The 144,179-nt window shown below is 46.0% G+C and overlaps 2 protein-coding genes and 1 long non-coding RNA gene across 5 annotated transcripts; 2 read left to right on the top strand and 1 right to left on the bottom strand.

Annotated features, from left to right (window-relative positions):
* Positions 1-39,376: 39,376 nt before the first annotated feature.
* Positions 39,377-53,658, top strand: BNIP3 (BCL2 interacting protein 3). The gene is made up of 6 exons (XM_087432878.1): positions 39,377-39,534; positions 47,099-47,249; positions 47,881-47,965; positions 50,168-50,274; positions 50,352-50,501; positions 52,570-53,658. Exons 1-6 carry the CDS (start codon positions 39,489-39,491, stop codon positions 52,613-52,615), a joined length of 585 nt encoding a protein of 194 aa, XP_087289004.1. The 5' UTR covers positions 39,377-39,488; the 3' UTR covers positions 52,616-53,658.
* Positions 53,659-62,878: 9,220 nt separating this feature from the next.
* On the bottom strand, positions 62,879-119,680 carry PPP2R2D (protein phosphatase 2 regulatory subunit Bdelta). Of its 3 annotated transcripts, XM_087432875.1 has the most exons (10): positions 119,570-119,679; positions 118,304-118,396; positions 90,247-90,344; positions 85,509-85,674; positions 84,985-85,097; positions 81,460-81,637; positions 78,169-78,333; positions 76,120-76,289; positions 75,955-76,046; positions 62,879-63,433 (listed from the first exon to the last, which is right to left on the bottom strand). In XM_087432875.1, the coding sequence occupies exons 1-10, from the start codon at positions 119,574-119,576 to the stop codon at positions 63,154-63,156; spliced, it is 1,362 nt and encodes a 453-aa protein (XP_087289001.1). In that variant the 5' UTR covers positions 119,577-119,679; the 3' UTR covers positions 62,879-63,153. The 3 variants fall into 3 exon arrangements, with proteins under 3 accessions (XP_087289001.1, XP_087289002.1, XP_087289003.1); XM_087432876.1 differs by lacking the exon at positions 84,985-85,097 and having other exon boundaries at positions 81,460-81,510; positions 119,570-119,680; XM_087432877.1 differs by lacking the exons at positions 84,985-85,097; positions 90,247-90,344; positions 118,304-118,396; positions 119,570-119,679 and having other exon boundaries at positions 85,509-85,670.
* Positions 119,681-120,111: 431 nt separating this feature from the next.
* Positions 120,112-136,537, top strand: LOC147916931 (uncharacterized). The gene is made up of 2 exons (XR_015552539.1): positions 120,112-120,328; positions 136,319-136,537. It is a non-coding gene; the product is annotated as an uncharacterized LOC147916931 (long non-coding RNA).
* The last annotated feature ends 7,642 nt before the right edge of the window (positions 136,538-144,179 follow it).

Here is a 144,179-nt window from a genome sequence, read left to right as displayed (position 1 = left end):
GACTTCAATATAAAAAAGGCAATGAGAGACAAAGAGGGGCAGTATATAATAATAAAAGGGACACTCCACCAAGAAGACATAATACTTATAAATATATATGCACCTAGCACAGGAGCATCAAAGTACATAAAGCAACTATTAACAGACCTAAAAGGAGATATTAACAGCAAAACAATAATAGTAGGGGACCTTAACACTCCACTTACATCACTGGATAGATCATCCACACAGAAAGTCAACAAAGAAATAGTGGAATTAAATGAAAAACTAGACCAGATGGACTTAATAGATATATATAGAACATTCCATCCAAAGACAGCAGAATACACATTCTTCTCAAGTGCACATGGAACATTCTCAAGGATAGACCATATTTTGAGAAACAAGGCAAGCCTCGATAAATTTAAGAAGATTGAAATCATATCAAGCATCTTTTCCTACCATAATGCTATGAAACTGGACATCAACTACAAGAAAAAAGCTGGGAAAGTGACAAATGTGTGGATACTAAACAACATGCTACTGAACAACCAATGGATCATTGAAGAAATTAAAGGAGAAATCAAAAAATATCTGGAGACAAATGAAAATGAAAATACACCATATCAACTCATATTGGAGGTGGCAAAAGCGGTCCTAAGAGGGAAATTCATAGCAATACAGGCCCACTTTAACAAACAAGAAAAATCTCAAATAAACAATCTTAAACTATACCTAACAGAACTAGAGAAAGAAGAACAAAGCCCAAAGTCAGCAGAAGGAGGGAAATAATAAAAATTAGAGGAGAAATAAATGGAACTGAAACAATAACAACAACAAAAAACAGTAGAAAGGATCAACGAAACTAAGAGCTGGTTCTTTGAGAAGACAAACAAAATTGACAAATCCTTAGCCCAGCCTCACTAAGAAAAAAGAGAGAAGACTCAAATAAATAAAACTAGAAATGAAAGAGGAGAAATTACCATGGACACTACAGAAATACAAAGGATTATAAGAGAATACTGTGAAAAACTACATGCCAACAAACTGGACAATCTAGAAGAAATGGATAAATTCTTAGACTCATACAACCTCCCAAAACTGAATCAAGAAGAAATAGAGAATATGAATAGACCAATCACAAGTAAAGAGATTGAAATAGTAATCAACAACCTCCCCAAAAATAAAAGTCCAGGACCAGATGGCTTCTCTGGAGAATTCTACCAAACATTCAAAGAAGATTTAATACCTATCCTTCTCAAACTATTCCAAAAAATTGAAAAAGACAGAACGCTTCCTGACACATTTTTTGGGGCCAACATCGCTCTGATCCCAAAGTCAGACAAGATCCCAAAGTAGGAAAATTACAAGCCAGTGTCATGATGAAGATAGATGTAAAAATCCTCAACAAAATACCGGCAAACCAAATACAACAATACATTAAAAGGATCATACACCATGATCAAATGGGATTTATATCAGGGACACAGGGATGGTTCAACATCTGCAAATAAACCAATGTGATACGCCACATTAACAAAACGAGGGATAAAAACCACGTGATCATCTCAATACATGCAGAGAAAGCATTTGACAAGATCCAACATACATTTATGATAAAAACTCTCAACAAAATGGGTATGGAAGGAAAGTACCTCAACATAATAAAGACCATATATGACAAACCCACAGCCAACATCATACTCAACAGGGAAAAACTAATAGCCATTCCTTTGAGAACAGGAACAAGACAAGGGTGCCCAGTCTCACCACTCCTATTCAACATAGTACTGGAGGTTTTGGCCAGAGCAATCAGGCAAGGAAAAGAAATAAAAGGTGTCCAAGTTGGCAACAAAGAAGTGAAACTCTCACTGTTTGCAGAAGACATGATTTTATATACAGAAAACCCTAAAGAATTCACTAGAAAACTATTAGAAATAATCAACAGCTACAGCAAAGTTGCAGGGTACAAAATCAACTTAAAAAACTCAGTTGCATTTCTATCCTCTAATAAGGACCTAACAGAAAGAGAACTCAAGAATACAATCCCATTTACAGTTTCAACAAAAAGAATAAAGTATCTAGGAATAAACTTAACCAAGGAGGTTAAAGACCTATTCATTGAAAACTATAAGACATTATTGAAAGAAATCTATGATGACATAAAGAAATGGAAAAATATTCCATGCTCATGGCTTGGAAGAATAAACATAGTCAAAATGTCCATATTACCTAAGCTAACATATGGACAGAGAGAACAGTTTGGTGGTTACTGGGGGAAGGGAGTTGGGGGTTGGGCACAAGGGGTGAAGGGGCGCATTTTTATGGTGACTGACAAATAATAATGTACAACTGGAATCTCACAATGTTATAAACTACTACGACATCAATAAAAAATTTTTAAAAAATGTCCATATTACCTAAAGCAATCTACAGATTCAATGCAATCCCAATCAGAATCCCAATGACATTCCTCACGGAATAGAACAAAGAATCCTAAAATTTATATGGGGCAACATGATACTCCGAATAGCTAAAGCAATCCTGAGAAAAAAGAACAAAGCTGGAGGCATCACAATTCCTGACTTCAAAACATACTACAAAGCTATAATAATCAAAACAGCATGGTGCCAGCACAAAAACAGACACACAGATCAACGGAACAGAATTGAAAGCCCAGAAATAAAACCTCACATCTACCGACAGCTAATCTTTGACAAAGGAGCTAAGAACATACAATGGAGAAAGAAAAGTCTCTTCAATAAACGGTGTTGGAAAAACTGTACAGGCACATGCAAAAGATGAAAGTAGACCATTATCTTATGCCATACACAAAAATTAACTCAAAATGGATTAAAGACTTGAAGGTAAGGCGTTAAACCGTAAAACTCCTAGAAGGAAACATAGGCAGTACACTCTTCGACATCGGTCTTAGGAGGATCTTTTTGAATACCATGTCTACTTGAGCAAGGGAAGCAAAAGAAAAAATAAACAAATGGGACTTCATCAGACTAAAGAGCTTCTGCAAGGCAAAGGAAACCAGGAACAAAATGAAAAGACAACCCACCAACTGGGAGAAAATATTCACAAATCATATATTCAACAAGGGGTTAATCTCCAAAATATAGAAAGAACTTATACAACTCAACAACAAAAAAACAAACAACCCGATCAAAAAATGGGCAGAGGAGATGAATGGACACTTTTCCAAAGAAGATATCTAGATGGCCAATAGGCACATGAAAAGATGTTCAACATCACTAATCATCAGGGAAATGCAAATCAAATTGAGATATCACTGTACATCCATTAAAATGGCTATAATCACCAAGAAGAAAGATAACAAATACTGGAGAGGATGTGGAGAAAAGGGAATCCTCAGACACTGCTGGTGGGAAAGCAAACTGGTGCAGCCATTACGGAAAACAGTATGGAGATTTCTCAAAAAATTAAAAATAAAAATATCAAATGACCCAGCTATCCCACTACTGGGTATTTATCCAAAGAACTTGAAATCAACAATTCAAAGAGACTTATGCACCCCTACGTTCATTACAGCATTATTCACAATAGCCAAGATGTGGAAGCAACCCAAGTGCCCAACAACTGATGAATGGATAAAGAATATATGGTCTATATACACAATGGAATAGTACTCAGCCATAAAAAAGACAAAATCATCCCATTTGCAACAACATGGATGGATCTCGAGGGTATTATGTTAAGCGAAATAAGCCAGAGAGAGAAAGAGAAACACCGTATGACTTCACTCATATCTGGAAGATAAACAAACACAAGGATAATGACAACAGATCAGTGGTTATCAGACAGGGAGGGGGTGGGGGGGTCAGCATAAGGGGTAAAGGGGCACATATATATGGTGACGGACAGATAATAACGTACAACTGAAATTTCACAATTTTATAAACTATTATAACCTCAAGAAAAGAAAAGAAATAGGCAAGACAGACTGGGAGAAAATATTCGCAACACACACACCTAACCTGGAGCTTGTATGCAGATTACACAAAGAACTTGTATGACTCAATAGTAAAAGGACAAACAACCCAATAAAAACATGAAAAGATTTGAATAGACACTTCCCAAAAAGTGACATGAATGGCCAATAAGTACATGAAAAAGTGCTCAATACATAAGACATCAGAGAAATGCAATCAGGTGACAATATGTACCCACTAGACCAAAATGAGACATAGCGACACGACCACATTCTGGAGATGTGGAGCGACCGGAATACTCATGAATTGCTGGTGGGAGTGCAAAATACCACCACCACTTTGGAAAACAGGGAATTTCTTAAATAGTTAAATGTGCATCTACCCCATGACCCAGCATTCCAATTTTTGGGTATTTGCTCAAGAGAAATAAAATATATGTTCTCAAAACAGTGTTCATATCATCTTTATTCATAGCAGCCATCGACTGCACACAGCCCCAGTGCCCACATACAGGAGAAGGAATAGCCAAACTGCATGTTATATCCACACGATGGAATGAAAAGGAGTGGACTCCTGATAGAGGTGATGGCATGGATGACTCCCAGATACAGTGTGCTGAGGGAAACAGCCAGACTCTCGGGAGGACTGGAGTCATTCATACAAAGACTAGAACAAGCAAAGCTCTATGATGGGAACACATCAGAACCAGGAAGGAGTGAGAGGTAATTTCTGATGGAAACATCTGTACCTGACAGGAGTGTGGCTTACAGGCGTGTCAGCCTTTGTCAGAACTGATGGAACTAGGCACTTAAGATTTGTACATTTCCCAATTTGGGAATCATACCTCAGTAAAATTTTCAGAAAGCAAGACACAAACCAACATGTATCGTATTATTTCATTTATAATCATATAAATCCTTCACCTTTTACAACATGTCATACAAGATTCAAAAATAAGCCAAATTAAACATTGTTTAGGTAGATAGGGTGATAAAGCGTAAAGAAAGGCAAGGAAATGTTCACAATCAGAATCAGCATGCTGGTTGCCTTTGAGGGGGAGTGGGGATCAGGGAGGAGCACAGAGGACTTCTGGGTGCCCAGTTTTCTCTCTCCTGACCTGGGTGGTGGTCACATGGGCGTTTATTTTATAATTATTCTTTAAGCTGAACATATGTGTCTCACAGACTTTTCCATATTACATTAAATATCTCAATTTTTTAAAATGCCAGTGGAAAACCAGAAACCTTCCACATTAGCAAAGAATCACAAGAAAGGAGGGAACTTCAGAAATAGCCCCTCTCTCAGTTTCCAGATGTTGAAGCCGAGGCCCCAGGAGAGGGCGTGACTCGCCGTGAGCGTGGAGAACAGTGGTGGCGCCCTCCGCAGCAGAGCTTGCCAGAGTCCCGGACGAGAGCTGCTCTCCACACAGGAAGGACTGATTTGTTATTACGAAGAGTGTATTTGCTGAAATCCGTTAGAGATGAAACGCCACAGTCTTTAAAACCAAGAACCACACTACAGAGAGGGTTTGGGAAACAAGGCAGCATCCGGGACAAGAAACGCCTGCGTTACAGCGTGACTGTGATGTGGGCAGAACATCAGGTGGGCCGGCAGAAACCTGGAGATGACCCCGAGCTGTCCATTCCCAGCAGGGCCCTGGGCTCCTGGCCCTGGGAATACAGCAGCGGGGCCAAGCGGCTGCATTCCTTGGAAGCTTTCAGTTGTGTTCTGATTGAAAAGCACAGGTGCTGGCTGCGTGCTGAAAAGCAAGATGGACTGTGGCTGAATTCGCATTCTCAGGCGCTCTCGTGATGCCCTCCCTCCCTCGTCCCTCCCCTGCGGCCCTGGACACCCACCACTCAACGACCCCTGCACAAAGATGGCTCCTCTCCCCCGGGTCCTGGGCAACCCGTGTGGACCACACCTGAGCCACTGGGGCTGAGTGCAGAGAGCATTTCCACAGGAAAACCGGGAGGAGGCCACCCAAAGGAGGAGATGAACGCCGGGCGGGCCAAGAAGACAGGTGTCCACGAGGGGACTGCCGCGTGAGAAAAGCTGCGCACGTGGTCTCGTGTCTGGAGGATCCACTGTTTCAGTGTAATGCTCTGTAATTAACACACAGGAGAGTGAAACGCATCGGCCATTCCGGGGGTTCTGGTAGCCCCACCCAGCATCACACTCTAGACCCCCTTTACGGCTAAAACACCTGGATGTCTGGTCACTCAGGCATTTGACCAGCCTTGTGGAGGGTCGACCAGAGCAGATGCCGCTCTAGACTCTCCTCGTGGAGCTGACGTGCCAGTGCGGAAAGACAGACAGTGAGACATTTTTAAGATGTCAGCTGATGAGTGCTTTGGAGAAAAATAAATGCAGGGTAAAGCAGGTTAGAAAATTCCAGCAACTACAGCTGGGAGAGGGTCTTTCCTTTTCCTGTAAGGGGTCAGGTGACCTGATATGATCCCATGTGTGAGAGAAGGAAGGAGGAGAGGGAGCCATCCAGGTATCTGGAGGGAGAGCATTCCAACCAGGGAACAGCGAGGGCAGAGGCCCCACCTGAGAGCGTGCTGTGTGTTGTGACAAAGTTACAACCACCCAGGGAAGCACACGCGCAGTGGCACAACCCAGGCCCACGGTGGACGGCGTAGAGGCCGGGGTCCATGACTCCACGTCCACGGCTGGGGCCGGGCAAGGTACGTAATGCAATTACAGGTGTCAGCTGCGAGCCCCGGGACCTGGACTCCGGGCCCAGCTCTCCTGCTTTTCCATGTGTGGTCTCAGAGCGCTTATTGCCCTTCTAGGCTTCTGTTTCCTCTCCTGCAAGGTGCACTCGGTGCTTTACTGCCACCTCATCTTCCCAGCCCAGCCGTTAGAGCGGTCTGCACTCGCGGTCGGCACTGCCTCGCTTCCCGCCCTGCAATGCGCTGCAGTCTCCCGTCCCACCACTCCTCAGTCTCTACCCCACCCCATCTGTCACCAAATCCCCTCAACCCCTCCCATCCCATCACCTCTCTCCATCCCCTCCTGAACTCCCTGTAGCCTAAGCCACCCCGTCTCCCCCATTCACCGCCGGCTCCCCAGGGCTCCCTCTCCCACCCTGCTTCTTCTGAAGTCTTTCCCACCGCAGGACATTCTACCCGTTGTGTGGACCACAAGCTTGCAGTCCTCCTGAATTCCCTTCTTTCCTCCCTGCCTGTGTCTAATCCATCCACAAATCCCGTTGGCTCTATCTTAAAACGACTATACCTCCAGCTCTGACCAGTTTCCACCTTTTCCATGTGCCCCTCGGGACCAGGCCACCATCCCGGATTCTTGCTGTCCCCTAAGTGGTGACCCTGCCCCATCCCTTGTCCAACAGCAGCCAGATCCCCTAAAATGTGAGCAGTTCATTCCATGCCTCTGCCTGAGCACCACCCAATGGCGTCCTGCTGGCCTCCAAAGTCCCCCACGTCCTGGCCTCCTGCTCCGTCTCTGCCTGTCTCCGCCCCTGTCCTCTCTCTCTTCTGCCCCAGCCACACTGGATCCCTGCTGACTGCCCAGTGCACCAGGCTGGCTTCCTCTGAGCCTCTGCATTGGCTGTTCCCCTTCTGAGAACACTGTTCCCCAAGGTACCTGCATGACCTCCTCCCTCACTTCCTTCAAGACTCCACGAAGATGTCACCCCTTCAGACAGCCCTCCCTATGCAGCCCAGGTAAGATGGCAACCCTCCTCTGTTCCGCAGTCTGTGTCCTTACTCCACTGTATTTTTTTTCCTTATATGAACTAACCTCTCAAATGTAATGTGTTCTTTTGAGCACTAACTTTTTGTATGTCTCTCCCCACTACAATGTAAAATTCACAAGGGCACAGACTGTCTTTGTCGCTCCTGTTCATGCCCTCTTGCCGGAGCCTTGGACAATGCCTGTCACATGTCAGGACTCTATACAAACGCATGCAAGGACTACAGCAAGTACCTGCCACTTTGTTTCTCCGTATCCACTCTGGATGCCATCTTAGTCATTTAGCAATATCTTCTAACAATGCAAATCTGATCACACCCATCCCCTGCTGGTAAGGCTTCATTAATCATTGTAACCATCTCATGATCCTCAGGTTAAGTCCAAAATGCTTCACGTGGCCTACGAGGCCCTCTGCAATTTGACCTCTTCCTGTCTCTCCAGACTCCTCTTAGACCACCCTCTCTTCTTTGCTCATGCTGCTCCATGATGAACAGGCTTGTTTCCTTAAATCCTCCTGCTTTATGTAGCCTTAGCATCTTTGAACGTGTTCTTCATATGGAGAGGAACACTTTTTTCTCCTATGTTTCTGACTCAATTTAATGTCATTTCTTCAGGGAACTTTGGATGGGTGGATGAAGGGAGGGATGGATGGAGGGATGGGTGGAGGGATGGAGGGATCGATAAAGTGAGGAATGAATGGATGGAGGGAGGAAAGGAGGAATGAATGGGTGAACAGAGGAAGAGAGGGAGGAATGGAGGGATGACAGGATGGATAGATGGATGGAGGATGGAGGGATGGCTGAAGGGATGGATGGATGGAGGATGGAGAGATGGATGGAGGGATAGATGGATGGATGGATGGAAGGATGGAGGGAAGGATGGAAGGAGGGAGGGATGGAGGGAGGGAAGGAGGGGTGGATGGAAGGATGGATGGATGGAGGGATAGATGGATGGATGGATGGATGGATGGAAGGATGGAGGGATGGAAGGATTGATGGAGGGATAGATAGATGGATGGATGGATGGATAGAGGGATGGAGGGAGGAATGGAGGGATGGATGGATGGATGGATGGATGGAAGGATGGAGGGAGGGATGGAAGGATGGATGGATGGAAGGATGGAGGGATGGAGGGATTGATGGAGGGATAGATGGATGGATGGATAGATGGATGGATGGATGGATGTAGGGAAGGAGGGAGGGATGGATGGATGGTTGGCAAGTGAATAAATGAATAAAGCTGCACCTAATTGCATCAGTTTCTTAGAAATTCAGGCATTGTTTCTGGATTAGGTCTTAGAGAGGTAAACAATCTCTGGAAGTCAGGTAATGAGAAAGATTCACAGAGGTAATTGAGCCCCCAACCAACCTAAGCCTGGCTAAGTAGCACAGACATGCTATCATAAACTTGCCCCTCCCAACAACCTCTGATGGCACCTATTGAGGATCACCCCCACATTCCCGAGCTCCTAAACTCGGCAATCATTACCAGTATGGCTTAATGGTTAAGAGCATAGACTCAGGAGCCACATCACCTGAGTTCAAATTCCAGCTCTGCTGTTTACTCTTGGTGACCAAGATACTTACCCCACTGTGTTGGACCCCTTGTCTGTAAAACGAGGATCAAATGTCTTCCTGGAAAGCACCCACACAGTATCTGGTGCTCCTGTTGTCACATGGGCAACACCAAACCTCTTTGGCATAAAAATCAGGACTTGAATAAACTGGTCCCAACCTACCTTTCTAGCCTCTTGTTATGGACTGAATGTCTGTGTCCCCCCTTCTGGCCCAAATTCATATGTTGAAACCCTACTCCCCAATGTGATGTCATGAGGGGTCTTTGGGAGGTCATTGGGGTTAGATAAGGTCATGAGGGTGGGGCCCTCAGCATGGGATCAGTGCCCTTGTAAGAGTCATGAGAGAGCTTGCTTCCTGTCTCTCTCTCCCCTACGTGAGGACACAGCAAGATGTCAGCTGTCTGCATCCTGGAAGAAGTCTCCCACCAGAACCCAACTGGACTTCCAGCCTCCAGAACTGTTAGAAAAAATGTTCATTGCTTAAGCCGCCCAGTCTGTGATAATTTGTTACAGCAGCCCAGGCTGACTAAGACACCTCTCTTCCACTGTTCCACCCAGAGATGCGCCTTTTGCTCATTCATTCAAAACACTTATGGAGCACCTCCATGTGCCATGCCTACACCCGAGGTGATGGCACTTATATCTACTTAGGATGCACACCCCACCCCTCTGCCTCCCGACCCACTTCTACTGACTTCACAGACCCGGCTCAAAGCCAACAATTCAGCCGGGTCTGGGCGGACTCTCCCTGCTGGCTCCCAGGGCACTTTGCAGTCCCCCCCTCCGCATCCCCATATACAAAGTGTGTACGCTTTATACACTGTGTATGGACACTGTGTAACTCTCCTCTGATACTGCAATTTCACTCCTATGACCCACCCCCACTAGACCACGGTTCCTCCAGTGTCTAGGCTGTATTCACTTGGAATCCTCCGCCTTTGCAAAGCCAGACCTCAGCTGGGTGGGGAGACTACTAAATAGTGGATGCTCAAAAAGAAGTCCCGAATAAATGACTGAGACAGATGGAGGAATGAACAGACCAACGAATAAACACCTCGATGTCTCCAGGCAAAAGACGAGCCTTATCTGGGAGAGAGTTCTTGGAATCAGCCATGGCAGTGGAAAGCACCACCGGCGTGGCAGGCTCCTTCTCACGCCTCTAGGCAGCTCATACCCACGCTAGTTCTTGTCCCCGGAAGAGCTCGTATGCCAAAGAGAGTAACTTCCTTTCTTTCCTTTTAAAGCAAAGTTCGATACTTAAAAAAATTCTATATTTTCCCTAACTCTTTTTTTCCCAACATTTTATTATGAAAATTTCCAAACGTATAGGACAGTTGAAAGAATTGTATGGGAACATATATATATATATATGCGCCATCTAGATTCTCTGATAAATATATTGCAGTATTTGCTTTATCACTGTCTCTCCAGCCCTCTCTCCATCTATCAATCCACCTTACTTTCTGATGCATCTCACAGTAAGCTGCAGACCTCAGTGTGTGTCACCCTGAACCTTGCGACTGCCAATCCTTCCCTGAAGGTCAGTGTTTGTTCCAGCTTCTTTCTTGGGGAGGAGAGAGAAAGTTCAGATTCAGTGAAAGGCACAGATCTCGAGTGTACCCTTCAGTGAGTTTTGCTGATGAGGTACACCTGTGTAACCCCAGCCCCACTCAGGACACAGAACGTGGCCACCTCCCAGAGCATTCCCAGTGCCCCTTCCCGGTCAGTCCCACCCCACGCTCCCAGAGGCAACCGTTCCTTCTGATGTTCTTCACCATGGATTAGTCCAGCCTGGAAGTCCATGTCAGTGGAATCATAGAGTGTGCTATCTGTGGGGGCTTCCACACGCGGCATGTGTCCATAGTTGATTCCTACGTACTGCTGGATATTATTGTGTCGTATGAGTTTTCCATGGTTTGTTCCTCTGTTCTCCTGTTGAGGGCCACCTGGGCTCTTTCCAGTTTGGGTCTGTTATGAATAAAACTGCCGTCAGCATTCTTGTCGCGGGCTATTTCAGGTTTCTGCGTCTTGGACAGCAGGGGGCAGCCACGAGCTGGTGAATGGAAAGGCCAGATTTTCCCTGGAGGGAGGAAGCCTCCATTCCTTACTACCATCTCAACAGATCTTGGGAAGAAAGTTATCACATCACACATTAATGAATTTGTCAGAGGGACAAGCCTACTTATCAATGGGCTGGTTATCCAGCCGACCATCATCACTGCCCAAGCCTGGTGGGTTTCCTCATTGGCCAGGAAGGCCCCACAGGAGGACTGGACAAGGGGAAGAGGCGGAGAACAGATGGATGGAGGACCCCTGCCCCTCAGGCCTCACCCGCACTGCCAGCAGGCTCCAGCGGGCACCTTCCTCCTAGGATATTACGCAATGTCACTCCATGTGTAGAGTCACACCCAGGCCCTGTGACATGTGTCCATCTTGACATGAGTCCTTCCTGGCATGCTCTGTGATGGAAGTCCTCAGACAGTCATTATTTGTGCCACCAGTGCTGCCATCTTGTGTTCTTGTGACCTCTGTATTTCCCTCGCCGGATCTCATTTGGGGCATTATATCCTGGGTGTACCTGTGTCACTCCTGAGTGACATGTCACGGCTAGAAGCCCCTTGGAGACAGCCTCACCTGGAAAAGCAGAGTTAGGCCTGGGGGAGTGAGACACAGAAAGGTTGATTTTGATGCAAAATCATGGTGCAGATTCCAGAATCACTAGGAACTATGTTTAAAATTTTAAGTCCTTGTCCCTGTCCCCAAGAATCCATAGGTCTGAGGTGGGACAGTAACGCAGAAAAAAGGGGCTTGTTCTGCTTACCACAATCTGTTGCCAATCAATTGCAAATAAGCCAGCGGTTGAGAAAGGAAAGTTTATACAATTAGCCAGCATAATCGGAAGATGGTGGACTAGTGTCCTAAAGAACCATCTTAAAAATCATACAGAATCTTGAGGCAGTTATGTAGAAGAAATGGGCAGGGAAGGAAGAAAGGGGTTTAGGGATGTTGACCATCCGGTGTGATGAACTTCACAGAGCCACATTATCTTTTTCTTCTGTCGTTCATGATGGGTACCAAAGCAGAATTTTTCCTTTTGGAGGTCATCATGTTGCCGGGGAACTCAGAGAACAAAGTTATTGTCCTATGACAGCTGGGAGATACACGCAAGCAAGAGTCGTAGAACTGGCAGATCACGTATTTTGCAAAAGCGAGAGGTGCTTAATCATCTGGGCTACGTGCAGGCTAGAGTGCATTCCCAGAGACTAGTGAGTCAGGATCATAGTTATAATATTGACTCCTTTCCCTAAGATGGCTTCCCTCATGCTAACCTAAGATCTAGCTGTTACAGGACCTGATCACTTGAACAAGGTTCCAGGTGATGCTGCTATGCGGCCAGGTTTGGAAGCCACTGGTCTGGGTAGCTGGTGGGAGTCGGGGGCAGGGATGCAGTATAAGGTCCTGAACGACCTTATGACCTTATAAGGTCCTTATGATCTCCAAGGGCACAGGAGTGGGAGAGGAGTGCCCTGAGGGCACTGGGACCCCGTTTCCACAGAGGCCAGTCAGGACAGGCACTGGCTGGTGCTTCCCCCGTGCTGCTGGCTCTGCCCTGAGAAGATGACCAGGGGCCGCTGTGTGGCGAGAAGCCAGGCTACACGTCACAGCAGTTGGGGTACTGGCTGCCCTTGCTCCTGGCTCCCTCCTACCTCACATCCCTTCTACCTCCTGACTGATGAGAATGCGCTGTGCTCACGTGAGGGGCGAGGGGCGTGGCCTGTCTCTCCCCACCATCCCGTGGAACCCTGAACAGCGGGCTCCTCTGAGTTTTTCCTCTCTCCTTCCCTCCCCTAAATCCACACGAAACAGCAGCAATGGCGGCCACTGCCCGACAGCGATGCAGCGGCCTCCTCGGTGCCACTGCAGACAAAGGGCATCCAGTGGGATGGATTGGGTGGAAACCAACTTTGGCATTTTTGTATTATTTTCATTATCAGCTGCAGCAGCAGCCAGAAGTGCCGACTGGCACATAGTGCTGTGCAAACTTGATCATCAAAGGCTGTTCATCCATTATACGTTGCCCGGCACTGAGAAAGCTTTACAAGGGATGGAAAGAAGTCTGTCCTGTCTGGTCTGCAGTCCATTTGAAAAAACACACAGGGCCACACCTGAAATGTAAATGAGCACAGAGGACAGGTGCCAAATGAGCAACAAGACTAAGTGTCACGGGGTCCAGAGGAGAGAGCGAGCCTGGGGACAGTGCCCAGGGACAGTGCCTGGGATGAGGCTTAGCAGGACGTGGGGATTGTGGCTCAGAGATGGGAGAGCCAGGCAGGGTCAGTAGAGATCAAATATTGCCCTTGCTACTGGCAATGGCTAGTTGAGGGTGTAGCTCAAAAGTTAAGCAGGTCAGCTGACAAACCCCAGGAGGAGGCCACTGCCCAGCCTGCTGCAGGCCATACCAACGGAGGCTGCCCGGCTGCTGCCACCGCCCGCACACCTGGCACAGCTGTCCCAGGGCACAGAGCCATTATCCTGGGGATGGCAGGCAGAGCAGGGATGCCTGTGCAGGATCACGTCTTCTTCCGGAAGTTAGCAATCGGGTGAGTCCCTCCGCTTGCCAACTGCATCCCAGCCCCCAGCAAAAGGGAGGAAGGCCAGAAATTACGAGAGTGGACTCCCTCCTCAGGGAAGAAACGTCAGAAGTGGGAACGTGTTTCCTCCACCATCAGTTTCTGCGTCCCTCCTCTCACTGCTGGCAGTTCTTCATGGATGCTGCGCTTGGGACAGGACAGGGTCCACTATAGGGAGCCCGTGATCCTGATGCAGCAGAGTTGGGGCCACAGGGTCTCGGCGTGCTTCCCAGTACGCAGTGCACCATCAGGAGGCTGCCGGATGGGGACTGTGGTTTGCCAGGCAGGGAGCCTCGGCGGAGGGGAGAGGGCCTGGAACTCTCCATGTGTGGCTGGCATGAAGGCTATGGTCTGGAAGGGAGGGCCTGTCATCTGGGAAACATGCAGTGTGTGCAGCACATGGATCCTGGGACCAGGGAAGGCTGTCCACATGCAAGTGACACAGGCAATTGGTCCCCTGTCATTACATGCTTGGTGGAAGCACTCAGAGTGTGTCACAAACACCATGGCTTCCCTCCAGGGTCGCTGAGCTTGTAGGTTTGAAACACAAAGGAGGCTGCAAAGGTCAGACCTGCTGTTTACTAAAGGCCTTATCAGATGCCTTATCAGACATCGAAGGCCATAACTGATACCAGCTCAAGACAAGGTTGACATAAGGGAAGCCATATTGTAGAAAAGAAAAACTGTATTGTAACTTTGAATGACCTCTGACACACTAGCCCAGCTGGATCTGCACCCTCCAGGAGATCTACCTGCTCTGTAGATTTCACGACCCCTGCTTGTGCACGTACCTCCCAGCTGCGATGAGATGATAACTTTGCTTTTTTGAGTTCCTTAGGAATGTGATGACCCCCAAACAGGGAGTCTATGCTGACAGCCATCATCAGTGAAAACTGAAAGATCTGGTGTGGCACCCCCCGTCTGTGACACCAGAAGATCAACATTCCTGACCCCTCCCCTATAACCCAATGGCCTATATATCTGCTGTAAGATTTCGTGCCCCCTTAAGATGGCTCTTTTGGACATGAGTCAGCCATCTTCCCTCTTGCTAGCAAGCTATAATAAAAAGTCCTTTTCTCCTACCACCTTGCCTCTTGACTATTGGCATGTCTTGCGGCGAGCAGAAGGCCCCACGTTGGGAGGTAACATAACCATGAGGAAGAAGGCAGCCTGAGGAGCAGTCTGTGGGAGCTCAGAAGCCGGGCGCTTTGTACGCGAGGCCACACAGTGAAGGTGGGCTTATCGGCTCTTATCTTTTTAAAACAATCTGTGCCCAGAGGCCCTTGGAGCCAGGCTCTCATGACCGAGATAGGAGTCAGCATGGCATCATTGTCCTTGGTGTCCTCATTGTCAGCAGCATCGTTGCCGTTTACTGTTCCCAGCAGGTGACGTGTGCTGCTGCCTCGACTCCTCACCAGAACTCCGTGAAGTGGGTGTTGTTACCATCATCTCCATTTTGCACGTGGGAAACAGTGGCGGCCCTAGAGGTGCCCTTCTCCCTCCCTGTCTCTGGATTTCCTCTTCCCTTATCTCGTTCAGGCAGGTGTCCAGCCCTCTGAGCTGTGCCCCACGGGAGGGATATAGCTGGAGGGAGGGGCCCCCAAACAAGTGCACACCTCGGGAAAAGCAGTGAGTGGCCACCAGCAGAGTGTGCCCTTGGGGCAAAACTGTCAGCACAGCTTCTCCTGGAGGCAGCCCAGGGAGCGGCCAGCCCCCAGGGCAAATGGCTCCGTGGTGCCTCTGGGCAGAGTGGCCTGCAAAGGTTGACTACATTCCCTGTGGTGCACAACAGCAGAGTCTGGGGAACCCGAAGGGCCCCCTGGATGGGGACAAAGGATATCTGCCAGCCAGCTCCCTAGACCAATGGCCAGCTCCCTCCCCAAGGAAGAGCACAGACTGGCACAGCCAGGAGGATTCTCAGGGAGGACCAAGGTCACCCTTCCTCCCAGCAGCTGATGCAAAGGGGGCTCCGGCAGAGATCAAGTTTTTTTTGTTTGTTTTTTTTTTTTTTTTTGTGAGGAGATCAGCCCTGTGCTAACATCTGCCAATCCTCCTCTTTTTTTTTTTTTTTTGCTGAGGAAGACGGCCCTGGGCTAACATCTGTGTCCATCTTCCTCCACTTTATATGGGACGCCGCCACAGCATGGCTTGCCAAGCAGTGTGTCGGTGCACGCCCGGGATCCGAACGAGCGAACCCCGGGCCGCCGCAGGGGAGCGCGCGCACCTAACCGCTTGCGCCACCGGGCCAGCCCCAGAGATCAAGTTTTTATAGACCAAGAGTGATGTTTCTATGAGTGATGGGCTGAGCCTATGGCAGGGCAGGACCGTGGGGTGATTAGTGTAGTGGAGGAAGGCATATTCTCCACCCACTCTGGGTCCTTCTGGCTGGGCTATGAATTAAAATTACATGAGACAGAATAACAGAAGAAAATCAAGCAAAGCTTTAAAACATGTATACATGGGAGAGACCCAGGAAAAACTGGGCAACTTGCCACAATGGCAGAGGTTTGCATCTTAAATAGCATCTTCAGGCAGACAAAGGAGGATGTTGGGGGTGGGGGGAGTCAGTTATGGGAGATTACCAGAAAAGCACAGTAAACAAGAGTAAGGTTATTATGCAGATTTAAGTCCTCGCCTTCCACACTGATAAGAGTTTCTAGAGATGAGGTCATCGCCCCTTCTTCCTGGTACAGAGAGGGAGATACCTTTACAAATGGAGGTTTCTTTTACAAATGTAGATGTCTCTTACAAAGGGTAGCTTCTACTTTTACTTAGTTTTCAGAGCTTTGATAAGAATGGGCTTAGCAAGGACCCTCCCAGTCTATCCACACCCAGACTTATCTATGGTGAATTCTTTTAGGCAGTTAGTGGGGGTGGAGGTCAATGTTTCTTTCAGAGTCTTTTGTTCTTATAAATAATCAAGATAAAGACACATATTTTGAGGTGGCCAATTCTTTTTTTTTTTGAGGAAGAGTTGCCCTGTGCTAACATCTGTTGCCAATCTTCCTCTTTTTTCTCCCCAAAGCCCCAGTACATAGTTGTGTATCATAGTTGTATAGTTATAGCCTCAGCATGGCTTGATGGGCGGTGGGTAGGTCTGCGCCCAGTATCTGAACCTGTAAACCCAGGGCCACCAAAGCGGAATGTGCGAACTTAACCACTGGACCAGCCCGAGGTGGCCAATTCTGATCCCCCACATTAGGCAGGAATGCGAGGGCTTGGGAAGGGAGGGTGACAGCAGGGGTGGGCCATCAGGAGAGGTGTTCACTGTGAAGCAGGGACAGAAATTGCTGAGTAGCTCCTCTGTGCCGGGCAGGAACCTCCTGTGGCTGCCTTCCCTCTCTTTCTCTTGAGGTAGTCATGTGAATGAGTGAATATGGCGCTAGAGGTGGCAAGAAGGCACTCACAGAGCACCCTGGCTCCAGCTGGGCCGGGCGGGGCAGGGGTGGTGAACAGGGTGGGAACAGTGCAGGCTGAGATGCAGGGCAGCCGGGACAATAAGGCTTCAGTCCTGGGTGCTGGGAGCTGACAGGGCCTGGAGCTGCCTCCTAGAAGGATGCCTCTGGCAGTGGGTTTGAGATGGTCGGGGGCATAAAGGGAATATCAAAGAAGAAAAACTAAAAATCTTTTGTGTGTGTGTGTGTGTGAAGATTAGTCCTGAGCTAACATCTGTTGCCAATCCTCCTCTTTTTTGCTGAGGAAGATTGGCCCTGAGCTAAGATCTGTGCCCATCTTCCTCTACTTTATATGTGGGATGCCTGCCACAGCATGGCTTTGTGGGAGATCAAGATTTGGCCACCCTGAAAAATGTCTCTTTACCTTGATTGTTTTCTCTGAGGGACATTTGACCTCCCCCACTAACTGCCTAAAGAATTTGACATGGCGGCTCCCTCCTGGAACAGATCTTCTATCATGATGGCTGTAAAGATAATGTAGGATAGAGGTTACAATAGGAAAGTCACCAAGCCCCTTTTATCAAAAACTCTGTCTCTCCATGACCACATTATCTATAGATGACCCTGAAAAGAATTGTCTTCCTGGCCTCTGAAGTCCCAGACCACTACCCACCCCCAACGCGTTCCTCGCCTTTAGCTGCAATACTTAAGCAAGCAGCTTAGACAGACAGACGAGTTGCTCATTTCTGAGTTTCTCCCATGTATACATGTTATTAAACTTGGTATTATTTTCTCCTGCTAACCTGTCTTGTTAATTATTTGGCCAGCCATAAGAACCTTAAGGGAAAGGGCAGAGGGAGATTCTCCCACTTCCCCCAACAGTTTTGGTGTAGTCGCCAGGAGCCACACTAGCTGGCCAGTTGCCTTCTCTGGCTGGAAGACCTGCCTTCTCCTGGACTACTGCAGATGATGAGATACGGGAACACCTGACGAAAGCCGGCAAAAGGTAAGACTTCTTACCATGTCAGCCTCCTGGAATCTCTATCTGCGGGCTCCGGCGGAAGGAAGTGGTGAGAATTTTTTCTCTTTCTAAATTTAGATTGGCAGGAGAAAATATTTGGGAAACTAGTTTCTTGGGCTTTTAGTGACTCTTGGTTTAAATTTGGTAGAGTACTCTTGGTTTTGATCTTGATCCCTTGTCCTCCCAGAGTAGTCTCTGTCTTGTTCTGTGTCCTGAGAACTTGGCTTTGTGACCAGTGAGAATATTCTCCTTGGTCTCCACCATATGGAAGGTGCATTTACCGGAGTGCCCCTTGGTGGCCAGTCGAGTAGACTGGGGTTCCGAACTGTCTCTTTGTCCGGCTGTGCCAAGCTCTCAGGGGAGTTTGTCATAAAGGGCCCAGTGCATAAAGGCTTTTGTCGTCTTAACCTTTGTTGCTTGTTAGTGCTGGAAAAATCCCATTCCAGTATCGCCTGCCCGTCTGCCCGGTGTCACAGATTAGCGGGTCTGTGACTGGAGGCGTCCCACACTATTGTGGGAGACCGGAGACACCGTTTTCACTACACCATCCTTACCGCCTGTGCAACGAAGGTCTTTACTGTCTCTGAATATCTTTGGGAGTGAATTCTGTAGATCATGGGGGCTACATCATCTGCGCCCTCACCAGGGACGTCTCTTTCATCCATGGTAAAGATTTATTCTAAGCGTGGAAAGTTACCTCCGGGTCTTTCCTTAAAAATGCTTATTAGATTGAGTCACTATTGGAATAAATATACAAATGAAGATCCTACTCGTCAATGGCCAGACGACGGATCCTTTGAATTGGGAAAACTTCTAAATTGGGGGGAAAAAAATGTTTTGAGAGCTCTCACATTATTATTTATTTGGTACCTAAGAAGAGGCCAGAAAAAGGAAGGGAAAAATTTGAATAGCCTTAAGACCTTGACTCAGGTTACAATTGAATTGAGAACATGTAAAAGTGTAAGTGTTGATAAGATTATAAAGGTTAGAATGTTTGAGCTAATTTTATATAAAGAGTTTACATCAACTTTGCCTGAGTATGTTTTAAAATGTCTGACTGGGAATGCTTCCCTTGTCCAAAATTAGAAGACCAAGACCTATTGATAAAAATCTTAATGAAAACTATGTCTAAAGGTATAAGAGGTGATGAAATTTACAGGAAATTTTGTAGAAAAACTGATGTTATTTCTATTACAGAACTGGTTAACAAAAATAGTAATTTAAATGATGGCTAATTTTATCTGATGTCTTACGAAGTCTTATAGGCAATCTAAATAATTATTGGGAACAAGTAAATAGTTGTGAAAAAGATGAATGTTGGATGAACTTTAAACAATAATTATGTGTTATGGTGGTTACAGCTTCCAAACTCTTTTTGGTAACTTAAAACTCTAGAGTTTTGCTAAATTTTATGATAAAAATTCAATTGAGTATCTAGATAATTTCCAAATAACATAAGATATTAGACATTGATTGCTAAATGTACGTTTGTCTACTTCTGGCTTTTCATTACAGGAAAACTAAAAGGTGTTTTGGGTCTATTGGTAAACATGTGTTTTATTAAAGGATTGTACTATAAAGTAACATATTTCTAGAAGTTATGAAGTGTTTATAAATTTTCCAAGCCACAAGACACTAATGTAAAAGAAAGTTTATAATTGTTTACTTAGTTTTTACTTACAAATTGGGGTTTCTAAGAGTTAAAATTTCTAATTGGTATATGTGATTGAAGCTACTAAATATTAAGAAAAATATGTCTGTGTACAAGAAAAGTAAGACGTATAAAAAAGATACAAAGAATGAAAATATTTTGTTTGGTTGATTAAAAAAGATAAATTTGTCCTCAAGTACTAGGAGGGAAAAAAAAAAGACATGGGACAAATTCTGAATGTAAAAAGAAAGTTATAGGTTTGTGGAAGAGGAATTCTGGAAAAGGAGTTTTATGTATGGTCAAGTTGGCTAAGATTAAAATGAATTTAATTAAGTAAATGAGTTTTAATAGCAGAAGTAAGCTGGTGCAAAATTAAAATTTGGTCTTCTGTCTCTTAAAAGGACAATTTGCTTAAACTTGATAAAGAGGTTATAAAAGCTTTTTCTTTACCTTTGGGTAAGTCTACCTAAAAGACAGAAAAAAAACAAAAAACAAAACTGTTAAAATAATTTCCTGTGTTCAAAAGACTGAGGTCTCTCTATTAAGGCTTTTTGGACTGTTAATGCTCTGTTTGCTTTGACTTTTTATATTTTTGACAAGCTCCCCAAAATTCATATCTTAAATAAAGTGTTTTTTTTACTTTTTTTTCTTTGGGAATTTTTAAAGGGCCCTGGAACTTCTCAAAGAAATTTGCTGTCTTCCTATAAGGAGAAAGATACTTAACTTATTACGCTTATTCAGTATGTTAAATTACATGGAAAGCATTGTCAGACAAGTGATGATAAGCCTGCTTAGGTGGTATTATTATGTGGGCGAATGTTATTGACATAGGTGTTTTAAAATTGTATAACATTACTGAAATTCGGATCTGTCCTGGTTATCAGTCATAATTCTGGTTATTATTATTTTAAAGTGTTGTATGTCACAAAATTAACCAAATTTCTCTGTCAATTGCCATTTTGAGGTCCTGTTGTTTACAGACTTATTTCTTTGCTCTAATGCTTTTGCAAAATGTTTCAACTTCAAAAGAATTCATAGAAAGGACTCTGACATTTACACTGGAACACAGGTTTCTGACAAACTTTCTGATCATAAAACTGAACTTGGTAAAAAAATTACAGAAATCTGATGGAGAGACTGATAACTTCATGAAGCTGCTAACAGAAAGATTGGGATCAAGAATGGATTACACAGGACTGAATAAACTGTTAAGGATGATTATAATCTTTATGATTTTTCATTTGAAGTATTGCTAAATTTTTAATGTTTTGTTTTTTTCAGATTTAAGGAAAACTTTCTCTCTTTTCTCCTGAGCTAGCTATGATTTATATCAATTTGGTAAATGATACTTTTGTAAGCAAAATTGAAATATTTCTCTTTTTCTCTCTATCTGATCCCTCCAGAATTTAAAAACTCTTAGTGAGTGAGTATTGTTGTTTTCATGGCAATATAGTTATTTGCATAAGTTCAATAAGAATCTGTTCTCCTTATAACAGGACACAATTGGAAACACTGGTTATATTACCAAGGTTGTGACTGGAACATCATATTTGCGATATAACCATACAGCTTTTGAGGAATGAAGATTAGACTTTATGGAATAAAGCCACGTGGAAATATTGGCCTGGTACCTTATGTTCCAAGCAGCACTTACCCAGGATAAGTAAAGAATGTCACTTATCTGGCAGGTACAAGCAACCTCAAAATATTTTGGGGGAACCTCGAAAGAGAGGAATTCACCCAAATCTGTAGGTATTACAGGCGAAGTCTGATGACAAAATCCTTGGCTTGGCTTTCCTGGCCTTGAGAGGCCTTTGAAGTTCAATGTGAGATTCCTTATAAAAAGTTCCAGCAGGGCCGGCCCCATGGCTTAGCGGTTAAGTGCGTGCGCTCCGCTACTGGCGGCCCGGGTTCGGATCCCGGGTGCGCACTGAGGCACCGCTTCTCCGGCCATGCTGAGGCCGCGTCCCACATACAGCAACTAGAAGGATGTGCAGCTGTGACATACAACTATCCACTGGGGCTTTGGGGAAAATAAATAAATAAAATTATTAAAAAAAAAAAAAAAAGTTCCAGCAAAGCAGATTTAAAAGAGCCTATGTGATCAATTGCTATTCTTGCTGTACTTATGTAAATAATTGGGCCAACTCTATTGGAACTAGACTTATTTTGCAAACTAGTTAGTTTTAATTTGGCTATCTTAAAGAAAATGAGGGTGATTTTAGAGAGAAAAACTATATTTCAGTAAAAACTATAGTATACATTTGCGGATATTGGATCCTAGTTTTGTTAATTGTCTTTTGAGGTTTTTGTTTTATATCTGTTGACTGGACTGGATCCTGATTTCTTCTAGTCTCCCGAAATATCTGGCTACAGATATCCAAACTAACGTTTTGATTTTTTTTTCCATCATTTTCATTTGGAATCACTGAGAACTGAACCTGCCCTTTTTCCTGAAGCCTTACAAACTGAAGTTGATGGACTTGATATAAACTTAAGAGATTACCCAATGACATCATCAGAGACATTTTAAACTGCAGAAGATGCTTTGACGCTGACATCTAAAAATCTTCTTAACTGGCTGTCCTCTAAACTCAGAAACTGCTTTACAACTTGCTCCAACCATTAACCTTGTTTTTCTTTTGTTTACATAGAAATGCTTCTTATTAAATACTTGATTGCTTGCTTCCACAATATGAGCGTAACCTTGAAAGCCCACCTGCATCACCACCTTCCAAAAGGAACTTAATTGAACTGATCTATTATCAGGACTAAGAAATGTGTTCGGTGAGATGAAACAATCTACCAACTCAGCTTCTGGACTATGAAACTTCTTTAAGTTTCAAAAGGACTGTGAAACTTTTAGTTTCAAAGGCGGGACTGTGGGAGATCAAGATTTGGCCACCCTGAAATATATCTCTTTACCTTGATTGTTTTCTCTGAGGGACATTTGACATCCCCCACTAACTGCCTAAAGAATTTGACATGGTGGCTCCTTCCTGGAACAGATCTTCTATCATGATGGCTGTAAAGATAATGTAGGATAGAGGTTACAATAGGAAAGTCACCAAGCCCCTTTTATCAAAAACTCTGTCTCTCCATGACCACATTATCTATAGATGACCCTGAAAAGAATTGTCTTCCTGGCCTCTGAAGTCCCAGACCACTACCCACCCCCAACGCGTTCCTCACCTTTAGCTGCAATACTTAAGCAAGCAGCTTAGACAGACAGACGAGTTGCTCATTTCTGAGTTTCTCCCATGTATACATGTTATTAAACTTGGTATTATTTTCTCCTGCTAACCTGTCTTGTTAATTATTTGGCCAGCCATAAGAACCTTAAGGGAAAGGGCAGAGGGGGATTCTCCCTCTTCCCCTGACAGCTTGATGAGCAGTGCGCAGGTCCGTGCCTGGGATCTGAACCTGTGAACTCCAGGCCTCTGAAGCAGAGTGCACGAACTTACCCACTACACCACCGGGCTGGCCCCTAAAACTAAAAATCTTATTTGGGGAGGAGGACGTGGAAACGGGAGAGGAGGAGGAGGGAGAAAGAGCTGATACAGACACGCATGCATGGATCAATCAGCCAGTCACGGGTGCTGGGACGGGGCCTCTAGGGCCGGAGAGCCAGGAGGAGAGCAGGACAACAGAGGCTAAGCCAGGCGGGCATGCGGGCAAATGGCACGTTCAGGAATGAAACAGAAGAGCAAGTGGACGGCGGGGAGCTGAACAAGCTCTGCCACGTCTCCAAGCCAGCGCTCCTTTGTGGCTGGGATGAAGCTGTCCACAGTGCTTGTGGCCCGGCCAGCCCTTGGCTCCTGTGCCCTCCTCTGCCGGGGGCACCTGCTCCTGGGGGCATGTCGACAAAAAATAACCAACAACTGTACTATAGACGTTGACGCAAAATAACTGTGACCATCCTATAGATAAGAGAAATAAGGTTTCTTATTTCTTGAGTTTACTTGAGCCAGAGTGAGGATTATAACCCAGGAAGGCCTTACAAAGCGTCTGGAGAAGCATGATTTTCAGTACAATCTTACATCTTTTTAGAACAAAGAACATACATTAAACACACCCGGGATACACTTTCATCTAGGTTTCCAAGAGGTATTCAGTTGCAAATTAGCGAGTCAACAGGACCCTGCTGTTGAGAAAGGGACTAATCCAGGGCATTACCAATAGGATGTAGGAGGGGCAGTATGCATTCTTATCTTAAGAGTGCATTCTTTACTTTAATGGTTAAAGTAGATATACAATGTATGCCTGATAGGCCATAAATCAGGCTTTTTAGTTCAAGATGAATCAGTTTTGAACACAAATAGTTACCCCATGTACCTCAACATGTGAGACTCTCTTGTCAGGCATAAAGGGTCTTTTCTGACAGTCCACCTACTCCATTTCTAGGAAAGAATCTGGACGTAGATGCAAAACACTGGTGGCTAATTATTATCCTTTTAGGGGAACATGCACTTGAATGCGTGCCCTGCCTTGAGCAACAGAATGTGGCCCTTGCCGAATTCTGGGCCCAGCTGTGGGGATGGCCGGGGGACCCTGGCCCTGCCACTGCTGCCTGTGTATGCAGCCAAGCTCCGCCCTGGGCCCTGGGGCTCAGATCTTCAACACCCTAACCTGGCCAGTCTCTCATTCACACCACCACTGTTCCTTACATGCACTCTGGGCAAACCTGCAACAGTAGCCTTTCCCAGTGGTCATCCTGGACCAGCCTGCCGTATCCTAGTGGATCCCAAGTCTGTGTCCAGCCTGCACTTGTATGTGGACTCCACCGCCACCTTGAACACCAGGAGCCCCAAGCGATCCCTCCCTCCCCCCTCCTCTCCCCTCCCTCACTCCCTCAGTCAGCTTCTTTTCTACATCCCACACTTGGCAAATAGCATGTCCCCCGCCTCTGGTCACCTGAGCCAGCCCTGTTCGTGGCAATTTTGGCCGTTCGTTCCCTCTTCTGTTGAGTAACATCATCATGGCCTTCCCTGCAAAGGCCGACCTGGTCCCCTCCAGTGTATCCTAGAAAGAGCTCCACCGTTCTCCAGGGATGCAGGGACGCAGCTGGGCTAAGCCGAGCGAGGTCTGGGGGTGAGGTCTCCGTGGTTGAGTCAGAGCTCTGCCACGCTGGGTGCGGCCAGGGCTTCCAGGGAGGTGCGAAGCCGCTGTTCCACCGATGGCGTGTTGCTGAGCGGTGGGCTCATTCTGCTCACCGTGATCAGAGCCAATTAATCACAATGAGTTAGGGATCAAGAAACCAAGTTTTAATTCGATTAGCCGGCATAACTGGAAAGATGGCAGACTAATGTCTCAAAAAACCATCTTCAAAAATTACAGAATCTGGGGCCGGCCTGGTGGCACAAGCGGTTAAGTGCGCATGCTCTGCTTCGGCGGCCCGGGGTTCGCAGGTTCGGATCCCGGGCGGGCACCTATGCACTGCTTTTCACGCCATGCTGTGGCAGCGTCCCATATAAAGTAGAGGAAGATGGGCACAGATCTTAGCTCAGGGCCAATCTTCCTCAGCAAAAAAAGTGGAAGATTGGCATCGGATGTTAGCTCAGGGCTGATCTTCCTCACACACACACACAAAAATTACAGAATCTTGAGGCAGTTATACAGGGAAAATGGGCAGTGAGGAGAGAGGGTCCAGGGATGTTGGGCTCCAGGCACGACAGGCTCCAGGCATCACATTGTTCATTCTTCTGTCAGCTGTGATGGATACCTTGTAGGTGTGTTTCCTGCCTGTGGTCAGCCTGCTCCTGGAGAGAAACTCATAGAACAAAGTTTTAATTTATCAAGCTATTGGGGAGTACATATGTAAGCGGAAGCCATAAAGGAGAGCATGTGAGTTTTTTAGAGTATGGGCAGAGCAGCGAGTAGTCACGCAGAGGAGGGGCTGGGGCCATTTAGCAACAAGATGGCCTCACTTATGCTCACTTACAATTCCCTCCCCTTTGGTAGTAACCCATAATCTTACAGTCAAGGGGGAGACAGGGCGTCATAATTCCCCTAGCTACTTCCTGCTGAATCAGGGTGTCATGGGGGACCATAGCACGGAGCTGTGAGAAGAAGGGTTAGATAGAAGAAATCCAAGTTTTCTTTTAAAGACATATTTTAGCTCTCCAAGGGGTTCTCGCACCCACTTTCCCCTCGATACAGGTGGGATACTTTCCTGTAATTTGGGGTCTTGATCTGGGAGTGATGTATCCAGGATTTCATGCCTGCAAGTTTTTTACGGATGAGTGAGTGGTGAGAAGAAGCTTAAAGGGGCCCGTCCATTTGAGTGACAACTGGTTTTCGGGTCCCTGGTCTTTCCAAGTTTTCAGCAAAACATGATCCCCAGGTCAGAAGGCGTGTAGCGGGATGTCAGATGGATATGCAAACCGATGAGAAGCAAACTCATGGACAGAAGTTAATACAGAGCTTAGTGATTTAATATAATTAGCAATTATAACATTCCTTAAAACGTCCAGAGATTCAGTCCCGGGGAAGATGCCTGAAAGGGTCTCTCATATAGAATTTTGAAAGGCCTCAATTTAAGTCCACTTCGGGGAGCTACTCTAACCTGTAGCAGGGCAAGGGGCAGTGCCTTATCCCAAGTTAGTTGTGTTTCCTGACAGATTTTGGCAATGGTTTTTCTTTTAAGGTGTGGTTCATTTTTTCCCCATCTTTCCAGTTGATTGAGGTTTCCAAGCTGAATGTAGTATTTACCATATGTCTAAGCTTCTGGACGCTTATTGGGTTATTTGGGAGAAAAAAGTTGGTTTGTTATCATTCAGTAAGGTATTAAGCAGATCATACCTAGAGAGGATTTTTACTTCTGATGCCTTCTCAGTGCAAGTGGGAAAGGTTTCTACCCACCTGGTGAAGGTGTCCACAAACGCTAACAAAAACCTATAATTCCCAGTTGCCCGGAGCATCTGGGTAAAGTCTATTTGCCAGTCTTCAGTAGGCCAATTTTCTTTGCGTTGGGTGCCCAGATGTGGGAGAATGGAAGCGGTCTTGGGGTTGTTCTTTGCACAGGTTATGTAATTTTTAGTCACATATTGTATATCTTTTGTAGGTGAGGCCCTAGGATGTACTTCTGGACCCACTAGATTCTCCCTCTGGTGGCCAAGGCAATGCATGAAGGTTACCTGGGCAGGCTCATTAACAGCACCAAGCAGTTTTAAGATTTTAGGGCCATGTCCGATTTCGTTTTTTCTGCTGAGTCCCCTTGCCCTTTTTTTCCCTGATTGCTCCATGAGCATGAACTACAGGAAAGGCACGACGGGAATCTATGTATATGTTTACTCTTTTTCCTTGAGCTAGATGTAGAGCCTGAGTGAGGGCGATGATTTTTGCCTTTTGAGCTGATGTCCCTGGCGGTAGGGCTTTAGCCTCTAAAGTCTCTTGTAAAATTATGATGGCATACTCCATGTGTCTTTTACCTTGACCCATGAAGCTGTTGTTATCTGTGCAGAGTTCCAAGTCTGGTTCTTCCAGCAGACCGTCCAACAAATCAGGTCGGCTAGAATACACCATCTCAACGACTTGTAAGCAGTCATGTTCTAAGGCTTCTGATGTCTCATTAGGGAGCAAGGTGGCTGGGTTAAGGGGTGATACTTGCATCTGTACATTTGGATTGTCCAAAAGGATGGCCTGGTATTTGCCCACCCTTCCTGAAGTGAGCCAGTGTCCCCTTTCTGTTCTAATAACATGAGTAATTGATGTGACACATATACCATGGTGGGTTATCCCAGGGTGAATTTTTCAGTTTCCTGCAGGATGTCACAGGTAGCAGCTACTGCCCTGAGGCAGGGGGCCAGCCTTTGACAGCCTCATCCAATTGCTTGGAAAGATAAGCCACTGGCCAGGGGTCATGCCCAGTTTTGTGTTAAAACCCCCAAGCTTATTCCCTGCCTTTATAGGCTGAAGGGCTTGTCCAAGTTAGGAAATCCCAAGGCTGGGGCAGAAATTAACTTTGTCTTGATGGTATCAAAGGCCATTTGACATTCCTTTGTCCATTTTAGTGGCTCCCAGTCTAGCCCTTTCAGAGCCTCATAGAGGCGCTTTACTATGAGACCATAGTTAGGAATCCAGATCCGACAGAAACCAGCCAGGCCCAAGAATCCTCGTAGCTGTCAACGGGGGGTGGGAGGGCCTAGGCATGCTATAGCCCCTTTTTTTCAATCTGGCAGCAGTTCCCTCTGGCCTTTTGATAAGGTAGATCCTAAGTATATAACTTTTTGTTTGCAGATCTGTGCTCTCTTTTGTGAGATCTGTACCCATATTTAGCCAAATGATTTAAGGTCTTTATTGTGTTGGCCAGACACTGCTCATAAGAGAGGCTCACTATCAGTAAGTCATCCACGTACTGTACCGGCAGTCCTTGTAATTGTAAGTGGTTCAAGTCTTTAGATAGGGCCTCCCCGAATAGTGTAGGGGAGATTTTGAAGCCCTGGGGAGCACTGTCCAACAAGATTGTTGAGTGGCCTGAGTGTCTGGGTCACGCCGTTTAAAGGCAAAGAGTTGTGATTATTTGGTGAGTGGTGTACAGAAGAATGCATCCTTTAAGTCCAAAACTGAAAACCAGCCATATTCACCCAGAATGTTGGTTAGCAAGGCGTAAGGGCTGGGCCACAGGGTGCAGGTCCTGAACCACCTCATTCATGGCACAAAGATTCTGAACGAACTGATATTCCTCTGAATTGGGTGTTTTGTTTTGTTTCGTATTTTTTGAGCGGGAGAATAGGAGTATTATATGGCAACTGGCAAAGTCTGATTAATTCTGCCACCAGGAATTTCTGCAGAACTGGCTGAACACTCTTCTGAGCCTCCCGTTTTAGCAGATATTGTTTCAGGCTACGCTTTATCTTTTATGTTTTCAAGGGTATATGTATTGGCTGGACATTCCTTGCTTTCCCAGGCTTCCCATCTACCCACACGTCCGGTCTCACCTCCTTGAAGATCTCTGGAGGCAGCGGGTCCAGCGGTGGTATTTGAACGTCTAGCAGGGCCATCTGGAACCGTAAAAATTGTTCCAGCAGCACTTACACCTCTGGCTGGCCTGGAGCAAAAGTCACTTGAGCATTCAGTTTACACAGAAGGTTTGGTCCCAGGAGGAGAACAGGGCGTTCAGGCATATAAAATTTTTCCAATTAAAAAGATCCGAGGTAGAGAAAGGATAGTAGAACCAAATGAAGCCAGCCAGTTCCCCTTGTCTGTATATGCCTGTGGGATATTGTCACAGTGGAAATTGCCCCGCTCCGGGAATGGCCCCCTGACGGAATTGTGTCCCTTGCCAGGTTCGAAAAGGAAAGAGTCCCTCTCTTAGATGTGCCAGTCCCTCAGGCATTTTCCCTTGGGCAAGCGGTGGGCCTGGAAAAGGGGGAAGAGGAGGAGGAGGAGCTGGGGGTGGGGGGGGCTCCTCAGTCCAATGTTTTCCCTTCCCTCATCTAGATATAGCAGCATAAAGGCTTAAACATAGGGAATTTTATTTTCCTTTCTTTCTTTCTTGCAGAACAATTTTAGCTGCAAGATTATATCTTAATTGAGTGACCTGTTTAGGGGCCACTTTTCTTCTGAGCCCAGTGTATACTGGGGCTAGGCTACATTACAGTAAAAGATCATCCTTTTCTTTGTCGTGGGCTCCTAACTGAAATCAGCCCACTTGGCCAGCATGCACCCTAGTGGGCCCTTTTTTTGGAACGGACAGAGTGGTGTCCACGGCAATAAAGTTTGTGTCTGACAATTAATGGACCCAGAGAAGGGTGCAGGGCTTGACTCTGGGCATCCAGATAACTATGGGACTTATCCAAATCCCACTCCGCCCAAGTATACAGTTCTCATACCAGTGCTAAACAAGCCAAAGAGACGAGAGGTAAGATCTAACTTCCCATCACCGGTGTAGGAGGTCAGGTGCTCGGCAGAAAGTTTCTATTTTGCAGGAAGTCCAAGTCCAGCTTACTTTAAGCCCAAACCTAACTTCCACACAATGACAGCAAAGAAGGTGCCAGACAAGACAGACAAAGAGGTGGAAAGGATGGTCGGGCTGTGCTCTCATGGCTTCCACCCAAGGGTTAAAACACAAACAGCAGTGCCCGCGTTGAGGCATACGATCCAGCTTGACACTTGACAGAAAAAGTCACAAACTTCATATCCCCACAGATGATGTCACAAGCACTGGAAGGATGCTGTGGATTCTGACACAGAGAAAAACTGGCGCACGGACTAGTGGAACAACACACACACTCAGGAGAAGAGACCATACAGGCTTCGCACCACAGGAAAACCAGAGACTAGTCTTCCAGATAATAAACTGGGAGTCTGTACTTTCCTTTATCCCTAAACAGGGGCGCCTAAACCAGATGGACCTTGGCCTGCCCACGGCCCTCAGACAAGGGAAAAGGAACATAGTACCTGGGAGGTGCACTCAGGGCGACTCACCCAGCTGCAGACGCAAGCTCATCAGCTTATGACCCAGTCATTCGTTTCCCGATCACTGAAGCGTTACAGGCAGTCGGCAAGTGAGGAATCCACAAGGGGATTTCCCTCCGTGGGAAAAGCCACCTGGCAGCTGCAGGGAAAATCCCAAAACAGCTTCCTCCAAGTCGACCAGCCATGGGCAGAGGCTGGTCTCATCTGGGTCACCAGCATTTGTTACCGAGCAATGGGCTCACTCTGCTCGCCATGATCAGAGCCAATTAATCATGACGACTTAGAGAGCGAGAAACAAAGTTTTAATTCGATTAGCCAGCATAGCCGGGAAGATGGTAGACTCAAAGAACATCCTCAGAGATTTCAGAATCTTGAGGAAGTTACATGGGGAAAATGGGCATTGAGGAGGGGGTCCAGGAATGTTGGGCTCCAGGTGAGACGGGCTTCAGGCATCACATTGTTCCATTCTTCTGTCAGCTGTGATGGATACCTTGTAGGTGTGTTTCCCACCTGTGGTCAGCCTGCTCCTGGAGAGAAACTCATAGAACAAAGTTTTAATTTATCAAGCTATTGGGGAGTACATATGTAAGCAGAGGCCATAAATCAGGAGAGCATGTGAGTTTTTTAGAGTACGTGCAGAGCAGCGAGTAGTCACGCAGAGGAAGGGCTGGGGCCATTTAGTAACAAGATGGCCTCACTTATGCTCACTTACATGTGGAGCTATCACAGCTCCAGGACGAGTCCAGCTCTGGCCCTTTGGCCTCTGGTCTAACTGACGCAGCCTCCACTTTCCCAGCCAGCGGCCCTCAGGCTTTTCAGACTGGCCCTGTCAGGGTCACCTTAGCTGGACCACTGCCTCTAGCCCCCTGTGCCTGGGCCTCATCACTGACCCTGTCTTTCTAGTGATATGACATGAGGTGAGACCAGGCCTAGGGGCCGGGGAGGCCTGTTTTCAAATACCAGCTCGTCGCTGGACCTCTCTGGACCTCAGTCTCCTCCTTGCAAAATGAGGACACCTCATGGGGGAGCATTTGCCCTCCCACCACTGCCTAAGAGCATGGCCCACTGCAGCCTGCCCTTCAGTATAGGACCACACATGCATTGCCTGTTCACAGGAGGGCCTGCCCTGCCTGTGCTGCTCACGGCACAGCTGCAGAGCTCAGCCAAGGGAGGCCATGGTGGTGAGCCCGCGGGAGATGTTCAGGGCATTCGAGAGCCAGCTCAGCCCCTTACAGGGCCACCCCAGCCCCTGTAGCCTCTTTCCCAAGGGCCCGCGATGTGCCGCGGGCACGAGAACTGAGCTCCTGGACCTGACTTCACTGTCTGAGCCGCTGAGCAGCTCCTCTCCCTGCCAGCCTTCCCCGGCCCCACATGACGGGGCTGTGTGACAGTGTTTGCTCTGCGCGTGGGTCCCATGCCACTTGCTTGTTAGCACACACAGTGTGTTCTGCAGTCTCGCAGAGAGCAGCTGAGCCACGTATCCAATGGCGAATAAACAGCACCGCCCAGCACTCGGGTGCCAGCCCTGGGGACACCTGTCCAGACCTTGGCAGGAATGTGCCTCTACCCAAGGAGCTCCTTCCTGTTTTGAACATTTTCAGGCAAGCGCGGGCCAGGCTCTTATCAAAGAACACACTTCCCTTTGGAAAGGATCCTGTTCCTTAACCACCGGGGACGTGAACAAGTACCACTGGAGACACACAGTGAGGGCACGTTGTTTACAATTCTAAATATTTCACCACACCAACTCCTAAAAATAGCCCCTGGCATAGTACAGACGTCATCAGGAACTCGTGGAAAAGTTCATGTTTTCCTGGAAGAGGAGGGACACAGAACAGCGCGCTCGGTCCAGCGGCTCCTTTCGCAGGATGGCGTTTCCTCGAGGACTCACAAGTCCTGGAAAGGTGGAAGAGACTCTCCCCCTGCAGCCGCTGGGTTCTCTGCATCCCGGCCAGAGTGGTGCACCTGTTGGAGGAGAACTAGAGACACTTAGTTCCTCTGAATAACCTCTCCGCCCTCTCCTACAGCCTGGCAGGTCCAGGGAAACAAAGGACTTGTACGCATTATTCCTTTCCCCAGGGCAGCTCCTCCTCCCACCAACCCTGGGGGGAAAAACCACACCGAGACTTTTCTAGTCACTTCTAGATCACACAAACTTCCCTCCTTTTGCCTCCGGGTGTTGGTGCAGCAATTACTGTCCCCTGGCCGGGGTAACCACCAGCTCCTCCAGCTCGGGGGCGACCCCCAGGAAAGCTGCGTATGGACAGGAGAAGGCTGGCTGCCTCTCCCCACTGCACGCCTCCCGCTGACTCCCCACCGCCCCAGAGTTAGCACCCAGGGAAGCAGGAGCCTGCCAAGGTCTTAGCTCCTGTGCACCGCCTCGGTGGGGAGGTGGTCAAAACTGACCACCCCCTCGGGCTGCTTCTTCCCTGGGGTCTTGGCAGGCTGTGATAGATGCTGGGCCTCTCGCCCCTGCAGGCCCTGACCGTGGCTGCTTGCTGCTCACTCAGATCCTAGACAACCCAGACCACTCCCCACCCTCCAGAGCCCCTCCAGGCCATGGGCAACATGCACCTTTGGCCTGCTGGTGACGGGAGTACGCCTCCTCCTGGAGCTCAGCCCTCTTCATGGAGAGCAGGGTAGGTGGCATCGCCCCAATTCTTTCCTGTGTGCCAGGATGTGAAAGAGAGCTTGGGCACATAGGGCTAGGGAGCGGAAGAGTGCTCCCAGGCACCAGGTGCCCACTTGAAGCGAGTGGTCATGAGCTTAAAATAAGACCAGCCAGCACAGTTGCGTCTTCTCCCTTCCACTTCTGGCTGCTTGGATTCGGCTGTGGTGCCCAGCGGGGGTCGGACGGGTGGGTACCATGCAGGGAGAGGGGACGAGGGCACTGAGGACACATGCAGGGATGACCAGGTGACCAAAGCAAGGAGATGAAGGCAGTGAGGGGCAGTGAGGGTAGAGATGAGTGGTCTGAGAATAGGATGCTGAAACTGAGACTAGAGTGTCCGCCGGAGGTGAGCAATAGTCACAGCCATTGTTGGTGACAGATGATGGTGGGAAATGGTCTTCATTGTTTCATCTTGAATTGCCGTGATTGTAAGGCCGAGTATCTTTTCATATGTTCATCGGCCATTTGAGTTTTGTCTTTTGTGTGGTCAGTTCTTTGTCCACTGATCACGGGTTGTTTGTATGTTTATCAAGTTTTATTAGACCATTTACGTATTCTGTGTGCTGATCCTTTTCTCTCCTGTGGATTGCATACCTTCTTCCAGGCTGAGTCAGTTTATGTACACAAACGCGCTCCACTTCAGTAAAAGGTGTCCCCCCGCTGTACAAAGAGAACAGGAGAGCCGCATCTTTGCGAGGGTTACGTGGGGTCATAAAGGTCAGCGCTCGGGATTTTGTGGGGCCCACAGTGAGGTCGTGGAGGTCTTAGCTCTCCTGAGGCTGGTCATTATTATCAATATTTTCCTTTAAGGACGTGCTATGTCTTTCAATCATTAGTAACGTCTTTTCACGTCTTCCTGCAACATTTAAAATTTTCTTTTTGTCTTGAACGTTTCTTATTAAGTTTATTCTTAGACATTTTTGTTGTTGCTTTTATGAATGAGGTGTTTTCCATGTTCAAACTGATCACTGCTAGTATTTAAGAGAGTGATTGATTTTCATATGCTTACCTTATAACACACATTTTATTGAATTCTTATTTCTTCAAAGACATTCTCCATTGATTGTCTTGAGTTTTCTTGGTAAATGACTTTATTATTCTTTGTTAATTTGTTGATTTAACTAACAAATATTAACTGAATACCTACCAAATGCCAGGCCTGGTTCTAGGTGTTCAACAACCGCCAGTGAACCTAAAGACAAGTCCTGTCTGCATGGCACTTACACAGGGTGGGAGGGGGGTGGGTCAGTAGGGACAGTTTTGCCTCGTCTTTTTTGGTACTTTATTTTATTTATTTATTTTTATTATTTACTTTTATGTATTTATTTTAGGTGAGGCAGATAGTCCCTGAGCTAACATCTGTGCCCATCTTCCTCTATTTTGTATGTGGGACGCCGCCTCAGCATGGCTTGATGAGTGGCGTACAGATCCGCGCCTGAGACCCGAACCACCAACGCCGGGCTGTCAAAGCAGAGTGAGTGAACTTAACCACTACGCCACTGGCTGCCCCTTGGTATTTTAAAAATTCCATTTCTCTCTCCTGTCTCACTGCATTGCCTCAGACCTCTGGACAGTGCTGATGACAGGCACCCTGGCTTGCTTCTACCTTCCGGGGGGGACGCACCAGTGTGTCACAGTTCAGCGTGATGTTTACTGTAGGGTTCAGGTGAACACCCTTTACAGAGAAGGCTTCTTAGTCACAGGTAATAGAAACCAGCTCTGGCTGATGTCAGCGGAATATGGATTTAAGGAAGGAATATTGGAGGGCTCACAGAATTGCTGGAAAGGCCCAAGTACTCGCCTTCAGAAATGGCAGGAACCAAGGGCCACTACACAGCCAGAAGCGCTGAAGTCAGACTGCACAGCTGGCCCAGTGAGTCAACCTCTCCATGAGATGGAAACACTTGTACCACTGCTGCGCGGGGCGCTGGAGCCCGCTGCCGCCACGGCTGCTCCAGGAAGCGGCAGGCTGCTCCTCAGGAATGAGAGAGCCATACGTTAAGTTTCTACAGACTGAAAAGTAGGGAGTTGAGGTTCTGAGCAGGGCTTCCGGTGTTGAGCAGCCAACAACAATTGATAAATGTCTTCTACGTACTGATTAATAAACCGAGAACTTCTCCTCCCTTTCCAGCTTACTAAGTTTGTTTTTGGTGTGTACGCATTTTATGTCATGAATGTGTATTGAACTATTTTTACTTCTAAAATGATGATTATTCTTAATCTTTGATCTGTCGGGTATTTCTGATTGTTGGCATGTTCAAAATAGTTTTTCCTCTTTAACCTTTTAAAAACTATATTTATTAAACCCTCCTTATGTTCCCGGGAGAGACCTTCCTTGGTTGTGATGTATGAATCTTCTTCAGAATTCCATTTGATAGCATGTCATTCAGTATCCTTGCATGTGTATTCCTAAGTGAAAGTGGTCCTGTGCTACTTCTTCCTGTTTCTTCCTACGGGAGCATCAGGACTGTAACAGCCTCACAGCATGAACGGGTCAAGTCTCACTGCCCGCCCACACCCTGGAAATAACACAGATGCCATCCACACTCTGCAGGTTTGTCAGGACTCGTCCATAAAACTGTCTGAATCTGACATCTTCGGGGAGAGTAGATCTGTAACGACCTTTCCGGTTTTCTCTACCCCTTCAGAAGTTCTACGTCCTTATGAGTCAGCTTTGGTAATTTATATTTTCCTGGAAATCATTTTATTTAGTTTTTGTTAGTATAAATGTGTACGTGATGTTCGCATCATGTTTTAAATTTCCTCTGAATTTGTAGTAATGTCCCCTTTTATTGCCCAAAACGTCATTTATCACTAAAATAAAATTCGAGTTTATTGAAGACAAATCTTTCTAACTCATTCATTTTGTTTTAATTTGTATTACTTTTATAAAAATGTTATAAATTTATTAATTTCTATTTAAGGTTTTTTCCTAGCTTTTTCATTTAAGTACTTAGTTCATTTACACCTTATCTTAAAACGCATTCAATACTACACATTTTCATATGAGTAGCATCTAGTATATTATTTTTGAAAAACTTTATTTTCTAGAACTATTTTAGATCTACAGAAAAATTATGAAGACAGTACAGAGCATTCCCATATACCCTACATCCAGTTTCCCTTATTATTAACATCTTAACATTAGTATGGTATCTTTCTTATAATTAATGAAACGATATTGATGTATCATTAACTAAAGTCCATGTTTTATTCAGATTTCCTTAGTATTTACCTGATGTCCTCTTTCTGTCCCAGGATCTGATCCAGGACACCACGTGACATTTAGTCTCCCGTCTCCTTAGGCTGCTCTTGGCTGTGACTGTCCTTTCTTTTCGATGACCTTGACAGTTTGAGGTCTAGGACTGGTATTTTGTAGAATGTCCCTCAAGTGGGATTTGTTTGAGGTTTTTTTCCTGGTTAAACTGGGGTTATATATAGATATATGATAGGGTGATCAATAAAAGACTTTCAAAAATAAAAAGATATCACCTTTTGATAAATTTATAAGGAGAAAGTAAAACCGACATGCAGATTCAAGAAGAAAAATGAAAGATGCAAAATTTCCTGTTAAAGAGGACAATTATTAATGTATTTTCTAATTGGATGATGTGACTATCAAATTACTTTGGTACTTAGCAGCCACTGTATACATTTCAGTGTTATGAAAAGTTTGATTAAAATGAAACTGGGGGACAAAGAGCTTTAACTACACTCAGTTATTTGTCTGCTTGGAAAGGAGTTAGATAATGCATTGCTAAAGCCCACTCTATAGATAACATCTCTGACACTTGGGGCACTGTGGTAACAGGTTGTTTTTCAGGAACTAAGAGTGGACTCCTTGTCCAGTTCAGGCTGGTTAAGACCACCAGCTCATCAACTGGGCCCACTCTAATGCCCAATAGGTGACCCTTTGGTGTCAGAGGGCCGAAAACTCCACCCTCAGATCATGTTAACACCATCATTTTGTGAAGAGGTGTCCTATGAAGAGCCATGAAGCTTGACTACGCTTGTGCAGATCGTCAGTTACCTCCCTGCTCCTCACCTCCAATCCTCTATCTCCACACTTTAGACTGCCCTGCCCCTTCATCTCATCAATATCCCTAATCCCCGTTTTTGGGTAGGCAGATTTGAGACTTGTTCTCCCGTCTCCTTGCTCTGCTGCCTTGTGAACAAACCCCTTCCCGACTGCAAACTCGTCAATTCAGTGATTGGCCTACTGTGTGGTGCGCAGAATGAACCTGGTTCCAGAACAACAACATGCCAGAAATGACATCCTTTGCAACTGTTCACGTTTACAAATTTACATTTACATTTACTGTTTACAATGCAAAACTTAGATGTCTCCTTGAAACGTGGAAGGAGAATTTTTCTAAATTCTCGCAGGGGCTACAGGAGCAAGAAGTGTGCTGACCACCACCCTAAGACCAGCACTGCTTTTTCAGGGCAGGGCAGGTGAGCGTGTGGTGGGCCAAGTGGGGCAGATCTTCAAGTCATGGAGTTTTCCCTTCCGCTTGCCATCTCCAGCTCTGACCTGGGGCTCCTCCCGCTTCCCCAGGGAAGACTGCCCCCACCTCCGCTATAACCTTCACAGAGGCGGTTTACAGCGATGCCGTGGGAAGGTCGGGCCTCAAGCCTTTCCCTCGCATGGGGTCCTCTGAGTGATGGAAGTTGCTGGGAGTTGTAGTGGGTTCCACGTGGAGAGGGAAAACCAGGCTGCAATGAGAAACGTTTGCATTTAAACATTTCCAGGTAATTGCTCATAGAGACTTCAGAGGGCTTATAAAAATTATGAGTTTTGGTGAGCTTAGCAGGTTGCAGGATGTGACAACACACAAAAATCAATTGTATTTTTATACACTAGCAATAACCAATCAAATGAAATTTAACAATAGCAATCACAATGATATTAAAAATATGAATATTTAGGGATACATCTGACAAAAGATGTGCAAGCGCTGTACACTGAAAACTACAGAACACTGCTGAGAGAAATCAGAGAACACCTAAATAATGGAGAAATAAGCCGTTTCATGGGGTGGAAGCCTCAATATCAGCAGCTTCTTCAGGGAAGGCAGCTTTCCCCGTGAGGGACCCGAGCCGCAGGGAGAGGCACCGGAGAGGAGAGGCGTGGGTGGGAACATGCTACCGGGGCTTTGCGATTTGTGTGCCTGTGGAGAAGCTGTTTCTGTTTGTTCCCTCCTGTACGCATCTAGCACACGGCTGCTACAGGGACGGTGTGGAGTAAACTCTTGTTGAATAAATGAGAATGGGAACTGATGATCAAACTGAAAGACCAGGCCCTCTATACCCAGAAGAAGAGCTAAGGAGATTAATGCCCCTCTCAAGAGCATCCTTATCTAGAATGGAATCCAAGACCCGCCCCCCCGCAGTGAGAAGAGCAGAGGCTGCTACTCAGAGCGCACTGTAGCAGGAGTCCCCCTGTCACTTGGGTTTGGCAGAGACCCAAAGGCAGGCGGAGGAGTGGAGACTTCAGAGTGGAAAGGGGAGCTCAGGGGCGCCCCGTAGAGGCCCGGGGAGGTGGGGATCTAGAAGTGAGGTGTCCTCGTTCGGCTTTCTCTGGTTGGTCCCGAGCTGGAAGCAAGGACAGAACTTGGGGAAACCGTCAGTCATTGATCACGTTCTATCCATTTGGGGCTGATCGTCACAGGGTCGGTTGTGTGGCCTCCCGGACCAGCTGCTGGAGATGCTGGTCTGACTTCCTGCAAGGCGGACTTGTGGCGGACTGGCTTCCCAGCCGGTCACTGCAGGTGAGGGGCTGGCCTCCCGAGCTGGTGGCCACAGGGCGTGGGTCACAGGTCCATCTCTACAGGCGGCCCGGCCCTGGTGCGTTTCCACCTGCAGTCTCACTAGCAAGCCCCTGGGGCCGTCGGCGGGCCAGCTTTCGCATTTCCTTTACTGTTTGAGGGAGAAGAGTCAACTCGCAGGCAACATTAAAAGGACAGAGGTCGACGCCGCCGAGCCCGGCCTGCCCCGCGGGCCTCAGTTTCCCCGCCGTACCCGCACGTTCCGCACGCACTGCACTCCTCGCACGCGCACCCTCAGGACGCGCCCCGTGCCTCAGTTTCCCCACCCGCGAGGAGAGGTGGTACGCACCCACCACGTCCCCCGCGCCGCACCCCGGACCCCGCCCCCGCCGGGCCCGCGCACGCGCGCCCAGCACCTCACGTCTCACTCCGCGCAGGCGCGCCCGGCTCAGGCGACACCTCCGCTCGCCCCGCGCACGCGCCGCACGCGCCGCACGCGCCCCCGCGCAGGCCCCGCCCCGCGGCCAATGGGCGCCGCCGCGGCTTATCTGGCGTGCGTCGGCGGCGCGTCCGTCAGTCGCGGCTCTGGGCTGACGCCGCCCGAGCCGGTGGCCGGCGTCCCCGTTCCGTCCCCCTGCCCGCCGTCCTCGGAGCGCCCGTCCGGCCGGCCCCGAGCCGCCGCAGCCCTCTCCCGGTCCGCCATGTCGCGGAGCGGGACCCCCGGGCTGCAGGAGGAGAACCTGCAGGGTGAGGCGCGCGGGGCGGGGGAGGCCGGGGCCCGGGGGCGGGCCGCGCGGGGAGAGCCCGCGCCCGGCTCGGTCGTGCGGGCGGCGGGGCGGGCTCGGGCCCCGGGTCTCTGCGCGGCGCCTTCCCCCCCGCCCTCCGCCCTCCGCGGGCGGCGGGGCCGGGCCCTGGGCCCGGGGGCGGGCGCCGGCGGGCTGCCACCGTCGAGCGCGGCGCGGCGCGGGGGGGGTGGTGCGCCCCGGAGTCCCGCCTCCGGGCCCGAGCGGCTGTTGGCGGGCGTGCGGACCCGTGTCCTGTGCTTCAGGCCAGCGTGGTGTCCGAGCACAGGCCGGAGGCCGTGCGGGTCCGGCGGCGTGGCCGACTTGCCCGCTCCTGGTCGTGTCCCGGCGGCGGGAGGACTGCCCAGGGGGGCGCGGGGGGGAGCGCCGTGGCGGGGGACCGTCTCCCTGGGAGATGGACGCTCGGGCGGGTGGCGCAGCCCCGCGACCAGGCTGTCTTCAGGTGCCGGTTCGGTAGAACTCGAGGGTCGCTGCAGAGCACGCTCAGAAGTGACGTGAGCGGAGGGGCCCCGCGGGAGGCTGGTTCCGGCCGGGCGCTGAGGCGGCGCTGGGCACACGCTCCGCCTGCCTCTCAGACCGGCGGGGCCCGGGGGCGGCGCTGCGGCCTGGACGCCCGCCCCTGCGTCTGGCCTCGGAGGGCCGCCGGCCCCTTCCGGCTCCTTGGGTGACCCCCGGGGCCCGGGAGTTGGGGGAGGAGCCCGGGGCCGTCGACCTGTGTGTTCTCCGAAGCAGGGGGTCGCTGAGCGACGTGAACGTGTAAATCAGCTTTGCACAGGGCTGCTTCAACCCGTGAGAGTGGATTGTTAAGCTTCACTGAGATTTTTTAAACCCTTATGTTATTCAGATAAATTTAGTGAGCTGCTAATTATTTTTCTTACTCCTTAACATAAGATTTTACTAGGCAAGAGTTAGTCTAATGCATTGTATAACACGTATTTAAAAACTGACAACCAAATTTGAAAAATCCTGTTATCGCTCCTTAAATTTCGACATTGACTAATTCTTTGAAATAGATTAAGGGATGAAATCTTTTCTGTCTTTTCTCATAAAAGATCCAGGGTGTTTCATAAGCTCTTTGCCTTAAAATCATTTTTCTAGTTATCCAAGTATTTAATTGCTAACACTGTATCTTTCTTACTGGTTCAGCTTTAGTCTCTGGGGCGCTCTGAGAGCTCCGGAGGGGCTCAGCTCTCCGTTCCTTGACTGACACCAGACTGCTGAGTCACTCGCAATGCAAAATCGCCAGCTCAGAAGATAACAGATTTGTTTTTGTTTTGCTTATTCTATAAAAAGATGTTTACGCACTGAGTGGAAACTCCTGTTAAGCGTGCTTTAGGGCATTCTCTTGAGTGCACGACGTGCTGCGGGGCACGTGCTCAACTAGCCAGCCTGCCGAGGGAGGAGTCACTTGAATCAGTGGGGCCTGGCAGCTACCCTAAGAAATGTGAATCCCGGCAGGGATTCCTGGCCTGTCTGCTCTGTGGTGATTTGATTACCTCCCAACCGAGCGCCGAGAAAGCCTCGGTAGGCCAGCCCACAGACACCAGCAATCATCTGCCCCTGGGCTTGTGTCCTCTGGGACCACGTGTTCCCTGGGAGTTAACAGCAGAATTGATTGGTGGTTCCCTCCTTACCCCCGTCCATTCTAGTTAAAGCTGTTGACTAGCTAGGTGTTGTATATGCTTCCTTTTTTTCCTTAGATATACAAGTGCTAAAGTGCAGGAGGGAGATAGAATTTGGTGATGATACTGTGTCAGTCTCATGGGGGAGTGCGTGACTGACTTCCCAGAAGGACCCCTCTTCTGAGCAGAGCTTCGCTTGAGTGCTCTGAGACAGCCACCTCTTCACTTACTGCTGCTGTGTCTGCAGCCGGGCAGCTGTCATAAGCAGCCCACCATGGACAAAGGTGTATGGAGAGAAAAAGAATGCATTTCTTTTGGGGGGAACTGGAGTATCATGCATTCTGAGAGCAAAGGGGTTCAGACATCTCCTTCCTAGCCCAGCCCCTACATTTCACAGACGGTCACAATGAGGCCCAGAGGCTAAGAAAAATAAGGCAGGCGACAGCAGGTGAGGAGGAAACCGGGGCCCTCCATGAAGTGCCCGTGGGACACTTGGAGCCTGAATGACCGAATGCATGAGACAGGCCGCCTCCTGTGGCGAGGCCTGCATGAGGAAGGCTGAGGTTCACCAGCTCCTGTTAGGAACCGGGACTGAATTCTCTACCCAGGTGACTTCACGTTCAGAATCACTTGTTGGTCAAGTCTCTTTTGTTCCTGCCCCACCTAACTTGAGAAGCTTTTGAAAGCAGCAGTTTCTTAAAGCCGCCTCTCCCAGGGAAGAAGCCCCCTGTGATTAGGGCGGTAGTTCCCTCCAGGCTTAGTGGCTGCTCTGCCTCAGGCGTTCCCTCTGGGATGACGCCTTCTCCGACCATCCCTCTGCACCCACTGCCTGGTAGGTTGTTTGTTCAGATGCCTGTCATTCCCCTAACCAGTCAGTTTCAATCCTGACTGCCCAACATCACCATTACAGCTTTTTCGAAATACACGTGCCAGGTTCCACCCCAGCATTCCAAATCAGAACTTGCAGAGTGCGGTGGGCTAGGCTTCCCAAGGAAGGGAGACAGCACCACAGGTGATTCTCCACGGCCAGGGTTGAGACCTGCGACCCCAGCTAGGCTGTGGGGGGCCTTGTGGGGCTCCATCGTCTGCAGCTGGAGAGACATGTTTGTCCTGGGTTACGTGGAGGGCAGTGGGGCTAGGGGTTCCCTGGCCTCTCACGGTAGAGGGTAGAGGTAGGAACTGCGGGGGTCACTCAGTTCATCGCATCCTGCTTGTTCAGAGATGTAAGGTGGACTTGTGCGTCCTGTTGGCAGTGGAGATGGTGCGTAGGTGGGGAAGGAGCAAGGAGAGGGACGTGAAGCTGGGAACCAGGGCTCGGCTGGGGCAGCAGCATCACCACCTGTTTTCTTGAGGTCTAATTATACCAGGTCATTTGATAGCTTATTTGTGATTCTGAGGGTTTTCTAACTTGCTTTGTGAAGCAACCTTAATCCCCATTTTTCTTGCTTAAAAAGATGAGCAACCTTAATTGCACGATGTAAGTAGATAAATAGCATACGTTTTCTTATTTTCCAGGAAGTATGCTTTCCTGACCCAGTTGTTGCAGGTTCATAATAAAACTCTTGTGCTTTAGTAAATAATTCCTTAGAATACAGCTTTTGGACCCAAAGCTTTTGCTGTAGACAGTCCAGAACGGGATTTTTTTCTTTCTCTGGGATGCTTAGGACTTTTTATGAGATGATTTAAAAAAGGTATATTTGGGGGCCGACCCGGTGGCGCAAGCGGTTGGGTGCGTGCACTCCGCTGCGGCGGCCCGGGGTTCGCTGGTTCGGATCCCAGGCGCGCACCGACGCACTGCTTTGGCAGGCCATGCTGTGGCGGCGTCCCATATAAAGTGGAGGAGGATGGGCACGGATGTTAGCCCAGGGCCGTCTTCCTCGGCAAAAAAAGAGGAGGATTGGCGGGTGTTAGCACAGGGCTGATCTCCTCACAAAAAAAAAAAAAAGGTATATTTGTCTCCATGGAGTCTTGAGGTGGTCCTTGTGGTATAATTAAAAAATACACACCTGAAACTAATAGACTGTTATCTGTCAATTATATCAGTTAAGAAAAAAATACATACACATTTGGTCTTTGTCCCTGGTTCCTGGCACAGAGCTTCAAAATCCCTTGGAATTTCTGGAGTGACATTAGCATCCTTTGTTATTCATAAAGAGCCCCTTTTGTAGGGAGCCCCTTTGGAACACATTTGTGACTCACTGGGGCTCTAGATAGCCTCATTAGCAGACTCATTAACACAGATAGGATGGGGGTGGGAAAGACCAACCCTGTGATTAGAGGGTGGAAACTCAGCACCCACCCCTCTAGGGAGCTGAGGGGGCTGGAGATTGGGTTATGAGAACTGAGCCGCAAGGTAAGGTTCAGCAGAGTGTGCTGGGGTGCATTGGGGGAGGGCATGGAAGCTCTGCCCCCTCCCCCATGCCCTTGCCCTCTGTGTCTCTTCCAGCTGGCTGTTCCTGAGCTGTATCCTTTCTAATAAGTGGGTAAATGTAATAAGTCAAGTGTTTTCCCGAGTTCTGAGAGTTGTTTTGAGGGCGGGGTTGTAGGAACCTCTCAATTTGTAGCCTGCCAGGCAGAAGTGTGGGTAGCCTGGATGTCCCATTTGCAGCTGGTGTCTAAGGTAGGGGCAGTCTCGTGGGACTGAGCCCTTTATCTTGTGGGACCTGACACTCGAGGTAGTGTCAAAATTGAACTGAATTGTTGGACGGCCAGTTGGTGTTGGAGAATTGGTTGTTGGTGTGGAAACTCCCTCACATTTCATGTCAGAAAACAGCACCCCAGACTCCACTTACATCAGACACTGCAGGTGATCTGGGCAGCGTTCTGGCTTGGTTGAGGAAATTGAGCCAGGCCTGGAATCTGAACAACACAGATTGAGCCTAGAGAAATGGAACTGTGCCCGGAGCAGGGGCCCGTGGTGCTGTTTCATGACACAGGGCCAGAGCTGGCTGGCTAGCTGGCTGAGTGTCACCTTGAGTCCCAGGGAAGGAAGGGGGGCTAGTTAAGGACTCGCATGCTTGAGCTTTTAGAATGATGCTTCCGGGTTAGGAAGTATGGTCAGCAGCCTTGATGAAAACATAGTCAGATGAGTGGTCTCAGGAAAGGGGGTGTGTGGAAACCTCTGACATGCAGAGGCTGAGGGGTCTGGGCTCCAAGCCAGACCCTGGCCGTCCTGTGCTTGTGCGGGCCAGGCCGACACGAAGCAACTTGAGGTTAAAGGGAAAAGTTCTGCATTAATGTGAAAACTGTGTGTGATCATTTTGTTAGCAGCTATCTGGGAGGCTGATGTCAGGTGCAAGTTCACATTTATTTCTGGGTCTTTGATTTGCTTTTTTCTGATTAATAGGACGTATTCTGCAACAAGCGGCTATTGAGGGGAGGCCAGGACTCTTGCAGAAGAGATGTCTGAGTGTGTGGGACAGCTGTGCAGCCTGCGGTGCTTCAGCTAACGCAGTGGAGTGATGAGTGGGCAGCTCCGTCCCCCTGATCACACGGTGCTGTGTAGTGCCAGCGCCTCGTTGGTTTAAGCACAGAGTAGCAGCTCTGTGTGATGGATTGTAATTGTAATAAAAGGAGAGTGACTGCAAACCCACTTCATGGAGTTTTTCCAGTCCATGAATTGTTCAGTCTTGTGTAGTCCACCTTGACCCTCTCCCTACTGCACCGTCCTCCATATGCCATCAGAGCTGGCCTTTCATGTAGATGTGCTGGAGATGCAGACCTACGACACAAAATAGAGAGACTCTCCTGGGCCCAGAAACAGTCCTGTGCGTGTTGCAACCTTGATTTCTGACTGAGGAAGCGGCACAGAGCAGAGGGCATGGCAGAGGCAGGCTTGTCAGTGGATGGTGCTGGGCAGAAGGTCGTGTGGGAAAACCTACACCGCCTCAGATCACAGGTTAAATCCAGGTTCATTACACCAGTGTCTGAGCGAGTGTCTAAAACGACACAGCTTCTTAATATCTTCATGATCTCAGATTAGGAAGAGATTGAAAATCTGACTGAATTAAAATCAAGAACTTATGTACATCAGAAGGCATTTTTAAGAGTCAAAAGGCAAGCCACAGTGAAAGTTACTTGCAGCACATTTAAATGAAGAAAGGCTTGTATCTTGAATATTGAACGTCTGTAGATAGGAGAAAGGTGGACAACTCAATAGAAAGAGTAAGCAGTTTTTGAACAAGTAATTCAAAAAGATGCTATCCAAATGGCCAGTAAACATAAAAAAATGTTCAACCTCATTCGAAGTCAGAGAAATGCAAAATAAACCACACAAGATACCACCGCACACCCACAGAATTGCTCAATTTAAAGACTGATGGTACCAAGTGTGAAGCAACAAAAACACTCACCTATTGGGAAAATGGTCCATGGATGGGTTCAGCTGCATCGGAAAGTAGGGGCATTCTCTACTGACATTGACGCATATACGTATTACCTTAAACCCGGTAATCCTGCTCCTAGGTATATACCCAGCAGAAGCAGGAGAGCATGGACACCGTGGAATGTTGGAAGAATGTTTATAGAAGCATTATTCGTAGCTGCCCCAAACTGGAAGCAAGCCACACATCTAACAGAAAGGGTAAATCATGGCATAGCCTACAGTGGAATCCGTACAGCCCCAACAAAGCTGTTCAACCAATCCACAAACACTTGGTGGTCCCCTCAAGTCCAGACCCCCAGGCTGTGCTCTTGGGTCCTGACCAACCTCCCCAACCTCACTGCCCCCACATCTGTGGGCGTCTCCACCCCAGCTGTGCTGAACCTGCCGCTGGCAGCACTTGAGGACAGCTCTCTGTTGAGGGTTGTGTCCTTTTGTGGGACGTGCCAAAATCATTTCCAACTTGCAGGTCTCTCCCACCTTCAGCCCCCAAACACACAGGCAAAACCAAGAGCCCCACCTCCCAGCCTGCTCTGGCCTGTATCATAGCTCTTGGTGTCCACTGAGGACGCCTCCCCAAGCAGGCCTCCTCTGGGTCCGGGCTCTGCCCACTCTGGATTCCCAGCCCCGAGCACAAATTTGTGCCGTGTACCCAGATCAGTTGTTTGATTGGCGTGAACTTAGAGTTAATTCCAAATAGTGGGGCTAGCAAGAGATGGCCTAGCTTACAATAATGGCTGTACTTGCAGGGTTTTGGGGTGGGGGTGGGGTGGCAGCTGCTTGTGTGTTGTATTTTGATAAGCAGATGACCTGGTGCTAAGACAGTTCTCTGAACCTATAAAATCTGTCTGGATAGATTTTGTTTGGAATGTATAACATGTCAGTTTTTAGTTCAAGTAGGAAAGAATGCTGAGCTTATTACTTCCCACGCAGACTTGGCTAAGTGAATGCTTGAGGGATGGCTTGCCTCTGATTCTTCAGGTGTAGTTGGAAATTTCCTGTTTTCTATTCAAAGTATATTCATCTGGCTTCAGATGTAAATAAGTACAGAACAGCAGTCATAAATGAATTTTGAGGGGCCTCAGGGTCAGAATGTGATGCTAGTATGTGGAAATAGGTTTATAAGAGATAGTTTAAAACTTGTTTTTATTTTTAAGTCTCTTAAACTTTTGTTGACACCATTTTTCTTCTGAAAGTTGAATGCGTGAAAGCACTCTGGTCAGCTGGACTCGGCTGACTCAGCAGGTTACCAGGCATCTGTTTCACCTTGAGGAACGGCAGGGGGTGCGCAGACGTGTCTGGCTCCCTGGGGAGGGCGAGGCTGACCAATTACTGTAATGCAAGTGCCAGAAATGGGCGCCAGGCATGTGGTGTGGTTACAGGAGGTGGTTCGTTGTGTGTCCCCAGCACCTCTTGGAAGTGGAAGGGTGGGCTGGTTATAGGTTAGGACCAGACTCCAAAGTGGGTAGAAAATTCCAACTCTGCCCTTTTTTTGTCCCCTTCAGGCTCCTGGGTAGAATTGCACTTCAGCAATAATGGGAATGGGAGCAGTGTTCCAGCCTCAGTTTCTATTTTTAATGGTGAAATGGAAAAAATATTGCTAGATGCCCAGCATGAGTCTGGACGGAGCAGTTCCAAGAGTTCTCACTGTGACAGGTGGGTATAAATAAGTGTGTGTGTTACAGTGCTGATTGAAGTGGACGAGCAGTCACAGCTGTACATGCCGGCTTCACCTCAGCTTAGGCCACATTGGGGGTGGCTTCTCCAGCCCTCTTTAGACAGTGGGCCCCTTGCCCTCTGGTGGGAGGAAGTGGCTGGGGCTTGGTCTATGGAGAGACCATGTTAAAGCCAGGGGCACATCTGAACCTGGTCCCTATGCTTCTGCCCCATTGCGTTGATTAGCTTTCTCAGGCTGGTCATCATGAGCCCGTGTCTCAGCACTGCCAGTGAATCAGGGCAGCGTGGCTGGGTCAGAGATCAAAGGTCAGGTGCTCTCAAGGGCTGTGTAACAGATCACAAAGCCAGTGGGTGACAAAGCCCCGCCACCTGCTGGCTGTCCCATATCCCCCTCCCCCCTGAGGACTGGCCTAGCCGACGCCTGTCGAGCTCAGCTGAAAAGATGGAGGACCAGTTTGGCCCTGGTCTGGTGCCGGTGGGAGAGCAGAAGTGGGTGCTGGTGGAGTGCGTCCTGCCCCTGAGGAGACGCTCCCTGCCTGGGGGTTTGCTTCTCATGGGGAGAACAGTAACACGACGTTGTTTTTCCCATTCTCACTCACATCTCGCCCAGCCCGCCTCGCTCACAGACCCCACAAGATACTAACAGAGTTTCTGAAACAGATACCCATAGCATCGGAGAGAAAAACAGCTCTCAGGTAAGATGAGCAATTGTACGTGTTTGTGATCTGTTTATACAGGGAAGTTTTCAATGTAATTGAGTAGAGAAAAGTCTGGCTTTTGGACTGTCTCTTGCCTTTTTTTTTAATTTATTTTTTTTGTGAGGAAGGTTGACCCTGAGCTAACATCCGATGCCAATCCTCCTATTTTGCTGAGGAAGACTGGCCCTGGGCTAACATCCGTGCCCACCTTCCTCCACTTTATATGGGACGCCGCCACAGCATGGCGTGACAAGCGGTGCTTCGGTGCGCGCCCAGGATCCGAACCTGCGAACCCCGGGCCACCGCAGCAGAGCACGCGCGCTTAACCACTTGCGCCACTGGGCCGGCCCCTCTTGCCTTTTTTTAAACTGGGGTGGGGACGTCCCCAACGCTTGGGTTTCACACTGAGCCGACCCGGGGAGCTTCAGGCTCGGGCTAGGATGTGTAGTGTGGGCTGCCTCTGCCCCACGGCACCGTCCAAGGACACCCGGGAGGGAAGGCGAACTGGGAGCCCGTTAGTGGCTGCTCTCTGTCTTTGTGGCTGTCGGTTGGGCGGTGAATGGGTTTTAATGTCTGAGCTGTTTAGAGCTAGGATTACACCCATGCGGCTGTTCGGGAACCCCTGCCATTGTGGTTGGACTGCTGACATTCCTTCCTCATCGGGCACTGCGCTGCAGCTGCTTCCAAAAACTGTGCCTCAGGCCGTGCCCACTGGTGCTTGGGTGGTCTCGAGTTAGGAGCCAGCCAGGCTGGTTACTTGAGCCTGAGGTCGCTTTTCCAACATCTGCTCCACAAATATTTAAGGGGTCTGAAATGTCAGGCACTAAGCTTTGTTGTGGGGCCACAAAGCCTTCTAGAGGCTTAGGTCTGTGAGGACAAGTGCCCTGGGCTGTGGCTGAGTGTCCTGCACTGCTGTTCCAGTCCACTCGCCACAGGACCTTGGGGCCATGCCCAGTCTCTCGAATCCTGTTGGGGAGTGCTGCCCCTGTGCACACTGAGGCACAGGACATGTCTCCGTGGGTGGTTTGGTAATTATGATCACGTGACAGTGGAAGTGACTCCCACTCTGTCTTAGGGAGCAAGTCTCCCAGTCAGGACCACTGAGTCACCCTCCCTCCTGGGTTGGGCTCCCCTCGGCCTCCCTCACCAAGTCGTCAGGTGAGGCTCTGCCCCAGGCACTCTCAGAGAAGGCTCCCGGCCCCTCAGACTCTAGAGGCTTCCGGAGCTCAGAAAGAGCCCTGACAGAGCGTGCCCGGGGCAGCTGGCCTGCTCCCAGACACTCGGAGTCCACGTCTAGCTTGGTGCACCCAGACGTTTGATAGGTTTTGGTACTACATTCCAGAGTATTTCCAAACTGTTTTTCCTGATTTTAAAAAGGAATTATATGCTCAGGTATAGAATTTTTAAAAGACAAAAAAATAGAGAACAACACGTATAATCCTAATTTTTAAAGTCCCTTTTAATTAGTGTGTTACTTAATTTTAAAAACGTAGCTGAAATCATGGGTGTATATAGGTTTCTGGTGGTTAGCCCTCTTATTTAACATGAAAGTATCTTTCTTTTAAACTCATCTGCTATCCGGTATTCCATTTACGGTTTTGGGCCATTTTTATTTTATTTTATTTATTTATTTTTTTAAAGTATAGTTTTCTTTTTTTAAATTTTTATTCATTTACTTTTTTTCCCCCAAAGCCCCAGTAGATAGTTGTATGTCATAGTTGCACATCCTTCTAGTTGCTGTATGTGGAACTCGGCCTCAGCATGGCCAGAGAAGCAGTGCGTCGGTGCGCGCCTGGGATCCGAACCCCGGGCCGCCAGCAGCGGAGCTCCAGCACTTAACCGCTAAGCCACGGGGCCGGCATGGGCCATTTTAGATGGTCTTCATTTCCTTCTGTTCTAACCAGCACTGCAGGCAGCATCTGTGTGTGGATGTCTTTGTCCTCACTTCACATTGCTTCCTGGGGACAGTGTTTGCAGCTCGTGGTGCCACCAGAACTTCCCAGCTGGGCTTTCACTGTAGTCCCTAGAGGAGGAAAGCAGGGCTGGTGGAGCCCCAGCTCTCCACTGTCCTTGCACTGGCTCTGCTGAGTGGCTGTGGCCTGAGCTCAGCTTGCTGATCTGATGTGCTCAGGTGGAAGGTGGTGCTTTCTGGTGTGGATGCGATAGGTTAATCTACTTTTAACACTTACTTTTTCTTAGTCTGAGGAAGATTATATGGAGAGAAGGAAAGAAGTTGAAAGCATCTTGAAGAAAAACTCAGACTGGATATGGGATTGGTCAAGTCGGCCAGAAAATATCCCCCCCAAGTGAGTCTGTTTTCAGTATCATGGGGTCTTCCTTTGACACAGCACCCTCGACTCACTCAGGTCTCTTCCTGCCCCAGGGAGTTCCTCTTCAGACACCCAAAGCGCACAACCACCCTCAGCATGAGAAACACGAGCGTTATGAAGAAAGGGGGCATTTTCTCCGCAGAGTTTCTAAAAGTTTTTCTTCCCTCTCTGCTGCTGTCTCATCTGCTGGCCATTGGACTGGGGTAAGTGACTCCCAGCACGACGGGCCTTAGGATAATTCTAGGTCTCAGGAATTTATTTTTAAATGTTTACTGAAGGGTAGAGCATAAGTCACAGCTGATGTCATGTAAGCGTGTGAACAAACCTGGGCATGTCATCACCGTCCAGGTCACGATCAGAAACATAACCTGTGACCCTCGAAGTCTCCCCCCTCCAGTCACTATCTGGCCCGCCTCGGGGCAGCGTGGTGCTGACCTCGGACATCAGAGACTAGTTTAGCCTGTCACTTCCCTTTTTGCAGATGAGACTCTTATGTCCGGCTTCTGTGTCTCTACTGTCTAGTGTAGGTCTCTGTGCACATCAGTCAGCCTTACTCCTTACGGTGTTGCAGTGCGTGGATGCTCTGAACTGTCCCTGTCCCTTTCTGCCGCAGATGGGTGGTCTCTGTAGCTCCTATAGGACACGACTGTTCTAGTTCACTCTCAGCAGTAACAGAAAGGCGAGGTCTTCAGTTCTCAGGCTTCTTGCACTAAATGTGCAGAAAACATACACCTGCAGCCATGGATCCTAAAGACATTCAGCACAAACAGTGCTGAGGAGCCAGAGCATGCTGCTTGGGAAGCCAGGGCTGCTGTTCTCCTTGTCCTTCCTCAGCCTGTGTCCGTGTGGGTAGTGGTCTCACCACTCCTGGTGTGTGATGCTGTCCTGTGGCTGCAGCTTACTGGACAGACTGGATAGTCGAGAGGGGCTTCTGATTTTGGCTGGTGCTACTTAGCCGGAGGGCTTGCTTCTAGGGCACAGAGGGAAACAGGATGAAAAAGCCGCTGTAGCGCGGTCAGTCTTTTCCCAGATTCCATGAATGTGGCAGATGAGAACCGGTCTGTTCTGTTTTGGGGCAAATGTGAGTGTCTGGGTCTTGCAGGTTATGCCCAGCCCTTCCACCTGTGGGTGGTGAGAAAGGAGTCTCCTTCCCTGACCTTCTGAGCCCCAGACCACAGTTCTGCCTGCCTCTGGAGGTGGCTTCCTGGATGAGCCAGTGGCTGCTTGCAGTCTGCATGCTCCAAGTGAAACTCATCCAGTGTCGTGGGCCAGACTCCATGGCTCCCTCTCCTCCTGGTTCTGTCCTAGCTGTTTCCTCTCAGCACAGCCCACCGACCCCATTCTGGCCAGTGCTTCTGGAGTCAGATGCACAGACAGCACGTGTCCGTCTCACCCAGGGAGTTTAGATACTGGCCTCTGGAGCTTTCTCCAGAACCAGCAACTCAGATTCTGTGGGGGCAGGGCCTAGTAACCTGCATCTTAAATACCTGGTTTAGGCCTTCACTTCAGGGTGGATTTCTGCAGCCAGCTCCCACCTAGCGTCCCTGCCCTTCATCCTTCCAAAGCCTGCTGGTGTCATGCCCTGTCCAGAAGCCCCCAGGACTTCCCGTCCTCCTCAGGATAAAACCACCCTCTTCAGGTGGTCCAGAGAAGCTCCGGCAGCAGGGTCTGCAGTCTCTTTCTCACCACTGCCCACGGGCCTGCCAGGCTCCTGTTTCGGCTTCCTCCCTCCCGGGTGACACCCACTACTCTGCAGGCATCAGCTGAGCCTGTCTCCTCAGGAAAGCCTTCCCTGATGCTCTTGCTCCTTAGGTACTGGGCCCTTAGACTGTGTGAGGCAGGGGCTTTGTTCTCAGCGAAGGCCTCTGTGAGGCTGGGGGTGAAGGTACAGCGTATCGCCTGCTCCTGGGGACCACCTCCTCCAGCAGTGTGGTCCTGGATCCCGTTCCAGACCCTAGAGGGAGTGCAGCAGGTGTTCCGTGAGTGACAGCGTTTTGGGTGGGTTAGCATCCTCCTTGGTACTAGTATTGAGCGCACTGCACTGTTAGAGCACTGTTGGATTTTTTCCTAAGTTAGAGTACTGTAAAATGCAGTGATGAAGAATAAAATGCTTGATAGAAGACTGCAGATAGTCATCACAAAACTTTGAAAAATAGGTATAAGATAGCCTTTTCCCTCCCATAAGCTATAAGCATAGTTAGCTGCCTTCAGCTGTGCGAAATCATCCGAGAACGTGAGGCCACATTCACTGCCAGTTGCTTTTCCTGTTAGGATCTATATTGGACGGCGTCTGACAACCTCCACCAGCACCTTCTGATGAAGAACTGGAATCCAGCTTTTCTCATGGAGCGGGATTTATATCGGAGCTTGCAGCATAGCTAACTGAAGAGCTCTCTTGGTCCTTGGCTGGCTGTACCACTTGTGTTTATTTGTTCTGTAAATGCGGCGTTGCTAATTTAGTGAAATGAAAGATAGACACTAAAACCATGCTAATCTATAATCATACCTATGGGATCAATTAATAAGCATGTCATATTAATATCTACTGTAATAATTTGGTAGTAAATTTTCTTTGGATGTTATAAATATCTAAGTATGAATAATTTTAACATACAAGTCATGATGTACGTAGTATTTTAACAAAAATTATCTGCAACCTTAATTTGGTTAGAACACTTTATATTTTGGAAGAATGAATAATGTTGATATTAAAATGACTACATAAGGGGTTTATCCCAAATAAATATTGTGGCCTTATATTCACACTACTGTAGGAAATACTATATTTAAGGGGGCGCAGGATAGTGTAGTAAAGACTACACTCAGCTCTGCTCGTTGTTCTTTGTTATGTAGTGAGTAGAACCCGGGGCACACACAGACTCGCTGTGTGGTCAGACGCTGGACTGCTTGCTTTGCAGGGTGATGGCTTCAGTCTCTGACTGTTAGTAGCCACCCTGCGTGGTCAGTCTTCTGTCCCAGGCACCTGCCAAGCTGAGTACCTTACTCTTTATCACTCAAGGTTGCTGAATTTAGTCTTATCCTTTGTGTTCAGTTTTTGTGTGCTCTTAGAATTAGCTTCATTCTAAGCAAATGTGTCTACTTTAAAAGACTGGAAATAGAAAAAAATAAACCTTTGCCAAACCCTTCCTAGATTACTTACACGTGGTTGAAAACAAAACGTCATAAAAGCTTTTTGATGAAACCAGGCATATCCCCTCTGTCACATTCTTTATCTTTTCTACAGCATGATTTTTAAAAGGCTGTGTCTTTGATATACTGTATATATGCTGTTGGGTATTTGTTTTAGTTTTTCCACACTAAATTAGTTATGCTAAAATAAATAACATTTTAACTTTTTAATATCTTTGTTCATATTTAAACAATTACCATGGAGTAGTAGCTTAGAGCCCTTTCATTTGGAGACATCTGGTGGGATGGCGTCGGAATTCTTTATGTAGTTCATCCTCTAAAAAAGAGAAGGCCTAGGAGGTCACATTGAATCACTCTGGCCAAGAAAATTCCCTTTTGTTACAGCAAATGTTTCTCTTTCATCAGAAATAAAGGGGTTCGTCCCTCTGCTTCTCTCCAGTGTCCTCAGAATCAGCACCCCTTACAGGGAGCTCAGTGAACCCCTATCACCATCTGAACCATCACTCAGGTGATTTTGGGCCCTTGGCAAAGGCAGTCAGGTTTGTCCTCCTCCTCGATGGCATAAGCTGAGCTGAGACTGGCTGGAGGTACCAGAAGCGCTCCACACAAATGAGACGGGACGTCACAGCTCTGGTTTTCAAGAGGCTTTTTTCAGACAGCAGCCTTACAGTGGACATTTTAGTCATATAAAATGACCATTTAAGTGTGTGTGTATATTGGTGATGTATGTGTACTTTGTTTTTATCTTTCAGGCAGGATAACAGCTGTATAGTAATTGAGCTTTTGCAAATAGCCCTTCTTTCTGCTGTTAATACAAACAACATCTTATTCATTTTATTCACTGAAGAGCAAAGTTTACGAAATATTTAACATAATCTCAACAATTTTGGATTTAAAAAAATTAAAACACTTGGCTCCTACTTTTAAATGCAGTTTTCTGATCCCGACACTTGGACTAACCAGAGTGAGTTTGCAGACTGTAATGTGACACTTGTAGTTTGCTAGAAGGAATGCAAATGGGTACAGCTCTCTGGAGGGAAATTGGGCAGTACCTTAAAAAACTATCCTTTCATGTTCCTTTTGACTTAAAACCCACTTCTAGGAATTTACCCTGAAGATAAACCTCTAAAGATTTGAAAATGTATATGTACAAGGATGTAACTACAGTATAATGTTAGTGTATTAAGTATAAGATATTCAAAACAACTGAAGTTCCTGTACGTAGGAGACTGGTTGAATCAGCTGTGGTAATTCCACAAAATGGAGTGCCACGAACCTTTAAAAAAAAAGAAAACCACAGTGAAATAACTGATGGTGATTCCCAGGATATATTTAAGTAAAAAAAAACAAGGTGTAGGGGCTGGCTTGGTGGTGTAGTGGTTCAATTCACATGCTCTGTTCAGCAGCCCGGAGTTCGTGGGTTCGGATGCCAGGTGCAGACCTACACACTGCTCAACAAGCCATGCTGTGGTGGCGTCTCACATACAAAATAGAGGAAGACTGGCACAGATGTTAGCTCACGGATAATCTTCGTCACCAAAAAAAAAAAAAAAAAAAGTGTAAAAGTGTATGTATCCCCAACAGATAGGAAATAGAGTTGGCAACGGGGTTTTAAAAACGACCAGGCTCTCTGATGGGCAGCCTCAGGATGAGATGAGAGGCACCATCTCGGTTCTCTCCCCTGGACTCAGGACACTTGGCAAACAGGAGGAGGAAGTGATGCTGGGCCTCTCTGTGGGCCCAGCCTTCAACTGGCAGCTATATCCTGCCTCTTGGAACCCACTCACCGTGCTGTGAGGAAGCCAGGCCATCTGGTGCAGAGGCCTACCTGGAGAAGACCTGCCAGCCGTGTGGGTGACCCATGTTTGACATGGATCCTCTGGCTTCAGGCGATCTGCCCCAGTTGACACCATTTGGAGGAGAGAGGAACTGAACCCGCTGAGCCTAAACTGTAGACTGGTGAACAAATTAAAGTGTTCAAAAAAAGAAAATAGAACATACATGGTATGCTATCATTTATGAAAAAAGCACAAGAAAACATCTCTTCCATTTGTAAAAAAAAATATGGGGTGAACTTTCCAGAAATGAAAGACAGGCTACCTCGAGGATTGGGTGGTGACAGTACAAACAGTGGGAGAATGGGAAGGAGAAGGAGGCACTAGGGTGCCCTCTGTGTGACTGACTCAGAACACAGTGCTTCACTTACTGCCAGAATCCATAGATGAAGTCAACATTTTGGGGGAATTCAAAATGGAATACGAACAATCAGGAGACCTAACTAGTACAAATGAATGAAGCCACGTGGAAGGGTGAGAAGGAAAACACTAACGTGAGCACCTTGGGAACACGTTTGGACTGGGTGCTGTGAAGGAAAATTGAACACAAATACTGTGCTCTTGCTAGTAAGTCTGACTGTCGTGAAGGTACAGGCTGGCAGTCCTGGAGCTGCTCGATGTGTATGCTAATAGTGAGCACGTGAGTCTCACAGGCAAGAGATCCAGGTTTCACTGAGACAGGAGTTCGATCAGGAGTGGGTGCTGGCGTCAGGCCTCTGGTGGGTGTGAACTGGAGGTGTTAGCATTAACTCACGGTTTCAGATATATAGAGATACAGAAATAGAATAGAAGAGTGTGTGTCAGTATACATGTATATAATTCCTAGCTCTCTTCAATAAAGGGCCTTGGAGCAGTGAGACCTCAACAGTGCTGAGCCGGGCCAACACCCAGATTCTGGTTTCTAACACCATTCTCCAGTAAACCAGGGCTCCTTGGCAAAGTGGTTGATTCCACTGCAATATGAGTCTGGAACATTTGTGGTACCAGAAAGTTAAGGAAGTGCTCAGAAGATGATGGCATAGTGAAAGGACACAGGAGCCAGCTTGCAGAACTCCCAAAGGCCCAGACTGGGACAGCTGAGTAAGAAAACCGTGGTAGTGGGTTTTTACCCACAGACTAAGGCAGCTATCCACAGGTGCAGAGAGAGAGACATCAAATAAGTGGGAGAAAGGGACAGTTCCTCCGTAGAGTTCCAGCGGATAAATACAGAAGGGGTGACAGAAGGAGTCACCGTCAGGCAGACAATACAACTGCTAAATCATCAGGGGTGCTCACGTCAGTGGGCAAGGGTCTGACAAAAAAGGGTATTTCTGTTTCTCCCCACGAAATAGTAATTTCTGTAAAACTAGCAGCTTTACAGTGAAGGAACCTAGCAGACACCATCTATCTCCTGATGATGCACAGAGAAGCTATAAGATCTCTGTATTCTTGCCAAAATGTGTAACTGAAGGTTAATCACAAGAAAATATCAAGCAAACTCAAATTGAGGAAGATTCTACAAAATCGTCCAGGGTCGAGGTCATGAAAGACTGAGGAACTGTTGGAGATTGGAAGGTAGAGAGGCATGACAACTAAAGGCAGTGTGGGTCCCTGATTGGATCCTGGACAAGAAAAAGACGTTACAAAGAAAACTGGGAAAATCCACAGAAGGTTTGTAGATGAGCTAATAGGCTGTCTTGTTACTTGCCAAGTTTTGATATGTCACTATGTGACCTAAGATGTTAACGTAAGGGAAGCTGGATGAAGGATATGCAGGAACTCTGTGTGATTTCTGCAACTGGTTTAAAATTATTTAAAAATTAAAAAAGATAAGTAAAGTAAACAATACCTTCTTACTCCAAGCACTGTCCCTGGACTAGTGGCATCAGCATCAGCCCGCCCAGCCCTAGAGCCTGCTTCTCATGGTGCTGGATGCCTCCTCCCAACAGCAGAGGAAGCTCCCCATGAACTGCTGCGGGGAGACGGCAAGACGACTGTGCGGTGGAAGGAGCGACGCAGCAGTGCACATATGCTACCTTGTGTGCACAAAGAAATAGGAATGTATCAAAGTATGCCCAAGAAGAGAGTAACAAAAATGACCCACAAGGGTCAGAGGTGGGGCATGACCTTGCTATGATCCTTTTAAAGATTTTTGAAATCTGTACAGGCATTACCAGTTCAAAACTTACATTAAGGAAAAAAAAAATTTATCAAGAAGGGTTGGTGAAGCTGTGGAGAAAAGGGAACCCTCATGCACTGTTGGTGGGGATGTAAATAGGTGCAGGCACTATGGAAAACAGTATGGAGGTTCCTCAAAAAATTAAAAATAGAACTACTCTATGATTCAACAATCCCACTTCTGGGTATTTACCCAAAGAAAACGAAAATACTAACTCAAAAAGATACAGGCACCCCCAAGTTCACTGCAGCATTATTTACAATAGCCAAGATATGGAAACAATCTAAGTGCCATTGATAGCTCAATGGATTAAGATGTGGTATATATATATATAGAATGGAATATTATTCAGTCATAAAAATGAATGAAACCTTGCCATTTGCGACAACATAGATAGACCTTGAGGGCATTATGCTAAGTGAATGAACCAGACAGAAAGACAAATACCGTATGATCTCACTTATATGTGGAATCTAAAAACAAAACAAAAACAAGTTCATAGATACAGAGAACAGATTAGTGGTTGCAGGTGGGCGGGGGGCTGGGCAGTGGTGAAATAGGTGAAGGGGGTCCAAAGGTAAACTTCCAGTACAAAATACGTAAGTCATGGGGATGCAGTATACAGCACGGTGACTATAGTTACTAATACTGTACTGCGTATTTGAACGTTGCTAAGAGAATAGATCTTAAAAATTCTCATCACAAAACACAATTTTGTGACTGTGTGGTGACAGATGTTAACTAGACTTACTGTGGTGATCACAACATATACAAATACAAATCATTGTGTTGTACACCTGAAACTAAATAGTTATGTCAATTATATCTCAATTTAAAAAAATCCCTAATAAGAACGATAGAATTATACTACATTCAGATATTTAGATTTTATTTTATTTTTTAAATATAGGTTTGCAAGTTCTTTTTTTTTTAAAGATTTTATTTATTTATTTTTCCCCCACAGCCCCAGTAGATAGCTGTATGTCATAGTTGCACATCCTTCTAGTTGCTGTATGTGGGACACGGCCTCAGCGTGGCCGGAGGAGCGGTGCGTCGGTGCGCACCCGGGATCTGAACCCAGGCCGCCGGCAGCGGAGTGCGCGCACTTAACCGCTAAGCCACGGGGCCGGCCCCCAGATATTTAGATTTTAGAGAACAAGTTTTTCCCTGAAAGTTCTTGTAATAACAAGTTAATGTTTCTCTTCCTATGGAACACACGTTTTAACGATGTCTCAAGATTTCCAAAGGTAATTTTACAATAATAAACTCCCAGGCAAACCAGTGAACTGTCTCAGGACACGGTTGTCTTGAAAGCTACAGTAAACCCAAGAGAAACACCCAACAGGTTCATTAGGGATTTGATGTCATGTAATGACTCCATGTAGATGGAACCTGAAACCCTGGGCCTCAGCTGCACTCCTTCATGGCCATGGCCCAGTGGGCAGCTCGAGTGGACCTGGGCCAGGCCACAGCGAGGTGGCCTCCATGCACCAGGGCATCCATTCTGACTGGGTCGGCCTGGGTTCTGTGTCTAAACAGCTAGGCCCTTGCAAATGTGCAAGGGACTGGGTATCCATCTGAGTTTCCGGCCCAGAAGAGCTCGTTAGAAATGACAATGACGTCTCAAGGACATTAAGAAAAGGAGAGCTACGTAGCCTGAGATGAGATTTGCAAAACTGAAAATTATATCACTACCAAAGATATTTTCAAACAACCAAATGGAAAATGAAAACTGAACAAGTCACCTTCGTGACTTACTAGTGACTATGATGGCCAGAGCAACCACAGGTTTCATTCACTCACAATGTCCTGAGGTTCTCGGAGATCAAAGTGACCAGAAGCTGTCTCATAAGAGTGCTCTATCAGGCCTCAGGGCGGCACATGGGGGATGAAGTCTGAGGCAGGGCGGGGGAGTGAAACTAGACGGGAGATCCAACAGGCCAGGGGTCCGTCAGCCTTGGATAACTCAAACGCCAGAAAGCAGAAGGGCCTCAAACAGCGAGCTGTCCAGTGTGACTCTGCCCCCTGCCCTGGACACGGAATTCAGGGAAACATTTGGTGCACCTACCTCAGGTCGTATGTGGAGGTCTGAGCTGCCAGACAAGAGGTCCAGATGACTGAAGCTAAGACTCCAGGCCCAGATGACCCCAACTCCGATGTTGTTCAGTCGATGATTCCCTCCTCGCAACTTCAGGAGCGCTGTAGTTCCTAAAGGATCAAAGTCAAGCCCCACAGCGTGCAAGCATCCTGTATGCACCCCGGTACCGAGTTTAAACCTGAGCCCATCCCCGGTGACCGTGTGCTGCAGTTTGTCCTTTGACCCACCACCAGATCGGTTTTAGGGAAACTCAGCCCAGTGCCTGCATGCAGCAAGCACCGGGCAGAAGGGGGTTGGCACCATTACTGTCACCATCTCCTTGTCACTCATACCAGTCAAACCCGAATGCTCCCCGTGGCCAGGCCTGTAATAGCCCTGTGTGTGTGTGGAAGGAGGTGCTGCCCCTTCCCCAAATCTCGTGTACACCGCATCCACACTTGGCCTCCAGCACCTCCTGTGTAGAGAAAGCCCGTGTTGGGTAACGTGCTCAGCTGTCTCAGGCAGCCCCTGCTGTGGGCACAATGAGCCCCTTTGCAGTGGAGGATGGGACCCAAGGGAAGCGCAGTAGAGCCTGGCCAGGCAGGTCTGGACTGCCCACACGAACAGGCCTTTCAAGTAAGTTGAGGAACCTAAGGTCAGCAGGCAGATGCCCAAAGGTTGATGTCTGTCTGTGGCTTCCTTTCCAACTCCCTGCCTCTGCGCTGCGTCTGCTCTGCACCTGGAGTGCCCAAGGATCCGAGTCCTGGTTATTTATCACACCAGCTCACACAAGAACTTTCATCTGACTTTCTAGGCTCCCCTGGCACAGCACTGATGGGACAGTTCATAAGGGAAATGACTTCCATCCCCACTCAACACCCCAACACAATCCTAGGGCAGAACCCGGTCTCAGACCAGGGCTCTGAGTGCAGAACGATGTCTGCATACAACAGGCACCTACTGCTCCTGTGCTATGGCAGCCATGAAGATGCTGCTGCCCAGGCTCTCCTCAGTCTGGGCTCCCACTACTCTGACCTCATCTCCGACACTCCCCTGGTAACGCCGATGCTGCTGGCCTGTGAACAGAACATGTTTAAGTGAAAAAAGTCTAAGTGCCAATTCTGACGTCCTTCTCAGTCCCCTTAAGCAAAGACTTGCACACAATTCTTCCTAAGAAAGCAATGTAGCAACGCAGAGCCCTCTGCTCAGCCCAGGAGGGAACTGGCTGGACACACCACGCTGACCAGGTGACAGCTCTGGGGATGGCTCCTCAGCCCTCCATAGGAAGAGTGGGCAGAAACTCAGCATTTGCTCTTCTGTTCCACTCACTAATGGCAAGGATTTGTGGACACTTTAAAATCAGACTTTGAGTCTTGTCTTGTATTGGTTTACAGCAGCTCGATTTTTTTCTGAAAATGCATGTCTAAATCCACATGTGAATGAAGCTTGTTCCTCTAGTCTAGGTCATCAGCCTGGAGAGCATTAATGCTTCAAGTAAATCAGGAGCACGAAATTCTAAGCAATGACAAAAATTCACAGATTTAACCTCCAGGAACAGATAAAATTTCTCTAACTTTAAATGAGAGAAAAGGGGAAAATTTGAAAAGAACAAGAAAAATGACAGGTATTTCATAAATAACAAATAAATATAAGTCTGAAAACCATAGGATTTATACCTCATTGGGAGGGAAAAAGGGTTAAATGGAATCAGAAATATAAAAGGGAAAAACACAAGGGAGAAATCCCTGGATGCCTTGTAAAGTGCAGACTTCTCACAGGGAGTTGCTCCTGGGAGCAGCTCAAGTACCGACAACCACAACACTGGGTAGAAGAGCCATATAAAGGGGGGCTCCTGAGCCAGCAAAGACAACACCAGGGAATCCACACCCCAGACCACGTGGCAGCCCCTGAACCACAGTGATGCCGCAGCCCTTACCTTCTGTGCCGTCCCCTCCAAGACACAGAGGCTGGTTTTCTATTTGGTAGGAAATATGTTTTAAAGGAAAGATGGAAAAAGTTGTCCAAATACACAGTGCAAATCCAGTTAAATACTTAAAATTTATTAAATTTTTTGGTCAAAATAGCTGAACAAATATATACAATCCTATTTTACTAGAACTGCTTCTTTCTTAAGCATCAGGGTTGACTAATACTTAAGTCTGTTCCATATCTCAGATTTTTAAATTGTGTCACAGCCAATATACAGTATAAGAATTATTTTAAAATTAAAATAAATGTACTTTCAGATTCTCAATTTTTAAACTGAATATGAACTTAAGTGGCATTCTGTTAATATTAATTCAGGGTAATCAATGGTAAGGCATTTTGTCCTTGCATATCTATATCATTAGAAATCATAATACACCAATTTCAAGAGCTACAGTATGAGCCTGGCTCTCCCACCTCACCCTCTGCAGGACACAGTGATTTGGGTTCATATGTGAAATTCCACACAGCAAGCTCCAATCACTTAGTATTGTTACAGCTCTATATTTTTTGTTTTGTGAAATCCTGATTTCTGATATCAAAGATCCTACTTTTAAAATAAGTCACTAAGGTACTGGTGGTATCACATAGTAATTAAAATGATTTAATTCTGCTGGCTTGAAATGCAATATGAAATTCAGCATGCATATAATTTTAGCAATTTTTAAAAAGCATATCCCCCCTAAGTACTTCTAAAAAAGTTTTAAAAAGAAAGCATGTAAGTTTTCAATGGCAGTGAACTTGAGGTGTACTTGAAACCAGGTGTTAACTTTATAGCAGCAATTCTGTGACTGTTCCTTGCAGGTTGCTGTCTCAGACGGGGTCTAGTTAAGGCTTTTCTTGACCTTACCTGGTGTGTCATGTACTATTTCTACACAAACAAAACCAAGTCACAGAAGTCTGGGGATAGCTACGTTCAGGGTGTGAAGTCCTGCACACGTGCCACCATTCTGCCAATGAAGGACAAAAGCCTTCCAAATTGTTCCAAAGCATAATTCTGCATAATCTCATTAAATGCAATTAAAGCAAATAAAAAGACGATACTTCCGTTTGGATTTAAAAACACTTTTTACAGTGTGTTGCTTTATTTAAGTGGTTGTAAACCAGAAGGTGTGATGGTAGGTACAGGTGTGTGGGGGAGTAAAGCCGCCTGAGCCTGCTCGGGCCAAATTTACGCATCAACGGTGTGCACACCTGGGCTCAGAGGAAAGCAGAGGTGAGGGCAGACAGTCGCCATGGCACGTGCACGTGAAGGCCCAAGTATGAGGGCGGAGGAGGAGGGAAAAGAGCTGGAGGGAAAAAGAGATTTTATCTGACAAAAGCTTTTCTCTTGGATTTAATTTTTTGGTGTATGGAAAGGAAGGAAAGGAAGGCTCAGATTTAAATAAATACATTTATTTTGACTAATGGCCTTTATTAAGCACTGTTTGTCAATTCTGCTTCGAGCGGGTTTTCACTTGAGCAGCGACACCCGAGGCTCACCTCACTGAAGGCAGACGCGTCATGGACTCCGCAAGGGTAGCCCACTCCAGTCTGTGGAGGAAGCAGGAAGGTACTGCTGCTCTGCACAGAGGAGGACGCCCCTGCTCTGACAGAAAACCACTGGGCTCGACTATGCAGGACAAGATGCGGTCCTCACGCTCGCTGCCTTAGTTGATTCTGTCCTGGAATATGTACAAGTTATTGGTGGCAGCTACAGCAATAATGTTCTCTGCAGGGTGCCAGGCTGTGTGCAGAATCTTCTTATTGAAGTCCAGACTGTCCACACTAATCTCGTCCTTCTTTCTCTTACCACCTGTACATACTTTACGAGGCTTTAAGCTGGCTCGAGGCTTGCTGTTCTCTCTGGAAGCTTCCAGTGTAACATCTCTCCGTGTATTTCTATCAAACATCCTGAAGAAGTTGTTGTAGGACCCCGTCATGATTGCACTGTTCAGAACAAGAAGAGAGGGTGACATGTCTGAACAACACAGCGCCGGGCCCAGCACACTAGACATGTGGTAAGGATCACTTTCCGTTCCTCCCTCCGCTACATAACACAATTATTCTTAGAAATAAGACATAATAATGGTCAGGAGAAAAATGCAGTGAGTATTTCTTACTGAACTTTATATGTACAATCATGTCAGTAAAAATAAATATTACAGGAGTGATGTCAGCATCACGGCAAAGTGAGTTGTGCCCTTTGTCTCTGTTCTTTAAGTTAAAAGTGCATGGACATTTATTAACCAGGAGAGAACTCCCTGCACAGCAAACAGGACATGTGAGAGATCCACGCAGACATGCATCTGAAGGTGGGGGGAACGGATCCCCAGGAAGTAGTGGAACTAGGGGAGCACAACACCTGCCCCTACGCCCCCCCACCCCACTGGCGGCAGCAGTCCACGTCATGGGTCCTCACAAAGTGGCCAGCATGACGAAAGAGGAGGTGGGGGCAGCCTGGCCTGCGTGAATGCTTTCAGAGTTGTAGCCTGGCCTGTGGGAGTGTTCACTATGCCGCGGCGGCCTCACCAGTGGGAGTGCTCCTCACCGAGTGGTGGCAGCTCAGCCCCCATGAAGGAGCCCCCACCAAGTGCAGCAGCCCAACTGAGCTGCCAGCGAGCGTAAAGCCGGCCAGCACATAAAAGAAAGCGCCTCATCCCCGCCTAGGACACCAGCTCAGCCAGTCCCCTGCTGAGTGCAGTGGTCCCGGCTCCAGAGCAACCCACCAGCAGGGCACAGACGCCTGGCCTCTGTGTGCGTGACCTGCCCAGTGCGCAAATGCAGTGAAGCCCTACTGGCACAACTTCCAGCAGATGGGGCAGGATCAGAAAACAGCTCCTGCCCCCACCCCAGCAGTGGCAGGTGGAACCTGCAATGTGATACAACCACAAACGCACCAGCAAAGGATCACTTCATCAAACACTGTGAAGAACTACAGTAGCACTTCAGAGCAGAAGGAAAATGACAAGTCTCCAGGAACCAATCTTGAGAAGTTTACAATCGGAATGACAGAGAATTCAAAATAGTTGTCAAGAAGAAACTCAAGGAGTTACAAGAAAACTCAGAAAGACAGTTCACTGACCTCAGGAATACAATTAATGAGCAGCAGGAATACTTCACCAAAGAGATTGAAACTCTAAAAAAACCAAACAAATTCTGGATATGAAGAACACAATGAGATAAAAAATAATCTAGAATCCATAAAAAATAGAGCTGACATTATGGAGGACAGAATTAGTGATTCAGAGGATAGAAATGCTTCAGGTGGAGGAGAAGAGAGAACTAAGATTTTAAAAAATGAATAAATATTTTGAGAAATATCCGACTCAATTAGGAAAAGCAACGTAAGGACTGTAGGTATTCCAGAGGGAGAAAGGAGAAGAGAGCTTCTTGAAAGAAATAATAGCTGAGAACTTCCCAAACCTGGGGAAGGAACTGGACTTACAACTACATGAAGCCAATAGAACTACTAATTACATCAATGCAAAACGATCTTCTCCAAGGCATATATTAGTAAAACTGGTAAAAGTCAATGATAAAGAAAAAATATTAAGGGCAGCAAGGCAGAAGAAAACAATCTCCAAAGGAACCCCTATCAGGCTTGCAGCGGATTTCTCAGCAAAAACCTTACAGGCTAGGAGAGAGTGGAATGATATATTCAAAATACTGAAAGAGAAAAACTTTCAGCCAAGAATACTCTATCCAGTGAAACTATCCTTTAGATACGATGAAGAAATAAAAGCTTTCCCAGACAAACAGAAGCTGAGGGAGTTCACTGCCACTAGACATGCCCTAAAAGAAATGTTGAAAAGGAGCCCTCCCATATGAAACTAAAAAGCAAAGGTTTACAAAACCTTAAGCAAGGAGATAAATAGATAGAATCAGAAAACTGCAGCTCTATATCAGAGTAGACATATTATAGAGTAGATATATTATAGATATAGATATAGAGTAGATACAACAATTATGTTAAAATTGTTAGTAAACAATTATAAAAGACAAGGGAAGGAAAGTATCAAAAATAACTATAAACGTTTCAATTTAGTCACAAACTCACAACACAGAAGGAACAATTCGTGACAACAATAACTCAGAAGGGGAAGAGGGAAGGGATGGAATCTGCTTAGGCTAATGGAGATAAGAGGCTATCAGAAAACAGACTATCTTATCTATGAGATCTTTTATACAAACCTCATGGTAACCACTAAACAAAAAATCAGAGCAGAGTGACAAATCATAAATAAAGAGAAAACTGAGAAAAACATCACAGAAAACCACCAAACTGAAATGGCAGTCAGAATGCCAGTCAGAATGCAAGGGAAAAGAAACAATGAAAATATAGGACAACCGGAAAATGAGATAAAATGGCAGTATTAAGCCCTCATGTATCAATAATCACTCTAAGTGAAAATGGATTGAATTCTCCAATCAAAAGATACAGAGTGGCTGGATGGATTAAAAAACAAGACCCAACAATATACTGCCTCCAGGAAACACACCTCAGCTCTAAAGACAAACAGGCTCAGAGTGAAGGGACGGAAGACGACACTCCAAGCAAATGGCAAGCAAAAGAAAGCAGGTGTGGACATATAAATAATCAGACAAGGCAGATTTCAAGATAAAAGGCAATGAGAGATAAAAAGGGGCAGTATATAATGATAAAAGGGATACTTCCTCAAGAGCACATAACACTTATAAATATACATGCACCCAAGACAAGAACACCGAAGTACATAAAGCAACTATTAACAGACTTAACGGAGATATTAACAGCAACACAATAATAGTAGGGGACCTCAACATCCCACTTACATCAATGGATAGATCATCCAGACAGAAAGTCAACAAGGAAATAGTGGATTTAAATGAAACGCTAGATCTGATGGACTTAATACATATATATAGAACATTCCATCCAAAAACAGCAGAATACACATTCTTCTCAAGTGCACATGGAACATTCTCAAAGACAGACCATATCTTGGGAAACAAGGCGAGCCTCAATAAATTTAAGAAGATTGAAATCATATCAAGCATATTTTCTCACAACAATGCTATGAACCTAGAAATGAACTACAAGAAAAAAGCTGGGAAAGTCACAAATAGGTGGCGACTAAACAATGTGCTACTGAACAACCAATGGATCAAAGAAATAAGAGATACCTGGAGACAAATGAAAATACAACATACCAACTCTTAAGGGATGCAGCAAAAGTGGTTCTAAGAGGGAAATTCATAGCAATACCAGCCCACCTCAACAAACAGGACAAATCTCAAATAAGTAATCTTAAACTACACCTAACAAACTAGAAAAAGAAGAACAAACAAAGCCCAAAGTCAGCAGAAGGAGGGAAATAATAAAAATCAAAGCAGAAATAAATGAAATAGAGACTAAAAAAACAGTAGAAAGGATCAATGAAACTAAGAGCTGGTTCTCTGAGAAGATAAACAACAGTGACAAACCCTTAACCAGACTAAGAAAAAAAGAAGTCTCAAATAAAATGAGAACTGAAAGAGGAGAAATTACAACAGATACCACAGAAATACAAAGGATTATAAGAGAATACTATGAAAAGGTATATGCCAACAAATTGAACAATCTAGATGAAATGGATAAATTCTTAAGACTCATACAACCTCCCAAAACTGAATCAAGAAGAAATAGAGAATCTGAATAGACCCATCACAAGTAAAGAGATTGAAACAGTAATCAAAAACGTCCCAAAAAACAAAAGTCCAGGACCAGATGGCTTCTCTGGTGAATTCTACCAAACATTCGAAGAATATTTAATACCTAGCCTTCTCAAACTATTCCAAAAAACTGAAGAAGATGGAATGCTTCCTAACTCATTCTATGAGGCCAACATTACCCTGATACCAAAAGTAGGTAAGGACAACACAAAGAAGGAAGATTACAGGCCAATATTGCTGATGAACACAGATGCAAAAATGCTCAACAAAATACTGGCAAACTGAATACAGCAATACATTAAAAGGATCATAGACCATGATCAAGTGGGATTTATACCAGGGACACGGGATGGTTCAACATCCACAAATTAATGTGATACACCACATTAACAAAATGAGGAATAAAAATCACATGATCACCTCAATAGATGGAGAGAAAGCATTTGACAAGATCCAACATCCATTTATGATAGAAACTTTCAATAATATGGGTACAGAAGGAAAGTACCTCAACATAATAAAGGCCATATATGACAGACCCACAGCCAACATCATACTCAATGGTGAAAAACTGAAAGCCATCCCTCTGAGAACAGGAAGAAGACAAGGCTGCCCACTCTTGCCACTCCTATTCAACATAGTACTGGAGGTTTTGGCCAGAGCAACAAGGCAAGAAAAAGAAATAAAAGGTATCCAAATTGGAAAGGAGGAAGTGAAACTCACGCTGTTTGCAGATGACATGATTCTATATATAGAAAACCCTAAAGAATCCACTAGAAAACTATTAGAAATAACAACTACAGTGAAGTTGCAGGGTACAAAATCAACTTATAAAAATCAATTGCGTGGGGGGGTGGGCACAAGGGGTGGAGGGATGCACGTATATGGTGACTGATAAGCAATAATGTACAACAAAAATTTCACAATAAAAAAATCAATTGCATTTCTATACACTAATAACGAATTAGCAGAAAGAGAACTCAAGAATACAATCCCATTTACAATCGCAACAGAAAGAATAAAATATCTAGGAATAAATTTAACTAAGGAGGTGAAAGACCTATACACTGAAAACTATAAGACATTATTGAAAGAAATTGAAGATGTCATAAAGAAATGGAAAGATATTCCATGTTCACGGATTGGAAGAACAAACATAGTTAAAATGTCCATATTGAGGCTGGCCTGGTGGCATAGTGGTTAAGTTCGTGTGCTCCGCTTCGGCGGCCTGGGGTCTGCAAGTTAGGATCCCAGGTGTGGACCTACGCACTGCTTATCGAGCCATGCTGTGGCAGGTGTCCCACATATAAAGTAGAGCAAGATGGGCACAAATGTTAGCCCCAGGCCAATCTTCCTCAGCAACAAGAGGAAGATTGGCAACCGATGTTAGCTCAGGGCTAATCTTCCTCACACACCCAAATAAATAAATAAATAAATAAAAGGTCCATATTATCTCAAACAATCTACAGATTCAATGCAATCCCAATCAGAATCCCAATGACATTCTTCATGGAAATAGAACAAAGAATCCTAAAATTTATATGGAACAAAAGACCCCAAATAGCCAAAGCAACCCTGAGAAAAAAGAACAAAGCTGGAGGTATCACACTCCCTGACTTCTCTATAAAATATACTATAAAGCTATAGTAATCAAAACAGCATGGTACTGGCACAAAAGGAGACACACACATTAATGGAAAAGAATCAAGAGTCCAGAAATAAACCCACACATCTATGGACGGCTAATTTTCGACAAAGCAGCCAAGAACATACAATGGAGAGAGCAAAGTCTCTTCATTAAATGGTGCTGTGAATACTGGACAGCCACATGCAAAAGAATGAAAGTAGACCATTATCTTACACCCTACACAAAAATTAACTCAAAATGGATTAAAGACTTGAATGTAAGACATGAAACCATAAAACTCCTACAAGAAAATATAGGCAGCAGACTCTGTGACATCGGTCTTAGCAGCATCTTTTTCAATACCACATGTACTCAGGTGGGGGAAACAAAAGAAAAAAATAAACAAATGGGACTATATTAGACTAAAAAGCTTCTTCAAGGCAAAAGAAACCAGGAAAAAAACAAAAAGACCACCCACCAACGGGGAGAAAATATTTGCAGATCATATATCCAACAAGAGATTAATTTCCAAAATACATAAATAACTCATACAACTTAACAACAAAAAGAGAAACAACCTGATCAAAAAGTGGGCAGAGAATATGAACAGACTTTTTTTTTTGGCTGTGAAAGATTCTCCCTGAGCTAACATCTGTTGCCAATCTTCCTCTTTTTTTTGTTTTTCCTTCCCCAAAGCCCCAGTACATAATTGTATATTTTAGTTGTAGGTCCTTCTAGTTCTTCTACGTGAGCCGCTGCCACAGCATGGCAACTGACAGATGAGTCATGTGGTTCCATAACTGGGAACTGAACCCGGGGCACCAAAGCAGTGAGAGCACCAAACTTTAACTACTAGGCCATCAGGGCTGGCTCTGAACAGACATTTTTCCAAAGAAGATATACAGATGGCCAACAGGCACATGAAAAGATGTTCACCATCACTAATTATTAGGGAAATGTAAATCAAAACCATGATGAGGTATCACCTTACACCTATCAGAATGGCTATAATTAACAAGACAAAAAATAACAAAGAGGATGTGGAGAAAAGGGAACCCTCCTACACTGCTGGTGGGAGTGCAAACTGGTGTAGCCACTGTGGAAAATAGTATGGAGATTTATCAATAAATTAAAAATAGAAATACTATATGACCCAGCTATCCCACTACTGGGTATTTATCCAAAGAACATGAAATTAACAACAGAAAGAGATCTATGCACCCCTATGTTCACTGCAGCATTATTCACAATAGCCAAGATGTGGAAGCAACCCAAATGCCCAACAACTGATAAATTAATAAAGAACATGTGGTGTGTATATATATATATAGCAGAATACTACTCAGCCATAGAGAAGGACAGAATCATCCCATTTGCAACAACATGGATGGACCTTGAGGGTATTATGTTAAGTGAAATAAGCCAGACAGAGAAAGACAAACACCGTTAAGATTTCACTCATATGTGGAAGATAAACACATGGATAAAGACGACAGATTACTGTTTTCCAGAGGGGAAGCGGTGGGTGGGAGAAAGGGGTAAAGGGGCACTTACGTATGGTGACGGATAAAAACTGACTATTGGTGGTGAGCATGATGCAGTCTATACAGAAACTGATATATAACAATGTACACCTGAAATTAAACAATGTTATAAACCAATATGATCTTCAATAAAGTAAAATTTAAAAAATAAATATTACAGAATAAAAAATGAAAAAGCAGTGGATTCATAATTACATTAATGCATTTTTTGAAAAGGTAAAAAAACCAGTCCATGTTCATCTGTCCCAGTCATGAATAACAGTCTAACTTATTTTCAAGTCTTAACTTCTGCACTGTCAATGACTCAAAGTTGATCTCCACATCTTCATGTTTCATAGATATTAGATTTGTCACTGTATCTTCACTCATAGTTCATCAAAGAATGCTTTTTAATTCACTTTAATTTCAAAAAGTTTTTTCACATGAAGCAACAGGTATACAAACAGGTAGGAAAAGTCTTACACAGGGCTAAGTGTGGGAGAAATCTAGACCTCATTTCACTAAATTTCAGATGCTAGAATACTGTCCGTGTTTTTATCTCTTCAGGATTAATCCTAATGACTTTCAGTGTCTCTGCAGTCAAAAAATTCCAGTGAAATAACTATCACCACGATACATTTGTATTATAGTGGTAAAAACTTCTACTCTTTTTCTACAAAAATGAGAGAAAAATAGCTCAATGATAGTGAATGTTGCCATGATTCGACTCATGGATTTCCTGATAAGAAAAGTGTGTTCAAACAACGACTTTCTGATCTCTTCTGACAGGATAAGACCGGAATCTTCTGCTACTTCGCTGGCAGTCTTCCTCCTGTCTTGTTACTGCATGGTTAGTGGCTGATCTTTGAGGCACCGTGAGAAGCTTGGCGTTCCATTACACAGCTCAGGGCTGTCCTGGCTGTGTGCAAATACTTCAGTGGCTGATCAACCTTACCTAACACTTGACACCAGAGAAATAGATAAGCTCATAAAAGAAAAATTACTTGTAGCTATCCTTGCTTATTTCAACTGTACTGTTTAAACCCAGGAATATGTAGCACTTCAGGAACTGGAGAAGCGAACTGCGTGTAAATCAACTCTGGCAATGCCAAATGGCAGTGCCTGTGTGAGGACCACCCACAACTGGGAGTTCTCCAAATTAATTTCCATGTAGAATACAATGTTCATGAAAGGATAAGCAATAAATGTGCTGATCTGAGGCTTATATTCACATTACTAAAACTAACCACAACTGCAACAATTTTCAGAACAGAGACGAATAAAAGATCCTTTCCAGGAAGGAGTATTTTATTATCAACATTGATTAGAATTGTTGGTGCATGGTAGAAAGAAAAGGAGACCAACTTTTATACAGTTTTATTATAATACTTTAGAATTCCGGACAGACGATGCCTGCACAAGAAATGGGCATTCCCACTGGCCCACCACTCCACAATGCATAAATGAGAACCTTCCAGAGCACCTGGCCACGTGTTGCCCTGGCGGGACAGGTGGGAACACTGCCAAACGCAGGTGTGAGTGGACTCACAAGCAAGCAGCTATGTCTGGTTTTGCTAGACAATCTAGAGCACAATAAAGCAGTGCCCCTCAACAGCACGGTCTGGGCAGAGTGACAGGATCTCACCCCACTTCACTCCACCCCTCACGAGAAGCTTCCAGGCAAGAAGGCTGGGGAGCGTTTGCAAGAGTGAATGAGGGCCAGCCCGGTGGCTTAGCGGTTAAGTGCGCGCGCTCCGCTACTGGCGGCCTGGGTTCGGATCCCAGGCACGCACCGACGCACCGCTTCTCCGGCCATGCTGAGGCCGCATCCCATATAGAGCAACTAGAAGGATGTGCAACTATGACATACAGCTATCTACTGAGGCTTTGGGGAAGAAAAAAAGGAGGAGGATTGGCAATAGATATTAGCTCAGAGCCGGTCTTCCTCAGCAAAAAAAAAGGAGTATTAGCACGGATGTTAGCTCAGGGCTGATCTCCCTCACAAAAAAAAAAAAAAAAAAAAGTGAATGAACAAGTAAACATTACTGGAAAACTTTTGGATGTTCCTGGGGATCAGTAATTTAAATGTATTCTGCAATATCTCGGATATACAAGAATAATACCCATAAGCCACTGCTAGTAGAGTTAAATCTTACTGTGTAGCCTTCTAGAAAGATGATCTCCCCGCCTGTCCCCTGGCTGGGGCAATCACTTGTTAAAGTGTATCATTCCTGTATGGTTTATATTTTGAATAGTTTAATTCATTGTTTCACTGCTGTTTAGTATTGTACATTACGAGTGGACAAACATTTCCCTGTCTATTCCCCTAATGATGAACACAGGGATTGTTCCAGGCGTTTGCTAGTTCAGTTTTCAGAACGTTTTCTCGTCTGCACATGGGAGAAGCTCCCACCCGCCCGGCCATCTGGAGTCTCAAAAGAAGGGCAGGTCAAGCCTGTCAGCCTCTGCCTCTACGCCAACACCTCCAGCACTCTGGTGGGTGTGAATGGGCATCACCATCACTTGAATCTGCTGATTACTAATGAGGATGAGCGTTCTTACTCATTCTCCCCTATTTCTGTTAGTTTCCATTCATGAGTTGTTTGCCACTTTCTTATTGATAGAATTCTTTACGTATTCTGGATACTTATCTCTGTTAGTTATATTTGCTTTTCTGGGTTTATTTTCATTGTTTTATTTTGAAATAAAGAAGTTTAGAAGTTTTCATGTAGTTGAATTTCTTAGTGGTTTTCTTCATTGTCTGGGTTTTTGGGGCCTTGTTTAAGAAGACCTGTAGGCTCCAGAGCTCACAAAGATGCTCCCCCATAGATCCTTTTAGTCTCTAAAACACCCCGAGTTTATTTACTGTCTGGTCTGAGGGAAGGTTCTAATTTTTGTCTCCCCAACACAGACAAATCACTACTGTTTCATGGAGTCAATGTTCCTTTAACGTGGCTCACATCTTCACCAACTATTTTGCTTGTCTGTCTGTCTTACGTCTCCAGGGTCCCTTTCCTTCTCCTAGAAGTACATTGTTTAGTGAGTTCCTTTAGAGCTCACTTTCATGCGTTTTCTGTTACGGTAAATTCTGTTTTCCATCTGAAAATGCCTTTATCACACACACATCCTTGAATGATCATTTATCTCAATATACAATGCTAGGCTGGCAGCAGCTTTCTCTCAGCACATGGGAGAGAGTCAGAAGGGATCACAATATACTACATCATGCTTTCTTCCGGCTTCCGGTGTTGTGCTGAGAAGCCTGCTCAGTCTGAACGTCTTTTCTCTGAAGGTAATGTCTTTTTTTCCCTGTCTACTCTTTGCTTTTGGTGCCCTGTAATTTCATTACGATACAGATGTGGATTTCCGTGCTTCCTGAATCTTTGTATTCAGTCTTTCATCAGTTATGAAAAATTGCTGGCCATTATCACTTTTAACATGACATCTCCACAATTCTCTACTTCTGGATACTTCTCTCCATTTAGGTGTATTTTATACCTTACCCTAGCCTCCATGTTTGTTAACCTGCCATATTTTCTATCTCTTTAGCTCTCTGAGCTGCGTTCTGAAAAATTTCTCCTGATCTTCTTCAATTCACTAATTCAAGATCTCTTTTGCTGCACTGGATCTGCTACTAAATCCATACGGTGATTTTCAACCACTGTATTTTTCATTTCTGAAGTTCTGTTTCTTCCCAAATTTCTTGGGTCGTTTTTAATGGTCTGTAGTTCCTTGTTCAGGCTGTGGGTCCTTCCTATAATCTGTAAGTATTCCAGCACTCTTATTTTACATTCTGTAACTTGTGATTTCAGTACCTGAATTCTCCGAGGTTGTGGGTTCTGCGGCTTGTTCCCAGTGCCTCCCCTACATGTGCCTGGCAGTTCTTACCTGTGAGCTCACATTGAACTGCTTTTCACCTGGGGACATCCTGAGCTGTGGCTGTCCTGGGAGAGGCAATCGCCATGGGTGCTGGGCGCCCCTGCATGTTTGCAGGAGGCTCCAGGAATGTGATTCTTGAGCGCTCTCGACCTGAGCATCTCAGGGCTGTGCTGCAGCAAACTGCAGGCTTGTTTATCAGCTTCTGTAAAAGCTGTGGATCCCTCAAGCTCAGTGTGCATTCACAGTGACACAAACCTCACAGCTTGTGTGGCACCCGCCTGGGTCCCTTGTGTCACTCCCGTGGGACCTGGGGGAGGCTTGGGAAACTGATGCCAATATGAAGCTCATGCTGCCTTGTCATGCCATGAGGAAAAAAGTCCTCTGTCTCTGACCCCGGAGTCTCATGTCTTCAGCCAGCATCCATGACACACTAACAGGTGGCACGTCAGCTTGTAAAAGAGGGTGACAGACCAGACCTGACATGGTTCACCCTCCTGGTGCCCAAGCACTGCCTGCCTGGCAGCACTTCACTCCTCACTCAGCTTTCCCAGATCACGCACCAGCACAGACATGGACTCCACACCCTCATGAGGTGGGCAGGCTTACGGTTACAAATCTCAGGGGATTTTTATCTATCCCAATCCAACGTCTCAGACAGACAGATTTCCCTTGGGACTCCATCTCAACGAAGATGGATGCCTTTTCCATAACCCTTGAGGGTCCCAGCTTCAACTGCCCTCCTTGTGTAGGCCCAAGGCCACAACTCTTATATACTCCTGGGCTGTTAAATCCAAGGCAGCAGGTTCCTGGTACCAGCTGATGCCTCCAGGCCAGCCTAGGGCTTCAGGGTTCACTGACCAGTCTGGTTTCAACTCCTTCTTCATTTCTTGCCATTATGAAATCTCCCTTACTTATTTGTGAGCTCAACTATGCACGTGAGGAGATTTCTGGTGTCACATCCAGAGTTTCTAGGTGTTTGTGCCGAAGAGTTTTTCAGAATGTCCAGTCAGTCCCTTACTGCCAATAGCAGAAGTCCTCTCTCTGTTCACTTAAATTATGGGCAAGCACTACACTGTACAAAATTCTATTAAAGACGATGCAAGATGATCTTCTGTTATCTGAAATGTACTTTTTTGTATAAAGACATAACTCTCTGCAGTACTAGGATTATCATCTTTAAAAAACGTGCACAAAATAAATTATTGAGGCATCAGAACTGTCACATTACAAATTAAATCAGGATTTCACATCAGCCATCTCCACTTTTTGTCCAAGTATGACATCCACTAAACTCTAAGGGTATTTTCCTCTACTTCTCTCCAGAAGAAAAGGCAAACTAAAATGTGGCCATTCCACATACTTAATAAGAAATAAGTTCCCCACTTCCTTCCTTTTCACTCACCTTGGAAATAAAAAATAAGAAAGTATCCTTCACTAAGTATTTTAAAAACAGCCAGTATGAACCTGGTGCTATGCTTACTGTCTAAACATAGATGGAGTTATAAGTAAGGTGAGAAATTTGCTCAGAGATCCTATTTTCGCCACCTCAATACTGTCATCAAACAAAGAAACAAAAGGCTTGGAAAGAAAAGTCCATCAGCACTCCTCCCCTGCAGCCCCAGACTGCAGCTCACCTCCCTCCCTGCAAGCCCCTCCCTGGCCTTCTGCTCTGGCTGCTCCTGGCTGCCCGAGGAGACACTAAGGGAAATGGGCATGCTGCGGGGTGTCAGTCACAACACAGGCCTTACCTATCCGAACCGTTCCAGCAGCACTCAAACTTGTCAAAGATGCAGTCATTTTCGTACAGAGAACAAAGCTTGCTTCGAAGGTATTCGTGGACCTTAATGAAATCACAGGAAGGTTAGAAAGCGTCACGTGTGAGGTATGGTGCCAACCCCGCACGGCGGCCTCACCTGGTGGGTCTCCACAGGCCGGCTCTCCATGTTGAGGTCCCACACCTTGACCGACAGGTAGTCTCGGGTCATCATGTACCGACCACTATGACTGAACTTCACATCGGAGATGGAGGAAATTATTTCTGAGAAGAAAGACCTACTGCTGGGATCCTCAGGTTCTTCGAAAACTGAAAAACACAATGTTTCCAGCTTCTATTTAAAAACTGGAGAACAAATCATGTTAAAGTTCAAGCAGGACTCGGGCCCTCCTCAGAGGCTCCAAAGGGTGCAGCCTTGACACCACTTAAACTTCTGACCTTTGTATGTTTTCGGTCTTTGACTTCCATGCTTAAGAGGTTTAGATAAGGCATTCCAGTACCAGTTGCTGACAAGGGACAGCATCAGACGCACCGGCCCTCAGTCTCACCCAGACTGGGAACCAGTGTCTCTGTCGGGGAGGCCCTGGACTGCAATCTGGAAGAGCTCCTCAGGACACTGTGGGTCCTGGTCAAGGACGCCTGTGCTAACCTGAGGCCGTTACTGCACACACGTGCCCTAGCAAACCATGTTCTGCCCGTCCCGTCGACATCACAGGAAGACATAAATGGCATTACACGAGAATGCAGACACGGCACTCCAGAGCTGCTAAGAAGTACCCACTGACAGCCCACCTCAACGTGGGAACACTGTGGTCCAGATTTTAACACCCAGAATGGTCCTGCCCGCCCAAGCCAGTCAGGAAAAGGGGGTCTCCTCTTCACTATTCAATATTGTGATCTACTATTAACAAAACTGAATGACTATTTTCAGAAAGATTTTAAATGCTTCCTTGGCAGACCTTTCTTTCTCCTACAGTTCTGCCTTCTCAGCAGTAACTCAGTGGCCCCTCACCTGTGCCCTTGCAGAGAGCCCCCCGATGCTCTGCCGGCTCCCGGGGCACACTCTCATGCCTTTGGTTCAGTCAACTTTGGGTGAGGAGGTCTGTACTTCCTTTCATTTTAAGCTGCTTTAGCTTATTTTTTTTTTTTTTTTTTTTTAATGTGGGAACCTGTATGTTTCTTGGCTCTCCATGTGAACTTAATTTTAAGCAAGCTCATAGAAATATCGAGCATTTACTCAAATAAATTACTTTGCTAACAAATAAAACTACTCTTGGAATCCAGAATTGTTTATTCAAGGACGTTATCTTGAAGACACAGGCCAAAGGTTATAAAAGACTCGTTCTTCATTGCAAGAATTCTACAAGGAGTACAGAATTCTTTAACATATTTTAGCCTCAAAACAAGGGAATAATGCAAAAAGGTTACTGAGACCCAGTTAGCAAGCACATTTAATGCTGGAACTGCTGGTGTTGGACACCTGAATCAGGAGACACCCTAGACAGAGTGACCAACAAACTGACAACACTGAACGAGCAAGTGTCTCAGGCTATGAAGACCCGAGGCGCTCTCTTGGACAGGGCTGCTTTACCAGTCAGCACATCAGGGACGCATCAGCAGAGTTTCCAGTACACACGTCACGACACATGACACACAGACTACTGGTTTTCTATAAAGTTGGGCCTATTCTTTATGGCTAGAAATAAAAACAAAACCAAAACTCTCCTCACCTAGAGGGAACTTCAAGGCTCAGTGGACTAAAGCACTAGACGTTCACCTGAGGGAACTGGCTGTAACTCCAGCAGAGCTCACTGTGAACAGCCCATTCCGACAGCTGAGAAGGGTCACGAGTGAAATGTGTCTGGCAGCCTCAGCGAGGTCCTAATGCTCAGAGCTAGAGGCAACAAACATTTCTGGCTGTACCCGGACAGGGAGCCCTCTGATGAAGCAGAGATTCTGGGCAGGAGTAAACCCACGGGGTTTCCCCTCCACGGAGCCTGAGGGAAGCACGACCTCGAATTTCAGCAGGCCCACGACAGAGCCATACTGGGACTTACAAAACAAAGGCAGGGTCCTAAGCTTGCACAGGGATATGGACACCAGAAGAAACCTCTAAGTCTCTGGAGATGGTTTTGTGTCTGGAAAACAGAAGACTTAAAGGAGACGTTTTACGCAGGCCAGCACTTACACTTGGAGTGCCTGTCGCACAGGGCAGAGGAGCGCATGTCGCACAGTCTGACGGTCCCTTTGCTGCTGCTGTAGACAAACACGTTACACTGGCGCGGGTGGAACTCGGCCGCGGTGATCACCTCCGTCAGCTCCTCCATGTTCGCAGGCTTAATGTCCACGATGTCTGCAGCGCACGGTTAAGGCAGAGCGCTTGCTGGTGTTTTCAGTCCACATTCAAGGCAACAGGAGGCATCAAATAACCCAGCAGTGAGGTTTAAGAGGTCAGATGTAAAAGAAGCGATTATACATACTGTACGCCAGAGGAGCGCTCCAGTAAGAGGATCTACATTAATGCGTTAATCAGAGAGTGCAGTAACGTGCCTGACGGGGCTGGATCTACACACAGACATGAGTGCTGCTTTCATTTGTTGCTACTGCTAACGTTCTACAAACAGACTTTCACGGCCAGATATTACATATTAAATGATCTAAATAAGAAAAGCAAGCAAGCACCCACCTGCACAAAAATCCCATACTTATATCTATAAATAATCATACACACAAGAGTAGTGCCAAATTCCAGAAGATTCTGCTTTTCCAAGTATCTGACATCAAGAGCTTGTTCTTAGTTAGAACAAAGTCACACAGTAGGTTGCCAAATACAGAAATCATTCAATTGAACAAACACAAAGAGTAGAAGGTGGCTTTGGGCCAAGATGGAACAGCAGGGACCAGATTATACCCTTCCACTGAAACAACTAGGAAAGCTGACAAACTAGGGGACACCACAGCTCAAGTCACTGGACATCAGATAGCGCAGTGACCCCATGGGCAGTGGAGCCCTACAGCTCCCCAGCATGCCGCCTGGGGAGTTTCTAGGCTGGGCCCAGTGACTGCCTGGGAGTCTGGGGCTCACAGGGCCCTCAAGGCCAAGTGCCAGAGAAGAGCTCCCAGCAGGTTCAGGTCAGCGCAAGCCTGTGAGGAAACTGCCCAGGCTGTGGAAGAGCCGCCTCCACAGAGATCAGCACCCCAGCTCACACGAGAGCTTGCCCAATGGCACAGCTGGCCACGGTCTCAAGAGTTGCCTAGAAGACAAGAAGCCCGAGGCACATTGAGGGACAGCTGTCAGAGGAGCAGCCCGAGTGGGGCTGTCTGTGCACAGATGGTGCAGAGCTGCGGGGGCACTGGGGTAGGTGGCTGAGCATCTGGGAGAAGACAGTTAGCCCCCATCCCTCTCATGTAGTGGATCAAAGGTATTTTTAAAGTGTTAATAGATAGAGTAAGTATATGCAAGTGTATATGTTTTAGAGTCTTGTTCACAGGGAAGAGCATCTGAAGCATGATCATGGGACAAAATTTTTAAAAAAGCAATGAAAGATATGACTACATAAACAAACCCTTTATGTTTTAGAGTTCTCACAAATCATTAAGGAAAAATAGGAGCTTCCGCAGGAGAAAAAATGACAAAGGACAGTGAAATAGATAAATAGAAGATATTCTAACTCAGCAATAATCAAAGAAATTAAAAACTACCTTATTTTGGTTTCATAGAACTGAAGTTATTTTTTAAAATATCCAGTGTTCTGCTGAAAACACGGACAGTACTCACAGACAGTAAGGTGCACCCCGGCTCAAAGTCTGCATGAAAACGTACAGTGCGCAGCCCTTCAATCCAGCTCAAGGCCTGGGGATTGAGTCTAACGTAAGCGTACAAAGATGCATGAACACAGCCATGTGCTGCAGCACTGTGTCCACACTGATAGACTGGAAATGATCGACAGCTCCACAGAAGGGTTCATAAAATAAAGGAACATGTGTACGATGAATTCTGCAGTTATAAGTCTGTACTCCTACTGATATGGAAAGATGGTCATAATATGTTAAGGAAAAACGAGGCTAATGGTAGGGGGCTTACTGCTATATAGCAGGCACTGTGCTGAGAGCTCTGTATCCATTCTCTCTGTTAGTTTTCACAATAATCTCAGGAGGCACATTCCAGTGCCTCAATTCTACAGAGGAAGAGAAAAGCTTGGAGAGACCGAGTGAGTTGATGCCAAGGTAGTCAAGCTTGACTTGGGCCTCCCGACCCTCCCTCGTGCTGGGAACTTCATTATCATTGTGCAGAAGATGAGCCAGTTGTTTTTAAAACATCAACTTGTTTATACAGACATAAAAGCTTGGAAGAGTATATCTCAAACTACTTACAATGGTTATCTCTGGAGGGCAAGATTAAGTGGGGAGAATCTTCCTTCCTCTATATTATTTGAGTTTTGTTCAAAATGGTTATGTATCACCAGAAGGAAAAATTATTAAAAATATCAGGGTTTAGGGAGAATCAAGAGAAAGCAGGGGACACAGTTTATACAAAGTCGAAGAAAGAGAAACAGAGGGAGTCAGAAACAGCTGTCAGTTCACTAGTGCGGCCCCTCATGCAGCACCTGGAGGGCCACCCCGACCGGGCCTTCCACCTGCCAGCACGATACAGAGATGTCTGTACTGTCGTGCACACTTTTACATTAACTAAGTAACCAAATCAAGTAAAAGGACAACAAACAATAAAAATTACACGTGAAATGCTAGAATTTAAAAATCACGTATACCTCACTCCACGAGATGCACCTGAGTAAAGCCCTGTCTGAGCCTCAGCACTGGACTCCTCGAGGACTATTGTCCAACTCTGGCCAGCCAGACGTCACTCCAAAATGTGGGAAAATGTGATGGAAGTCACCTGATATGCACATATCATAGGGCTCTCTCATTTTCTGGAGAAATCAGTAACTTTTTAAATGCGTGATTAGCCAGTAATATTTACATTTTCATCTTAAAAATAACAGTACCGTTATATCATCTAAAAGAAATGAGTTTTTAACTATTCCTGAAACAGTTTGTCTTCTAAAACAGAATTCTTACAGGATCAGTCCCTTCTCTGGTTGGGTAATTAAAACATCACTCTAACCAAAGCCAATATTTTCTATTCTTTTATCTATTAGCAAATTCAGAAGAAGAAAAAAAGAACAGGCCAGACTGAATTTCCAAATCTACACTATTAAAACTGCCTCTGACTCTACCAGAGAGGCAAAGGACTTGAGGTCACCCCCATTATATTGAGAACTTTCCCCAAAGGTAGAAAGAAGTTTCTATCTTTAGGGTCACTTTAAATTGCAGAGAACTTACATCACAGGCTACTATGTAGCAAACCATATTCAGAAGAGTAACCTCTGACATACAGGAGTATAAATGCATGTGAGAATCACCCATCTGACGAACAGTCCTATGAAGAATGCCGAAATATCCATTTGATGAAGGATACTAAAACTTCTATCTGTGATTTCCAAATGCCACAGATTAATTCTCAGGTCATCTGCAGAAAGATATGTTTCATGGTCACTATTTACTGAAATGGAATTTACATGATACGTGTGAGCGTTTGCAAAAACGCGCCGTGGGCTTGCTTCTACCATAAGGTCCATGGGCTTCAATACTGGGACCTAAAAATGGAAGGAGATAGGAATTCAAAACAAAGATCACAGCAGCATAAAATGAGAACACTTATAGCAGATAACAAAATGGCACAAATCTATATTCACAGTTAAGGAACAGTTTTGTACAGGTAATACCCCAAAATAACCAATTAACAGAGCTGTGACCACAGGCTGTGCGATGGGATACTCTCTGTTCCCAGCTGTCCCTCCTTGCTGCCATTACCGAGGCTGAGAGCTTCCCGGTGAAGAAAAGATGAAACAGGCACCCAAGCAAACGGCCTCGAGGGCAGTGACGGGGGCGGGGGGGAGGTAGCTTCAGGCTCCTGTCTGTCCCTGCGTCCACGAGTCACCTGACAGCACAGTCTGCACAGGAGGCTCAGGCAAGACCCTCCCTTTCTCTTTTCTCCTTGCAGCCGCTGCCTCCATCAGTGAGAGTGGGGCGCAGGAGGCTTTTCCTTCACTTCATGAGTGGTCTGCTGCTCAGCACACACACCACGAGCCCTGGGAGGGGGAGTGCACAGGAGGGACCCTGCGGAGCTAATGAGGTGCCATTTCTTGATGTGGTGCTGGTTACGTGCATGTGTCCAGCCTGTGAACCCTCATGGGGCTGTTCACTTGTATGGCAGAGGCATTTTTTGGTATGTGTATTATACTTCAATAAAAGGTTAAAAAAAAGGCACAAAAACATCATCTCTGTGCTGAATGCTGTGGTCAGAGAAGGATTCCCAGGGAAGTGGACATCTACATGGAAATGGAAGAAGTGAAGAGGAGTTAGCCAGGTGAAGGATGAGAGGAAGGAGCCCGGCCCAAGCACACCTGTGGCCAAAGCCGGAGGCAGGGGTGCAATTGTGGGTGATAGTGCTCACACATGAGAAAAAAGAAAAAAAGGCCCAATGTCACTGACATCGAGCAGGAAAGAAAGCAGAAGCTTTAAAATCAAAACAAAAAGTTAACGATACTGGCCATGAAAACTGGATGAACAGCAGTGGAGCATTGTCTGATAAAGCACCAGAAGGTGAGAGGATGGTGTGGACCCTGTCCACAGGGTCGCCAGGAGTCAGAATCGACTCCAGGGTACTAACAACAAAGAAAGGCTAGAAGGAACTCTCTCCATTTAGTCTCCTCTGGCCTAAATTCTGTAAAAACTAACTTGGGGAAATGGGCATAGAAATACTTCCCTCATTTTACACCAGTGAAGTGCTGACCACACATTTGGGTTCTCTAGAGCAGGGAAGTGTCAGTTGCACAGGCATAGGACAGGCCGGCCACACCCCTCTAACAAGTCTCTAATTAATCAAAACATGTGACAACTGCAATACGTATAATAGAAAGAGTCCTTCTTCTAATTAAATTCCTTTTCGGGCTCTAAAATAATTTAAAAGGAAAACAAAATTTAAAAAGAGCAACATTTCTGACTCTTACCTAGTTTAGACAAATTAATAGCCCATGCTGAACTCTGAGAGAGGCGAGCTCATGAAGATGTCACGTGTACACAGTGACCCTGGCTGTGCTCTCTTACCCCACACTGTGGTTAATCAAAGCAGTTCTTGAGAGAACTACACTTCTCATAGGCTTTACTCTGGCCACCAATCAGACCAGTTTTATTTAGGCTAAATGTATAAAAGCAGCCTTGAATAAAACCAAGATTGGGCCTAATAAGACCTACATTTTCCACAGTAGGCACGTGAGCATCACGGTGTGGTGAAGCAGGCCTGGCTACAGGAAGAACCTGGGTTCCCGAGAGAGGGGTAAGTGTGTTTGGGTGGGAGGCAGGGGAGAGATGGACAGGATGGGAGCCGGATTATTACATCCCACAGGGCACTCAATGCCTTACCCATTCTATTACACTTACAGTTTAAAACGTGCAGTTTACGTGTTGGTAACTGTAAAACTAGTGTTCTTGTCACTAACAATAATTTATCTAAAAACTATCACTAATTCACAGATGCAAAAGCAGCAGCATGGTGTAGTAGAAACTACCAATGTTTAGATCCAACATCTTGGTTCAAATTGGGGTTCTATAAACTCGATTTGAGCAAAGTACATAGCTTCTCAGTCTCGACCCCCTGGAAATATGGTGACACTAAGGACCTAGGAGGTCTTATGATGACTCTGTCCCATCCTGCACTTCTCCTTGGCAACACTTACCTAATCTCATCCCACTGGTTTCCTAACTGTGGGTAGGGCAGCCTTCGCCACTGGGCTGTGCCTCTGTCCTGTGTGCCCACCATCCCAGCACCATGCATGCACCCACTACAGGAGAGCTCAGGGATGGTACTAAACAGACCACACACACTCTGTGCCCTGTCCCTACAGTGGGGCGTGGAGTGGGGAAAGATTTCTGCAATACACCGTGCTCTGCAGCACTGCAACTACTAATCTGCAATGTGTTCACTATGTCTTCATTTGATACACAACATTTTAACAAAGTTTTAAAACCTGATAAAAAAACAAACTAGCCAAGAGTTTTCAGATGTCCTGGGTAGGGTCCTGACTCAGGGCCTCCTCAGAGCTAATGTGACTGCTCTCCTGCTGCCGTTCTGTCCTTGGCGGCACGCACAGGACGGCGCCACTCGGTGTCTCACCGGGCATGCCTGGGCTCGACTCAAGTCTGTCAAACCTCCTTTCCTGTATTTCATCTCACTTAAGACACCACTGAGGGTGTGCACCACTAAGCCAATTACAAGACACTAAGATTTTAACTTTTACTCAATTTCACAGATGTTAAAATGTAAAAAAAGATCTAGGTATCAGAACTGATGAAACATGGTCATTTCACACTGTACCTAGCGGCACCAAAAAGGGAGTGAAGACGTGAACAATTAGAACAAAGAAGTAATGATGCTCACAGGTTGACAGGCAAAGAATTCTGAAACATCAGAATCTGCCTTAGCTAACTCGGAGGAAATTCAGTTAAAACCATCATAATGTATCTTAGTAGTCCACAGTTTCCTTTCAATTTACAACCTATGCTATCTCATCTAGGGAAGAGTTCTGAATACCCCCTGGACTTCAATCCGACCAGTGTGCTATTCTGAACCTTCACAGTGAAAGGTAGTTGATACATTCAGAAAGATTTCTCTTGCAGAATTAAATCTGAATCTTTTCTTTACTACTATTATATTTTTTGAAGATAATGTGCAACTTTTTGCTTTTGTGAAAATATGAAGAATCCCATTTTTAATGCATATACATAAAAATGATTATGATTATTACAAATAACTTTCATGAATCAAGAAGGCAGATTTCACAGTATTTCTACTTAACAGTATTCTCTAAATAGCTAACTTAAGCATTATTCTTGATTAATTTATGAAAAGTGTTGGATAATTTAAAGAAAATGTAATGTATACCCGTAGTGCTGTAATTCTAAATGGATCTCGAAGTCGTCCATCTTCATCTTTCAAGTTATAACCTTCTGCTCTTTTATCCCGTTCACTTATTTTCCATAATTTAATAGTTTTATCTGAAAATAAAAACCTCATTCTCCATATTAAAAGAAAAACCATATCATGCACCACTATTAGTTGAGTATCAATTAGAGAAGTCTGTGGTTCTGTGTTGGTCTATAAGCTAGGAGTCTTTGAACAGTAGTATTTCTAATTATGGATGAACATTTTGTTTCCTACAAAAAGTAAAGATTTTGTAGAAATGTATGCAAAGCTAAGTAGTGTCACATTGGGAGTATGTGTGTTTTTGCATACTTTGAGTTTTCAACCTATCACTTGCTACCTAGCTAATAATTTACCGCCCACTGCCCCCAAAGTTTAAAGCAGAAATAACTTCTAGAATGGGTTAAAAATAAAAGGTAACCTACACATAGAAAATTAGAAATAAAATCATAAATCAAATAGCCACTTAAAGAAACAGCTCTTACCATTTGTAGAGAGTAGAAAATGAGCAGCATTCTGTTGTGGTAACCACCTAATTTTATTAATTTTTTCCTCAATTTCTAGACTTTTCAAATAATCAAACTCTGGTTCATGACTTTGAAAGGTACTGTAAACATTATATTCTCCCCTAGAATGAGGGCGGCTTTTATTCTGCAAGGAAACATGAAGCTGTTTTAATGAACAAAGCACAGTACAGAGAAAAATTGAGTATGACCAAGTTGAATATCAAAAGACCATACACATTTTTAAAAGTTAAAAAAAATCCTGGGTCAAGAAAATGTCAAACAGATGGCCCTCAGAATTAATTTACTTGGGGAAAAAAATAAGAAAGACCATCTCCCGGCCCTTCTCTGCCACTTCCAGGCATCTCCTCTAGAGCAAGGCGGCCACATTTGGCTCACTGCATGTGCCAGTCAGGGTTCCCGGAACACAGCCAGGCTCCTTGGTGCACGCACTGGCTCTGGCTGCTTCTGCGCTACCCGGGAAGAGGGCTGTAGCTGTGAGAGAGGCCCATGAAGCAGCCCATGTTTGCAGTCTGGCCCTGTGGAGAGTCTGCTGAGCGGGCCCAGGTCTTCCAGGAGCTGGCCGCAGGGACGCGCACTGTACCATCACCTGTACCAGCCAGCCAACACAATGCTTCTGCCGACCAGGGAAGAAGACCGCTAAATGACAGAGTCATACAAGAACACCATACAGCAGTTACAATAAATGAACCAACTTGGGCAAATCCCGCAGCATTGTGTAAGAGAGGCAAGTTGCATAAATATACCCATAGTAAGTTATGTCTTGTGCAAATTTTTAACACACATAAAACAATTCTATACATTGCAGTAAAAGTTAAAAAACATGCTTGGGAAGATATACACTGCCTTCAAAATACAGGCATGCGTTGCTTAACGACAGGGATACGTGCTGCGAGAAATGTGTCATTGCGTGATTGCATCACTGTGCGAACATCAGAGAGTGCACTTACATAAACTCAGATGGTAGAGCCCACCACACACCCAGGCTACAGGGTACTAATCTACCATCATTCACCAAAGCATCATTATGTGGAGCATGGCTGTCATGACCAACTCTGGGAAGGGAGAGGGAGAATAAGATAAGATTCGGGAGTAAAGCGGAAAGACAAAATGAGGGAGGGGCACAACGGGCGCTTCATCTCTGTGCTGAGGGTTCTCTTCTTCTATAACATCTGGGTGGTGGGTTCACAAATATATTTATATTTATCTCTGATATCTTCTGTATGTCCAAAATGACATTTTCTAAGAAACATTAAATATTTCATAATTAAAAATCAAGACCAATATTTTAATTCTTGCTCTATAATCGATATCTAAAATCTTCTGTTTTTAAGTTTAGTATGTGTGTCAAAGAAATTGAACTAAACAAATGAACCTTTATGTCTAGATACTTCTTTATATTTCTGAATTAAGATCATGTATTATGATAAAACATCCCAAAACATTACCTGAATCTCTCTACTGCACTGACTTCTTATGTATTGTATATTCCTTCAAATCAAGCATTCACAGGCAGGATCCTGCAAATCGCTGTTATCTGATTTCCACAAGTGTGTTGTGTTGGTGGTTAATGCTATTTAAACTACTCTCCCTGTTCACTATCCCCAACATCTTGACGAAAAAGCAGAATACACCAATAGATACTCCTAACTCGCAAATAAACAAAATGAAACTCAAACATTTAAAAAGAAAAATCTGTAGAATCAATGAGTCCCATGCCGTAAGACATTAATCTACTAAGAAAAAACAGAATAATATGAGCAAAGAAGTGAAGCGCCCACGTCAAAGTGCTGCCTGTACTTCCCCGCCACTCCCTCCAAGAGCTGGAACAGACGCTCCTTACGCTGCGGGCCTGTCTTCCTGCTGCTACCTGTGCTGAGCCCCCATCCCAAACACTTAACACCACAGTCAACCGCTGAACCCCTTTGCCCTTGTCCAATGCGCTGAGATCTCTGTCAGCCTGTGAGGGGACCCTAAGCAGGTCTTCACGCCCTGTCTAGGGAGAGGTGAGAACAGAAAAGGTGAGAGCAAGGGCCTCTGAGGGAGACTCGCCAGGACATGGCGACTTGATTCTGAGCAGGAGAGAGCAGAGCCCAAGCCCGCTGAGGCTCCAGCCTGAGCTTCGGGAACATGATAAACACACAGGAAAGGGAGACGGAGGGAAACTCATTTTGTTTGTAGGTACACTCATCTCTGATGTAACTAGATGAACTATTCAAATAGAAGGGATTCTATGGAGGGGTGGGAAGCAAAGATCTTGGGAGTCCCGATGCACGGCAAACTGAAAAACTGAGCTTCAAGGGCAGTGAGCTGAAGAGTCACGTCCATAAAAGCCGCTCCCCTTAAGATTTACACACTGGGCTTCCCTGGACAGAGGGCTCTACTGCTAAACAGGAAAAAAGCTCAAAAATCACATTGCTAACTATGCTTCCTACCTCTTGTCTTTTGCACAGCCAGAACTTTCCAATGGCTCTCTATCAAGCAGACCCCTTAACCTAACATCCTGCGCCCTCCCCAAGCTAGCAGGGCACTGCCTCATGCTTCAGCAATCCTCTATGCTTCACCGATTCTAACATGCACGTTCTGACACCTCTGAAACCTTGGTGCAGCTTCTAATCGAGAGCTGTGGCAGTTTACTTGGTAGCAGTTTCATTCTAGTGCTGCTGCAATATCATCAACTGCATCTTTGATTATGGATGAAAATATAGTAAGTTTATACTTGTATCCACAATGGAAAAGTTCAAATCCACAGTGAGGATTATACATAGGAACCACTAAAATATTTTAAAAGTAGATGGAACATGAAAGCTCTTTTTATGTTAACCAAAATATGAAGAAAAAGATGGGGGGAAAAAAAGCTGCCCGGGGTTTATTTATTAAGTTGCAGTTGGTCAGGTTTACCAAATTGAAACAACTTTAGGAACTTGTTGCTATACGAATCTGTTGCTTCACATAACAATGACTTATACATCTGAACTAAACACTTAACATGAGAAGTTCTCAAAACTCGAATGCCCAATGTATTCTATAACCAGATGCTTGACTATTATCATAATCTATTTCATGTTTGAAGCTAGTATTTTTTAGGTTTAAACAATGACCCACAAAACAAGAAAAATTTCATATTCTATTAAATCATTAAAATGGTGAATTTTAAGGAGCTAAAAGTGTCCTCTTAAAGACACCTATGATTCAGCAGTCTGTTAAATAATCCTGCTAAAAGTAATATTCAAACACCACCACCCATTTTTACTTCTGTTGAAAAATGTAAGTATATAGTTCTTTTTATGTAGCACTGTGTGATAAGCTACCTCTGGGATAAGAGTGCGAATTGTAAACTTATCAAATTGTCTGTGAAGAGTCAGAAAGATTAATGATAATATATATAATATTCACAAGAGAATTCTCACCATCCCAAATCAGAGAAAATAGGATTTAAAAAAAATTTTAATTTCTACAGACATAATCAAAATTAGAGCTGCAACAGTTATCTTTTAATAATGAGATGTTGGTACCCCATAAATGAGATGTTGGTACCCCATAAATCTCTTCCCATTTACCAAGCAATCCTCCACTCCCACTGGGGGCTCAGGGCTCACTCTCCTACAGAAGCCCCTAAGGACCTCTCTCTGGCTGCAGGGCTGGCATTTACTGCCACACAGAAGATCTATACAGAAGGGAACAAGGGACGCTAGCCTCTATATCAAAGTCTTATCACAGAAATTTAGAGACTAAATTTGGAGACGAAAAAGTAACAGCCCACTGATCTGCCAGGAATCAGACAGGACGAACAGGAATCCTATTTATGAGTCTGTCAGGGAAAAAGCAAGAGAGACACCTTACAGAAACCCCCAGCCTGCTGCACTGTGGTCTTGCCTGGAACACTTGCACAACAGATCATGACCTTGCTTCCTTCATCAGCACCATTAAGAAGTCTGATGAGGCTCACCAGAAATAAAACGGGGGTTGGCAAGGCCTGTTCTATTTCCCATTCTCCTCTTATGCATAACAAAAAAGAAGTGTTCTTCTCTCCTTTCCCCCAAAGAAGGGGAATGACCTAAAAACCAGTGCTCCTGAGTGAGGTTCATGTGTGGGCTCCTCCAAGGCCCACGTTCTGAGGATTCCTTCCCTTCCCAGCACTGACAGTGCAGCCCTCAAGGGCAAGGAGTGAGTGCTGCTCAGCTCTGACTGAGAAGGGATAGAGAATTTTTGCCCGCCCCCCAACACACAGAAAATCTCCTCTGCAGCCAGCGCTGCAGGAGCCATTCAGAGCATGCGGCACCGCCCCCCGGACAACAGGGCTGGAGGCCAGCACCACCGCAGCTTGTCAAGCGATTTTCACAGACAACCACTTCAATTAACTACAGGATGAAAGCAAATAAATGCAGAACCCCACCACCCCACATCCTTCCTTTGTCCTCATGACAACCTGTGGGCAGGGCAAGGACTTGCTTCCTACCCTAAACATGAGGGCACTGGGGACTGAACGGTGCTCAGTGGTTAGAGGTCAGGGAGCTGAAACAGATCTTCTCTCTCACTCCTGAGATAACTTCTGAAAGAAGACTCCGTACAGTTAATGTGATAGAACTGAAATCTAAATGAAATGAGAAACTGAGAAAATAACTGCGCTTCCTTCCTTATAAGTGTCATGAGAAGGGCTGAATGATTTCATTTGGTTTGTGGATTGTAAATTACTGACCTCTTGTTCCCGCTGAAAAATAACAACTCTGCCGCCCTTGTCTCCTGTTGCAAGAAGATCTCCAGAGTAATTAAATTCAACAGTTGAGATGATGTCAGCTGTCAATAAAATACAAAAGCAATTTACCAGATTATGATTTTGAGAGGATTCACAATGAATATAAAAAAATCAATACAAAGGATCAAAGAAAGATAAACATACATAAAACTTTCCCTGGTATTTTCATGGGAAACTTCTAATTATCCAGCAGCCACTTCTTGGTGCTGGTGCCCAGAGCCCACAAACACATATGGATTTATGGGTTTTGCTCAACTGATCTAATGCCTGGTCCCTGGCGCACCAAGATTTATCTAGACTGGGTGGTCTTAATATAAGGATAGAGGGTAGAAATTTAGAAAACTAATTTTGAAAAGGAAAAAAATTGGTCCTAGAAAACTGTAGCCTACTTTTGTAATGCATGCCTAATATTAGCTTTTAACATAAATCCGATTCTTGTGTAATATTAACAGAAATGTTTTATTCTAAGCAATGACTTCGGTTGGCTTCTGTACCAAATAACAGTATAGACAGCACAAGTTCTATTCCATTGTCTGGGGCAGGTCACTGCCATTCACAACAATGACATCATTACCTGTGAGACACTGTGGGTCAGACCCCTGAGATTTCTGACACCATCCACACAAAGACCTTGGACATCAGCTCACTAGGGGTGGCCCGGGGTACGAAGAATAAACCCAACTGCTGGAAAAGTCCTTAGGTACCCTAAGGCTAGTACTTGTCAGAGGGAATGGATCTGGATTTACGACACAGACACGAATGAAGAGAAATACCCCACGACAGATTTTAGAGGACACCTGCCTTCCCCGTCTCAGGAGCACTGAGAGCTGTCGGAATGAAGACAGAGGCCTGGGTCTGGTGTCAGCTTGTTCTGTGCCCACAACTGGACTCGCAGTCAGCTGCCCAGAAAATCTCACCTCTGGCTGCTCCAAGGAAAGGCTGCATCACTACAAACTCATCCCTGCGGCTGGGGCCCCAACTCAAAGGGGGAGCCCTACTGGCAAGGGAAAGTGACGGCCCTGCACATGCCAGGGCCACAGTACCACTGAAGTCCCAAGTGTTTAAAGACAAATACTGCTAAATGGCGATTACAAACAACATATCTACTAATAGGAAACAAACCCAAAAGTTGAAACTACTTGAAGAACTCCCCAAAAAAGTGGTCATAATATAATGCAGTTCTTAAAGGCCTGCAAACACATTTTAATCAAATAATTGTTAATATATGATTTCCTGCAAAACAAGTTCTTACTGCATTGGCACCATTTACTGACTTTATAAAACTACTGAATTCTATTGCCCGGGATTTCTTTTTTTAAAAAAAAATCTTCCATTAGACTTGAAAAAAGGATTAGGCTTCTTGTTAGAAGTGTCACTCTTTAGATTAAATTACTCAAAATAACCTAGTTGGCATGAAAGAAACCAAAATATTCTGTACTCGACTAAAAGGGACTAAATCTGCGTCATTTATACCCAGGGGGTGTACAATATTACATAATTAATGATATTCTAGCTCTGTCAGTGATTTTCAAACTTAATTAAAATGGAGTGAATCTTTAAAAAGAGAAACTCCCATGTCTGCCAGCCGTGAGAAATTATTTTCATTAAGCTACGTAAATATGTATGAACCTAAAATTAGAAATACCCTCTGAAGAGTTTAGAAGAGCTCTAAAATCAAAATAAATATACAAACTAAATACTAACAAAATTACAAAACCAATCAAGTTTAAATCACCAACATGAATTTAATCTGATGGATATTACTTTACAAAACTAGACAGATGCTAAAAGCATAAACGTGGTGCTGACCGAGGGCACCGCGGTGGGTATTTTAAAACTACCCTGTGGGGCTGGCCCCGTGGCTTGGTGGTTGGGTGTGCGTGCTCTGCTACCGGCAGCCCGGGTTTGGATCCCAGGCGCGCACCGACGTACTGCTTATCGGGCCATGCTGGGGCGGCGTCCCACATGCAGGAACTAGAAGGATGTGCAACTATGGCATACAGCTATCTACTGGGGCTTTGGAGAAAAAAAGGAGGAGGATTGGCAATAGACGTTGGCTCAGGGCTGGTCTTCCTCAGCAAAAAGAGGAGGATCGGCATGGATGTTAGCTCAGGGCTGATCTTCCTCACAAAAAACAAAACAAAACAAAAAAACTACCGTGTGCTGCCAGATGACTCCTTTCTCCCCCTTTTTCTGTCTGAGTGGCCAGGAGCCCCACTCACAGCACAGACCGGCAGCTCCTGGCCGTCCTGGTAACATCAGGTCTCTTCCAAGAGCCAGAGGCAGGCTCCTTTGCAATGGCGCAAATAGCCCATGCCGAGGCACTTGGCTGTAGGGGGGTGGTCTGGCTGATGCAGAACTTACTTACTAAATGTTTACATCATCCTCAAAACCATGACGATGCTCAGCAGCCCCTAAGAACCATCTCAGACTTTCAGTCAAGTGTGGTGGCCCATGTGATGTGCCCATTTCCTTTCTTCCCAACCGCACTAAGGTGTCAGAAGGAAACTGAATAGCTATCCGTCCAGGAGGCAGTGAGCTGTGAACAGGCTTTGACAAACGCGGAAGACGGCAAGGGGCCGCAGAGGAGTGGAGACTGACTGGTGACGGTCTAAATGTGCACAGGAGGCCAAGGTCTCAACGTGCCAAGAGCCTCGGGCAGGCTCTGCAGCAGGTGCTGGGCATGGGGATGGCAGAAAGTCTGCTTGCAGAACCACTGGGTCCCCAAGCTCCCATCAGGTGGGAGCACACAGCTACTCCCACTTCTTGTTTCCCAAATGCTGGCTGCCAGGAGTGAATTGTTCCGCCATCCCCAGGGTTCCTCTCCCAAATGCCAAAGCCCAGGAGAAAAGGCCTCAGGATTCAAACGCTTGGGGTCCTTAAAGAAATGACCAACCACAGGGAAGCCCTCCAGCTGAAAACGCCCACCTGCTCACAGAACTGCCTACTGGATCCAAAGTAGTTCCACCTTAAACATGAATTAACAGCTCAGGATCTGCAGACGTGAGAGAAAGCGCCAAAACAAAGAAAGGACTTGGAGGAAAGAGGGACAATGCATCAACAAAATGTCAAAGAAACGACAATTCATGTCTGCAGGGAGCCAATTTCTAATAACAGTAATTACATTACCAGTGTTGGCTGAGTGTTTGCTAGGTACCAGTGCTATTCTAACCAAGTACAAACCCTGTATGCACCTGGTAAGCTTCACAACAGCCTATGAGGCAGGGGTACTGTCACCCCTGTCGGACAGGAAGCAGGCACTGGGCACTGCACTCAGCTCACCCACAGTGGCAACCCCAGGTGGTAAGTGGGGGCAGGATGCCACTACATCCAGCAGGATCTCTGGGAGACAAGTAGCATGCTATGAAAAGGAAAAAGAACAAGGAAGTGCTCTTTGAAATTCAAATGGTAATAATAATTTTAAAACTCAAGACCTCTTCCAAAGGGTAGATAGAGCAAAAAGACAAAGAGATGGACAACAGGAAAGAAAAGATAATCAGAGGATTGCTTTAGGTGGCCCATCACCCAGTTAAGTTCCAGAAAGATGACAGAGAAAAGGAAGGGAAAAAGCAAAGGAGTAAGACAAAAGTTTCCCAGAGTAGAAGCACCTGAGTTTCCAGGCTGAAGGGCCCATGGAGCTCCCAGCACAACTAATGAACGGACCCAGCCAAGGCACACCACTCTGAAATCTAGAACACCAAGGATAAAGGGAGACTCTCCAAGTCTCCAGAGAAAGCAAATGGGCCACACACAAAAGGAATCAGACAGCATCACAAAGGACACAGGAATATGGGTGATGGAAGACCAATCACTCTCAAAATTCTGAGAAAAAATAATTTTCAACCTAAAATTCTTATGCCTAGTCAAATTTTCAATCAAGTCTGAGGGAAGAGTAAAGATGTTTTCAAACATGCAAAGAGCAAAAACACCAACAAAAACCCCTTTCTCAGGAAACCACTGGAAGATGCAATTTGGCAAAATGAGAATAAACCAAGAAAAAGGAAGATAAGGGGATCTGACACCCCAACAATGGTGAAGGAAGTCCCAAGACAGGAGCCATGTAAGCCATCAGCCCTGGAGAGAGCAATCCAGGCTGGAAAAGACTGGCCAGGAGAGGCTGTCTAGGAAAGAAGGGCTGAGGATTACCTGGTGTGTTGGGGAAAAGTTACTGCTAGATATCTGACAGATCTGTTGAAGTGTCTGTTTAAAAACAAACAGCACTAAAGACATAGATAACTAAGCATATAAAAACTTAGGCAATCATTAGTTCTAGGAAAAATGAAAACTTGTACGAAAAAGAAAACGTATACTTTAGTTCAGTAACGAACAGTATTTACATGGGCAACATAACACTGACATAACTAAGACTTGTAATAGAATTCTCTCATCTCCTTTCTTTAGCAGGGAGAGGGGTCCGTGGGGGTGGAAGGTGATGTTAGTAAAAAAGCTAAATCATCAGTTACCATAACAGGAAGTGAGTACTTAATGTTCAAAATCAGGAAATCAGAAGTTAGCAGTATAAGACATTATTGAGGGGCTGCTGAAGATGTTTCACGGCTGGGAGGGGGCAGGTGATAAGGAAAGAGGCGCTGGATATAAGATAACGTTAGTGTGAAATGTGGAGGGAGCAGAGGGAGGGCTCAAAGTGGAAATGCAGTCAATGGGATTTTTGAAGATGGAGAATATGAAACTATGTCCCTGTGCCCATGCGCATGATGTAGTAGCGGGGGACAGACTGATGATGCAGGAGAGAGAACAGGGTCAGAGGACAGGCAGGAATGATGGAGATCCAGAGCCCAAGTGGGGGGCTGCAGAAGAAAGGAGCAGGGATGCCTCCGTTTGGGGAGGGGTCAGGGGTGTGCATGGCACAGAAAGAGCAGGCTGTGAACTTGGGCTTGGGAAGATGAGAGCTCATCAGACTGGATCTAGTTCCTCTATGAGGTATGAGAGAAGATTAACCTGCTAAGAGTGAGAGGGAGGGGGGCAGTTTGGGGGAACATATGAAGGAAGTGTTCTCAGAACAGACAGGAGTGACCACACTAGAGAAATGCAGGGCTGTCTCACAGCATCAAGGTCCAGGGGAAATTTGAGGTCAGTAATTTATTCTTCAAATTCAGCAAACATACTGAGTGACTACTATACGGCAGGTGCTGCACATTGCAGTAGGCACTGGGGACATAAGAGACAAAGTCCCTGCCTCCTGGGATTGACATTTTAGTGAATGAAGTAGTGACTGTAAATGAGACCATTCAGTACAGCTCCCGTAGCTATGTGTTTCCAGAAACGCTGTCCAGTGGCATAGGGGTATAGGCTCAGAATAGGCAGACAGTCGCTTGAAACAGGTTTCGGGTTTTGCCAGGAGTATGATGATAGGGCTGAGAGAGGCAAGGAGGTTAAGAGGGAGCAAGGAGTGACGCAGTGTTAGACCCTGGAATCCAGTTGAGGGGAGGGGAGGCACAGGGGGAAGGGTGAGGGACAGGGAAGGTGGAGTCGGGGTAGGAGCCCTGCTGAGTTAGAAGTACAGGAGTTAGAAATCCGAGAGCGGGCAGCCCCTGAGACTAAGATTTCAGAGGTGGGATAGCTGCTGATGACCAGGATGTCTAGTGTCAGCATTAAGGAGATCCAGAAACTCATCACTGTATCCTGGAGCCTAGAACCTTGGACAGATCATTTACAGAGATACTGAGCCACAGAAATGAAGGAAGACAGGCAGCTCTAGTGGCAAATTCTGGGGCTGAGTATACAGGTGTTAATCATTCTTGTACTTTTCCAAACTTTTAAGTTTCTCAAAACAAAACATACAAATGTGAATATTTCATTTCCTTTACTTCTGTCAATCTTACTGCCAATGCCCTACATCCAAAGCGACCACCATCTCTGGCTGAATTATTGAGACAGCCTCCTAAGTGGGCCCCTCACTTCCTCTCCTGCCCCTCAGAGTCCAATCCCCAGAAAGGAGATAGAGGAATTTTTTTAAAGGCATAACTAACATAACTAGCCTGCTTAAAACCCTATCAACACCCAACTACCAAAATCAACTTGTCTATTTTTCAAATAAGTAAAATATGGTACTCAGAACTTATCACCTAAAATTACTGAGCCATTGTCAAAACAAATGAATCCATGACAACAATTAGATGGGAGATATAGTTTTCAGCACTTTCATTTTCTCCCTTCAGCTAGTTCAAGATTCGGAGGATTATCTAAACACCACCTCTTGGCCAGTGACCACAGTAGGTTCCAGGTAAGGAACACAGCTCCACTGATCTAAACAGCCACCAGCAGGACTAAGGGGAGGCCCGGAGCTCTGCATGTTCCTCCTGAGACCACTCCCCCTTCCTTTTTTTTTTTTTCCCCCTGAGGAAGATCAGCCCTGAGCTAACATCCATGCCAATCCTCTTTCTACTGAGGAAGACTGGCCCTGGGCTAACATCTGTGCCTATCTTCCTCCACGTTATATGGGAAGCCGCCTTGTCAGCAGGGCCTGACAAGCGGTGCATCGGTGCACGCCTGGGATCCGAACCCAGGCCGCCAGCAGCAGAGTGAAAGCACTTAACCGCTACGCCAAGGGCCGGCCCACCTACTCCCCCCTTTCTAACATGCTCTGCCTCATCACTAGGAACCATGTTAGAAACAGTCCCAAGAAGTGGTCATAGTTAAAGTCAATCATCTACTTCCCCTTAAGGTATCAACATGGGCCAGCCCCGTGGCTTAGCGGTTAAGTGCGTGCGCTCCGATGCAGGCTGCCCGGGTTCGGATCCCGGGCGCGTACAGACGCACTGCTTCTCCGGCCATGCTGAGGCCGCGTCCCACATACAGCAACTAGAAGAATGTGCAACTATGACTTACAACTATCGCCTGGGGCTTTAGGGGGGAAAAAAAAAAAAAAGGTATCAACAAAACTGATCCCAGGCCAGTAAATATATGAAATGGTGTTCAAGCTTGTCAGCCGGCGGGGAGAGGAAACTAACACCTGCAAGAACGGCAGAAATTAAAAAGACTGTTCCAAGTGCTCATAAGGATGGGAAGCAACAGGAACACTCACACGCTGCTCCTGCGAGTGAAAACTGGACAACCACTTTGTCCATCAACAGTAGAAAGGATGCACGAATTGTGGAACAGTCACACAGCAGAGTAGCACGCAGCAATGACAGCGAACAAATGACTACTACACATCTCACCATGGGTGAGCTTGCCCAGTGGTGGAAGCAAACACTCCTTAGAGTCTCACCAAAGCCCTCTCCAATGGCGGCTGTTTGCTCTCCCACACCCACCGACACTGATTTCCATTGGAGGTGCCCAGACCACTGCTCCGCACCCCCACCTCACGACAACCTCTTTACACCTTTTCTGGCACCCTAGCCACTCACCTCAATTTCCGTTAACGATTCTGCTTATCTCACTGAAAGACAGAAGTGCCCAGAAGAGATCATCCATATACTCCCATCATCAGACACACCACCTGCAGCGACATGCTCCCCTTCCCCTGTGGCAACAGGAGGAGCCACTGCTTCTAGCCAGGACCAGCCAGAGCAAGAGGTCCCAGCCCACCCAGCCTCCTCCAGGACTGTGGCTCCTACGGCAATCCTCCTCCTCTCCTCTCTCCGCAGCACCACCTGTTCTCTCCCCTCTAACAGATCATCCCCATTTTCAAACAGAAATGCTGTAATCTCTCATCTCAGAAGACAAAAAACAAAAACAGCTGACCCCCACGTCCCCCTCCAGCCACTGCCGCACTTCTCTGTCCTCTTAAAGCAAAGCTGGGCAGTTGTCTGTACTCACTGCCTGCACTTCCTCCCCTCCCATTCTCTCGTGAACTCACTCTAAGGAGTGTGTGCTTCCTACCAGCAGGTTCACCTATTTCAATGCACCCAGGTCCTTCCCCCCGAGTACCAAACCGATCACCTCTCTCCCCTATCTGTGAACTTATAAGAGGTGAACTGAGGGTGTGGCCATTTACCTCATGCTCCCTAGCACTTGTGAGAGTGGCATGCAGATTATAGGGACCCAAACAATGACACAGAACATTAGTCGAGTGACAGGAGGCTTTTTACAAATTACATTCAAAAATTCTGCAAGATGAATTCACTATATATTCCAATTAAGGAGTACTATCTGCTTTCCAAGGACGAACAGTCTTATGAGGATGTCAGATAATTTCCACTTATTATGGTGAACATGACGATAGAGCACTCTGGGATATTACACATTTACAGAAAAGAAAAAGTGGAAAAACTTCCACCAGCAAACACAAATAAATAAATGTGTGTATGTGTATAAATGAATATATACATGTAAGTGCAATATGTTTATTGCATTTCTAACTATGTCTTTTTAAAGCAGATCACCAAAGGCAAAAGTTCTCTGCTCAAAAACCAGACATGAACTGATAGAAGTGAATTATATGCCTCCACCAAATATAAAAAGTGGAAAACCACCTATGTAAGAGATATAGTAAGGTTCTACACGGGAGACACTATAATCTAAAGCACCCAAAATTGAGTTTCTCCAAATTATAATTAGATTGCATAAAATGTGACAAAAGAAAAAATCTGAATATCATTTTCTAGTCAGTTAATCACTAAAAGAAAGTTCATGGCAAATTATTCTAAAATGAAAAAGTGAGAAGGGACAACTAAAACTCAATTTCTCTGCTACAAGAATAAACAATATTTTAATAAAAGGAAAAGCATACCATATTCTAGGAATACAAGGCTGGTCTAACATAAGAAAATGAATCAATGTAACACACCATATTAATAGAATTAGAGGACAAAAACCACATGGTTACCTTATGTGCAGAAGAAGCTTTTAACAAAATTCAATACTTTTTCATGATAAAAGCACCCAATAAACTAAGAATAGAAGAGAACTTCCTCAAGTTGACCAGGAACACCTATGAAAAACTCTCAGCCAACATCACACTTGTTGGTGAAAGTCTGAATACCCGCTACCAGCCACCAGGATGCTCGCTCTGACCACTTCCAGTAAATGTAAACATTCAACTGGAGGTTCCAGCCAGGGTAATTCGGCAAGGAAAAGAAATAAAAGGCATCCAGATTGAAAAGGAATAAGTAAAATTACCTGTTTGCAGATGACATTATCTTGTATATAAAGAATCCTAAGGAATCCCAAAAAACTATCAGAGCAAATTAACAAGTTCAGCCAGGATGCAAGATACAAGCTCAACACACAAAAATCAATTATATTTCTATACACTAGCAACGAAGAACTCAAAAAGGAAATTAAAGAAGCAATTCCATTTACATCATCATCAAAAAGAATAAAATACCTAGGAATAAATTTAACCAACGAATTGCAAGGTTTATAAACTGAAAACTACAAAATATTGTTGAAAGAAATTAAGGAAAACCTAAATAACTGGAAATACATTTTGTTCACAGATTAGAAAACAATGTTAAGATGGTAATACTCTCCCAATTGATCTAAGTGATGAGACACCATCCCTATAAAATCACAGCTGCCATTTTTTTGGGCAGAAATTGACAAGCTAATCTTAAAATGTATATGGGAATGCAAGGGACCCAGAAGAGCCAAAACAATTTTTAAAAGAACAAAGTTGGAGGATTCACACTTGCTGATTTCAAAACTTACCATGAAGCTACAGTAATCAAGACAGTGTGGTATTGGCATCAGGACAGAAATATAGACCTAGGGAATAGAATTTAGAGTTCAGAAAGACACTCTTCCGTCTACAGTCAACTGATTTTCAATAGAGTTGCTAAGACAACTCAAAAAGTTATTTTCAACAAATGGTGCTGGGACAACTAAATATTCACATGTAAAAGAAAGACGCTGGACCCTTACCTAACACCATATACAAAAATTAACTCAAAATGGATCAAAGACCTAAAGGTCAGAGCTAAAGCTATAAAACTCTTGGAAGAAAAGAGTAGCGAATCTTTGTGATACTGGGTTAGGCCATGGTTTCTTAGATATAACACCAAAAGTACAACAAACAAAGGGAAAAAACAGATAAATTAGACATTATCAAAACTAAAAATTCTTGTGCATCTAAGAATACTACCAAGAGAGTGAAAAGACAATACACAGAATGGGAGAAAATATTTGCAAATTATATATCGGATAAGGGTCTAGTGTCCAGAATATATGAAGAACAATTCAACAACAAAAAACCCAATTAAAAAATAGGCAAAGGATCTCAATAGACATTTTTCCAAAGAGGATATACAACTGTCCAATAAGCACAGGAAAAGATGCTCAACATCATCCGTCACTAGAGAAACTGCAAATCAAAACCACAATGGGAGACCACTTTACATCTATTAGGATGGCTAAAATAAAACAGACAGACAGTAACAACTGTCGGTGAGGATGTGGAAAAGCTGGAACGGTCATACACTGCTGGTGGGAATGTAAAATGATGCAGCCACTTTAGAAAACAGTTTGGCAGATAACAGAGTTGCCATATGACCAAGCAATTCCACTTCTAGTATCCTACCCAAAAGGACTGAAAACGCCTGTCCACATAAGCACTTGTACCTGAACATTCACAGCAGCCCTATTTATTTAACAGCCAAATCGTGGAAACAATCCAATCTCCATCAAATGATGAACTGATAAACAAAATGTGGTATATATTCACACAACGGAATATTATTCAGTCAAAAAAGGAATAAAGTACTGATACATGCTATACCATGGATGAAACCTGAAAACATTATGCTAAGAAGCCAGACAGAAAAAGCCACATATTATGTGATTTCATTTATATAAAATGTCCAGAACAGGCAAATCCATAGAAAGAGAAAGTAGGTTAGTGGTTGCCAGGAGGTCGGGAGGAGGGAATGAGGAGTGACTGCTAATGGGTTTCTTTTGGGGGTGATGAAAATGTTCTAAAATTCTAGATAATGGTGATAGTTGAACTGTAAACTTTAAAAGGATGTTTTATGTTATGTGAATTTTATCTCAATAAAGCTGTTATTAAAAAAAGTATATCATAAAAATAGTTGGATGAAGTCATTACAAGGGTCCTCACAACTTGTAACCTTTGTCAATTATATCCTAAAAGTAGATTAAATTTCTAGTTTTTCCTTAAAAAAACAAACAAAAACCTGCTATGAATTTTTCAACAAGACACTGTTTTTAATCCCTCTTTCCATTTAAGCCTAAAGAGCCTTTGTTTTCTTTTTGGCTGCTTTACTTCTTGCAAGCATGCGCATGAGGAGATGAAGGCAGCAGCAGGAGACGAGAGTCTTTTATTGTTTCATCAGGAAAGTTAGTGCTCCATCATTCCCTACCTAGAAGTCTTGTCTAACCAACTTCAACAGACTTCAGAACTTAGGAAACCACACGTAACCTCGGTCATTAAAGCCCATCGAAGATTTAACCACTCTTTCAAGGAAAATCTGATTCATACAGAATATTCCATGCTATCTCCCTCACCTCATGCTGAAAAATGAGAAAGTTTTTACCCAAAAGTCTGTCTGACTGTATACATTAACCTTTCTCCCAAACATATTAAATGACTTGCATTACAACTATGAGATTTCATGCTTAATTTCACGCTCAGTAATTCTTCCAGTGAGTAACAACTGTGTGAGCCATGGCAGAAGTACCACCCAAGGCAAGTCAAAGCACTCGATGACTATTAAGCACAGTTCAACGTCTTTGTAAGACAATCATCAACGTACTTACTACGCTCTTCTGAAAATTAAAAACACACTCTCCAGCTGAGCATCTTGCCCTAAAATGATTTCAGCCCACCTCTGCAGACTGCAGCTGGAGTAATTTTTATTTTTTAAACACAAACGTGATTGTGCTATTTTTCTACAAAAACACATCAGGTGAATTCCCCCTGCCCTGAGAAGAAAGATCAAAATTCTCATGCCATTCTCCTCTTTGTTTTCTATGGTCTGGTCACCTAGGCCTCTTTCAGTAATTCTTCCTATTGCAAGCCCTGCTCTGTGCTCTACCCTCCGCCTGGACAGCTTCTCCCATCCCTCAACTCTGCCCATGCCCATCTGTCCTTCACATCAGAGCTCAAGGGTCCACTGTCCAAGGAAGCCTGCTGACTCCTTCCGGAACCCTCATCACAATGGCAATTAACCAGGTAACTGCTTAAGTCTTAGGGCCATGCCTATTGCAGAGCAGTGCTTTTGCTCACGGTACCTCCTATGCCCATGGAACGGATGTGCCCAGCAGTGAAAGAACGAGGGGAGCCCCGAGCTCATTTATCACCCGGGTCACTCCTTATTCCTCAGCAGAGCTTCCTCTCAGCCTCTCTCCTGTGCTGCACAGCCAGGGAGGTAACAACAAACAACTACTCCTCAGTATTTCAGACTCAGTCAAACTACGAGGAAAACAGTGACTAGTATTTTCGTCGTCTACATTAAAGGTCACTACTTTGAGAAATTCGTACCAACGAAGAAGAATCTATCTCTAAATTTGGGAAATGATCCTTAAGCCTAGTCCATCATTAGACAAACAAGGGTGCTCATGTTTCTCTCCTTAAATACCATCTTTTATTAGCATCTGTTGGGAACACAAACAGCCCTGAGATTCTTTCTTATATTAAACACAGTTAAGTACATTTAAACACACATGAAAGAACTCATAAATATTTCTAAGGTAGACAAATCCTGAAATAGCTAAGATTATCAAGTAAGTGATATATTTATCAGGTAAATGATAAAACAAGTCAGAGTTTTATCAAACTTCAAGCAAACAATAATTACCCACCCTCAGTTTGTGATTATTTACTTTAGAAAAAAATTGTAACAAGCTGTTTTTGACCAGTAAATTCACTCAATGCATATAAATAATTCAATTTCCAAACAGCTTTTCAGGAATACATTTACTGAGAGTAAAAATTTGAAAAGTACATTCACTGACTAAAAACAACATAGAAAAGGTAGCTTAGAAATGTATCATTTCCTATTTAAAAAAATCCACATCTAATTCTGCCATAAATGGAATGAAATTCCAATACATTCAAGAGAATGAGAAGAGAAGCCACATACTGGGAGAAAATATTTGAAAAGATGCATCTGATAAAGAATCGTTATCCAACATATACGAAGAACTCTTAGAACTAACAATAAGAAAAAACCTCAATTACAAAATGGGCAAAAATCCTTAGGAGACATCACACCAAACAAGATATACAGATAGCATATAAGCATGTAAAAAGATGCTCCACATCATATGTCATCAGGAAAACGCAAATTAAAATGAGACACCTCTACACACCTATTAGAACGGGCAAAGTCCAAAACACTGACAACACCAAATGCTGACGAGGATGTGGAGCAGCAGCAACTCTCATTCACTGCTGCTGGGAGTGCAAAATGGTGGCGCCACCTTGGAAGACAGTTTGGCATTTCTTACAAAACTAAATATTCTCTTACCATACGATTAAGCAATCACACTCCTTGATATTTACCCAAAGGAGGTGAAAATTTATGTCCACACAAAAACCTGCACACAAATGTTTATAGCAGTTTTATTCATAATTGCTAAAACTTGGAAGCAACCAAGATGTTCTTCAGTAGGTGAATGGATAAATAAACTAGGGTGCATCCAGACAATGGAATATTATTCATCACTAAAACAAAATGAGGTACCAAGCCATGAAAAAACTTTAAATGTGTATTACAAAGTGAAAGAAGCCAATCTGAAGAGGCTACATACTGTGTGATTCCAACTATATGATATTCTGGAAAAGGCAAAATGGTGGAGACAGTAAAAATCTCTGTGGTCGCCATGGGCTGGGGGGAGGGGTGAACAGGCGGAGCACAGAGTTGTTTTAGGGCAGTGAAGATAGTCTGTATCATACTACACCATATACGTATCACTATACGTTCATCCAAACCCACAGAATGTACACCACCAAGAGTGAACCCTAACGTAAACTGTGGACTGGGTGATACTGATGTGTCACTGTAGGTTCATCAGTTGTGACAAATGCACCACTCTGGTGGGGATGCTGATAGTGGGGGAGGCTGTGCACGTCTGGGGGCAGAAGGTATATGGGGAATCTCTGTACCTTGCATTCAATTTTGCTTGAGCCTAAAGCTTCTCTAAAAAAATAAACTCAAAAAAGATTCTGATACATGCTGCAACATGGATAGACCTTGAAAACATGCATAGTGAAATAAACCAGATGCAGATGGGAAAATATTGTATAATGCCACTTATATGAGGTCCCTAGAACAGGCAAATTCAGAGAGACAGACAGCAGAATAGAGATTACCAGGGGCTGCGGGGAGGGGCGAAGGGGAGTTGTTTAACAGGTACCAAGTTCTTGTTTGGAGTGATGAAAAAGTTTTGGGTATAGGTAATGGTGATGGTCATACAACATTGTGAATGTAATTAATGTGAATGTTATGAATGGTTAAATGATCAATATTAAGCTATGTATAGTGTATCACAATTAAAAAAAACTCCCAGACGTCAAAACAAAAAAATCCAAACCCATCTCAGCCCGAGTGTTATATTTTTCTCTGTAGGTCAAATCAAGTAAAGAGATGCAACTTCAGGAGCTAAGTCCTCAAGGTGGTGGCACGCGCTCTCCCCAACCCAGCCTGCCCTATGCCAGGACACTACAACCTCACAGCCAGCAACCCCAAAGGTAAACTTTCAATGGATTTCTAAAGCAGTCATTTATAGGATCACTACTACTTTACCTAGTGACACACTCACCCTCAACAGTATTTTAAAGAGCACACAGAAAGTCCTAAGAAGACAATCTCATAATTCAAATCCATTACTCTCTCTACTACTGAATTCTACTTCTTTAATGAGCATAAGTAAACAGAGAAAGGTTCAAGTGGAATTCTTCTCATCCTCATTTTCAAATTGAGATGACTATTACATATCTGAACTTAACCAGGGCTCTACGGCAGAGCAAATTAATGATCACTTTTGTTAATACTACTTCAAGGACTATCTCTGCTATTTTAGACGACTTCAACAACTGAGAGATAGATCCTTTTTGGTATCATAGTCAAAATCTAAGAAATGTGATCTCTAACATCCAGTTGGATCACTAAGGTCTGACAAAACCAGAGAGCTGGAGAAAAGGCAGGAGCAGCTGGGAGGAAGTAGATCTACTAATCTCTGCCGGATGACAGAAGCGGTAAAAGGCAACCTGTACATCTGTTTTGATAAAAATTCAAAAGCAGGGACAGTCTATATGCCAGTTTCATGGCAGAAGTTGCCACTGGTGAGGCAAGAGAGAAGCGCAGGAAACAGAATTGGGGAGTTCAAAAAAAAAAAAAAAAAAAAAAAGAGGGATTTTTTTTTTTTTCAATCTGTTTGTTTTATTAAGATCCAGTGGCTGTTCACAGCATTTCAGAAGACTACCTGAAGTGCTGGACTTGAACTAACGCAAACCGTCAGCAACTTTTAAAAAGAGGGACTTTCTAAGTGTAACTTTTACATCTTAAAAAAGTCTGAAACAAGTAAAACCAAATGTTGAGAACATGGGTGTTTATTATTATTGATATTATGTTAATAATAATATGTATGTATATTATTATTTATTTTAAAAGCAACTTATGCAATTTATCAAAATGTGTGGTGGCAAACAGTTGAATATTAAGATTTAAAATCCTTTCTCCCATATGTACAGTGTATCCAAAAAATAATGAAATTATGACACTTTAGAACATGTAGGTACACAGGTCACTGCAAACAGCAGAACCAAAGCTGCAAGTAGCCCCCGGCCCTGAATCAAGTTAGGGATGTTGACAAATGCACTGACGAACATAAGGCATTGAAGGCCCCTCTCAACAAGTATTAGCTGGGTTGTTTTGCTTTGTTTTACATCTAGGTATGATACAAGAGTTTTGTAATGGATATGCTTCTATGGACATCTTTTTTGTCATTCCAGATACCCAGAACAGATCAAGAAAATCTTAGAGAAGTGTTTAAGGTGCTTTCAAACACAATGCAGGGGCCGCCTACACAGCAGGTACTCCTGAGCAGCAGCAAGGGAGACCCTCCTCCACTGCCTTGTGATAAAGCTCGTCCTTGCCTCTTCTCAACTGGCCTTTTTCTCCTCATTATTACACAAAACAGTGCATCCTTGGTGTGGAACATTAAACAATACGGAAGTGTGCAGAATAAAAGTGAAAGGCCCTCTTCAATGCAAATCTGACCCTCACTCCCCACAGGCACCCCTGATGCTAACCCTTGGGGGGTAACTTCCAGACCTACACATTTACAACCACAGTGGTACATGGGATCACGGTTCTGCAAGTCGCTCTTTGTTACCTAATGTGCCCCAGACTGCCTTCCAACAGGCATGGACCCCCTTAATCCATAATATGGGTGTATCATAATGCATTTAATGACTTCACTAGTTTCGGGCATTCAAGTTTTTTCCGATGTTTTATTGCTGCAATGCACAACTCTGTAAATCCATCTTCATGAAATGCTGGCATATTCCAATAGGATTCTTGTAAGTGGAATCATAGAGTCCCAACCCTTGCTTCAAGTTTGATAGATCTGTATGCCAAACTGCTCTCCAAAAAATAACTGTAGAGGGGGCCGGCCCTGTGGTGTAGCGGTTAAGTGTGTGTGCTCTGCTGCTGGCGCCCCAGGTTCGGATCCCAGGCTCGCACTGATGCACCACTTGTCAAGCCATGCAGTGGCGGCATCCCATATAAAGTGGAGGAAGATGGGCACAGATGCTAGCCTAGTGCCAGTCTTCCTCAGCAAAAAAAAAAAAAAAAAAAAAAAAGAGGAGGATCGGCATGGATGTTAGCTCAGAGCTGATCTTCCTCACACACAAAAAAACTGTAGAGATACTCTTTCCAGAAATGTAAAGCAAAAATAAAATCTCATCATTGCTTTAAAGTTTATTTGCTTATTAATGCCATTTCTTTGATGATTTATACTTTTATTTACCCTTTTTAAAAAATGAATGTCATGCCTATAGATGGTTAAAAATGAAGACCTATCATTTGTTTTTTCACTCAAATTTTCCTAATTATTATCAGGGAACTTGCTACCTTTGGGGCAGGCATGGTGACTCACAGACAATTCACAATTTATTAAAATCCTTGCTATGTGTCAGCATTGTGCTAGGTATAGTACAAGATATACAAGGAGATAAACATGTCCTACACATTCACACAACTGCATTTCTATTTTAGCTGTGGTTTTCTTATTTCTGGAGATCCAGATAAAATAGGCTCAAGTCTGTTCCACACGTTAAGTCTAAAACCCTCACCAAGCTTGCTGTGAATTCTCTAGGCTCTTCTGTTTTCACGGTTGCCCCTGCCTCTGAGCTCTGAACTCCTGCTACTAATTCAAGTTTAACCCACGAATCACTCTTCCCATCCCACACATTGTTTCTCTTCTACCCTATTCCTGACCCAAACACGGATCTCAGTTTTTTCTTAATTTTCAATAGCAGCAACAAAAAATCCACTCGAAAAAGACACATGTATAGTAGACCTAACTGAACTCTGGGTAAGAGGGTGTATGAAATGGGGGCAGAAGAATTAAAATTCAGGTTAGTAATAAAAAATATTCAGATAGATCACTATTTATAATATATAAAGAGCTTTTAAAAATTGATTTTTAGGGGCTGGCCTGGTGGCATAGTAGTTAAGTTTGCGTGCTCCACTTCAGGAGCCCAGGGTTCACAGGTTCGGATCCCAGGCAAGGACCTACACACCACTCAAGCCATGCTGTGGCTGCATCCCACATACAAAACAGAGGAAGACTGGCACAGATGTTAGCTCAGCAACAATCTTCCTCAGCCAAAAAAAAAAATTGATTTTTAAAAAGCTCAGTAGAAAAATGGATAAAAGATACGGTCCAACAATTCACAGAAGAAATAGAAATAGTCAATAAAAAAATCTCAACTACATAACTGATAAGGAAATGCAAACTACAACGTGAGATTTGCCATCAAACTAGCTGAGATGAGAGAGACTAATGCCTCAGCATGAGTGGGGAATGAGAAGTTTTGGGGAAGGTGTAAATTGGCACCATGTCTTGGAGGGCAATTTGGCAGCATCAAAATGTAAACATGCATGCCTTTGACAGTGTGTTCGTTCCTAGGAATCTAGCCACAGAAATGCCTGTACTGGGCAGAAGGATGAACCAGACTCTTTACTGCAATATCTTTAGTAACAGCAAAAACTGGAAACACCAACAGGTTACTAGTTAAATAAATAAGGTAATCTGTACAATGAAATACTAAGCAGCCATCAAAAAAGGATCAAATAGAACTATGCAAGAAGGCAGCATGGTTAACAATATTTAGGGGCCGGCCCAGTGGCGTAGCAGTTAAGTTCGCACACTGCGCTTCGGCGGCCCGGAGTGTTCGGATCCTGGGTGCAGACCTACTCACCGCTCATCAAGCCATGCTGAGGTGGTGTCCCACATAGAGCAACTAGAAGGACGTATAACTATGACATACGGCTATCTACTGGGGCTTTGGGGAGAAAAAAGCAAAAAACAAGGAAGACTGGCAACAAATGTTAGCTCAGGGCCAATCTTCCTCAAAAAGAAAAAAAAAAAGAATTACTTAAAAAAAAAAAAAAATTTAAGTGAGGGCTCTGGACTCAGAACACCTGGACTGAAATCCTGACTCCAGCACCTGCTAGCTCTGTGACCTTGGGTAGTGACTTAACCTTCCTGAGATTCAGTTCTCCCATGTGTAAAATGAAGGCAATAGTAGCACTTACATCTCAAGGGGGTGTGCCAAGGGCCAAAAGAGCTGAAGGGTCTGCGCAGCTCAGGAGCGCCTGCGTCACTGTAAGAGTGCAAACTCTTACACTAGACGTGCAAGAGAACAAGTCGCAAACAATACTTATAATAAGACTCACGTTTCATAAAGAATAAAAAAACTGCTTCTACACAAACTAAATTCTAAAATAAAACTAAATAGGAAATGGTCTAAAAATATATACACGCGGTTCAGAGTAGTTCCCTCTGCGGAGGGGTCCAGGACAGCAATGGGATAAAGAGGAACTTTCACTTCTACTCTTTATCCATCTGTATCATTTGATTTTCTTTAAATAATGAACACTCTACTTTTGTATTTTGAGACAAAACCAATAAAATCCAGTGAAGATGAGAGGGGACAGTTAATACTGAAATCTGCCCTGTTCTGTTTTTCCTATTGCTAATAGCTTGCTTTACAGCAGTAATTCTCAAAATGTGGTCTGTGGACCCCTGGGGGTCCCCAAGAACCGCTTAGAGGTCCATGAAGTCAGAATTATTTTCATAATAATACCAACACATCGCTTGCTGTTTTCACTGTGCTGTTATTTGCAGGGACAAACAAAAGTGATGGTGGCTGGAACGGCTGGAGCCTCAGCACAAACCAGGGCAGCAGCACCCAACCGTGCTGGTCATCACACCACACTCGCAGGAAAGAAGGCAGGAAAAAAGCCAGTTTCAGTTAGGAATGTCCTTGAGGGACAAACTAATTAATTTACTCAGTCACAGCCCTCTGTATACAATGGGCACTATGCACAGACCACGTCTGCTGCACCCCCAAGAACAGTGACTGCTGCGAGGAAAGGCACGCGCACAGCTGTCTGTGCTGCAAGCTTAACTTTTTCACGGAATGCCATTTTTATTTGAAACAACTGACCAACTATGGTTACTCAGACTTTGGTATCTGGCAGAAATTTTCTTAAAAATGAACAAAGTGAGCCTCTCACTTCACAGAAAAACAACTGACAGTATTTGTTGCCAATGATAAAATCCAAGCTTTCAAGAGAAAATCAGAATTTTGGAAAACTTCTATCTATTACTATTAATTTGACAGCTTCCCGCTTTAAGATTTTTCTGATGAGATCAGTGGTGATGGTAACAAATGTGATTTTCTTTGATGTTGTGTAATGGAATATATCAACATTTAGAAGATGTGAGTAACTCAGTGGACCAATATTTCCAAATGACCAACGTGTGATGTTAGCAAATCATGCACATAAGCAAGAGATCCATTCAGAGTCAAGACAGAACTATGGATTTTAATGTAACCAGGGATAAAAGGTTCACTGATATGGTTTCAGTTCCGATGTGCACTCTAAAATTAAAAAACCATCACGTGTCCAGTTTTGTTGCAGTAGTAAAGAATATCCACAATTGTATGAAGAGGCTATTAAATCACTCCTCGCTTTTCTGACCACATGTAAGTGGGAGGCCACATTTTCTTCATCTATTTCAATAAAACAACTGCAATAGACTGAATGCAAAAGCAGATCTGAGAATTCAGCTGTCTTCTATTGAGCCCTATACTATAGGGTTTGCAAAGTGTAAAACAATGCCACTCTTCTCACTAAATCTTTTTTTATTTTGGGAAAGTTGTTATTCATTAAAAATGTTATGTTAACGTGTAATAGATTTACTATTTTAAAGTGAAATAATAAATATTTCAAGTTGTTCTGTTTTAATTTCAAATATAGTAAATATTGATAGATATAACCCACACAAAAGCTCTCTGGTCCCCAAAAATTATTAAGAGTATAAAAGTCTCCTGGAACTAAAAGGCTCTGAGAACTACTGGTTCAGCACAGGAGCTGCAAACTACAACCTGAAGGCAAAACCTGGCCCCTGCTGTTTTGTCAATATAATCACGCGCCAGATAACAACATTTTGGTCAATGATGGCCCACGCAGATGACAGTGGTCCCATAAGACTAGTATGATAGAGCCCAGGTGTATAGCAGGCTATATCATCTAGGTTTGTCTAAGTGCACTCTATGATGTTCACATGACGACGAAATCGCCTAAAAATGTATTTCTCGGGATGTGTCCCTCTTGTTTAGTGACACAGGACTGCAGTGTTATTGGGCCACTGCCATGGCCATTCATTCCATGGGTCCTGCAGCTGTGTTCCTGCTACAGAGGCAGAGTTGACTTTGGTAGTTACAACAGAGACAGTCTGGCCTGCAAAGTCTAAAACATTTACTATTTGGCCCTTTGCAAACCTTGATTTAGAGTAAGTTCACATTACAGACTTTACTAACTTATTTATTTATTTATTTATTTTGGTTAGGAAGACTGGCCCTGAGCTAACATCTGTTGCCCATCTTCCTGTTTTTGCTTGAGGAAGACTGTCCCTGAGCTAACATCTGTGCCAATCTTCACCTATTTTATATGTGAGACACTGCCACAGCATGGCTTGATGAGTGGTGTGTGGGTCCATGCTTATGATCCAAACCCACGAACCCCAGGCCGCCAAAGCAGAGCACACAAACTTAACCACTATGCAACAGGGCTGGCCTCTACTTACTTATTTTTTTTGCTGAGGAAGATTGCCCCTGAGCTAACATCCGTGCTCATCTTCCTCTATCTTACGTGGGACCCCGCCACAGCATGGCTTTACAAGCGGCACATTGGTGCGCACCCGGGATCCAAACCCTCGAACCCCCGGCAGCTGAAGTGGAGCGTGCGCACTTAACCACTACGCCACCAGGCCGGCCCCCTTATTTATTTTTTTGTTGAGGTAACATTGGTTTATAACATTATATAAATTTCAGGTGTACAACATTATATTTCACCTTCTGTATAGATTACATCGTGTTTTGCAACAAAAGTCTAGTTTTTACCTGTCACTGTATACATGTGCCCCTTTTCCCCTTTCACCCTCCCCTCACGCCCCCACTGCCCCTCACTTCACTACCGCCCCCCCACACCCCCTTTAACCACCAATCTGCTCTCTGTATCTGTGCGTTTATCTTCCATATACAAGTGAAATCATATGGTATTTGTCTTTCTCCATCTTCCAGCCTTTATTATTGCAGTAACTTCGCAATTGACATTTCTGCCTCCATTCTCACCCTATCGGCATCCATTCTCCAAAGGCCAGAATGACCTCCCTAAAGACACATAAAGTTGATGTCACTCCTCTACTTACAATCTCAAAGGCTCATAATCACAATCACTTCAAAGCACAATTCAAAGTCTTCAGCACAGGATTCAAGGCTTTTACTAATCACACTCTGGCCCCTGCCAGCCTGCCCCTCATCAGGGGCCACTCCCCTCTCTGCAGAAGGAACATGCCAAGTACTCTGATTTCTCAGAACGGACCATGCTCTCTCCAATCTCCACTCCGAGCCCCCTCCATCTGGAACATTCTTCTCCCCTTCCCTTCCTCCCTCTTCCTACACCCTCATTTCCTCCCCTTCACTCCCAACTCAAGTCTGTGTACTAGGCACTTGGACCACATTCCCTCGACATACCTTGCTCTCACGACAGTGCAGTGACCCATCCACTTGCCAGTCTCTGTCTAAACAAAGGGCTTAGTGAGGTAGGAACTGGGTTTCTCTACTCCAACGTAGAACTAGCAGCCCTTTAGGATGCTGTCGCGAATGTTTTAGGCGAACTAAGCTGACAGCTAGCCCCCATAACATTTTCTTAAATTGGCTCCCTGGAGCAACACAGAGTAAGTTATTCTCCTGTGCAAGAGGGTCTCTTTAAGACACCAACATTTTCACAGTAATCAGTTTCTGTGTGCTGTCTGCCAGAGACTTCTCTGCTTTCTCTGGAATCTTCCTAATAACCCTGTGACGGTCACAAGGAACAGCACCCACGTTTCACAGACAAGGAAACAGAAGGTAAGTAACCTGTCACGTTAACACAAATCTAGTAACAGGGCTGAAATGGGATTTGTACCAAATGCCTTTCCATATCCTGATTAACATCAAGTTGAAGAGATAGGCCTAACCCATGTGATAAAACTGGGGAACAACAAGCAGGATACAGCCCACTGCTAAACATCATGGTAAGGTGAGAGGAAAGGTCCGAGTCTAAGACAGAATGCTGGATGTTCAGAGTGGCTGAGCAGTGATTCATAAAGAAAGTGGAATCTGAGATGGATTCAGAACGATCGGTAGGGTATGGAGCGTACACAGTAGAAAAAAAGAATATTCTAACTTGGGAAAGAAATATAAGCAAAAATTAAGGAATGGGAAGGATCGATGAATAATAGTGGAAAAGGGTTAAGCCCAATGAAAGGGATCTGGGTGAGTGGAGAGATTAAATATAGCTACAACCAAATGCAAACACCTTAAATACATGAGAATTAATTAACAGTGTATCTAACACTTGAACAACACTTCACAGGTTACAAAAGCTCTGCACACTGTTTTATCTTAATAAAAACCTTAGGATGTAATTTCTAGAAGAACAAGCTGAGGTTCAGAAAGGGCCTTCAGACCTGACAAATGGCAGACATGAACTGATATTGCCATCAAAACAACAGATTTTTAAAATCAGGGAATAAAAAAATCGAGTATGATTTAATACTACCATAAATCTCATAAACCTACATCTGATTACGTAACTACGATCAGTCTAGCTTCTTGAACATGCAACCTGATTGCAGAGACATTACAACGTAGCTGTGCTCAATAAGTATGGTGAATGCATTAATCCTAAGAAAAGCACACATATCTGATTTCCTAAAGGCAGAATCTCCCCATGAAGCTCTCTCCTAAATTAAACTACAAGAATGTTACTAGATCGTTTTCTTGTTTGATGGCTTTCCCCTAGAAGATGCTTTCCTGAAGGCCTTTTTCAACGGCACAGGTATAAATACTAAGTAATTGGGAATTCTACAATGGAATGGAGACATCAGATTGAGAATAATTCAAATAACCAGACACTGTGCCCATTTGTCACTTAAAAAAAAAAGTCAATGGTAAGTACTTAATGCCCATTTTCTATACACAGAAAAAAATCAATCACAATACTCTAAAAATAATGACTATGACTGAAAAGTTTTGCATTCACAAATACCAGATTTTATTGCGTCTAAGGAGCACATCTTCCCATACCTTAACATCTTCAAAATCAGATGCATCTTATATTCAAGGAAACACAGTAACTTCCTGGTATTGATGCTCAAGTGTCCTTCATCTTTGTTACCCTTCTCCAACTTACATGTTTCTTTTTTTCTTTCATAATATCTATGTAAACCCCGTTAGAAAAGATGGCCCTGCCAGATTACCTGGATACCCATATTATTTATACAACTCCCCAGACTCAAGCTTGAATCTAAGCAGATGAACCTTCAGCTTTGTTTAGTATTATTTCTTTAGAAAAACATTAATGTCTAATTCAAAGCAATGGATCAGATCATGGATTAAGAAAGCGATTAAAACAAACTCATCAAATAAAAAGGCAAGACACTTAAAACTACAAATTCTGAGATGAAAGGAACCAGGTGCTTTCAAGCTACACAAAACCAGGTGACAGCTCACTACAGGGCCCTCCTCCAGCCCTCCCCACCATTTCTCCAGAAAAGCAACTCCTGCACAGCGCTGCCCTGCAGGAAGGCAACCACAGTCGTGTTCAGGGGACAGGCAGGCAAAGTGTGCTCAGTTACTCTCTCTCTCTGTGATATCTATTCTTCAAATCGTTTGAGAATGGCCATTCTCGAACCCTTGTTACTAACCTTACATCATTTTCACAGGCACTTCCTTTACTGGCATCTCATTTTCATTTGTTTTCCGAGGCAATTTCCTACAAGTCCTGGTGGTGAGATCTCTCCTGAGCTTTAGAAGGACAGAGCAATCCCAAGGTTGGGTGGCCACATCCCACAGTGGGGGCTTCATCAGTACTGGCCGCAAATAGCCACTGAAGCAGTACAGCACTCATGGGCTCTGGAGCCAGTTGGCCTGGCTTCAAACCCTGGCTCTGCCATATAGTGGCTGCTCACCACGTTAACTGCCCTCTGTGCCTTGGCTCCTGCATCTAAAACTGAGAAGAACAAGAGTTCCTCCCTCTGAGGGTGGTGTGAAGGTTGGATTAATGGACCCGGGTGACTTGGAGCAATCTCTGGAACAAAACAAGACTCAACAACTGTGAGCCATCACCACCTCCAGACTGGGTCCTCTTCAAGCTTCAAGCTTGAGAAGCTCAGACTCTATTGAAGACAGACAAGCCAGGGACTATGATATCGTGTGACGTCTGCAAAAGATGTTCACCCAGTGAAAGCTGTCCCAGGAAGGGGAGCAGGGGCTGGGTGACGGTGCCTAAATGTCACGCACGAAAAACCTGCACAGTCAACAACTTCCCAAAAGGTGTCACCATGTAGGGCCTAAGTATTTGGAGGCACAGGCTAAGAAACAACTTCTCGCTTCTTCTGGAAGCCTCCCCCTGGCTTCACTATTTTGACTCTTGCTCATCTAGGCATAAAAGTTCACCCACTCCACCTTCAGGGGTGATGACTACAGGCACAGCCAGCTTGCTGTTAGGGGAAGGGGAGAGAGGCAAGTGACCAGTGACTGTCACTCATGCATCTTGTCACCAGCAGGACAGTCACTAATTTCCTTTTGAGCCCAGCACTCCTACTTGCAGGGAGATGGGAAATCCCTGATAGCACCATGGCTGACCTGACCCACAAGCAAAACCCTATTCTTTACAAAAGGAAAAAAGCCATCCAATTTTACACACACAATACTTTCTTCAGGAGTTATGATTCAAGTCCCCCCAACCTATTAGTTTTAAAAACCAAAAGGAAATCACAATCCTCTCTCCAGTGTACTCATTCCTCAATCTTCAAATCAGGGGAGTCACATGTACCCCTGGCACCACCTCACGCTCACTAGGCGCTGTCCTCACTCAGGTAAGGAGAGGGCCCTCGCCTCCATCTCACTCACTTTCCGATCACCCATCGCAGGCGAAAGCAGAAAGACGGTCCAAAGTGCAGGATTACAGTGGAACTCTTCAAAGCAGAGCCTAAAGCAGAACAAAACCTTCAAGAACAAAACGCCTCACAAGCCACAAACCTAAACAAGTCAATTTTCTATACCTTAGGTTTTACAGCCCAGCTATCAGTGTACAATAACCTCCCTTAAATTACTCATCTCCTATTTATTTCTTTTTATTTATTTTTTTTTTAAGATTTTTTTTTTTTTTAAGATTTTTTATTTATTTTATTTTTTCCCCCCAAAGCCCCAGTAGATAGTTGTATGTCATAGCTGCACATCCTTCTAGTTGCTGTATGTGGGACTCGGCCTCAGGATGGACGGAGAAGTGGTGCCTCCACGCGCACCCGGGATCCGAACCCGGGCCACCAGCATTGCAGCACGCGCACTTAACCACCAAGCCACAGGGCCGGCCCTCCTATTTATTTCTTATCCACCTTTCTTCATCAAGGTTGAGTTTGGGCACAGCCAGCTTCTTTATTCTCATTGCTTAACAATCAGTAGTTGCTAACAATTACGCTCTCCTTCTTTATCACCGACTTTTACGGTAATAATACAATCCAAATGAACACTCTCACAACTACTTGACAACAGGATGACGAGTTATGAATATGCTAGCCCCAACGGGTTACTAACGCCAAAGCATAAGTGGATTAAGACAGAAAGCTCTGAATACATACAGCAATCAAAAAACATAGGGGTAATTACTACAAAGCAATCTTACAGAAAAGATAACTCGAAACACCAAACTTTTAGATGTATTCAAAACTTTACTTGAAGAAAGGGTTTAAAACCGCAAAAAGTCCCAGTTTAATTCTGAGAACAGAATATTTCTGTCAAGATTTTTTTTAAGGAAGAATACTGTTTTCAAAGTTTAACATCACTTAAAATACACCATTTTAGTTAGAGATAAATTTTAATTCATTCAGCTTGTCAACAAAAGCCATAAAAAGGGAAAGAAACCAGAAATTAAGACAGGCATTAAGCCGTTCCACCTCCCTACCCCTAAACAAACAGGTTTTGCTTTACTCCCAATAGAAATTTTGAGTGTCACCCATGTGGCACATGCAAAATGAAAAAAAAAAGTAGTATATCTTAAATGAATATAAAAGAAACAGAATCAATACACTATTTAGTTTATATAAAATCACCCAGTTTCAATCTCAAACCATATACATCTTTACAAATTCCTTACAGCACAGTTTTACTTGCTTAATAATCCGGGTACTGTTTGTCCGATGGGGCCAAGGGCCTCCAGATTGTCATACTGCCAGGGAGAGGTGCAGGGTGGAGAAGGAGGGAGCAAAAGGTCATGGGAGGGGCCAAGGTGGAGGAAAAGTGGCAAGACAGCTGACTAGAGGCTGTTAGCTACTTGGGGCAAGGAAGGGGCACTTCGTGGAAAGACAACTCGTTTTCAAGAAAATGTTAAAGGTTCGCAGTGCTCACTTAAATGGCTGAACAATAAAAAGTCACTCTAAAGCTCTAATGAAACCTCTGAGTTGCTAAGAATCAGCTTTGCATTCGGCTGTGAACAGGGGAAAGAAGACAGGTGGTTTACACTTTAAGATGGCATGTAGCTTTGTGGGAAACTGCGGCAGGAGACAGTCCCCAGCTTCCCGCCCAACACCCTAAAACTATGTGCCTTGGCTAGTTCAAGGCTATGATTAAGGAAAAGACCAACCAACTGCAAGTAACACGATAAGGTTAAAGGGTAAAATCTGCAGTCTGAACTTTAAAATACATCACTGGAGAGGGAGAAGGAATTGCTAACAAACTTCAAGAATTTTAGTACCTTAGAAAGCGACCTTAAGGATCAAGCGGTCCAACCTCCTTTTTAAAGATGAAGAAACTGAGGCAAAACAGCGTGCCCAAGAGTACACAGGTGATTACAGAAAGCTTGGGTCTAGAAGTGAGGCCTCCCGACCTAGTCCAGGACCACTGCCCACTCCACTCTTGCTTTTCTGCAGTTATCCCAATTTTATGTTTCTCGAGTCCCCAATTTCTGCAATTATTTCCGCAGTTCCACCAAATGCAGGAAGCAGCCACTTGCAATGTGAAGAACCCAGAACCCACTCGGAAGACCGAGACCCCTGCAGCCTCCATGACCTTGGGCTCCTTACATAACCCCTGAGGGCCTGTCTCCCGTCTATGAACCGGACCCCGGTGCACACGCTCAGAGCGCGGCGCGCAGGACACTGGCCCCGGCGCAGCTCCACCGGGCGGGAGGGGCCCCGGGACCGGGGTCCCGGGAGGGCCGGGCCGGGAAGAGCACGTGGGGTCGGCCCGGGGCGAGGAAGCCCGCCCGCCCTGAGCCCAGGTGCGCCACCTCACCTTCGGCCACGTCCTCGTCGATGGCCCCCTTGACCTGCGAGAAGCACCACTGCAAGTCGTTGCCGCCCGCGGGGCAGCCGCCGCCCCCGGCCCCTGCGAACACACCCGGCGTCAGCACCCGCGCCCCTCGCTCCTGCCCCGCGCCCCCTGCTCCTGCCCCACGCCCCCCGCTCCCGCACTCGGCGCCCCGCTCCCGCGCCCCCCGCTCCTGCCCCCGGCGCCCCGCTCCTACACCCCGCGCCCCCGCTGCTGCCCCACTCCTGCCCCCAGCTCCTGCTCCGGCGCCCCCACTCCTGCACCCCGCGCCCCCACTCCTTCCCCGGCTCCCCAGCTCCTGCCCCGGCGCCCCCGCCCCAGCTCCTGCACCCCACTCCTGCCCCGGCGCCCCCGCTCCTGCACCCCGCGCCCCCGTTCCTGCCCCCACTCCTGCCCCGCGCCCCCTGCTGCTGCCCCACTCCTGCCCCCAGGTCCTGCTCCAGCGCCCCCACTCCCCGGCGGCCCCAGCTCCTATCCCGGCGCCCCCGCTCCTGCCCCCACTCCTGCCCCGGCGCCCTCCGCTCCTGCCCCCGCGCCCCTCCGCTGCTGCCCCACTCCTGCTCCCAGCTCCTGCCCCGGCGCCCCCGCTCCTGCCCCCACGCCCCCGCTCCTGCCCCAGCGGCCCCTCTCCTGACCCTGCTCCTGCCCCGGCGCCCCCGCTCCTGCCCCCGCGCACCGCTCCTGCACCCCGCGCCCCCGCTGCTGCCTCGGCGGCCCCCGCTCCTGCCCCCGCGCACCGCTCCTGCACCCCGCGCCGCGCCCCTCACTCCTGCCCTGGCGCCCCTCGCTCCTGCCCTGGCGCCCCCCGATCCTGCACCCCGCGCCCCCGCTGCTGCCTCGGCGGCCCCGCTCCTGCCTCGGCGCCCCCCGCGCCCCGCTCCTGCCCCGGTGTTCCCCGCGGCCCCCCGCTCCCGCTCCGGCGCCCCCCGCTCCGGCACCCCGCCCCCCTCACTCCTCCCCTGGCGCCCCCCGCTCCTGCCCTGGCGCCCCCCGATCCTGCACCCCGCGCCTCGCTCCTACCCCGGCGACCCCGCGCCCCCGCTCCTGCCCCGGAGCTCCCCGCTCCAGCACGCCGCTCCTTCCCCGGCGCCCCCGATCCTGCACCCCGCGCCCCCACTCCTGCCCCGGCGCCCCCGCTCCTGCCCCAGCGCCCCCGCACCCCTCGCTCCTGCACCCCACGCCCCCCGCTTCTGCCCGGTGCCCTCGGCCCACCCCGCGCGGCCCTCTCACCTGCCATGGCCGGCGGCCGGCGGGCGGGCGCCGAGACGGCGGCGGAGGGAAGAGGCGGCCTCCGCGCTGTTGCCGTCCGAGCACCTCAGCCCGGCCGCCGCCGGCGCCGCCGCCGCCGCCAGGGAGGGATTTTTCCCTTTTCAAAATGGCGCCCAATGGCCGTCGCCCCGCTCGATGACGTCATCCCCCTCCGCCTCCGCCGCGGGCCGCGGGCGGGGCGGGGCCGCCGGGAGAGCTCCCCTGCGCCCTGCGGGGCGGGACGGGGCGCGCGGCCGCGGGGGCTGCCGGGGGCGCGCCACGCACCGACTGCGCCTGCGCGAGCCGCGCCCCGCCCCCTGACCCGGGCTTGGCACCGCCCCGGCCCGACGCTACCCTGAAGACCAGCCCCGGGGCCGCCGTCGGCCGCCCGCCTTGCTCCGGGGGAGTTACCGGAAGCCTGGAGGCGGCCCCGCCCTTCCCCGCGGAGCAGCCAATGGGGACGCGCTCGACGCCGGCGGGCGGAGCGTCCGGGCCAGCCCCGCACCTGCAGCGCGCCGCACCTGAGCGCGTCCTCCCGGCCCACCCCCCTGGCCGGGCTGCCAGTCCCTCTCTCTCCTCGGACGCGAGTCCGGGGGCGTCCGCGTCCGCCTTCGCTGGCGGCCCTGCGCAGAGCTCGCGTTGTCTACAACTGCCGTACGATCTTAGGCAAACGTTCGGTGTTGCGGCTCCCCGTGGCCATCGTCGCTTCATTCGTGGGCGTGTGTCCGTGGCGTACGGGAGGTATCCATTTACAGTTTGTGTGTCCTTCTTTCGGTGACGTGAGCTTGCAGTGGCGTATCCCCCAGCAGACGGCCGTCCGAGCCAGGGCCAGTCGGCGCCGCGAGCGCCGTGGGCGGATCCGCTGCTGCCTCGGGCGCGCGTCCCGTCCCGTCCAGGGGGCGGCGGCGACGGCAGAGAGCCGGCCCTCGGGGAGCCCGCTCTCTAGGGGACAGACGACAGCGGGGCAGACGGCACGTGTGAGTCAGCCGGCGCTGGAGGGACATGCAGCGGGGGGCCGCGGAAGTAAACGGGTGACGGACAGACCGCAGGAGGCCGGGCCCGGGCGCGACGTCCGGGGAGGGCTGTGCCGGGAGCGGAGGAGTCGTGGCTGACCTGCGCCCTAAGGGGCCGCTGGGGCTGCTCTGCTGAGAACAGGCCGAGGCACCCGAGGGTCACACCGGGGAGCCCAGGGAGGTGTTCAGCGGGTCATGGAGGCGGGGATGCGGGCCGAGTGGTCGAGGGCGTGGCGTCGGGGGAGAGGGCTGGGAAGCGCTCAGGTTTCAGCGAGAAGGCTGTGGACGGCACAGCCCCGGGACTCACGGATGAAGCAGGTGCCGCGTGAGACGCAGACGGACCTAGGATGACTGCCCTCGGGGTCGCAGCGCGGGTGGGAAGGGGCTTTCCCGGCCCCGAGATGGAGGTGCCGAGAAGGGACCCCGGGAGGCGGGTCTGAACTGCGGAGCCGGCCCGGGCCGTGGCACAGACGAGCCTGGGGCGCGCGGGGACGCGGGCCTGGAGGGCGAGTTCGGGAGGCGAGCGCGTCCGGGAGCTCTGCGAGCCGGAGAGACGGCGCGAGCCCCCGCCGCGCGGGCGGGCGGATGGGCACGAGGACGGGGCGACCGCGACGCGTGGAGTGCCAGCCCGGTGCAGACGGGGAGGGAGGGCCGGCCCCCACACGCCGGGCTGAGCGCCGAGGACGGACCCCTGGGTTGTAGCGTTGGGACTCCATTCCTGACCTGGACCGGAGGGGCCGCTGTGGACTGGACGCTGCAAACCCGTGTGAGGGGTTTAAGAGCAAGTGAGAGAAGAATGGGAGCCACTGAGTGACGACCCTTTGTTGTGAAGAGGAGCAGAGAAATGGGGCTGTAATCTCCTTTTTTCACATGTGGATTTAGGCAGTCTGCCCCTGAGCAGTTGAAAAACTGAGTTAACTATCAGACTGTCTCATATACAATTGCTTTAATGTGTATTAAAGATAAGTCTTTTGAAGTGACCGCAAGATAGTTTTGGTTTAAACTGTATTCTTTGGTTAATTAGCTACCATTAAATTAAATTTAAAAACAACAAAAGTAATATAGTGAGTGAAAATAGTGAGCTGCCTTCCTGTGTCCCACTGTGCATCAGCTGACCAGCAGGAGATTTTTATTTATTTATTTTTTAAATGTTTTATTTTATTTATTTATTTTTTTTGTGAGGAAGATCAGCCCTGAGCTAACATCCATGCTAATCCTCCTCTTTTTGCTGAGGAAGACCTGCTCTGAGCTAACATCTATTGCCAGTCCTCCTCCTTTTTTTTCCCCAAAGCCCCAGTAGATGTATGTCATAGCTGCACATCCTTCTAGTTGCTGTATGTGGGACGCGGCCTCAGCATGGCCGGAGAAGCGGTGGGTCGGTGTGCACCCGGGATCCGAACCTGGGCCACCAGTAGCGGAGCACGCGCACTTAACCGCTGAGCCACCAGGCTGGCCCCAGCAGGAGATTTTTAACTATTCCTTTTTATGATGCTAAAGAACTTTAAATAGCTCAGTGAGTTACTCTGAATTCTAACTGGTGTTTACAAGTCCCTGGGTGTTGCAAGGCAATTTTCTTGTTTTATTATTTTTAGATCTCATAGCCAAATTGTGAAATGCCTGGTGTGTATTAGAATCTAGAATCCAGCCTGTATTAGAATCTACAGCCTCCCTGTATTCGTACAAGGGAATACTACTCAGTAATAAAAAGGAATGAACAACTCATACAAACAACAGGGATGACTCAAATTTTAAAGGATGAACCTGCATTGACACATCATTGCCCGAAGTCTATAGTTTACAGTAGGGTTCACTCTTGGTGGTGTACATTCTGTGGGTTTGGACAAATGTATAATGATGTGTCCATCAATATAGTATCATACAGAGTATTTTCACTGCCCTAGAAATCCTCAATGCTCTTTCTCTTCACCCCTCCCACTCATCCCTGGCAACCACTGATCTTTTTACTGTCTCCATAGTTTTACCTTTTCCAGAACGTCTTAGAGTTGGCTTTTTTTTCACTTAGTAATTTAAGGTTCCTCCATGTCTTTTCATGGCTTGGTAGCTCATTTCTTTTAACTGCTGAATAATATTCCATTGTCTGGATGTACCACAGATTATTTATCCATTCACTTACTGAAAGATGTCTTGGTTGCTTCCAAGTTTTGGTAATTATGAATAAATCTGCTGTAAACATCCCTGACTCTTTATAACCTGCTGCCTCCTTACTGCTGGAGCTCGACAAGGCATTAAACTCATCCCATCTTTTTTTTTTTACTCCTGCCAAAAAGGATTGGATCCATGAATTTTTCTCCAAATGATGAAGGAAGGGAAGGAAGGAGAAAAACAAATGAGGGAAAGAAGGAGAGAAGGGAGGAAGGAAGGAGGAAGGAGGAAGGAGGAAGGAAGGAGAGGCTATGGCCAGACTGGTTGTGCTTTGCTGAATTGAAAAGGAAGCCCCGCAGGATGCTGCTCCTGTCTCCTGGGCCTCTCTTCTCTGACCCTGCCGCATTGGGCTGTCCCCCTCCCTTCTCCCAAGCCCCCTTCCTCAAAAAAAAATCTTTCCATGCTGAACTCAACAAGGTAGAGGGAACATCAGGGTTTCAGGAACAGCAGGGCCATCTCGTGCCGGCTTCCCACCTCCAGAACTGTGAGATAATAGACGGGTGTTGTTTTAAGCCATTAAGTTTGTGGTAATTTGTTAAGGCAGCAAAAGAAAACTAACACAATGTGTGCGTGTGAAATAAACAGACTCGTAGCTACTCATTCCTCTTGCTGTTCTCTGCTGTCTGTGGGTCTAGGATTTAGTTCAATCGTCGATTCACGTGGACACATTGAAGCTGTAGCCGTGTGCAAGCAGTCGATCACTAACCGTGTCTGTATTTGTTGGGCATCGGTGTGGGTCACCTCCCGAGGGCCCAGCAGGAACAAGCATGGAGGGATCGGTCTGTGCTCTGAGCTGTACCATGGATGCTGTCCGAGAGTCTGGAACAGCCCTGAGCACTTCACATGTATCGTTTAAGGCTCACAGAACCCTACGACCTAAGGATTATTATCCCGTTTTTTGGATGAGGGAGCTGAGGCCAAGAGAGATTAAGTCACTTGCCCAGGCATCACAATCACTCGGCATCGACTACAGTTTAAGCTCAGGTCTGACCTCAAGGAGGGGCTCAGATACCATAAAACATGAAACAACGTGGTGGATGATGCCCAGGCCCCAATGATGTGGGCAAACCAAAGGGAGAACCCCAGAGCTTGCTCTGCCCAAACTGCGTCTGCCTCGCCAGAATCACGCCGTCCTGCAGTGGCCTGTGTGAACTGACCTGGCTCGTAACCCGCTCTCAGGCTGGGTCTGTGCGTGGGGATGGGAGGGGGACGGGGCAAGCATCCAGCTGCTTCTGGCTGATTCAGTTGCTTTGCCACAGGAAACACTCGAGGTGAACCTGTGCCACACTGGAGAAATTGTTCCTGGTTTCACCGTCCAGAGAGTCGTCCGTCCTGGGCCTTTTGCAGGTTGGCTAGGGGACGGCTTCATGCCAGTGTCTTCATCATTCCATCCCCTCAGCTCCCTTTCAAGGGTTCCGATGTTACCTCTCCAAACACATGGCTGCCTGTAGCCCATTCTCTCCTCCCATGCTCCCATCACCCCCTTGGCCCTCCTTGGAGTCTCCCCTTCTTCCTGGCTGCAGCCCCTCACCTGCCCACCAAGCCCTTCCACCCTCTGGCTTCCAAGCCTCCCTCACAGCCCCGCCCACTGGCAGGAATCCAACTCTTCAGATTTGGTGTTTCCTTCCTCTGTCAGAAAAGCAATCGCAGGCGCCCCGGCAGCGTGCCCTTGAAGCTCCCCACCTGGAGGCAGACAGGTGGGCATCCGAGGTCTCCTCATCTGCAGCCAGATGGTGTTGTCTGTGAGGTGCTGAGCCTGCGCCTCCTTCCTCCCCCTGGAGCCTCTCCCACTGGGGGGGGCCTCCTTTTCCCCGAGGGGCAGCCCTCCGTGTAGAACTGGGGACAAAATCTCAAAGCCTTGTTGGTTCAGTTCAAGACGAAAAGCCGAAGCACAGGTGTGAGACGGGAGTGTGAGAGACCGCTTGCTGAGTCCGCCCTCCCTCCTGTGTCCGTGCTGGGAGAGAAAGGGCCATTGAGGGGCAGCTAGGGTGGGGCACAGTCAGGAGGGGCCCTGCACAGTCCCTCAGCCTGCCCTGAGGGGTCGGGGACACTGTGGCACCCGTGGTCTGCTGATGGTGGCCCCCGAGCATGTCCATGTCCTAATCCCCGAGACCAGTGATTGTGTGACCTCATTCGGCAAAGAGACCGTGCAGACGTGACTCGGAAGGATCTGGAGGTGGGGAGGTCTGCTCGGTTATCTGGGTGGGCCCAACGTCATCAGGGAGGGAGGCAGGAGGAGAGGGTGGAGTGATGTGGGCACGAGCCAAGGAATTCCGGGGGGCCCCAAGGAGCTGAGAGGGCGGGGGGTGGGTGCTCCGGAGCCTCCAGAGGGACCAGCTCTGCCGACACGTTGATTTTAGCCCCGAAAGACTGATTTTAGACTTCTGACCTCCAGAACTTGTAAGAGGACACGTTTGTGTTTTTTAAGCCACTAAGTTTGTGGGAATTGGTTACAGCAGCCACAGGAAACTCACACACACCCCTAGGCGAGTTCAAGAATGTGAGAGTGGAGGGTGAGGCCGGAGACCTCAGACGGCAGCAAACTCAACAAAGGCCTGGACCCTGCTCCAGGTGTGGCAGGGAAGGCAGGGGACATGCTGCAGGGAGCTAGGCCAGTGAGGCCCACAGCAGCCTCAGCGTGTCCCCACCCCGGCCCTGTAGAGAGGGGTGTAGAGAGCACCCTGTGTTCTTGCTTCCCCATGTGGATGTGGGTGTTAGCTCAGCGTGTGCGAGTGTATGTCTGTGTGTCATGTCTGTGTGTGTGCATGTGAGTGTATGTGTAAGTTTGCGTTTGTATGTGTCTATAGGTGTGTAAGTTTGTCTCTGAGTGTGTCTATTTCTGTGTGTGTCTCTATGTGTCTCTGTGTGTGAGTGTGTGTGTGTCTGTGTGTGTGTGTATGGGTATATGTGTGGGTGTGTGCAGGGTTCCTGAGGAAGTCTCTGAGGGGCCACCGCCAGAGGACGAGGAGGGGCCCTGACTGAGGTCTGGGAGGGAGGACACATGTCTCAGGGGCCAGTGAGGACGCCTGCTGGTGGAGAGCAGAGCCCTTCCCGACGAGACGGCGGCCTGGCGAGAAAGAGGAACAGAGGAGACCCTGAACTGAGTGTGGTCCTGCACCTGTGACGAGGACTGCAGGCTAGGGACTAGCACTGCACAGAGTCCTAAAAGAACGCGATGGTTTGTTCCCTGATGGCTGCAGATTGAGAAATGCAGACCCACTAGGGTGAGTAACATGAGCACACCTCAGCGGACAAGGCCACTTTGACCTCTGCTCTCCCAGGCCTCCCCAGGTGTCCTGGGCCTGGTGGGGAGCATGCAAGTCGTCACCGTGGGTGCTGATGACCAGGGAAGGAACTGGGAGGACCTATACACTACCCCCTCAGCCATGCATGTGTTAGCCTTGGAGTACAATCATTCCATCATTAGAGATTTATTTATTTGGCTTCAACAAAAGAGAAGGGAGTGATGGCTTCTAAGTGGATGATGCTTTTCACAAGAAGAGGGAGTTGACTAGGGTCTTCAGCTTGTCTGGGATTTTGCCAGGCAGACAGAGGCAGAGAAAACTGCACGTGGAACTAGAGGAATGGCAAATACATTAGCATGAATCTAGGGTAGTTTCTTGAATTTTGTTAACCAATACTATTCCTGAATTGCTGTTTAAAATGAATAGATTTTATTTTTTAGCGTGGTTATAGGTTTACAGAAAATCGAGCGGCTAGTACAGAGTTCCTGCACCCCCTCCCTCCACACACACGCGGATTCTGCTGCTATTCTCGTACATTAGTATGGAGCGTTTATGACAGTTGACGAAATCATCCTGATACATTGTTACTAACTGAGGCCCATAGTTTACAGTAGGGTTCACTCCTGCTGGTGCACGTTCTGTGGGTTTGGACAAGTGTATAATGTCATGTATCCACCCCTACAGCGTCATACAGAAGAGTTTCTCTGCCCTAAAACCCTCTGTGCTCCGCCTATTCATCCCTCCTCCCTTCTCCCCACACATTTTACTTTTAGGTCTTTGACCCATTTTGAGTTAATTTTTGTGAAGTGTGTAAGGTCTGTGTCTAGATTCATTTGTCTGCATGTGCATGTCCAGTTGTTCCAGCACCGTCTGGAAGTGTCAAAAAGACTGTCTTTGCTCCATTGTGTTGCCTTTGCTCCTTTGTCAAAGGTCAGTTGACTAGATTTATGTGGGTCTCTTTCTGGGCTCTCCATTCTGTTCCACGGCTCTGTTTGTTCTTTCAGCAACACCACGCTGTCTTGATCACTGTAGCTTTACAGTAAGTCTTGAAGTTGGGTAGTGTCAGTCCTCCAACTTTGTTCTTCTCCTTCAATATTGTGTTGGATGTTCTGGGTCTTTTGCCTCTCCATATAAACTTCAGAATCCTTTGTTGATATCCACAAAATAACTTGCCAGGATTTTGAATGGGCTTGCATCAAACCTACAGACCAAGTCGGGAAGAACTGAGCTCTTGACAATATTGAGTCTTCCTATCTGTGAACATGGAACATCTCTCCATTTATTTAATTCTTTGATTTCTTTCATTAGAGTTTTGTAGCTTTCCTCACAAAGATCTTGTACATATTGTTTTATATTTATTCATAACTACTTTTTTTGGTGCTAATGTAAATGGTATTGTATTTTTTATTCCAAATTCCACTTGTTCATTGTTAGTATAGACAAAAATGATTGACTTTTGTATATTAACTTTGTATCCTGCGGTCTTGCTATAATTGCGTGTTAGCTCCAGGAGTTTCTCTGGTTGATTCTTTGGGATTTCCTACATGGACCATCATGTCATCTGCAAACAAAGACAGGTTCATTTCTTCCTTCCCAATCTGTATATCTTTTATTTCCTTTCCTTATTCTTGTTCATTAGCTAGGACCTCCAGTACGGTGTTGAAAAGGAGTGATGAGAGGGGACATCCTTGCCTTGTTGCTGATCTTAGGGGGAAGCATCTAGTTTCCTACCATCAGGTATGACGTTAGCTATAGGCTTTCTGTGGATGTTCCTTATCAAGTTGAAGAAGTTCTCCTCTATTACTTGCTCGCTGAGGGCTTTTATCATGAATGGGTGTTGGATTTTGTCAAATGCTTTTTCTGCATTTATTGATATGACCATGTGATTTTTCTTCTTTAGTCTGTTGATGTGATGGATTACATTGATTTTCAAATGTTGAACCAGATTTGCATACCTGGAATAAATCGCACTTGGTTGTGATATACAATTCCTTTTATACTCTGTTGGATTCAATTAGCTAATATTTTGTTGATGATAATTTGCATCTATGTCCTTGAGGAATATTGGTCTGTAGTTTCTCTTTCTTGTAATGTCTTTATCTGGTTTTGGTATTAGGGTAATGCTGGCCTATAGAATGAGTTAGGAAGTGTTCCCTCTGCTTCTGTTTTATGGAACAGATTGTAGATAATTGGTGTCATTTCTTCCTTCAGTGTTTGGTAGAATTCACCAGTGAAACTATCTGGGCCTGGTGCTTTCTGTTTTGGAAGACTATTCTTTAATAGATACAGGTCTATTCCAATTATCTATTTCTCCTTTTGTGAGTTTTGGTAGATTGTGCCTTTCAAGGAATTTGTCCATTTCATGTAAGTTATCAATTTGTGGGCTTAGAGTTGTTCATAATGTTCCTTTACTAGCCTTTTAATGTCCACATAATTAGTAGTGATGGCCCCTCTTTCATTTCTGATATTATGGGGTTTATGTCTTCTCTCTGTTTTTCTTGGCTAGTTTGCTAAAAGCTTATCAATTTTGTTGATATTGTGAAAAGCAAAACAATAAAAGAAAAAAACAAAAATAAACCCAAGCTTTGATTTCTTTGATTTTTAAACATTTTTTCCCATTGAAAATTTCATGATTTCTGCTCTAATTTTTATTATTTTATTATCTTATTTTATTATCTTCTGCTTGCTTTAGGTGTACATTGTTCTTCTTTCTCTAGTTTCCTAAGATAGAAGCTTAGATTTTTGATTTTATATCTTTCATTTTTCCTAACATATACATTCAGTGCTATAAATTTCCCTCTAAGCAGTACTTTCACAGCCTCCCACAAATTTTGATAAGTTGTATTTTCATCTTAATTTGGTTCAATATATTTTAAAATTCATCTTGAGACTTCTTTGACTCATGAATTATTTAGAAGTGTGTTGTTTAATCTCTAAATATTTTGGGATATTCCAGTTATCTTTCTGTTGTTAATATCTACTTTAATTCCATTGCAGTCCGAGAGCACACTTAGTATGCATACTTTTAAATGTTTTAAGGTGTGTCTTATGGCCCAGAATGTGGTCTGTGATGGTAAATGTTTCATATGAGCTTGAGAAGAATGTGTATTCTGCTGTTGTTGGATGGATTATTCTACAAATGTCAATTAGATCCAGTTGATTGATGATGTTGTTGAGTTCAACTATGTTCTTACTGATTTTCTGCCTGCTGGATCTATCCATTTCTGATAGAGGGGTGTTGAAGTCTCCAACTATCCTAGTGGATTCATCTATTTTTTCTTGCAGTTCTATCAGTTTTTGCCTCATGTATTTTGATGCTCTGTTGTTAGGTGCATACATGTTAAGGATTGTTATGTCTTCTTAGAGAATTGACGCCTTTATCATTATGTATTCCCTGTTTATTCCTGATAATTTTTCTTGATCTGAATTCTGCTCTATCTGAAATAAATGGAGCTAGTCTCACTTTCTTTTGATTAGCGTCGGCATAGAATATCTTTCTCCATCCCTTTACTTTTAATCTATCTGTGTATTTATATTTAAAGTCAGTTTCTTGTAGACAGCATGCAGTTAGGTCTTGTTTTTTGATCTGCTCTGTCAGTCTCTGTCTTTTAATAGATGTGTTTAGACCATTGCTGTTTAAAGGCATTATGACACAGTTGGGTTAATATCTGCTCTATTTGTTACTGTGCTTTGTTGCCCTTGTTCTTTGTTTCTTTTTTGTCTCCTCTTTTTCTGTCTTCCTTGGTTTTAATTGAACATTTTATATGATTCCATTTTTTCTCCTCTCTTAGCATATCAATTCTTCTTCTTCCTCTTCACTTTGTTTAGTTGTTGTCCTAGAATTTGCAGTATATATTTACAAATAATCCAAGTATTCTTTCAAATAACACTATACCACTTCCTGGGCAATCCAAGTGTCTTATAACAGAGTATTCCCAATTCTTCCCTCCCAACCCTTATAACGTACTGTCACTCGTTTCACGTATCCATGTGCTATAATCACCCGGTACCTTGTTGCTATGGTTACTTTGAGCAAACAGTTATCTATTCGATCAGTTAAGAATAGGAAAAGCAAAAGGTTTGTTTTACCTTCACTCCCTCCTTCTGGAACACTTCTCCTTTCTTTCAGTAGGCTCCAGTTTCTGACCTGTATCATTTTCCTCGCTCAGTGAAGAACTTTAACATTCCTTCAAAGGCAGGTCTACTGGCGACAAATTCCCTCAGTTTTGTTTGTCTCCACAAGTCTGTATATCTCCTTCACTTTCAAAGGATCATTTCACTGGATACAGAATTCGAGGGTATGTTTTTCTTCCAACGTGTGAAATATTGCCCTGCTCTTGTCTTGCTTGCATGGTTCCTGAAGGGAGGTCTGAAGTCCTTCTTATCCTTGTCCTACTTGCTTTTTCACCAGTCAAGATTTGGCTGAGCTTCCCTTTGCGTAGTTTGCATCATTGAGCCTTCGCTCTTTTTTTCTTAGTGAGTCTGGATAAAGGTTTGTCAATTTTCTTTATCTTCTCAAAGAACCAGATCTTAGTTTCACTGATCTTTTCTACTATTTTTTTGGTTTAAATTTCATTTATTTCTGCTCTAATTTTTATTATTTCCCTGCTTCTGCTGACTTTGGGGTTTGTTTGTTCTTCTTTTTCTAGTACTATTAGGTGTAGTTTAAGATTGCTTATTTGGGATTTTTCTTGTTTGTTAAGGTGGGCTGGTGTTGCTATGAGTTTCCCTCTCAGAAGTGCCTTGGCTGCATCCCATATGAGTTGGTATGGTGTATTTTCATTTTTATTTGTCACCAGATATTTTTAGATTTCTCCTTTAATTTCTTCAGTGATCTATTGGTTGTTCAGTATCATGTTGTTTAGTTTCCTCTTATTTGTCACTTTCCCAACTTTTTTCTTGTAGTTGATTTCTAGTTTCATAGCATTATGGTCAGAAAAGATGCTTGATATGATTTCAATCTTCTTAAATTTATTGAGGCTTGCCTTGTTTCCCAACATATGGCCTATCCTTGAGAATGTGCCATGCACGCTTGAGAAAAATGTGTATTCTGCTGTTTTTGGATGGAATGTTCTGTATATATCTATTAAGTCCATCTGATCCAGGGTTTTATTTAAATCCACTATTTCCTTGTTGACTTTCTGTCTGGATGATCTATCCATTGATGTAAGTGGGGTGTTGGGGTCCCCACTATTATTGTGTTGCTGTTAATATCTATTTTTAGGTCTGTTAATAGTTGCTTTATGTACTTTGGTGCTCCTGTGTTAGGTGCATGTATGTGTATAAGTGTTATGTCCTCTTGGTGGAATGTTTCTTTTATCATTATATACTGCCTCTCTTTGTCTCTCATTGCCTGTTTTATCTTGAAGTCTACTTTGTCTGATATAAGTATGGCAACACTTGCTTTCTTTTGTTTGCCATTAGCTTGGAGTATCATCTTCCAACTCTTCACTCTGAGGCTGTGTTTGTCTTTAGAGCTGAGACGTGTTTCCTGGAGGCAGCACATTGTTGGGTCTTGTTTTTTAATCCATCCAACCACTCTGTATCTTTTGATTGGAGAATTCAATCCATTTACATTTAGAGTGATTATTGATATGTGAGGGCTTAATGCTGCCATTTTATCACTTGTTTTCCAGTTGTTCTGTATTTCCCTTGTTTCTCATCCCATGTATTTCAGACTGCCAATTCAGTTTGGTGGTCTTCTATGATGGTTTTCTCAGTTGTCTCTTTATTTATTGTTTGTGTTTCTGTTCTGATTTTTTGTTTAGTGGTTACTGTGTGGTTTGTATAAAAGATCTCATAGAAGAGATAGTCCATTTTCTGATAGCCTCTTATTTCTTTAGTCTAAGCAGATTCCATCCCTTTCCTCTTCCCCATCTAAGTTATTCTTGTCAGAACTTATTCCATTTTGTGTTGTGATTTTGTGGTTAAAATGATATGATTATATTTATTTTCAATGTTTTCCTTCCCTTTATCTTCAATGTTACAATTAAGTGTTTGCTAACCTGTTCTGATAGAGAGCCGCAATTTTCTGATTTTGTCTGCCTATTTATCTCCTTGCTCAAGGCTTTGTAAACCCTTTCTTTTTTTTTTTTTCCCCAGGTGTGAGGCCCTTCTTGATCATTTCTTGTGTGTGGGTGTGGGTGTGGGTCTTGTGGCAATGCACTCCCTGATCTTTTGTTTATCTGGGAAAGTTTTTATTTCTCTGTCATGTCTGAGGGATATTTTCGCTGGATAGAATATTCTTGGCTGGAAGTTTTTGTCTTTCAGAATTTTGAATATATTATTCTCTCCTAGCCTGTAAGGTTTCTGCTGAGAAATCCCCTGAAAGCCTGACAGGGGTTCCTTTGTAGGTTATTTTCTTCTGCCTTGCTGCCCTTAATATTTTTTCTTTGTCATTGATTTTTGCCAGTTTTACTAATATATGCCTTCGAGAAGGTCTTTTTACATTGATGTGCTTAGGACTTCTATTAGCTTCGTTTATTTGTAATTCCAGCCAGTTCCCCAGGTTTGGGAAGTTCTCAGCTATTATTTGTTTGAACAAGCTCTCTGCTCCTTTCTCCCTCTCTTCTCCCTTACAATACGTCTAATCCTTATGTTGCATTTCCTAATTGAGTCAGATATTTCTTGGAGAATTTCTTGATTTCTTTTTAGTCTTAGTTCTCTCTCTTCCTCCTTGGGAAGCATTTCTATATTTCTGTCCTCTAAATTGCTAATTCTGTCCTTCATAATATCAGCTCTGTTATTTAAGGACTCCAGATTTTTCTTTATCTCATTCATTGTGTTTTTTGTCTCCAACGTTTCTGATTTTTTTTTCATAATTTTCATCTCTTTTGTGAAGAATTCCCTCTATTCATTAATTTTATTGCTGATTTCATTGAATTGTCTTTCTCAGTTTTCTTGTAACTCACTGAGTTTTTTTATGATAGATATTTTGAATTCTCTGTCATTTAGATTATAAATTTCTGGGGCTTCAGGATTGATTTCTGGGTACTTGTCATTTTCCTTCTGGTCTGGAGTGTTGGTATACCTCTTCATACTATTTGCTGGGGTAGATTTGTACCTTTCCATAGTGGTAGTATGTGGTTGCAGATTACACCTGCTGCCACTGGGCAAGGGGGGTCGGGGGAGGGTAGAAGCTGTGTATTCTGAGCCTGCCACAATCCCTGGCAGCTGTTCTTGTCCTTTGGAAGCTATGCTGACAGAGCCCATCTGTGGTTGCCTGCTGGCTGCCACTACTTTATACACATATGCACAGGCCCTCTGGTGGGGGTCCCTTGGTCTGGCCAACCAGTGGAGCTGGTGCATCAGGTGGGGGGAGGGGTGCTTTCTTTCACATGTGTGATTCTGGGGGGTGCTTCTGCTCTGCATTCACTCTCTACCCTCCTGGGTTGCTCAGCTTAATGAAGACACCCCTGCTATTGCTTAGCATCCTTGGTGTGGAGTTTTCCCACGGACTGGGAGGCAACTCTGAGAGTGAACGCATTCCCTTGGAGGGCTGCCCTTTCCCGTCTCTCCTCTTAGAGCTGCATGTGGTTCTACACCATAGATCACTGCTGTTCAGGGAGGGAGAGGAGATCCCCTTACCTCCTTCCACTGCCTCCCCGGGGGGCCAGCACTTCCACCTTCAGATGTATGGCTGCATGGATCTCTCGGATGTCTATTGTGTTGTGAGAATGTCCTCTGTTGGTTTATGAGTGTCCTTTTTGTTGTATCTTGTGGGGGAGAGTCTAAGGGAAGAGCTCACTCTGCCGTGATGCTGATGTCACTCCCTCTAGTTTGCATCATTGAAGCAATAGTTATGATGGACATGTAAGTTCAAACTCTGTGGCCACCCACCATTCTATTATTCCATCCATGAGCATCACCTGGCAGGTGAGGGGAGGAGATGTGGAAATAAGACTGGGGAGGTGGCTGGACTCAGCTCACAGAGGATCCCCACGTAATTCTGTGGCCACTGGGAGCCAGGATGGATTTAACTCACTTGCTTTGTCCCCATTTTATAGATGGAGAACAAAGTCAAGTATTGCCTGCGTGCTTGATCTGGAGGGCAAACCTCACACCTGTCCATCACCAAGACTTCTTACCGTGTCACCGCTCTCACTTGCCCATGAGAACGTACTCTTCCCCCTCCCCTAACATCTTCCTAGTTATCATTCCACTATCACGCACCTTACTTCCACTAGATGGTAGACTCTGAGGGGGACAGGGACTCTGTCTGTCTTGACCAGTACATCTCAGCATTGACACAATGCTAGGAGGCTTCTTGGTCTTCCCAGCCCTGTGGGGCCATGCCTGGCCCACAGTATCTGGCCCCCCATGGCACAGCCTGTCTGTGGCCACTCTTGTCTTCCTCAAATGCCATGGGCATTATCTCCTGCATTGAGAGGCACCTTTCCTGTGGGCCCTCCACTGAGCCTAGCAGGATTGAACATTAGAACTGCACTCAGTGTTTTATCAAATAAGTGTCAGGAACATAGATTAAAGGCCCAGAACAGTGTTCTGGAAAAACAGGAACTTCAAGTCCATTATATTTATCCTGTAGGCCAATGATGTTTTGCTGGTGTCACATGCTCCATAAACCATGAACTTTCACTCTAGGCTGAGAGGGTGAAGCATGTTCTACAAGCCCAAGTGAGTGAACACACACACACACACACACACATACACATATGGGGTGGGAGGGAGCCTCCACTGTTCAGCAGAGGGCTTTCAGGTGGGCTGGCTGACTCCTGGGGCCTTCTTTCCTGGTGTCTTGGTTAATAGATGCCGTGAGCTAAAGGGAGTGACACCAGGGACCCTTTTTGTGTCCCTTTGGAAAGTGAACTACTGTTTTCACTCCTCACATGGCCTTGGTGATTCTCACAGATTATATTTCCCTTCGTATTTTTATAACATCATTTTGAGAGAAAGATGAATACATTTCAACATTATAGGTTTATCTATGGTGGGAGTATTTTTGATGTTGAAACCTCTGTGTTACACTTAGGAGGGATCCTGCCCAACTTTTCTCGTGTCCGTCAGCTCTCCCAGTGGTGGGAGATGCTGGGAGTCCCATCCAGCCTCTCCTCTCTTTACTGTTTTCAGTGTCTCTGTTGTGAGCACATTTTGGCAATGACTTCACAGTTTTCTGGCTCTTTCTTTCTCCTTCCCTCCCTCACCCTCTTTCTCCTTCCTCGGGACCCTCCTCCACTGAGTGACAGTGTTCTCCCGCAGCCTTTAAATTTAGCTCGTGGCTCCGCTCAGGGCAGGCAGCTGTGTTGAGGGGCAGGACGGGGTCTGTGTAGAGCTGTGGCCCTGAGCGCCCCACGGAGCCTGCACGGCTATAGCTGCCTGGAGCCTGAAGGTATCACAGCAGCCATGGTCCTCGGGCCAGTGGCCGTGATCCTTCTAGAACCCTCCGTGGGAGGCTCTTGGGTACCCCCAATGAGACTTAGAAAATCTTCAGAGCATATCAGACTTCATCCACACACAAGTTTTACTTTTATCTGTTGGAGAGGTCACCCATGTTGTGAATCGTTATGTTATGAACTATAAATTGAGAAAAACGTCAAGGAGAACAATGCAGGTGTCATGAGATGGGACAATGCCTTCTGTTAACAGCCGACACCAGGCTGCCTCTCAGGAGGGTAATTGTGTATTTGAGGAAAAGTAACAAGTGTGGGGGGAGAAGATGAGATGCAGGACCTGGATCTGGGTGGAACTGTTGGGCATGAAGTTGGCGGAGGCCTCTGGGCTTCCAGAGCAGAATGAGAGGGGAGGGAGAGAGAAGAGTGGGCAGGGAGAGGACACTGTGCTGGGGACACCTCCACCCAGGACTCCTCAAAGCTTCTGGGAAGGTGATGACTGTCCTGTACAGACCTGTGAAGGGGCCTCACTCTGTTAGGGATGAGGCAGGAAGAACAGAGCCTGCTTGGGAAGGTGCGGAGGCTAGGCCTCCAAGAGAACTCAAGGAGGAAGCTCCAAGGCTTGGAAGGAGTCTCAGGGCCACTTGGGCTGCCATGCTCTTGGTGAAACCAGGGGCCGACTTACTTTAACTATACTCAGTTAGTTGTCTGTCTGCAAAAGTAGTTAGGTAATGCATTACTAAAGCCCACCCTATAGACAACATCTCTGACACTAGGGTCACTGTGGTAATGGGTGCTTAAGTTTTTCAGGAACTGAGAGTGGACTCCTTGTCTAGTTCAGGTCTGTTAAGACCACCAACTCATCAACTAGGCCTGCGTGGATGACCAGTAGGTTACTGTTTGATGTGAGGGGGTCGAAAACTCCACCCTGAGATCCTGCTGAAGCCGCTATTTTGTGAACAGGTGTCCTATGAAGAGCCATGAAGCTTGACTACGCTGGCACAGATCGTCAGTTACCTCGCTTCTCCTCACCTCCAGTCGTCTATCTCCACACTTCAGACTGCCCTGTCCCTTTATCCCTTAAATATCCCTAATCCCCATTTTCAGGGAGGTGGATTTGACATTTGTTCTTCTGTCTCCTCACTTGGCTGCCTTGTGAATAAACCCTTTCTCTGCTGCAAACTCGTCGTCTTGGTGATTGGCATATTGTGTGGTGGGCGAGATGAACTTGGTGCGGTAATATTGGCACCGGGGACTACACCAAATTTAACAAGACCCACGAGGAGCATGGGGGTCCCAGCTAACATCAGGGCTGCTCAGGATTCCTTTCTGCAAATGGCAGCTGTATATTCTGAATATTGAGATGGAGAGCCATGATTAAAACTGCTTTCTACTGCTATGGTGTATGTGTGTGTGTGTTTGTGTGTGTGTGCGCACAATTATGTATTTTTATATGAAGACAACACAAATTGAATGGATATCTTTTTGCAAATGGTTTCCCTATTAATTAATTATAAGCAATGGGAAACCAACTCTCAAAGGAAACAAAAGCCCTGATCTGTCGTGTTTGCCAATTTCCATCATGCAAATACTCACACCATGGCCAGGGCAAGCTGCCCACGTGATGTCACTGAAGGGGTAGTTGGGCACAATCCACCATCGACGCTCGCAGACTGGCTCCGGCACGCCCTCCTCCTCAGCGCCTGGAAAGCACCTGTTGACCTGGGCATCACGCTCCGCAGCACAGAGCCAGACGTAGACACGGTGCTGTGACCATGAGCACAGGCCTGGGAGCCAGATGGGACCTGGGCCCTTCCTCACCACTCTGTGAGCTTCACCTCTTGGAACTTCACTTTTCTTGTCTCTGAAGTGGGCCATCACAATGTAGCCCCCACTGCTGCTGTGAGCTGGGCTACATATCAGTACTGTTATTGTTGGTGTTGTCAGTAATCACTAAATGTCAGGGAAGAGACCCAAATGCTGAAGCAGCTCAGATAGTTTCCGATAGACAGGGACAGGGCAAAGGCCCACGCTCCTGTGACATTGACACATAAGGGCAGAGATTCGGAGAGATTGACAATTGAGCGAGAAAAGAAATTCCTCCCACTTCCAGGTGACTCAGGTAACCCTCCCATCACACGGAAGCCTGACTTTAGTGGGTGACTAATGCCCTGTGCCCTGGCCATTCCTTTTGAGGAGGGGAGCCATGCGGATGCTCTCCACATCAAAACAGGCTCAAACACGCTTGTAGCAGTGACATCATTGGCTCCTATTCACTGGCATTTTTGTAATGCAAACTTTTTCTGCACTCATCTTTTGAAAACCAGGGCCAAAGGCCCTCTGAGGGAATTAGCACCTGCTTCTCCCAGGCACAGCAGGCAGGTGGGGCGCCAGCCAGAGGCCCCAGGCCTGAGGCTCCTGAGGGCATTTCAGGAAGAGATTAACTTTTGAATTGCTGGGCTGAGCAAAGCAGACTGCCCTCCTCAATGTGGGTGGGCCTCATCCAATTCTTTGTGGGCCTGAGTAGAACGAAGAGGAGAAGGAAGACAGGGCTCTTCTGGCTCTCAGGGCTTCAGACTGCAGATCTCGAGACTTCTTAGTCTCCATGATCATGTGAGCCAATTCCTTATGGTAAATCTCTCTCTTTCCATATATATAGGAAGAGAGAGAGAAAGAGAGAGAGAGGCATGTATTGAGAGATACGTATATGTGGAGAGAAAGGGAGATTATATATATATCCATATATATGTAGAGGGATATCTATATACCTATATAGAGAGACATATATATCTATATATCTATATCTGTTTTATCTATCTACCTGAGAGGCGTATACATAGAGAAGGAGAGTTCTATATATCTATATCTACCTTATCTATCAATCATCTATTTATGTATCTATATCTATCTATCTATCTGAGAGACATATATGCAGAGAGAAAGGGGAGAGAGATCTATATATCTATATCTAACTTATCTATCAGTCAGTTCTCTCTCTCTCTCCCATTGGTTCCGTTTCTCTGGAGAACCCTGACTGATACAGTGACCAACTGTCCGAGTTTGCCAGGACTGAGGGGTTCCTGGGATGTGGGACTTTCAGTGCTAAAACCAGGACAGACCCAGGCAAACCAGGATGGTTGGTCACCCAATTTCAGAAAGACAGGAGACAATTAAGAGAAAGGTAGCAAAATGGTTGAAATTTGAGGAGCCAGTCTGGGATGAGGGATTTTGTGATGGTGACACCAAGAGAAAGCAAATGTGTTAGTTTCCTGTGGCTGCTGTAACAAATAACCACAAACTGAGGGGATTAAAACAACTGAAATTTACCCTGTCACAGTTCTGGAGGGCAGAAGTCTGCAATCAAGGAGTCTGCAGGGCTGGGCTCCTTTGGAGGCTCCAGGGCAGGATCCTTCCTGCCTCCTCCAGCTCCTGGTGGCCCCAGGCATCTCACATCGCTCCCATCTCTGCCTCCATCTTCACAAGGCTTCTCCTGTCCTCTCTGTCTAATCTCTCTCTGCTTCTCTTTTATAGGGACATTTATCACTGGTTTAGGGCCACCTGGAATCCAGGATGATCTCATCTTGAGATCCTTAACTTAAACACATCTGCAAGGACCCTTTTTTCAAATAAGGTCACATTCACAGATTCTGGGGATTGGGATGTGGACACATCTTCCGGGGTCCCCCATCCAGCCCACTATAGGTGGTGCTGAGGACGGAGGTGAGATTGTGTTCTCCTCAAGCACTGTGTTGGGAACAGATGCGTTTCTATCTGGAGGATGATGTTTAGGAGGCACGAGGCGACACTCCCCAGGCTGACAGGAGAGAGAGTGAAAGTCAACCAAACTCTGGGAAGTTTAGATGTGCCCAGCACAGTGTGTCCTGAGTCACCACAGGGTGATTCCTGTAGGGGCAGGACGGGCCAAGCTTCACCACGTCTCAGCAACAGTGCAGGCAGGTTACAGAATATGTGGCATTTGGGCCTCACAGATGCTCCTTGAGACATGCATGTCATTGGCAGGTCAGAGGCCATCAAACCTAGCCGGTGACGGTCCCCTCCTCTCCTGGAGCACGGGGGCTCACTGCTGACCCCCCCGCTGTGTCGCACTCCACAGCATCCTGCTCATGAGCCAGAATTAAACGCTCTCTTCTCTTCTTCTGGTTCTTCAACTCTTTCAGGATACCAAAAGCAATGGTTCACAGAGAAAACAATTCCCTGGTGGCTTAACATTCCTTGGGAGCCCTGAACCCTCCAGCTCCCCCAGCAGGAATGCCCGGCGCTCTCTCCTTTCCCTCTGGCTCCCACCGCAATGTCGCTTTCATTTCTAATGAGAAAGCACAGCAGAGGGAGGAGGCCAAGCCACGATGCCTGGGGTCCTGCAGCACGCCCCCTCCACACCAGGTTTGGAGGTGGCCCCGGGCTCGTGGCCCTGGGCTCAGAGGTGGCAGAGGGATTTCCTGCCCAGGATCCTAAACAGAAATCCTCCAGGGCTTCTCTGCCCTCTGCATTTTTGGATCAACAGAGCAGATTGTGGGCCTCCAGAATATCAGACCCCACATCTCTGTGTGTCCGTGAACAGCTGGGTCTGGAAGGAATCTGCACATTCCTTTGGGGGAAAATCTTTCCTCTCTAAATTTGATATTCACCTGCACCTGTGCATTTCTCTGTATTTTGGAACACTGTCAACGATTTGATATTTCTTATTTTTAAATCAGATATTTAAAAGTGAGAAAAATGCTCGCTTAAGTTTTTTTTTTAAAGAAATAATTCACAGAAGAGGTAACTTCATTTCAAAAATAAGAACATTAGCTTCATGATATTGCACAATATGGTTTTGTTCTCTAAATTATAAAAATTAAGGCAGATCTAAAGCAGTCACACGTCAGCAAAAGGATCGGAACTGAAGGCACCCCGGTGTTCAGAGCATCTCGTAATTTTTCTTTACTGGGAGCCAATTTGAACTTAAATTATGTGCGATAAATGTCAGCTCTTCCCCCATTTATCTTAGTAACGTAGGAATTCTGTGTATTGAAAAAAGATCTTTGTACTTCAAAGGCTCCTTGACAACAGACTTCTTATCTCCTTGTGGGAGAAGGTGTCAGCTTGATTGATGGGGAAGAAAGGGCCCCACCCACCCCCACCTCCCTTTGTGTTTTGTCTTCTGCCATCAGCGCCGATCTGTCTCCTGCTTGGGAACCGCTCTGAGGGGCCCTTTGTTATGAATGCAGAATCGGCCTCGGGGACACGGCATCCCAAGGTGCGACAGGCCCATTAAATGGAGCAGTTCATTTTCAGGGGTTGCTACTGGGTCTCATGTGACAAATTCTAATGAAGGGAGTTCCAGAATCAACTGAAAACACAAAATGCAAGAATGTGAGCGCTAAAAACGAGTCCCAGCTTGTGGTCATGAACTTGGTGTGTAGACACCGTTACAGCAGCTCTTGGGATCTTCTCTAAAAATGGGCGTGCAATGGGATGAACGTGTGCCCCAGGCGATCCCCATTTCGGGAGCTTGTGACCCGACTGCTCAGCCCCGAACGGGTGCTGCTGTCTACACGTCGCTCCCGGGGGCACAAGGCTCCAGATCCTGCTCTGCTCCCCCGGCCGGGGGCCCTCGAGCGGATCCCAGCCTGGCCGAGTCGTTCCTTCATCCTTGGTCGACGGAAAGCGCCCCCAGCCCTGCCGCCACGAGGGGTGGTGAGGTCAGAAGGAAAGATGAACGAAAGCTCTGCGACCCGTCACGCGTGTCTAGATGCGGGCTGTGTTATGACTGAGCCTTAGAGCGGTGGGAGATCAGGTCCCGGCCCCGTCCTCCTTCAAAGTGGGAGCAAGGATGGGGAAGCCGGCGGAGGCCCGGCTGCCCGCCTGCTGCCCGCGGCGCCCGCGGTCACGGGGAGGCGGCCTGCTGCCCTCTGCCGGCCTGGCCGGGGAGAGCAGGACGGCTGCGGCGACAGGCAAGCAGTGGCTCCAGGGAGGCGGAGGTCGCTTCTGTGCGGGGTGTGAAATCCCGCAGGGGGACACCATGCGGGGGTACCCCCACTGCCGTCCACCCCAGAGCCTGGTCAGCACCCTGGGTCAGGACTGGGCCCAACCGTCCCTGCCTTCTGAGCTTTGGCCCTGTGAGCCCGTCAGCCCCTCCCTTCTCGGCCGAGGGTCCCGGCCGGGTCACACCTGTGTCCTGGCACTCCTGCAGACTTGAGCAGGGGGCTGGAGCTCACCCGCATCCTCATTTTTTGTGACTCTTCAGGTGAAGGTTTTCCGACTATATCCTCAATTCAAGACATCTGGCCAGTTCCACATTGCATTTAGAAGAAATGCAGCAAAGAAATGGGGCTGACATCCAAAAGGAATAAAAAGCAATTTAAAATCTCCACTGCAGCCTCTGGGAAACATCAAGGAGAACTGGGCCGCACGCTGCGCAGCAATGTGCTGTCAGAATCTTCTCTGTCTGTCTCCCCATTAGACACGGAGCCTTCTTTCCAAACATCACCCAAACTCGCAGACTCAGTCAGGAGTGGCTGCCTTCCCTGTGTGTCTAGAGGTGTCATTTTCTCCTCAGTGCTCGTCCTTTCCTGTGCTGACTGTGGTGAACTGATAATGGCTCCCAAAGACGTGTCCACATCCTAACCCTGGAACCTGGGAATGGGACCTTGTCTGGAAAAAGGGACTTTGCAGATGTGATTAAGCTAAGGATATTTTTTTTTTTGGTGAGGAGATCAGCCCTGTGCTAACATGTGCCAATTCTCCTCTTTTTTTGCTGAGGAAGACTGGCCCTGGGCTAACATCTGTGCCCATCTTCCTCCACGTTATATGGGATGCCGCCACGGCATGGCTTGCCAAGCAGTGCGTCGGTGCGCGCCCGGGGTTCCGAACCGGCAGAACGCACACACTTAGAGTGCCACTGGGCTGGACCCAGGTTTTTTTCTTTTCAATGAAGTTTTATTTATTTTATTTATTTATTTTTTTGTGAGGAAGATCAGCCCTGAGCTAACATCCATGCCAATCCTCCTCTTTTTGGCTGAGGGAGACCGGCCCTGAGCTAACATCTATTGCCAATCCTCCTCCTTTTTTTTTTCTCTTTTTCTCCCCAAAGCCACAGTAGATAGTTGTATGTCATAGTTGCACATCCTTCTAGTTGCTGTATGTGGGACGCTACCTCAGCATGGCCGGACAAGCAGTGTGTCGGTGCGTGCCCAGGATCCGAACCCGGGCCGCCAGTAGTGGAGCACGTGCACTTAACCGCTAAGCCACGGGGCCGGTCCCCTAAGCTAAGGATCTTGAGACGAGGAGATCATTCTGGATTGTCCAGGTGGGCCCTAAATGCCATCGTTAGTGTTGCTATTAGAGAGAGGCAGAGGGATGCAGACACTCAGAGGGGAGGCCACGTGAAGACCGAGGCAGTGATGGGAGTGAGGCAGGCATAAGCCAAGGATGCTAGCCTCACTGAAGCTGGAGGAGACGAGGAAGGATGCTGCACTCCAGCTCTGGAGGGAGCACGCCCTGCCGACACCTTGATAGTTCTCAGTATGCTGATTTCAGACTTCTGGCCTCCATGCTGTGAGAGAATAAATTTCTGTTGTTTCAAGCCTCCCAGTTTGTAGTAATTTGTTGTGGCAGCCACGGGACACTCATTCACCGAGCTATCTAATTTCTCTGGGTTTCTTTGTATACTTTGGATACAAGTCCTTTATTAGATATGTCTTTTGCAAATATTTTCTCTCAGTCTGTGGATTGCCTTTTTATTCTATTAATAGCATTTTTTACAGAGCAGAAGATTTTTAATTCTAACAAAGTCCAAATTATACATTTTTCTTTCGTGGATTATGCTTCTGGTGTATCTGAAGACTCATCTGCAAACTCAAGGTGTCTAGATTTCTCCTCTGTTATCTTGTAGGAGTTTTATAGTTTTGCGTTTTACACTGAGGTCTGTGATCCATGTTGAGTTAATTTTTGTGAAGGGTGTGAGGTCTGTGTCCAGATTCATTCCTCTGCATGTGGATGTCCAGTTGTTCCAGCACCACTTGTTGAAGAGACTGTCTTTGCTCCACTGTATTGCCTTCGCTCCTCTGTCAAAGATCAGTTGACCATATTTATGTGGGTCTATTTCTGGGATCTCTCTTCTGTTCCACTGGTCTATTTGTCTGTTCTTTTACCAACACCACATTGTCTTGATCACTGTAACTTTACAGTAAGTCTTGAAGTCGGGTAGTGTCACTCCAACTTTGTTCTCCTCTTTCATTTTGAGTGGACTATTCTGGGTCTTTTGCCTCTCGGTATAAACTTTAGAATCAGTTTGTCGATATCCACAAAGTAACTTGTTGGGGTTTTGATGGGAATTGCGGTGAATCTATAGATCAAGTTGGGAAGAACTGACAATACTGAGTCTTCCTATCGATGAACATGGAACATCTCTCCCCTTATTTAGATCTTCTCTGATTTTGTTTATTGGAGTTTTAAATGTTCCTCACATAGATCCAGTACATATTTTGTTATAATTATACCTAAGTATTTTTGTTTTTTGGGTGCTAATGTACACAGTATTGTGTTTTTAATCTCAAATCTCACTTGTTCATTGCCGGTATATGGGAAAGCAATTGACTTTTGTGTATTAACCTTCCATCCTGCAACCTTGCTCTACTTGCTTATTAGTTCCAGGAATTTTTTGTCAGTTTTTTCATATTCTTTACCTAGACAATCATGCCGTTTGTGAACAAAGACAGTTTTGTTTCCTCCTTCCCGATCTGTATCCCTTTATCTTCTTTTCTTGGCTTACTGCATTAGCCAGGACTTCCATTACGATGGTGTGGGTGGGGACAGCCTTGCT

The sequence above is a fragment of the Ceratotherium simum genome, chromosome 6, assembly GCF_057802395.1.
Source record: "Ceratotherium simum simum isolate JZ-2026a chromosome 6, ASM5780239v1, whole genome shotgun sequence".
NCBI classification, from domain to species: domain Eukaryota; kingdom Metazoa; phylum Chordata; class Mammalia; order Perissodactyla; family Rhinocerotidae; genus Ceratotherium; species Ceratotherium simum.
The sequence above is the reverse complement of the archived record's forward strand: the minus strand, read 5'-3'. Positions and strand labels throughout refer to the sequence as shown.

Bases quoted from the DNA above. Each gene is read 5' to 3' on its own strand.
- PPP2R2D (XM_087432875.1), bottom strand. The intron at 76,290-78,168 runs GTAAGTGCTGGC...TGTGTTTTTCAG, and splicing joins GTGCGACAGGCACTCCAAGT to TTTTCGAAGAACCTGAGGAT. The intron at 63,434-75,954 runs GTAAGGCCTGTG...TGTTCTGAACAG, and splicing joins TGCTGGAACGGTTCGGATAG to TGCAATCATGACGGGGTCCT.
- BNIP3 (XM_087432878.1), top strand. From the start codon at position 39,489: ATGTCGCGGAGCGGGACCCCCGGGCTGCAGGAGGAGAACCTGCAGG. The intron at 47,250-47,880 runs GTGGGTATAAAT...CATCTCGCCCAG, and splicing joins AAGAGTTCTCACTGTGACAG to CCCGCCTCGCTCACAGACCC. The intron at 50,502-52,569 runs GTAAGTGACTCC...TTTTCCTGTTAG, and splicing joins CTGCTGGCCATTGGACTGGG to GATCTATATTGGACGGCGTC.